The sequence below is a fragment of the Chlamydotis macqueenii genome, chromosome Z (genome assembly GCF_036417535.1).
Source record: "Chlamydotis macqueenii isolate bChlMac1 chromosome Z, bChlMac1.mat, whole genome shotgun sequence".
NCBI lineage: Eukaryota > Metazoa > Chordata > Aves > Otidiformes > Otididae > Chlamydotis > Chlamydotis macqueenii.
In genome coordinates, this window is record NC_141593.1 from 23,884,048 (window position 1) to 24,012,290 (window position 128,243).

Consider the following 128,243-nt stretch of genomic DNA (forward strand, 5'->3'; position numbering starts at 1 on the left):
TGGCTGCTTCTGGGACAAGGCAATGCGAAGTAAAGTTTCTTTCCTGCAGCCAACTTGTAAGACCAAAACAACTCCCTGTTCATCACTGACCATAAATAAAACAAATGGGGTATCTGAGAGCTTGTTGCACTCTCTTACCTCTTAAGAACAGCTGTGCTTTCTGTTTAACAATGGATCCAGGAACAGAGATACCTGAAGTAGTTTTAAGCAAGCATGGCCGAGTATCAGAAGCCCTGTAGCAATGATAGCTGTATGTCAGACATGGCTTCCTGGTTAACATAGCTGCTTTGTTACTGACCCAAGTCAGCTTACGGAGTATTTATTAGGATAGCTCAAAACAGCAGCACTTTGCACAGCATGGATACACTCAGCTGTAAGGGGATGAAGCTTTACAAATCATGCCCACAGAGAGGTTCACACATTTAAATCAATCTTTCATAGTTATAAAATGAAAACAATAAACCTGAAAAAATAGGGGGCAGGGTGGGTGTCGGGGAGTGTTCAGCAGCTTTTGTGGTTTCCTGTCATTGCTTCTTTTCATTATATGTTGTGATATGATGTTGCATAAACTTGTGGTGTCAGGATACAGCAAGAGGAAGTGAATGGGGGCAAGAATGTTTTAGTAGTACATGCATGTTTTAAGGGCTTCTAACCAATGAAGCAGTAATACCAGGGCAGAAAGACTGGCAGGGACATCTTCTGCAAGACACCTCTGCAATGAGGTGAAAAAGTGACAATTGGTCATCTAGGAAGTTTTCTGAAATATTAAAATTTCTATGTGTGGTGAGATCAGGGCATGTCAAAAGGCAATTTTCTGAGACACATTTTTTGTCATTTTCCTTTATTTTTTTTTTCCATCTCCAGAGAGTTTTGGTACACCAGAGTAGATGGAACTACTATTTGCATTTTTGTTCCAAGTTCCCATGTGCTATGGCAAGATGTGCAAGATTACGAATACCATGATCTTGTGTGTCCTTCTAATGACTTCATTAATCATTGACCTCAAAACAGCATTCAAATTATTCAGCTTCAAATTCAGAGAAAGTACACTGAAACAAGGGGTCTGAATATAGACCACTTCCAGGTTTTATTCTTTTGATGCAAGAGAATACTCTCTGATAGAAATAGTATTTTCTGATTGGGATTCCAAAAGTAGTAATAAATGAAGACCACTAAAAAAATATGACAGGCAGCAACATCCAGACTGTGACAATGCAGTGTCTGCTGTGTATGTTTTAGATGGTACAACTTAAATGTTTTAACTCTGGCAGCTCAGGCAACCAGGTTATCCAATTTTGGTGGCACAGGATAACTAGCAAGTAACTCCCAACACTCGTCTACAAGGGAATATAAGTTCAGCTGCACTTGAACACTGTGATACCCTTTGGAAACATGTCAGGTGAATAGCTATTACAAATTTTATTCCAAAATTTGTATCCAACATTTCCAATTTCACCAACACTGGGTAGATTTTCAAAGTAATCATTCTGAATGAACAGGAATGGTTTCCATGGGAACAGAAACATTTGAATGGAACTTTACCTATAATAAGGACATGGAAGAATCCAGTATAATATACCAGTCAGTGAGAAAATGTGACTGGTGATGGAATCTGAACTAAAAACAAGATAAATTGGAACTTTCCAGCCTTTTGAACAGTAGGAATCACATCTCAACAAAGAAAATGTAACTCATAGTCACATACCAGCTTGTCAGCAATCCTGGAATTTACTTCAGGGAAAACTATCTTCAGGACAGTACTGTTGCTTATTGTTCCAATACCAGCTGTGGACACACACATTCTTATTGTAGAATAAAATGTGGCATCACTCATCATTGCTGTTGTTTTCAAACCAGCAGGGAATTCTTTGGCATTTATTAAAAAATCTAGTAAATTAGACTTCATTCATAGGAGCAGGAACTTTCTTTCTACAGACTTGTCAGTCAAAAAGAAAGTAGGCAGGAGTCTGTCATATTCAATATTTACCTTTCTTACCGAGAAATACAATTTTTAATATGAATTGTTCTTTCACCTGTTACCAAACGGATACATAAATTTGGAAATGCATGTGTGTACTATGCCAGGTAAATGTGAAACACATGGTTATTTGATCTTTAAGTGGACAGTGAAATGTGTATGTATTCAGTGGATGAACAAAACCGATCAGAGTTGACAACCATTTCTGTCCTTTCACGGTCTTAGATATTTCATCAAGATTGTGTCTAAGGTAGTGGTAGTTTACAATATTGCTTTAGAAGATTACACGGTTTGAAGAAACAGTCCAGTTGACAGAGCTGTTATTTCTGCTTCTGGGTTGCTTCACTTCCTTCCTACTCAGTAACAGTCACAAGCACCATCTTACAGACAGACCTAGGTCAAGACTTCTTGTCCGTATGAACAAAATGAAGAGAAAAAAAGCACTAGGTCGCCTATGATTTTGCAGAAGGGGCAGGCAGGGGAGGGGATGAAGGCAAGAGCTGATGATGGCAGGAGCGAGAACACGTGCTTTTCTTCTACAGGAATGACTGCCACCTCACACAGGCCAGCTGCTTCTTCAGTGGCGGCGGCAATTTGTCTTTCTCAGGCTGTAGCACAGTTGGCTAGCAGCAGGCCATGGCCGTTTTGCAGCTGCCCCTCAAACAGAATAAACTCTGTTGGCAGTGTTAAGTCTGGCTGAGCTGCCATGCTGTCGTGTATGAAGACAGAAAAAAACCCAGTCCGGTTACTTGCACCAGAATACACTGTGTTCTCTGCGGACTCTGCCGTTGTTGACATCTTTAGAAACACGGCTGGCATGGAGCACAAGCTGGCGACTGGTTCCCTCGTTCCCCTGGGAAAGGCTCCACGGCCTAAAAGGGATGTTTCGCATAGGAACTGAGGGAAGACGAACTCCAGCGTCACTGAGCTGGGCACTCTGCGAGCATCGGCAACGACTTCACAATCTCTTTTTTCGACTCGATTAACAAAGTGATCGCCTAAAGCTACACCGCGTTCACCCTCAAGAGCTGCTCCGCAGCCTGGCTGTTCTCAGCGCGACGCAGGCTGAGACCGAGCGTCAGCACACTTGACAACCGCCGCTCCCTCTCCCGGCCCCGTCGTGCCGCGGCCCCGGGCCGGGCGGGCCTCCCACCGCCCCCCGCAGCCCGGCCCGCCCGGCGGGAGGAGCCGGCCGCCGCTGCCGGTCCCGGGGGCGGTGCCCGCGGCCCAGTTCCTGGTGGCGGCGATGGCGAGGCGGGCGGGCGGTGCGCCGCCGCTGTGCCTGCTGCTCTGGCTGCTGCTCTGCCTGCCCCGGCTGGCGGCGGGCCGGCCGCCCGCCCCACACCTGGTGCTGGTGCTGGCCGACGACCTGGGCTGGGGGGACGTGGGCTGGCACGGCTCGGTCATCCGCACCCCGCGGCTGGACGCGCTGGGGGCGGGCGGCGTGCGGCTGGAGCGGTACTACACCCAGCCGCTCTGCACCCCCTCCCGCAGCCAGCTCCTCAGCGGCCGCTACCAGGTAGGGAGCGGGTCCAGGGGGGCACCCGGGGAAACAGCGTCCCGCAGTTGGTGCCACAGCGCGGCGGTGCCCGCGAGAAAGGCCCTGGGACTCCCTGCATCCCTCCCTCCATCTCTCTCTGCCTCCATCCCTCCCTCCCTGCATCCCTCTCTCCCTCCATCCCTCCCCTTTCCTCTGTCCCTCTCCCTCTCCCTCTGTCTCTCCCTATGGAGAAAGCTATGGTGTGAAAACCAGTTGCGTTTATATGCAGACAAACTTATTTCACTTACTTTTGGCCTGTTAGCACGGCAATAAACTAGGCGTGGTTTTCGTGCAAGTTATTCCGCCTCAGAAAAGCCAGGGTGCTCCCTACACTTCAGTTGTATTTACAGGCGTGGCAGTGTATCGTGAGCAGTATTCCTGTCACAGTCATCTTCTGTTCCGTACTTCTGAACTAGAGAGGCGTGCAGCCAGGGGCGGACACGCACTGTGGGCTCAGTTTATGCAGCTTGATTTCCAATGCTTGCGAACCTGTAACGTTCTGTACGTTCTCCTTCGTATGGTAACATAGCTGCAGGCATTTATGCACCTCTTGATGGAGTGCACACAGACTGGTCCTTAGAGTGTCTAGCAGCTTCGTAGTCCAAGTCATTATTTTTCCATTTTTCTTTCAGTTGCACAGGTGTAAGAATTGGACTTTATCGAACTGCCATACTCCCCTCTCCTCATGCTTTTTATTGCAGCTTTTGCAGATCAAGGGTGGGGAGGAAGAAGAATACGGCACGGACAGAAGGGAGAAACTTGCAAAGGGTTAAGTGTATTTCAGAAATTTCCCTGCTCTCTCAAAAAGTCTTGCACATGCATGTTAGCCATGGTGATTTGTCAAAGAAACCGTTCAGAATAGAAAAAAAATGTCAGCCTGTGTTAGTGGATGTTACCTTTTGTTGTCTTAGGAAGGCTGCTCTAGGTGATACTTGCTCTTCCCAAGTAACATTTTTTCTCTTCCAAGAAACTCCAAGAGTCAATACTAAAGAATAGAAAGATGTAGTTGATTTTTTTTTTTACCAACCCTTTAAACTGTTTTATTTAAATAATGTAAAACATTTCTGTGTTTTGACTGTTTATAGAATACAGTTCATACTCTGAACATGCTTATTTAGAAATGGGTCAGGGTTAACTGGACATTGCTATGTCTGATGTTAAAAGTGCCATAGTTCAGTCCTGATTTAAATTTATCATATGCATCTGACTTGACGATTTAATAATCTTTATTCTGACCTTGTTACACATGATATTAGAAAATGAAAGTAATTTTTCTATAAAATTGGGGAGACATTGTGTGCGGGAAATAGGTATGTAGTAAATATGTTGCATTTTATTTTGTTTTACTAATTGGTATGATAAACAATTGCTGAGAGATTTGAAAAAGTAACCTAAATCTAGTCCTGTCTAGAGCTGGAGTTTTGGTAGTCATCTTGCAGTCCACAGAGAAAGCAGAGCAAAGGTATTGGTTCATGAAAACTATAGATTTGTTATAATTGTTATTATTTTTATTATCCTGTCTTTTTTCTTGCTTTCTAGAGACAGTGGAAGAAATTACAATACTTTGCTCTCTTGTGTCTTTCAGTAATATTAATAATCTTTTTTTTTTTGTTATACTGCATTTAAAAAAAAAAAGAAGTCTTTTTCCAGCTCCTGTTTCAAAGAAAATTTGTAACTAGCAGGGCCTTTATGAGAGTCTACCTACCCACTTGCCTAAGGTCAGGGCTTATTTGGTTTAAGTGAGTTCAAAGTGTTGTTAAAGTGGTGCTTTAAAAAGTTATCATGCAGCTTGCTACACTGGAGTGCTTAATGGAGTTACAAAATCTGATATCTTGTACTCTAGGAGGTCTCGGAGGTTTTGTGCTCTGACAAAGGCAGATTACTAGAAATATTTAGTAAATAAACAGGATATTTATACTGTATGTGTGTGTTTGCTGGCCTAAATTTAGGGTAGTGCCTTTTTTTTTTCTGGAGGAGATAGGGGAGTTGACAAAAGTCAACTTATAGTACACAGAAACAGAAGAGGTCTCTTTCGTCAAGCAAAATGTAGTACTGAGAGTGTTGTTATCAGCCATGCTTTGTAAAGAGACATGAAACTCGGCACTTGTTAAGACTGGAAACTTACATGAAACTGTTAGAGGTCAGATCTAGGGGGTGTCTAAAACTTGTATTATGCCCTGTGTCCAAATACTTTTTTTTGTAAAAGTGCTCACACTCATTTCAGTATGTAAATAAATATATAAATGTGTCTAGATAATGTACATTTAGAAGAGTAATGCAAAAAGTGCTCTCTTAGCGTTTGTCACCGTTCCCTCTGGTGACTGTTCTCTGATACAGGCAGAAGCTCGGTAGCTGCACCTGCCGTGCGCCTTTTCGCCCATCTCCATCCCATTTAAAGTCTCTCTCTCTCCATGTTGAGATCTTGTCTCTAGACTTCAGAGGGACAGGTAATTGTTACCTGTTAGATTTTTAGATGAAAATGCAAAGGCTTTTTTTTTTTATTGAACTGGATTTATGCCTGGGAAGATCTTGTAAACCCCTGTGGTGCTATTTCCTTGTCTTCCTCCATATTCCGCCTGCTCTCCCCCTGCAGCTTACTCATCTTCCTTGATGCTGCATCGGTGAAGACAGGAGGCCCTAAAACTAATGCTGGTCTTTGGTGTAGCTTTGTTTCTTTTTACACCTGCTTATAAAGTAGCCTACGGGAATGTGTGGCTGTGTAGTAACTAATCTTGCATCCTTCTTTTCTCTGCTAGATCCACACAGGTTTACAGCACCAGATAATCTGGCCATGCCAGCCCAGCTGTGTGCCACTGGATGAGAAACTCCTCCCAGAGCTGCTTCAAGAGGCGGGATATGTTACTCACATGGTGGGGAAGTGGCATTTAGGGATGTACAGGAAAGAATGCCTTCCAACCCGCAGAGGATTTGATACTTACTTTGGTAATGGTTAGATTTAACATGGGCAATAAATGCGGTATTGAAAATGAGAAACTGCCCGATTCTTCTAAGAACAGCAGATTTACTATTAGTCCATCAAGTAAATCCATACCTGGGCATGCATGTTTCCAAAGTATAACTGCTTAAAATAACGTAGTGCCTTAAATGCATGTCCAAGCCTTACAACTTATTGAAGAAAATGTCATAATTATTGAGCGGCTCCAGAGAAAGTATTTTTCTCTTATGATCTGCATGTAATTTGGTTCCATGATGGATAGAAGATTTAAAGTGTCGTGATTGGTTTGGTTTTGTAAGTGTCTTCAATCTGAACGTTTTGTGTAACATCAGACAGTAGACGTCGCTTGCTCTGCACATAATGTTACACTTCTAAAAGCTGATATTTTTAAGAGAGAAATAGATCTCATTCCACACTGTGTTCATACTTTTGTGAATAGAGTAGCATTGGTTTTGCAGAGCCTGTGGCAAGGAAGATGGTGTGAGAGCCTCTATAAAACAGTATCCAAAAGGTCTATTGCAGGAATTTGCAAGTTATGAAGTCAAACCCTCAGATTAAGAAAAAATAATGCCAGAATTAGTTTGTCCACATGTGAGAGTGTTACAAAGCAACTTGTAGCTACACATTTATTCTTCCTCTCGCAAAGGCTTGTGTCTCAGTATTGATGGGATGTTTATTAATTTTGCACAAGTGCTGCAGATGTTCCATGAATCAGACTGCCCGCAGTACACCTCGTTCTGCATGTGAATGCAAAGTTGTCCATCTCCCCTTGATTGTTTTTAAGACACTTTTATTGGATGGAGACTTTCAGTACAGTTCATCATCTTCAAAATAACTTTGCAAGCTGTTGATAGCGCTGCTGCTCACTTCTACCACTGAGAAAGTAAGACATAGAGAAACATAAGCTGAAGGCCACGTTCCCCTTGTCTAACCTTAGGTACTTAAATGAAAAGCCTGACCATGCTACGTGCCCATTGTAGACAGTGGAAATCCAGACTTTAGAGGGGAAGAACTGTTCCCTTGGATTGTTTGTCTCTTTTGACTCCTCTGGGAGCTTGGGGCTGTGGTTTCACAGCTGAATTAAGATAATATGTATCGATTGTAATATAATGGCTTGTTGCTTAAACAGATGTGCCTCCTCCCATCACTTCACAGGAGCGTGAGATCTTTTTGATGGCATAGATGTAGGTAGGCTGGTGCTCCTTGTGAAATCCCACCCTGGGAGCAAGTAGGCTTGTACTGCAGGGGCCTTAACACAGACTGGCTCTGGGCATGGTGGTTAGGTGCCCAGAGTGACATTGTTTTTCAGAGAATGTAGCAATTTAATATCCTATAATGTTCATGTAATGCCAGTAGGTGTTGATTGCAATTAAGAGGCATTTGGTTCTTCAGCAAACTTAACGCAATGTCTCCTCCACTGGGCACTCAAAATGGAAAAATGCAGCTTGCGGCTCTGAGTACATTGATGTAGGCAGTGTGCCCGCAAAACCTCTCCTTATGCTCTGAAACAAAAGCCTTTTTTTCCTCCTAAAAATGTATTAGATGTTTATATTACATTTAAAACAGAACTTCATTCTTTCTGTACATGTTTTTTTGCACAAGTAACTGTAACTTGAAGCTGCTGAATAAAAATGCAAGTGAAGTTCCTCCATTTTGGATTTTTGTCCCCAATTTAGTTTGGTTTTGTAGAGCTTAAGAATATGTTTTTGCAAATTTGTCTATTTTTTCAGAGTTGGGGAATAAATCTGAGATCTTATTTCCAAAGTAATAATTGCTGACATTAAAAAGATTTGAAGATCTGTTTCTGGTAGATAAAAACCAAAGGCACCCAGTGCTTAACAGGATAGGAGCAATGCTTCTAGAATTTTTGCGAAGTTTCTTTTTGGGTATCTTTAGATAATTATTAGATAATTAGATATTATCTTAATTAATTATCTTTAGATAATTATTAGATTATTTAGATAATGGTGTCTTTTTTTTCACCAGTTGATGGCAGCAGTGGATCAGAAGTTGCTTTACAGCTGGCTTAAGAAATGTTTCATACTTGGACATTTTTTAATAAATGAAAAAAATCCAAACTTTCTCATAGAGAGGGAAATCTTATGTGAAAATAGAAATATACAAAATCATACCAGCTTAAAGTCAGAGTAGTACATGGATAGGTCACTGCCTTTGCTATCAATGCATCTATTCAATGCTAAGGTATTTGATACCAAGTTATTGATATAAAGTCATTGAACTATTTTCAGAATGTTTCGTATGTTCTGAAATTACTACTTGCATTAGCAATAAAAAGTCTATGAAGTATTAAATGTTGAGTTACTTAGACCTGTCAGGGGATGTCACTACAGATGGTCAAATTTTGGATGACTTTTTCCACTGTAAACCACTAAAGTTCTCATATTTTTTTTTTCTTCCCCCCCCCCCCCCTGCTGTATTGGTTTATATGACATTATGTTGGTGCACTTATTTGACATCCTTTCGTGTTCTAGGCTATCTTCTTGGGAGTGAGGATTATTATTCTCATGACCGTTGCGTCCTCATCAAAGCGAAGAACATAACACGCTGTGCTCTGGACTTACGAGATGGAGAAGAAGTTGCAACTGGGTTCAAAAACATATACTCTACTAATTTATTCACAGAAAGAGCTATAGATCTTATAGCCAATCATAAAACTGAGAAGGTACACTCAGCGGCTGGTTTTGATAACTTTATCACTAAAGAATGTTTAAAAAAAGGTTAATGAAATACCAGTGGAGAGACCTGTGCTTGAGCAGTAATTCAGGGCTTTTCAGCAGGGTGTGTAGAGCTAAATGTGGGAAGTAGCACTGGTAAAACTTGCTGTCAGAATCAGCTTTGGCTGCACAGCCCTCGCCTGCTAACCTTCTCCGTTTCTTTTCTAGTAATACAAGTAATGAATTTATAGAAATTATTTAGCATGTAGTTTGCTCTTCTAGAAAGAGAATGGAAAGTTTAATGGAGGAGTTTCATAGAAATAAACTGTTAACCACTGTGTTATAAAGAAAAGATACACCTCCTGTTTTTTCACAGCTTTGCAATAGTCCTTTATCAAAGTTTTACTAGTTTATGCTTAGGGATTATAAGAGAGAAGAGCATAAGAAATCTAAACACTGCAGTAACTTTTGGATTTAGTACTTTATGCTCAACTAATTTCTATTATGTCCCTTCCACCCCAGCCCCTCTTCCTCTACCTTGCTTTTCAGTCTGTCCATGAACCTCTTGAGGTCCCTGAGGAGTACATGAAACCATATTCCTCCATTAAAGATGTAAAGAGGCGCCACTATGCGGCCATGGTGACTCTTATGGATGAAGCCGTAGGAAATGTTACTGATGCTCTGAAAAGATACGGTCTTTGGGACAACACGGTTCTTGTTTTCTCTACTGGTAAGTTCATTTAAATGTTCTTTCAGTAATAATTTTGCTACAGTGTTTAAGAAGCTGACTGGCGAGGTATCTGCCCTGCCTTGTCCTTCCTCCATATCTTTGCTAACTCAAGGAGTGTGATGGAAGTGAAACAGAACTTTATGCAGGAAGGAGCAGTTTCTCTCCCGCCTCTTGCAGCTTTCTCAAGCATGACAAAAACAACTCTGAAAAAGTATCTGTGCAAATGTAGGTTACTCCTATTGGAGTAGAAACTGAGGAGTACGGTGAAGTTGGAGACATCATACTTGCCCCTGTGGTTGCTGAATATCTATTAGAATTGAATCCTTCCTGAGAGTGATCTGCCAAATTAATTTGTTCTGAGCTCTAAGCAGCTGTCTGATCAGTCTATGAAGTGTCACATGTGGCATGAAGAAGAGCCGGAGAGCAAACAGTCTGAAGCCAAAACTCTTTATTTCCCTTACTTTCATGTAACGTGTTGTTTTTGTCTTGCTTTAAGTATTTCACTGGCACCTTACTCCCAGGAAGCAAAATTCTGTTAATAAAAAGCTTAATACGTAATGATGCAGTCTAGAATGCCAAATTACAGGCTAAGTTTTTGTATGAACCAGCACATAATCTGGTTTCTAGATTATTAGGATAATGTGAATAATGCATTACAAAGCAATCTCCTTCATTTCCAAATCAGGAATGAAACAGAACCTTTTTGAAATACAGCTGTTTGGCTGCGTTTCAGGAACATAGTTGTTTGGTTGGAGAGGGAAGTAGCCTTTCAGTGCTTACAGTTGCTTTTCTGCCCAGGCTTTACATATTAGGACTGTCAAAACAGCAAATTAATTCATCATTTTAAGAAAAACAACAAAAGCCCCCAAACCCCAAGTTTTGATGAAAATGCAGTGATGTGTTTTGAGTTTAGCAGCTGCTTCCTATAGAGCTTGGAATTCCATTTTGAGTCCAAACCTGTTTGCCTTGTGCTGTTACTTCTGTGTCCAGGTTTTGGCTGTGCAGGATTCGATAACTCTTCTATGCCTGTTTCTGTTTACAATGTTTTCATATTTAGAACTGAAAGTAAGCAATGCCATATGGAAAATTATACCAATATTTATTTCATATGGAAAAAATCCAGTCTCTGCTGAAGGGGTCCTGGTAGAGTTATTTCAGTAATGTTTGGGTTTTGTTTCTAAAACATTTTTTTTGAAACAGTTACAGTATACCTTGTTTTTAACAGTACTTGTTTTCCAGTCAGCTACAAGTAGGTTTCAACAAGAGTCAAACAGTCAGAAGAATCCAGTGTCTGCCCTATCTAATGGGACTTATCCTGAGTTAATTGACGTTTTAAATTGCTGGGAGTGGAATTTAATATGATTGAATTGTAGGGAAATTGGGCCTAGATCAGGCAGGTCAGCGGACAGTAATTCAGTTTTTTTTAGTGTTCTCTGTTCACCTCAAACAACTATTCTTTACAAGGATAAAACATTGCATGCACTAAACACTCAGTTTCCAAAAAACAAATGTTGAAATTATTAAGCACTTTTTAAAAAGGAAAAAAAAGCGCAATCTTTTCTATATTATATTTATCACTTTTGCAGATGGTTTGTTTAAAAATTGTCATTAGAAAGTGGTTGAAAAGAAACATGAGAAGGTGTCTAATTGAGCATCTTGTTTAGAGAGTTGTACTGTATGAGGTTCAACAAGGCCAAGTGCCAGATCCTGGACTTCAGTCACAACAACCCCAAGCAATGCTACAGGCTTGGGGAAGAGTGGCTGGAAAGCTGCCTGGTGGAAAGGGACCTAGGGCTGCTGGTAGACAGCCATCTGAACGTGAGCCAGCAGTGTGCCCAGGTGACCAGGAGGGCCAACAGCATCCTGACTTCTATCAGGGACAATGTCGACGGCCGGAGTAGGGAAGTAATCGTGCCCCTGTACTCAGAAGTGGTGAGACTGCACCTAGAATATTCTGTTCAGTTTTGAGCCGCTCAGTACAAGAAGGACATTGAGTTGCTGGAGTGCATCTGGAGAAGGTCAGTGAAGCTGGTGAGGGGTCTGAAGAACAAGTCATATGAGGAGCAGCTGAGTGAACTGGGTTTGTTTAGTCTGGAAAAGAGGAGGCTGAGGGGAGCCCTCATCGCTCTCTACAACTACCTGAAAGGAGGTTGTAGGGAGGCGGGTGTTGGTCTCTACTCCCAAATAACTTGTGATAGAATGAGAGGAAACGGCCTCAAGTTGTGGCAGGGTAGCTTTAGATTGGATATTAGAAAACACTTCTTTACTGAAAGAGTGTTCAGGCACTGGAACAGACTGCCAAAGGAAGTGGTGGAGTCACCATCCCTGGAGGTGTTCAAAGAATGTGTAGATGTGGCACTCCAGGGCGTGGTTTAGTAGGCATGGTGGTATTAGGTTGATGGCTGGACTTGATGATCTTGGAGGTCTTTTCCAATCTTAAGGTTCTGTGATTCTATTATGTGATTCTGTGATTTGCTCTAGTGCGCATTAGCAAGTAGCATTGCAACAAACATACAGTCTTCTGGTTGATTCCTTCACTGTGAAGTGTGACCAGAAAATTAGAGATCTCTTTTTAGTAAGTGCTGATTGAAATACTCTAGAGCAGGACGTAATCTTTTCTCTCTGGGTAGATTTCTTTTTATTAAACTCTTTTGAGTTTCTTCCTATTTGTATATGTTATGGCTCAACCAGGATTGCCTTTAAAACATGCCAACTGGCAAATGGAAATGCTGCATATTTTAAAAGGGCCTTGTCAAGTGTATAGAAGAACTCCAATTCCTCTTTAAAGTGGCCTAATGGAGACACTGGGCCAAAAATGAAGTAATCTGGTCATTAGCAAAGTCCGACTCCATCAGTGTGTTGTGTAAATCAATATCTCTGGTGTCTTTTTGAGCAGATACATAAGCTGTTTCTACAGGTAAATAAGAAAAAGGAAAAGATGAGCTAGTTCAATGGTGTGTACTGTTGTATTTGTCTATCAAGTAGTAGCTTGAAATGTCTTGACTGGTGCAACATGAAATAAAATTTGCTTTTATGGAGCACCTTATATACTGCAGATACAAGTAAATAGATGCTAATGAGATCAATGAAGTCATTGCCTCTTCAAGCAAAACAGATAAAAATGGATGCAGCAATGTCTTGTGTACCCATGGCCTTTCAGCCGCTTGAAATCAAAAAGAATGAGACATAGTGTTTATTTTTCTTTTTAGGAAAATGAGAGACTATAACTACCAACTTTCCTGAAGAGGGCCTTGATTTAAAATAAATAAAGGTCCAAAAAAGCATTTAAGTGGTTCAAATTTACTTCAGCACTATTAACACTGGCTTAGAGTCCAAGTTTTACTTCAAATGTAGACCTATGAGTTGAGGTAAAAGGGAGATTTGCTGTGAATAGCATGTGTTTGTAGTTTCTGCAACATAAAACAAGTAAAATTTTGGTGGAAACTTGCCAATATTAGAGCAAAGGAATCTGCCCTCTAATTTCAGTTCTGTATTAAAGCTACTATCCTTTGCTTTATTTAACTCTCGGCTTTTTAATATACTAAATAATTTTGGAGGAAAATTCCTTACTGCTCTTTCTTCCAATAAGTCTGTAAATTCTTACATGTGGATTAGCACTGTAGTGTCTGGCAGTTGCCGTAAGAGGGCTTTGAACAATAAAATAAGTGGAACTTTCCAAGCCTTGCTTTACATTGCTAAGACAAAACCACATAAATCCATTCCGTAATGGAGCATGTGACAGCGATGACTGTTTTCAATCCAAAAGAGGGTCTTTTTGTCATTTCAGAATTATGATTAATAAGAGCACAAATTGTTGTGGACATACTTAGTGATGTTAATATAGTCTCTCTCTCTCACACACCCCCTAGATTTTATTTTCCCCAAAAAATTTCCTATTCTCCAAGTAAAGACTTTTTCTCAGTGTCTTTTTTTTTTCTTTTAATTCCAGCCAACATATTGTGGCTTTTGTCTAGTAAAATGTTGGGATTATTTTTTTTTGCTTATTTCCAGTTCCTAGTTTGGTAGAAACCAGGGATCTGACTTTCCCCAGGGCAGTTTTTTATCTTGTCCCTGATGTCTTTGTTCCTGAATGAATTCCTGCTCCTTCTCTTTTGCTGGTAAGGGACTTCAGAGAGACTTTTAATTGTGGATTGTCCAAGCCAACTGAAGGACAGATTGGTTAGAGCAGTTATTCTCTGGCTGTGGTGTTAGAGGTGCTAATTTGGAAGGTTGTGTTGTCAGGTTGTTTGTTTGTTTTTTTTTTTTTTAGTAAAGCTGCTCAATTACAGATCTGAAGACCTGCTTTAATTGGTCTTGTTGGGAGGTTCTGAAAGGTTCAGTGCATTGCCTGGGAAGATGCCTTGGCATCTACTGCCTGAGCGTCTGCTCCTTCCTAAGAGGAAATAAACACAGGTGCCTTAGCTGCAGGCACCTTCAGTCAAACTAGTTATTTGAGTCCATATATTTGCAAATATTAATTTTCTATTTCTCAATTATTTAAGCTTGTTATTATACAAAATATAGCAAAAGTTGCGGCTGATCACTGTGCTTGCATTGGTCAGAGCTGTCGCATGTCAATGATGAATGGTAAACGTGTGTGGTTGGTGTTTTATACTCCAGTGTTGGCTTTTACTTTTTTTTTTCCCCTAGGCTTTTTCCACATTGAAGTGTGGATGGTAAGAATATATTTTTTTAGTAATGAAAGAAGATCTTCTCTGCCATATGATGCAGATAATAGTAATGAGACGTTTAAACTGTGTTGTTAGAATATATTCTCAAAGGCAGAAATGTTGTCTTATGATGGAAATTAATTTCAAAATGAAAACTGAGAAGATGTTGATAGTCAATATATTGATTATTTTTTCCTCCTTTTTTAAAATCCTGTGAAAACTCAAAATGTTTCGTAGGAAATGTTTGTTTGTCATCCCTTTCTTCTAGTGTTAACCACTCCCCATCAACCCTGCTTTTCCAGTGCAAAGCCTAACACACCAAACCCCGGTTCCTGAACAGAGGGTGCCAGAGACACTCACTTCTTTTTTTTGCTTTGTTTTTAAAAACTCCAACATAAGTGGAATCTTGATTCTTTTCTTCCTCTTCTGAGCAAATGTCAGTGCCTAAAGTGAAGTTCACTTGTCAATGAAACTCAGAAGTTAATTTTGCTGAGAGTTGCAAGCTGGCTGTTTTTGTGCAAAGCTTTGACTTTAACATGCTAATAATTATCCTAGCAAATTTTTTCTCAGACTGAGATGAATGCTGAACACAACTCATTTCACGTGTTAACAACATTTAATAATTTCCCACAGCTCTCAAAAGATTGTCTTAAACTATCATTACAATTAAACAATACTACTTTGTTCTCCATAATAGTGTTTAAGAAGCCATTATTCTTTTGTGTCAGAATCTTCTACACCCAAATCAGTGGTCGGGTTCAGTGCTCTGTCACTGGGACAAGTCCAAAGTTTTCTCGACTGTATCTCATTTAACTTTCTCACTGCAGATGTATGAACAGTTTTTCAGGTTATTTCCATTGGTTTTAGGTTATTCCCTCTGATTTTCTCTTGTGCTTAGTGATGGTGAATGCTAGCATAGACTTGACAGAGCAGGGTCTGTAACTACGGTTTAATGAGACTGCTTACAATGAACGCAGTCGCCTGAAACTGTCTGCATTAGGATTGCTCCTATAATGAAAGCTGTACTGGCAGAAAAAAATAGGAAAAGAATTCAATAGGATGAAAAAGGACATTGTTGACGCAGCTTTTGTAGGGATAGTTTTTTAAATATTGGAATCTTGTGTACATCAAATGCGGTTTTTTTCCATGAGGTCAATTTTCCTGTTTTTTTTTTTTTTTTTCCCCTGCTCAGGAGAATAAAGAGACAGTTCTGGTGAGTTACAAAACAAACATAGAGGCTGATTTTTCTGAGCACAGCTCAGTAAAAGTTGCTTTGCAAATGCTTAGTAAAGTTGCTTAGCAAATGGTGCTCTGATGCAGGAGAGGTATTATGTTCCCTTGATGGAAAGTAAAAGCCCTGTAAGTATGTTTAAAACAGAACAAGAATTACATTAGCAGAATTTTATAGTAGAAGGTGTGGTTTTCTGTTTCTATTGTCCCTCTAATGGAAAGGCTTTCAGGAGTTCTTCCATCACACACACACACACACAAATCTGTGTTAAGCACTGAAAATATAATAATGCATCAGCACTCTGAAGTCACTTTTTTTGAGAGGCTTTTCTGCTGCTTATATTGAACCTCCAAGGTTACTCTTTCCACTGAGAGTATACAGCATTAGGCTGAAGTATACTACAGATGTTTTTTCATTAACTGATCTTAACCAAATTATTTTGGATGGTTTCGTTGGAAGTATATGTTTCCTGTTAGTCATCAGAGGGCGTGTGCTTGCATTTCTATCACACTTGTAGCATGATTGAAAAATGCAGCTACAAATGGATCTTTCAGATGCAATATGGGTAAGCAGAGAAGGACTTGAGTTCAAATTAAGGGCAAAGTTATTCTCTAATTCATGCTGTGAGTCTCTTATCCACAGTGTAGATCTCTGTTGTGTATTCTCTACTTTTTTTTTTTTTTTAAATGAAACCTCAATGGGAGTTCCACACTTGGAACACGTACAGAATAAGCATTATTCATGCTGTGAAGATGAGAGGGGAGAAAATTTCCCCAAATGTGATCTTTTACCACTGTTATCGACAGTGCTCTCTGTTTAACTATGAGTCACAACCATGAGCTTAAACCACACAAAGGAAGGTCTCTGAAGTTCTGTTCTGTGACCTAGACTTTCAGCAAGAATGTTGGAGGTCAAAAATGAGATACATTTACAGAGCTGTGCGTTGAAGATGTCTGGTACTTGCTCATATTGTGTCTGGCACTAGTAAGTGCTATTTAATTCCCCTTCGTATATACTTGTCTAGGTAAACCACAACAATACAAAATTCAACTAGAAAATTAAAAATGTTTTTTAAAAACAAAAAGCAACAACTAACTACCTGCTTGGTATTTTGATATTGACAACTGATTGTAGTGTTACATCCAAACTTCTGTGTATGAGAATTAGGCATGTAGACTTGTCTCCTGCTTATATCCATCACTTCATTTTTAAATAAGTACATATTAAATGGTATGTACTGCTATCATGTCTGCTAAATAACTGTAGGGGTTTTAAACTGTTGTATCAGTGTTGCTTGTAGATCCTCATCTTTACTTTTTGCTACTATTGACTGCCTCCATAATTTCAGTAGTATTTAAATCAAAATCATGTGTTGCATTATGGAAAAGAGATGTCAGCACTTCATGTAACCAAAACTGCTGGGGTTTGTGTTTTCTGTAGTCTCCCCATCAGAAACAGGCAACAACAAGAAAGGTATGGGGATATGGGTTTCGTCCCACCTTCTGTCCTTTGTTTATCTTTATCTGAGGTTGTTTGCATGTTGCAAACCTCAGAAATTTGCTTTGTAGAAATATCGTAGGTAATGTGAGTCACTTCATTGAGATGGTCTGTTTTCAACACTACTGAGACACTAACATTGTTAAATTGGCTTCTTAAACTCCGCAAGTTACATATGAAATAATTTCACAGTTAACTTTTAATATACTTTCCAGTTCTGCTTCAGTTGGATGGACCCTCACACTGACCTCCATATGGTTCTGCTTAAGCCTAAGAGCATGATTGCTCATAAAGCCCCAGCCCTTCAAAGGAGCACTGGTGTATAACACGTAACAAACGCTTACAGAATTAAACTGTGGATGAATTGGGTATGCCATCTTATTTCTGCCATCTTTTTTCTATACTGGTTACACCCATTATTGTTTAGCTGTTGTGGATTAAAGGAACCTACATGGTCACTAGTATTCAAAGTTGAATTGCGTTGATTTTTAAAATGCAATATTACAATATCAGCCATAAAAATTGAAAACTCTTTACTAAAAGACAGAACCAGAATTACACAAAGGAGAGAAAGAAACAATGTCTTCTGTCACCCGGTTTAGTGGTTCGTACTGTTTTGGATCAGTGAGACAAAGGTCGTTGAAAATCTGTCCTCAATCCATCATCTCCTATAATTCATCCTCTATTAAGGGAATTGTGCTGCCTAGCTGATGGTGGCACAGTGGCAAGATCACTTTAGATGCTGTGAGGTTCAGAATTAGAAGGCTGTTTTTGTACTCATTGTAAAAGCTCCTAATGCAGTAGCACAAGAAAAAAAAGAGGGACTATTAAAGGGAGTAGATATTAAGAGATAGCCAAATATATGCCATTTACTGATCAACTAGTTTCTTAATCAATCAAGTTGCTCAGAGCCCCGTCCAACTTGACCTTGAATGTTTCCAGGGATGGGGCATCCACCACCTGTATGGACAACCTGTTCCAGCGTTCTACCACACTCATTGTAAAAAATTTCTTCCTTATATCTAGTCTGAATCTACTCTCTTTGAGTTTAAAACCATTTCCCCTTGTCCTGTCACTATAAGCCCTACTAAAATGTCTGTTTTTATCTTTCCTATAAGGCCCCTTTCAGTACTGGAAGGCTGCAATAAGATCTCCCTGGAGCCTTTTCTCCAGGCTGAACAACCACAGCTGTGTCAGCCGTTCCTCACAGGAAGGGTGTCCTATTACTCTGCTCATTTTTGTGGCCCTCCTCTGGACCCCCTCCAACAGGTGCATATATTTCCTGTACTGAGGGCTCCAGAGCTGGATGCAGTACTCCAGGAGGGGTCTCACGAGAGCACAGCAGAGGGGCAGAATCACTTCCTTTGACCTGCTGGCCATGCTTCTACTTATGCAGCCCAGGATACAATTGGCTTTCTGGGCTACAGGTGCACATTGCCAGCTCATGTCTAGTTTTTCATCCATCTGTACCCCCAAGTCGTTCTCTATGGGGCTGCTTTCAATCCCTTCATCCTCCAGCCTGTATTGAGATCGGAGGTTGCCCCAACCCAGGTGCAGGACCTTGCACTTGGCCTTGTTGAACTTCATGAGGGTACATGGGCCCATTTCTCAAGCTTGTCTAGGTTCTTCTGGATGGCATCCCATCCCTCAGGCTTGTTAACCATATCACTCAGCTTGGGCTCACCTGCAAACTTGCTGAGTGTGCACTCAATCCCACTGTCTATGTCATTGATGAAGATACTGAACAGTACTGGTCCAAACACAGACCCCTGAGGGACACCGCTCATCACTGATCTCCATCTGAACATTGAGCCATTGACCACTGCTCTCTGGATGAGACCATCCAACCAATTCCTTATCCAGTCCAGCTATTGAATCCATATCTTTCCAGTTTAGAGAGAAGGATGCTGTGGGGGACCCTGTCAACAGCTTTACAGAAATCCAGATAGATGACATCTGTAGCTCTTCCCTTGTCCACTGATGTAGTCCCTCCATCATAGAAAGCCACTAGGTTGGCCAGGCAGGACTTGCCCTTGTGTATATTAGTCATGGATGTTACAATTTGGCCATGGGTGAGTGTACCAGATCATGTAAATGTCTGACGTGAAACTGGCTCAGAGACCTCTTACCGCAGTGTCTGTTACAGGTTTTTTAGCTCTTTGTACTAACTAATAAGCTAATTTCCCCTCCTTTTGTAAAGATCCTTGTTGTGTTTTTCAGTTTCTTACGGCTCAGTCTTAATCTTTCCTCTGCTTTCTCTATATATTCCTATGAATTGTCTTTATGCCCTTTGCAAATATCTGCATCTGTGGATGCCTTCATGTACCTCCTGTGGCTGGAGTATCTGTCCTGTACTATACAGCATCTATCTTCACATTTCCCTTTAAGCAGGAAGAAACACCCCCACTTTTTATCTGAACTTTGAGCACTGCTGCCGTGTGGAATGCTGCCTGTGCTTGCTCTTAGGTTTCACCTCTAATTGCATTTTCTCAAGTTAAAATATAGCCAGAGCTTTGTGTACATTGAAGTGAGCTGACCTTGAATTCTGTATTAAGATTCCAGAGCTGCTTGAACTTGGTTGGGAAGAACCAGAAATCTGCAGCATTAATTTCGCTTATATTTTAGAGTAAAGGGCTTTAACCAGCTACATAAAAACAAATAACACAGCAACTGTAGTGCATGTTTTTCATTATTAACTTCTTCTATTATGTATGATCTTCGTGTTTAGGCTATGCAAAAGATTATTACTGATCACTGCAGAGAACTGCACGTATTGGAGCACTGCAGTGCTTTTGATACCTTGCAAGAAGATATTTTATCAAGTTAACAATGGTTAATTGTGGTAAATTAATGGTTAATATGCTGACATCTAATATGCAAAAGTTAATAACAGTTTTCATAGTTAAATCTTCCTGAAATCTGCTTTCTCTTTGCACTGCAGCATTTTAACATGTTTTGCAATCAAGTAAGAGTTTGTAACAAGTGGATCTTAAGGATGCATGGATCCTCTGCATGCTCTTCTGTCAAGTCCGATTTTTTTCAGTAGTATTCTTCCACTACCATTCTCATCAGGGTAAAAAAAAAGTAGCTTCCATTACTTTTCTCATGAAATTTGTGCATAGTTGCAGTTGTGGCTGCAGATGATATTAATTCATATCTGCCTACTTGAATGTATCACACATGACGCTGACAGCAAGCTCTATTCCAGTGGTTTCAATGGACTGAAAAGGCAAATTCTTTGTTTAAAACAGTTTAATAATTACATTTTACTGACCATAAATGGTTCACATTGACTAGGACATACAAACTGCTGCTGGCCAACCGTTACAGTTCATCAGAAAGTCAAAGGTAGGAGAAAAACTGAAAACACACAAAAAAATTAAAAGGAAAAATACATTCCTCAGGAGGAAGAATAGTTGTGTAGACAGTGATGGTGATGAGTGGGGGCTAAGGTCAGGGGCTTTTTCTGCCTGCAGGTGCCTCCCTTGACAGGTGGTTGCCCCTGAGGTCTCTCAGCTGTGTTCAGGGACTGCATGTGGCTTCCTGTGATTCTCTCTGAGTGACCCTGGGTACCTTGAACATTTTTAATAGTTACAGTAGTTTTGGTTTATTAATCCAGATAATTTTGATGAAACTATGTTACAAGTAAGCACGCATGTGATTATACAAGCCTTTTTTAGGAACTGTTGACCTCTTCTGCGATCTGAGAGCTTTTAATTGGCTTAACTCTTTAAATTAGTTTAGTCAGAGACAAAAGAGCACATCTTGCTACAGCCTAAGGCAAACAAGGAGAGAGGCTTTGGGAAAACATGGCCTCGAAAACCTTGACTAATTTAACGGATCACTTATTCTGTAATCCTGAGAGAGACTTGAAGTTGGATTTTTGAAGAATTAATAACTCCTTTGCCAAAGAGGGAGTAGGGGAAAGATGGGACTTCTGGACTCACATCTACATATCAGGCAGTGGTCACTCAGGAGAGCAGAAGTCCTTATGAGGAAGATAAACCTGCAGCTGTAATTGTGGTGACTGGGTGAGCTCACCACACAGGATCATAGAATCATAGAATGGTTAGCGTTGGAAGGGACCTTCAAAGTTAATCTAGTCCAACACCCCTGCAAGGAGCAGGGACATCCCCGACTAGATCAGGTTGCTCAGAGCCCCGTCCAACCTGGCCTTGAACGTTTCCAGGGATGGGGCTTCCACCATCTCTCTGGGCAATCTGTTCCAGTGTTCTACAACTCACATTGTAAAAAATCTTTTCCTAATATCCAATCTAAATCTACCTCTCTCTATATTAAAACCATTTCCCCTCATCCTATCACAACAGGCCCTACTGAACAGCCTCTCCCCATCTTTCTTGTAGGCCCCCTTGAGGTACTGGAAGGCCACTATAAGGTCTCTGCGGAGCCTCCTCCTCTCCAGGCTGAACAGTCCCAACTCTCTCAGCCTGTCCTCATAGGGAAGGTGCTCCAGCCCTCTGATCATCTTCATGGCACTCCTCTGGACCTTCTCCAACTGGTCCGTGTCCTTCTTATGTTGGGGGCTCCAGAACTGGACGCAGTACTCCAGATGGGGTCTCACCAGGGCAGAGTAGAGGGGGAGAATCACCTCCCTCGACCTGCTGGCCACGCTCCTCTTGATGCAGCCCAGGATGCGGTTGGCCTTCTGGGCCGCGAGGGCGCATTGCCTGCTCATGTGGAGCTTCTTGTCCACCAACACTCCCAAGTCCTTCTCCTCAGGGCTGCTCTTAATCCATTCTCCACTCAGCCTGTGTTTGTGCCTGGGATTGCCATGACCCAGGTGCAGGACCTTGCACTTGGCCTGACTGAACTTAATGAAGTTGGCACAGGCCCACCTCTCCAGCCTGTCAAGGTCCCTCTGGATGGCATCCCTCCCTTCCAGCGTGTCGACGGCACCACACAGCTTGGTGTCATCGGCGAACTTGCTGAGGGTGCACTCTATCCCACTGTCCATGTCGCCAACAAAGATGTTGAACAGGACCGGACCCCTGAGGGATGCCACTCGTGACTGGTCTCCACTTGGACATCGAGCCGTTGACCACCACTCTCTGAGTTCAGCGATCCAGCCAGTTCCTTATCCACCAAGTGGTCCATCCATCAAACCTCTCTAGTTTAGAGAAAAGGATGTCGTGCGGGATAGTGTCAAAAGCTTTGCACAAGTCCAGGTAGATGATGTCAGTTGCTCATCCCTTGTCCACCGATGCTGTGACCCTGTCCTAGAAGGCTACCAAATTGGTCAGGCACTATCTGCCCTTGGTGAAGCCATGTTGGCTGTCACCAACCACCTCCTTGCTCTCCATGTGCCTTAGCATGGTTTCCAGGAGAATCTGCTCCATGACCTTGCCAGACACAGAGGTGAGGCTGACTGGCCTGTAGTTGCCTGGGTCCTCCTTGTTCCCCTTTTTAAAAACTGGGGTTATGTTCCCTCTCTTCCAGTCATTGGGCAGCTCACCAGACCGCCATGACTTCTCAAATATAATGGCCAGTGGCTTGGCAACTTCATCCGCCAGTTCCCTCAGGACCTGCGGATGGATCTCATCAGGTCCCATGGACTTGTGCACTTTCAAGTTCCTCACATGTTCCCGAATCTGCTCTTCAAGTACACTGGGCGATTCTTCATCCTCCCAGTCCTTGCTTGTGCCTTCCACAGCTTGGGTGGTGAGACAAGAGCCCTTATCGGTGAAGACTGAGGCAAAAAAGTAATTGAGTACCTCAGCCTTCTCTATGTCCCAGGTAACCAGGACACCAGTTCCCTTCCGGAGGGGGCCTACATTTTCCCTGGACTTTCTTTTGTCCCCTACGTACCTATAGAAGCTTTTCTTGTTGCTTTTTATGTCCCTGGCCAGATTAAATTCCATCAGGGCTTTAGCCTTCTTCACCTGATCCCTGGCCACTCACACGGCCTCTTTGTAGTCCTCTCAGGCTACCTGTCTCCGCTTCCACCCTCTACAGGCTTTCCTCTTCACTTTCAGTTGGTCCAGGAGCTCCTTGCTCATCCACGCAGGCCTCCTGGCCTTTTTGCCCGACGTGTTGTTCATCGGGATGCACCTCTGCTGAGCTTGGAGGAGGTGCTCCTTGAATGTGGACCAACTTTCCTGGGCCCCTCTTCCCCCCAGGGCCGCCTCCCATGGTACTTTACCCATCAGATCACTGAAGAGGCCAAAGTCCTCCTTCCTGAAGTCTAGGGCTGAGAGCTTGCTGTGTAGTTTCCTCGCTGCCCCATGGATCTTGTACTCCACCGTGTCGTAATCGCTGCAGCCAAGGCTGTCCTTCAGTTTCACATCCCCCACCAGTCCCTCCCTGTTGGTGAGCACAAGGATGCCACCATCCCCTCTTGTCTCACCCTTGTTTACAGTGACCCTGCCCGTTTGACTGAAACAGTAGATCTTTGCTATTGCAAGTTTGGACTGAGCAGGCTGAGGAAGGATCATGTCAGAGATTTGGTCAATAATATGAAAGAGATGGTAAATTCTGACTGTCGGTGGCATCAGGGATGACAAGCAATAGTGGACAGACTCCTTTTGGAAGCAGAGATTGAACTATAAGTGGAGGTGCTTTATGGCTTTAATATGACTACGTTAGATCAGGAAGTTGCAGAGAAAAGGCAAGATGTCTTCTGAAAGGATTAACTTATTTCTGAAGTATGGATGTACTGGGAAACACTTGCCCAGCTGAGGCTAAAGCTGTGTTTATACTGAAATATTGTCTTTGAGCACAGGAATCTGTTAGTGCATTATGGATTTTTCTGCTTCTTTCCCAGTATCAGGAATGGAACAGGAAACCAGTTAACATGTCAAGGATAGAGTTTCCAGGATAAACTGTCTAAGGAATGATCATTAGGCGCAAAAACATGAAAACCAAAATGCCCACCAAGAGCAAAACATGCAATTTGACTATTCCTTTGAAGTCTACAGTTGTTTCCGTTGTGCATATGAACAGCTCCCCTTTGAAATAGCTGAGAGTTATATGTGTATATTTGAGGACCGAATGTGGTCTGTAAAGCTAGGTAGTTGCCAAGAGGAGAGATTTCACAACTTCAACATTCAGGAAATATGATCAAAAGTGGCAGAAAGTTCAAGGCTGATGATGTTGGAGAAAGGTTAGATCTTGCCAATAGGAAATTGCTGGTGACCTTGCTGAACTACCATGGTGTCTTGCAGGTGTATTGCAGAGATTCAAACATGGGAGCAATCAGAAGAGGGCATGTTTTGGCATGTAGCTGGGAGAAAATAAATTACAAAGTTGGAATAAAATAATCATTATTAAATTTAAAATTTTGAGTTTAAGTGCTCCTTTCTTGTCACTTACTTGAATGTAGCGTTGATGTGACAAAATTAAGAAGGAGTAGAATATTAGGCACATTGTAAACACTAGGGTTTCTTCTGTTTATTTGGAGAAAATAGGTTCAGTTTTATCCAGCTTAACATCCTTTTTCTTAGATTCAGCAGTGTGTTATTCAGCCATTATTACCTGTCACCCAGCAAAGATGTTGAAGTAGTAAATAACAAGTAAAACTTTACTCTGGAATACTCATTCAGTAAGTATGGTCTCTGCCATTTCCCCACCTGGAAAACATAATCTGTTACTGAAAAACAGATTATGAAAACTGCTTAAAAACACTAGTTAGATCATTAAAGGTAAAGAAAATTATTTATGTAAAATTGCATTTCTCTTCATTACCTGTATTTCTGTGTCACCATGCTACCTTATCAGATAATCCCTTTCCTCTCCTGTAAGCTTGATGGCATTTAGCAAAAGCTGAGGTAGCTGTTGGGAGAGGCTTGGACATTGCTGAATGTACCTGTGCAATACTGATGCATTTCCCACCTTGTCTGTGCATGCTGCATAAACTTACCTGTTTCTTTTCATTGTCATCTCCAGGAGAGTCAAAACAGCCTACAGGAGACAGAATAGTTGCAACAGATCACAAAGTAATTAACTTTTTTTGTGCCTTCTGAAGTTTAAGCCTATTGTTATTTTAAAAAAAAATATTGTTTTCTTTACTCTTTTATTGATGTATTTGGTCTAAAGAATTGTCAGATGGAATTTCAGTTTTTGGGGTTTATGTGCTTGATGTGAAAGTTATTTTAGGGACAGATACTTCTTACTAAGGTGCGTGCTGCTCTTTTTTCAAATGTCTGGGGTGGTAAGTAATAACTACAGAGTTTTGTTTCATTTTTATGTTTTTATGCCACCAGATATATGTTTCTTTCTGCTAGTAAATTGGGCCAGTATATTCTGGGTATAGCTACAGCCCCAAGTGATTAAAAACTTGAGCCACCCCTCTTAGACAAAAGTGATGTGAAAAACAGATGTAAACCTGTCCAATTGCCGGAATCAAGTAATAGTTTGCACTATGTAAAGCCAATGCATGTGCCTAAACTTAATATTAAGAAGAAAAAAAATACATCTGGCTCATAGCAGATGAAATATAAAAGTCGTAGACACACAGGATGAGTTGGGCTCCTGCTGGATGAGCCAGGATGAGCGGAAATGTTCCTGACACTGAGTGGTAGCCCTGCCACTCCTGCTGTTAAAAGCAAATTTCTTAATTCCCTGCGTTGAGGTTTCTGCTGTTCCTAGACTGGTTGGAGAGTTTTGACACAGAGCAGTTTTCCCTGGCTGCAGGTGGTGGTGTTGGAAGGTGTTGATCTGCACCACCTTCCTGTGCGCAGGCTCAGCGGGACCATGCACAGCCCTCTTCTTCCTCCCGAAACCTTTCCCAGCTGTATCCTGATGTGCTAAACCACTTGCTTAAATTAGCTCCAGATTGCTCTGTTTATTGTGTGCTAGAGAAGTGACAGAAAGCAGTTGGAGCCGTCCCCCCTCCAGTAAACACCAAGGAAGAGGGGGTAGAGGATATTAGGATGGAAAATGTGGGTTCTAGGCACAACTCTGAGGCTTTAATTCCTGTGTATTAGATCATTTGTCTCTGCTGTTTGCATGTAATTCTAAGTTTTGGCAGCTTCATAGCCCTGGAAGTGTTTTTTTTTTTTTTGGTTTGGTTTTTTTTCATTTTAAAGGAATAAAAAAAAAAGCGTTAGGTCAAAGTAGTCATTTCTTCCCTCCCCCTCAAAAGACACAACTGGAGAAAAGTGAAATAAAGATCCTCTAAGGCTGGCAGCCATCCCTGCAGGCTGTGCACACCTTAATGCTTCTGCTGCCTCTGGAGTCAGGGACATCTTTTCTTGTGCACCGCTGCGGTCAGCAGCAGATGTAATAGTCTTCTGCTGGCTGCTGTCCTCACGTATTGGAGCTGGATCCTCTTTTCTTACCTTACAGCTGCAGCTTAAAGTACAAAAGCAGCAGGCCTGAGGTCAGGTATTTTCCATACATCTGGAAGTATGGATGCGTTAGTTTTGGCTGGTCGCTGCTTAGACAGGGTGCCCGTAAGCACAGTAACAGTGGCCTGACTTCCTGCTTTTTTTTTCCTTTTCCTGCAAAAGCTGCTATAAATATGCCTCCTAATTAGATCCATAGCGTTGTTGGGATAATAGCACTAGGTTTGTTCTAAGAGAGTCACGCTGCTTCCAGAAGCAGAGGAAGAAACCCGTATGTATTGAAAACAAACTTCCGAATGCTTTTACTGAATACAGACACCTAGATGTTGCCAGCTATTGGACAGCCTCTGCACTTAGAAAATTTAATGCTTGAAATTCAGTACTTCCCAGCATATTTGTGGTCATTTGTCAGTCCTGTCCAGTCTTCCTTTTATTGAGTGTCTGTCTACCATATGGGCATGTCTCTTCTGCTTGATATGGAGAGAGGAGGGGTGCACTTGGGAACGAAACGTGTTATATTTACAGCACTTATTTATTTTAAATGGAAAGGGGGAGTATATGAGAGAGATACCGTTGTTCCTTTTTACACAGAGAAATCACCACACTTCCACTCTCATCTTCACAAAGCAATTAATCTGTTCATCAGAAGCAAGAAACTGGAACAAGTACTAGGAATTATTATTGACCGTATCTCCCCTTCAAACATTTTGTGCGCATATTTCATGCTAGGTTACGTGCAGCTGATGGCTTTAATATGTCGACAGCCTTCAGTTTCAGGAGTAGCAGGCGCTTAAAAGGTTCCTTTTTCACATTATTTTGAACATGCTTTAATTTGATAACATATTGAAATGCCCAAATGTGCTTTATAAAATAAATCAGAGTTGTTGGTTGGTTTTTTTTCTGGTATGTACTCACTTTTAAAATACTGTGTGGCTTTAGACAAGCCTTTCAAACAGAGCTTGGCATGGTTTACATATCAGACAGATGTGTGCTAGATCAGCTTACTGCAGGGGCCCATGAAAATAAATTACAGGGTATGGGAGTTTTCTCTTGCAACTTCAGAAAAAAATAGTAAATTCAAAAATGTAGGAGCGTAAGCACAGGTGGAAAACAGGAAAAAAAAAGCTGGGGCATTCAAATGTTGGATTTGAACAGTACTGTAGGTACAGTAAGAGTACTTGGCAAATATTTTGTAACTGTTTTCAGGAAAAAAAAAAAAAAAAGGAGACCTAGGTGTTTGTAGTCAGGAGCCAGAAATTTTAGGCTAGAACTTTACAGACTGTAATGGTTGGTTAAAGTTATTAAGTGCCAGTACACGATAAAAGATTAGTGAATTAAGTTGTGATATCCAATTGTATTTATGTAAGCCTAGATGCTTAAAGTTAATTTTTCTTGTTACTTTGCCCTTGCAGACTTATTACTTCAAATGCTTTCTTTGTGTTGTGTTCTGAGCAGGATAAAAAAGTAGTTGCATAGTCAAAGACTTTCCTGGCTCACAACACTTGATTTTTCTCTCTCTCTTTTTTTTTTCTTTACTGATTCCTAATTGAATACTTCCTTTAAATGTTGGTTGGTTATTTCTTGCTCTGTGGATGTATAAGTTATATACCTGCCAATCTGTTAAACTTTTTGATGGCTATTTTTAAAAATGAACCTAGCTGTCCAAGAGCAGTTTTGTATTTAAATTTATTAACCTCTTTATCCTAAAATATTCTACATATTGGGGTTTTTGTTGTTGTTTTTTTTTTTTTTTTTGTTATAGCAAGCAGTTTTAGTCTTTTGTTACTTATTCCTCAAATTGGATTGTTGTGCTGAAAGAGTTTTGTTTTTTTTTAATTTTCTGTTAAGACAGTTATTTTTCTTACAGGAAATAATTAGTTACTGCTATATTTTCCAGAGTTATTGTTGTAGAGATTTTCCATATTCTTGGATCACTCGTGTTCTGTACATGCCAAAAGCAGTTGTTAAACTTACTGTGATAATTAGGATTACTAGGAGACATACTTAGGATTATAGTTCTACCGTTGTAATCAAGGTTGTATAATACATATCAGAAACTTCAAACTCTCTGGAGAATGAGAATGAAAGGTTTAGAATAAATAGAACCTAAGGACAGTTTATGTAAACCCTGAATACTTTATGAAGTATTTTCACTGTCTAAAACAATTTGCACACTAAATGTAATGAGCAAGGGTGATGATTTTTTTTTTTTCCTAAGGAGACTTATGAGTAGCTCCTTATTTGGACTAAGAAAATACAAAGACTGAAAAGAAATACTGGACTTGAAACTGCTTAGTAAAAGCACCAAATACAGTCCTGGATGAACCTGTGGAGAAATTCTAGAGCTTGTCCAGAACAGTTTGCCAGGAACATCAATGGGACCACAGAGTGTAGCTCAATTTTGGTCTTAAGAAGAATGCAGCAACCTTGGTGTTCACAAATGAGACAAAGAATGCTCTGTTTAAAAGAGAAAAAAAGTTACTTTGCTGTAGTAGAACTGAAACAAGATCTAGTCTATTAGAAGAAATTAAGTAGCTATATGAGGCACACTGTTGCTTTTGAATAATATACAAAAAATAGCAAAATTATTTTATGTGTTATTTACAATTTTTAATTTACCCATGAGTCCTACTGTTTTGGTGAAAAAACAGTGAAGGAAATCTTTAAAGTGAAGTCCAGTTTCTGGCCTATTTGCAGAGAAAACAGTACTTCTATTCTAGAGCATTAATATGAGGCAACATCATGAGCAGAAGCTGCTAAGATAGTGTGTACAGGCAGTAGAAATTGCAGAATGGAAGTCACTTGGGCCACTTGTCCACATGGTGAAGCAAGTTAGCATGTTGGTCATACTGTACTTAAGTGTTCTTTGGAAACTCTTCTTATAGTGTTTTTCCCACCATCCGAAAAGTAAAACACAAAGGTCTCTTTATAGCTTTTAAAATAAGTTTTTCATTCCACTACATGGGCAATAATGATTTTTGTGCATGCAGCTGGAGGAGATTAAGCTTACTTTTTTAGAAAACTGGCTTTATACAGTATTACAGGACTTGTTTCCATTTAATTTCTTCTCCCGACAATAACTTTCGAGCCCGCTAATCAATTTAAACTGAATTTGTCAGAGGAGTGAGCTCTGATGCATGAAGTTTTGACAAATCTGTTAATGCTATTAGTATTGCCCCTAAGTTCAGTAACCACTGTGGACTTGTCTTAGCAAGGAATGCGCACAGGTGAGAGGTATTTATGATCCTGGGAAGGTCATTTGTCAGGATTCATTCTTAAGTCAACACTTTTGCCTTTTTTGGTTTTCTATTGTCTGCTCAGGTGTATTTCCCAAATGAAGCTTTTCCCACAGTTGTGAGTATCTATTGCCAGTGTAGGTTATCTTCATAGTATGGAGCAGACTGTTGCTTTAGTTCCAGGGTAATTCAGTAACAAAGTGAGTTCGTCTGAAGACTTGAATCCACACATGCTTCATTAGTCAGTGCTCTCAGGATTGTTTTATTGCTGTGTTTTATTGTCCAACTGCTCTTCAAAGAGGTTTTAGTCATTAAACTGTTTACTAGTTACATACATCCCACATCACTGCATGTATATACTGCCCTTATCAAAATGTTTGGCAGCTGGCAACTCTTCAGAGAAGTGTTTGGGAGAAACAGAAGGACCTCTCTGTTTCATTTTGTTTATTGATTCCTTTAAGAACTCCTGCAAAACATCTTTGACAGTTTACAGATTATAGATTTAACAAGTTAAACTCCTTCTCATGTGTATGACAATGAATATTAATTGCAAAAGCAGATCTTTGTGAGAAGAAAACATTGGCCTTCATTTTTAAAGGCATATTCAAGATGCACAAGCTTTACTTTCCTTTTATTTTGCTTATGCTGAAAGGTTTTTATTAAATTAAATAAACTTTAAAAGAACATCCTTCCTCTTCGTTACCTTTAACAAAAAACCCACTGTCGTTTGAAAGACAGTCACCTTCTGTTGTACAAAATTTTTTTTAAAACAGACTGTATTCTCTGGTTTTCTGTGTGGGAAATGCGTCCTGTTTTCACCCAAAATCTTTTGGGAGGGAGGTACTATGGATTTTTCTTGTTTCAACTCAGTCCATTAAAGTATCTTAATGTGAATAACATTGTATGGACTTTAAGATGGATGAGGAAGTGATTAGATGTAAATAGGTGTATGAGAGTGAAAGAATGCAGAAATAGTTCTATAAGAAATATTTTTTCCATTAAGGCCTACTTGGATAGTTGCTAGAGCTAGTAGAAAAATACAATTTTTTTTTTTCAGATGTTTTAATTGAAACAGAAGACAGAAGTTCGCACTTCCAAAATTTTTTTTTTTGTTATAGTAATGCATGAGGATCAACTTTGCTAATACTTCGAAAAATGCTGAAGGAGTTAGGGTACTGTGCATGCCTGTTTTGAAGACAAAAGTTATTTCATCTGGAGAGCTTTATATCAATCTATTTTATCAGAATGCATGTCCCACAGATAAATTCATACGGAGAAACTAACATAAAATGTGGTGGTGTCTTGGGTTTGGAAGCACTGCATTGGTGTTGAGGGGGTTTAGACCTACTAATTTTGTTAGTATCAGTTCCAGTGAAATTATTCAGTATGGCAGTTATTTTGTTTTTTTTTTTTTAAAGATACTTTCAGAACCTATCAAATTCCTTCTCCTTGGATACTAAAGGTCAACACAAAATTAAGAGAACTATGCTACTAACATGAGTCATGTAAACTGGCAGAGAATGGTGATATTAGAGATGAGCCTGGCTTTTGTACCTAGGGACTCTTTTGACCAATTCCTGACCCTCAGAAATATTTATTGCCCTTAAGAAACTATTCTGTCTGTGACTGTGTGGTTCCCTCAGATCTAACTGTTGCAGGCTTTCTCTTCAATGCTTGCAACTGTCAATATGCTTTCTTTTCTCTTTAGGATTTTTGCTTTCTCTTCCATAGCAGGAATAACATCTCTTCCCCAATCAGTGCAGCATGTCATTGGTGTTTATAATGCAATTACTACTTCCATTAGAACGGGGAAAAAAAAGCATCTCGATAACCCACTCCTTAAAATAACAAAGAATGACGAGAGTGATAAAAATACTGTGAGAGAATAAAGGTAGCTAAACACCTATCAAAGCAAGCAAAATCAAGCAGACAACAAAGCTCTTTAAAAATGTATGATGCTTCCATTTAAGAAAACAAACAAAACTGAATAAATGAGCTAGGTAATGCTTGTGCCAAGTACCATAATTTCTAACTATAGCCTTATTCAGTCCCCTTTCATCCTGTCTTTAGGGACAAGAACTGGTTTGTTTTATGATTTTTCTAATGCACATAATATGTTGTGGGTACTACTGAAGTCTAAATTATATAGATGTAATTATAAAAATGATCCTTACAGATAGGAAAAATATGCTCACTATGTTTTCCAGACTATTTTGCTATTATTTTTAATGAAAGTCATATTTGATGTTTGTCTCCAGGAAAGAGATAATTTAAGTATCATACTTAGGGGAGGCTTGTGTTTTCAGCTGAAGTAGCAAGATTGAAGCTTTAATAATAAAAAATGTTATAAATCAGAGCTTCTAGCTGTAGGTACCTTGATTTCAAAAGCTTTGCTCTGGAGACTGTCTGCTAAGATTAGGTATTAGGATGAGTCATGGAGAGAAACAGTTGCAGAAATGGATGATAAATCATTCAGGAAATATTGTTTTGAAATAGATTTAGAATTGGATATGCAGGCAGTGTAGAACATGAAGCAACAGTGATGCTATTTGTCTCTTACCTAAGTGGGTATTAAGTGTGTGTTTTAAACTAACAGGAGCTTCGGCATGGACTTTGGAGTTTGTTCCATAATTGAGATACTCTGCTAAAATAGCATGAGGAGTTAGTAAGGAATAACTTCTTTGGGAGAACATGGCTGTACTTCCACAGGTGAACTAGCCAAGCATCCCCTTGCTTCAGCAATGCCTGGTAGTATGTGTCTGGGAAGGAGTACTGGGACTCATTGTTTGTGCCTTTCACAAAAAATTTAGTGAAAACTTTCAAATCTTCAGCAGTTTCTGCCTGAAGAAATTCCTGAGACAGAGATGATGACTTTTCCTGTAAGAACTATCAGTTATTTTTTCATCTTTGCCTCCTCCAGTGGCTTTCTGAACCCATGCAAGCTTTTAGCATCAATTGCATACATCCACAGCTGTATCTTAGGGCAAGGGTATCTGAACACACACAGAGCAGGTACCCATTTTGTCTCCTGTTGTCTAGACATAACCTTGTAGGTAAGACTGACTAGAACTCCCATTAGAGTCCTGTAGCAGTTGTTCATACCTTTCTTTGTGCCGCGTCTGTACCTCATGTAAGCAATGGCTTCTTGTTTATTACCTCCCTCTACCTTTGTTATTTAGTGATTATCGTTATATTTGGGCAATACAGACTCCATTATGATCTTTCATTATTATGTAACTTGCTCCTCTTTAATAAATTGTTGATATTTGAAGGCCGTACAGAAGTAATTATCTGTAACATTGAAAAATTAATGTATAAACTGCCAGTGACACATCAGCTCTGTTCTGCCTGCCTGGAAAGAAAGCTTCAGTAATCAAAACAGAAACCATCCTTTTCCCTCCTTCAACACTTTCTTGATAATTCCGTCAAGAATTTAAGCAGAAAGTGTCTCTTGAACATGAAAGAGAAGGAAGTAGTGATATTCTAGTAATGTGAAAATGACAAGTCAAAATGAGTGGGAGGAAGCTTGTTTCACATATCAGGTTTTTTAATTTACATATCAGATAAGTTATCAAACCAATATTTTTTTTTCTCCCCCTTTTTTAAACTTAGAGTACTATGTCTGAATGCTGATATCATACACAAGTTTTCACAGGATAAATGTTAGATAGACTCCTTGTCTCAGGGAATTTATGGTATAATGAAAATGACACAACATGAATGTCTTCAACACAACTACAGAAAGTAAAGAAAAAGTAATAATAATAAAGATTTGACTGTGACTCAGGAAATGCACACTTTTCTCTCTGTATTCTTCAAAAAGAGAGTCTATAATTTCTTCAGAAAGGATTTCTGTAATTTCCTTGCTACTTTGTTGCTAATGTTAAGGACAAAAAAAAAAAATCTCATGTGCTAATATTAAACTGATATGGACAGTAAGTAGCCTGTGATATGAAGAAGATATTCAACATAATAAAGATTTGATCGCACTGTATGTCCAGACTGTGCTCTGATTTAGTGTAGATAAGATGTCTTTTATTCTAAGGCCACTAAAGGTTAAAAGCTACAGAAAGCTCTGCCCCGTGAGTATCCCTGACAGGAATTCCTGTTTGCACTAAGAGTAGAAGGACTTGTTGAAACGGATTTTTTTTTTTTTTTTTTTTTTTTTGTAACTGTCAGCTGCTTATATTCTCAGATCTCAGCGCTCAACATTGTTTTGTGAGAAATATTGGTAGCTAGCATTTGGTTGCCTGCATTTCATGTTGAAGACAATAAGCATCTACATTTATTGATTTTTAACCCAAGAGTGCTGAACACATAAGTAGCCCTACGGGAAGCTAGTTGGGCCACAGAACACTTCACACTTTTCAAATCATGCTGGCTTTTTTCCAAGTGCTTCATTTAGCTTAGACTTCCACCTTTTATAGTCTTCACTAGAGACATGCACTAGTTTATTCCTTAGTAGAACAAAAGGAGTCTTCTGTGTACAGCAGGAAGATGTTCACAGTGAAGGTTTACATTCATCCCTAATTAATGAAACAGAAGGGAGTAATTTTGTTGTGGTGTGGTACAGTAAAGTCTTCTTCTGTAAGGTGCTGGACATGTACTTCTTGCTTCTTCCCTCAAATTCCTGGTTTTTAATCAGAAAATACAATATAAACACGTTTAATTACACTGAATGTCAGTTCATCAACTATTTGAAATAATTGTAACCTCATTAAAATATGGAAAAGTTATACTTAAAAGAATTGCCATCAGTGACTCTTCCAAGAGGAGCTGGGAGAGGTTCAAACAATAGGTTTGAACAACAACAATTTTACAGTAGTACTAAAAGTAACTTCCAGGAATCATTAATTCTGTTAACTTCAGGAATCTGTATTTTGTTCTAAGTGTGGAAGCTTGGTCAGAAAGAGTTAAGAGTTACATGAGTTTCATGTAGACGTTTCAGAGTTACTGTAGTCATGATTCCACTTTTCCTGTAACCATCTTATATGTTCTTCTCACCAAACACAATAAATTCAGTATATGTATTTACAAATCACTTCAACTATTTTAACTAGTTTCAGCTCATTTTGTTAGGACTTTCTCCTTCTGCCTAAGAAACTGTCTGTTTTGTGTAACCTTACAAGTCAATGTGTTTGTCTGAAAATCTAGGAAAAAAATGGTTCTAAACTTGGAGTATGGATATTGTCCTGACACTGGACTAACAGTTTTTAATTTTAAGTATACCATACCGCTTTGGAATGGAAAACAGTGTATTCTGAGTACTGTTGATGGCATTGATAGCAACTCTTCTTGCTTGGGGTTTGTAAAGTACTTGGCACTAAATTTTTAAGGTCTTTGATTCTGGAAGCTTTAGATGCTAATGACATTTAGCATCAATGTCAGAGGTTGCTCTTAATGAAGTCTTTCTAAACCATTGGCTTGTGGTATGGTATAATTTCTGCCTAGGAATAACTTTTCATTCTAGTAAATTGTAAGCTTCTGATAAGAATTAACTTATGTTTGTTATGTGCTCTGAACGTGCGACTTGTTATATGAACACTTAACAGCACTGTGCAAGTACTCGCATGACTCACCTATATTGTGAAAATATTTTTTCAAATGGATGAATAAATGTTGTGGGAAGGGTTGTTCTGTTTCTTTGTTGCCAATAATTCCTTTTAATTACTTGTTTTCCAGATAATGGAGGACAGACTTTGGCAGGTGGGAATAACTGGCCGCTGAGAGGAAGAAAATGGACCCTCTGGGAAGGAGGAGTGAGAGGAGTAGGCTTTGTTGCAAGTCCTTTACTGAAACAGAAAGGTGTAGAAAGTAATGAACTCATCCATATCTCTGACTGGCTGCCAACACTGGTGCACCTTGCTGGAGGACATACCAATGGCACTAAGCCTTTGGATGGCTTTGATGTTTGGAAAACTATCAGGTAACTTGCATGTCAAATCACTGAGTCAGCATTCTGGTATGAGAAGAATTTAATCAGCTCAGAGAACAGAGCTTGAACTGGGGTTGGAAATATTATATGTTCCTTTCCCTAAGTAAAAGGAAGGTATAAGTGCAGTTATATTTGCTGTCCATGAAAGAATTATCCAAGTTGCAAATTAGTCCTGGTCACAGATGCAAAACCTCCATACAGCTTTAAATTGGTTTGTTGAATTTATTGATGTGGACACAACAACACACAAACAAACATGGTATACTTTTTCAAGAATGCTCTGTGATCCGAAAGTACATTAACTGATTTTGCACAGCGTGAAGTACAAGTTATTAAATTTATGGACCCAGTCCTGCTCTCTGCAGAGCCCAGTTCTGTGTCTGTGCAGTATGCATCTGGAGTTGGACATGTGGGAAATCTACGCAGACATTAAACTCACTGAGCATGGATTCCACTTTGATGGTTTGTTAGCTCAGTACAGGACCTGTAAGGCTGGCTCAAAGTGTAGCTGTTTAAATAGGTCCGCATCATGTTGTCCAGTGTCTCAAAAAGCCTGTGAGGTTGAGTACAAGAGTAGACCTGACTTGGTTCTTGATAGGTTGTGATATTGTGCCTGATGTAAGCAAACTGGAACACTCTAGGAGCACAGTGAAGACATGCTTAGATGGCTTGGCTCCAGTTAGGTTGACACCGAGACCAAGCTAATTACTTTTACTGGGCTTTCTCTGACTCTGTGCACTTCTCATGCTGTCTGAATTAACTGGGGTATCCCAAACCCCATTAGTTCAGATAATGGAGAGTCTTCTGTGCATTAAAAGAAAAATGAGTTAAATGTCATACATCTTTCCTCTGGAAAAGAATACATCTGAATATGTGCTTATTACTGGTGCATTGGGCTCAGCAGAGTAAGTAGAATAGAATGTAAAAGAATAAATGAAATCAGCATTAACTAATACAGGTGATTTTTTCACTGGAACAAACTATCAAAAGAAACTCTGGTCTTGCCCCTTTGTGATATCTTCAGCCAAGATTTATAGGCAATCAATCCTTCACGTTTCAAAGCTTTTCTTTTATTCTAATATTCTTTTATTTTACTAAAATGGGATGTAAAGTCTTTAAAACCAGAGAATCTGCAGAATTTTAAACTTCTGTGGCCAGCCCTTAGTTTTGCAAAAATTATATGGTGATATTGATTTAAATTCCTTTGTTTCTTCTTCGTCTGTGCTGCATGTAATGTATTCATTGATGAGGCTAAATCCTCTTGTCTGTGTTCTTAGAAGTTATATTTATTTTAGTTGGTCTTCGAATACAGTTTTACTTCGCATAAGAATGATTTAGGATGGAAAGTTTAATACTGCAAAAGGAGGATAAAGGGACTAGCAATTCTATTCCCTACAGGCTATTCATCTGAGAATTAGTGTTTTGTTTCTTCTAATAGTCTTTGTTCTGTTTTTATAGCAGTCAGACAATATTATATTGTGTGTGTTATAACCTTCTGTCCCTTTCTCAGGGTTCCCACCTCAACTTGCAGGAGAAATGTAGCTATTTATGTAGCAACTGCTGAATTTTCTGCAATTTTCTACGTAGTGTATTACAATAAATCTGTTTTTTGTGTGTCTTGATATCCTAGACTGAAAATTACAGGAGTTCATTCCTAAACAAGTAGGAGGAGTGTTTGGGTTAGGGATTCTGACAAGAAATTGAGAGTTAGAGCAAGTAGAGCTGAACCCATCTACCCATCTCTGGTTAGCCCTACATAGACCTTGGAGTAAAAAAAAACCAAACCAAAACCAAACCAAAAGAACAAACTCAAACTCCCAAAACAAAACAACCCCCCCCCATATCTTGAGTTCAGAATTGTTTTATTTGTACCTTTAGTAGGATTATCTGTTTTGAAATTGCTACGCCTGATTTATTTCTTAGTGCTGCCTCTGTTTCTGAGGAGCTATGGGGTAGTTTTCTGTACCAGCCAGAATTTGCAGAGAGCTCATGGCCTTGTGCCCAGGTGTACTGTATGGCTCTCTTCCAAGTGGAAGAAGATAAGGATTTGCATAATTCAGGCCAGGAACTGTTAACTACTGGGAAGGAATGGAGGCTCCTATCCAGCCAGAGACAGTAAAATGTTTTACATGCCGATGTTACTGTGGGAAAATTTAACATCAGCAATATCTTCTTAACCACAGGCTTTTCTTCCAGCTACCAGCAGAATTCCTGCCTAATTCAGGTGCAGTTTCAACCAGGTATTCTTTCTCATGGACTGATCTTCTCAGATCATATTAATTCAGCAGGAAAATTATACATGGGAAAAGATAGGTACAGCTGTGCATCCCCTACATGCTCCTGGCACTTGAATCTTATCTCTTTGTGAAGGGACTGAATGTAATTTTCATTTACAAATGAATTGGTGACCTCCAGTATTTTCAGTAGTGCCAACCAGAGAGCCTCTGCCAGGATGGGGGGAAAATATTGGGTTTTATGAATTGTTAGGCTGCTTTTTGGCAGACCTTGCAACTGAAATGTCAAATTTCACACGATTTTCCCATGTAATCAGGAGAAATAAGTGTATTAGATTTCAGGATCATAACTCAAAATGTCACTTGAATATTGGATAGCAAACAATGAAGGCACAGTGCCCTTTCAGTGACATCTAATGGAAAGTTCAAATATGTTGCTCATCATGAGTGAAATTAAATTTTGCTAAGATTCTACCTCATTTGAAAAAAGTAAATTAATAGCCAATCCTTGCATTGTATCTGTATTTTTTCAGCCCAGTTTAATACAAGTAGCTGCATGTGCCTCTTGTGATTTTTTTTTTTTTTTTTTTTTTGTGGACTTTAATCCTAAGCCTACTGTTTCATATGTGTGTAATCAGAGGGGAACAGGTTATAAATTTGGAACCTTGATTTAGATGTTCAAAAGAATGTATGAGACCATGCAGATAGATACTCTCAGAAGTCACAAAAATATTGGATCCATTCCAGTGTCTGTCTGATCTGAGTCTATAAATGGTCAGTTTTTGAAGGATGTGTTCTTAACATTATATAAATACTATGGAAATTAGATTTAGATTTTGAAAGCCTAATATAAACTCTGAAATCCTAAACCAAAATTAACTTTGTCATGATTTTAACATGATTGGTAGTCCAAATTAGGAATTGCATTAACATGACACTAATTAATACTAAGTTATTGGAGTCAATAAAAGTGCTGAAGTCCACATGTGTATACAAGTGTTCATTTTATGCCTCCTTTACTTAATTTTGACTTGAAGAACCAGAAGAAAGTTAACATTTAGGAGCAAATGGATGAAAAGAGAGTTTAGGAGCACATGTTTCTTGTGGACAAAAATATCTTCTTTGGCCTTCTTTTTAGCTAGTTATCACATTTCTTTCATACAATACACGCAATTGAGGAATTACAATGTTATTTTTCTCATTGTTTGAACTTCTTAGGTAAAAAATTTGCATGCTACTTAAAAGCTCTTTGACAGGGACTTGGAACTGAAAGGCCTGTCTGCTCTTCCCAAATTTATCTGCTGACCTAGTAGTGTAGGAAATATTGTTGTAACACTGTATCAGTGAGAGACCCAACAGAAGAGGAATGTGATTTATAATTGAAATCAAGCAGGTTTTACTTGCGCTCTCACAGTCTGATACTCTCACTCACCGAAAGATGTGTGTCTAAGAAGTCTGCCCAGCCAGCCGGTCACCAGGGCAGGGGTTTTCAAGCCATGCATCTGGCACCGCGATGCTTGTGACCATATGTTCGGCCCAGGATCAGTTATGATGGTGCAGAGGTCCAGGGACTCCAGCTATGAAGTCCTTCTAGGATCTTTTGTGTTCTTCTTAGGTTGGTAACCATGCACAGGTTCTGGTTATGCCTTTTGGTACCCTTTTGGTGCTGCTTCTCTGTCCTGTCCCACCTCTGTGTGTCACTAGGTGCTATCACTGGTTTAACTCCGGATGTCCCTGTCCTGTGAAAATTGTCTAGATGTGTTGGGGTCTTGCTGACCTACTAATCTGAGTGCCATTAACACCGGCCATTATGAGAGCCCTTCCCATGCTGTATGTTCATGCTGTTGTCTCCATACGCAGATCTTTCTCCATTCTTGGCCTTTAAGCTACAGTTTTCTACAGGAAAATATAATAGACCACCAAAACCACTTTTGCATGCAGAAGTTTATAGCTGCATATCTTTAAAACTGTATTTCCTAAACTTTCTTTTCCTCCAAGTGCCTTTGGAGTTAGATTTAACTTTTCCTTTAATGTCTGTACCTTCTTTTTGAAAATAACTTAGGATAGTATCATCGTACCAGCGCATTTTTGGATATCCATCAGACCATTCCAATCTCAGGTATAAACCTTGTACGTAAGTCACAGCAGACTGCACTTTTCTAATGCCTTAGATTACCATGAGTAACATTGAACCTCTAAAATCATGTACATATTAGAAATTATATCAGAAAATACACCGATAATATCACTAATATATTTTACAAAAAGAGTAACTGAGAATACCAAGAACAATGAATAGAAAACAATACTAAAATGCAACTAGTGAAGGAATCTAAACTGTACTACATGTTTTCCAGCAAGTTATCTCAAAAGGCACTTGCATTTCTAAGAAACATCTGTTCTCCAGATGCTTGCTACTCTATTGAAATCAAGACATTAGCCAAAATAATTTTCCTTATGTAGAAATTTGCTGTGGTTGATACATTGTTTTGATATATTTTGGTTTTTGGTACTGAATATCTAGTATGTCTGTGCTCAGAAAAAGTGTTTTATTTTGCATTTACAGGAAAATGGAAAACCAAATGGGAGAGCACATGAAGGAGTATGATAGGCACTGAGAGATTCAGGATAGAAGTCAGTTAAAATAGCTGATATTTCTTCAAAGCTTGTTAGCAAGTCTGGACTTTCAAGTTTTACTCATACCTTTTGCAGGGAAAGTATTCTGGTTTATATTTTTGTAATGTTGGAAATATCAGAATTGATTGGATGGAGTAAATGAAGGAAGATCAACTTAAATTCTTGTGTACCAAATGGTTGCATTCATTTTAGGAATTAAACACTTTGAAAAAAAATCATTGTTTGGTATAAATTGATGCTGAAGAAAAGGCAATCTAAAGCTGAGAATAAAGTTTATTTACAGCATATCTGAAATACAATTATTTTAGGAAAGTATGTACAGATAATGACACAGAGAAAAACAATATATGGCAAGGTTATAAAGGCTCAGCTTTTGCTGAGTGACACTGAGGATGCTTTTGTGCAAGATAAACATATTTACCCTGAAAAACCTTGGATTCCTTCCCAAGGACATCTTCTGCCTATTTAACAACAGCAGCAACAAAAGTGAAAGATCGCATGTAGATGTTTCTTCATGTTCACAAAGGAGTAAGATACTTATGTTTTAAAAGCTTGGCAAAGTAGAAGATTGAGCAACACTCTCAGCATAAACTATCTGATTCTCATACCAACTCTGAGGTTAGCCTGTATGTTTCCATCAAGATGTTCTTAAATAGAGGATTTTTTTTTGAGAACAATGCCTTTTAACTGCTTAATTAAATAATCAGTTAGACATGGTAGAGTAATAACTAGACAAAATTAAAAGTTCCTTAATTTTAGGGAGAGGAGCCATATATTAGAAGATTGGAGTCTAAAAATAAATATTCTAAAATCAGAGCGCTGTAAGATATGGTTACACTGGAAGCTACTAAAATACAAAGGCAGGATTCCCTAGAGAATCTTACTGCTTTTTTATTCTAGCTCTACTGGCTAGAATATATTCCTAATGCAAAATATCCTTGGCAGGACATCTGTCAAGGTGGATCTATTGTTGAGGCTGTGGCTTTTGAGGGGACTGAGGTCAGCATGGAACTTCATAGATTGGAAGGAGGACAGAGTTTAGGCACAGGGAAAGGAAACTCTGCTACAAGTGTAAATTCTCTATTTGTTGTCCCCAGGACATTTCTTCTGTCTTCCTGATGTCTTTTGCTATCAGTCAGTCACTTTCTTCAATGTACAATGCTATCGTCTTTTCTCTGGCTATAAAGGCTTTAAAAGGGTACTGAAAAATGTAGATACAGCTCAGAAGCAGCAAAATGAGAATTATCTTCCCAAGCAGTTATTGCAGAGTCATTCACATGCTATGAATTTGCATCCTACTTTAAGTTGTACTAACTGGTTCATGTTACTGTTACCTATGAACAGATGGCGAAAGGCATACTTGACCACTGCTGTAAACAGTGTTTAGAGACAGTAAGAGTCTATTCAATCAAAGATAAAAATTGATTAAACAAGGCTAAGCACTCTTCAGTTAAGAGTGTGACCACTGTATATAGAGGACAACCAGATGATCAGGTAAAAAAACTGGCTGGGTGGCTGGGCCCCAAGAGTTGTGGTGAATGGAGTTAAATCCAGTTGGCGGCCAGTCACAGGTGGTGTTCCCCAGGGCTCAGTATTGGGGCCAGTTCTGTTTAATATTTTTATCAATGATCTGGATGAGAGGATCAAGTGCACCCTCAGTAAGTTTGCAGATGACAGCAGCTTGGGTGGGATTGTTGATCTGGCTCTACAGAGGGATCTGGACAGGCTCGAAAAATGGGCGAAGGCCAATTGTATGAGGTTCTACAAGGCTGAGTGCTGAATCCTGCAGTTGTGTCACAACAACCCCATGCGATGCTACAGACTTGGGGAAGAGTGGCTGGAAAATTGCTTTGTGGAAAAGGACCTGGGAGTGTTGGTCGACAGCCAGCTGAATATGAGCTGGCAGTGTGCCCAGGTGGCCAAGAAGGCCAATAGCATCCTGGCTTGTATCAGAAATAGTGTGATCAGTAGGAGTAGGGAACTAATCATCCCCCTGTACTTGGCACTGGTGAGGCCACGTCTCAAATACTGTGTGCAGTTTTGGGCCTCTCATAAGAAAGACATTGAGGTGCTGGAGCGTGTCTGAAGAAGAGCAACAAAGCTGGTGGAGGGTCAAGAGCACAAGTCTTGTGAGGAGATGTGGCACTTAGGGACGTGATTTAGTGGTGGACTTGACAGCATTAGGTTAACCATTGGGCTTTATGATCTTAAGGGTCCTTTCCAACTTAAATGATTCTATGATACTAGAGTGTGGTGTCGGTGGGGGAGTTAACCTTTCACACACATTTTGGGAAAAACATTTTTTGTGGTGGTTTTTAATACACTGAATTAATAACACTGTAGATTAATTATTGTACTTCCTCTGTATTAATTGCAAGACTCTGTTATCTGAATACATAGAATCATAGAGTGGTTTGAGTTGGAAGGGACCTTAAAGATCATCTAGTTCCAACTCTCCTCCCCTGGGCTGGAACACCTTCCACTAGACCAGGTTGCTCAAAGCCCCAACCAACCCAGCATTGAATCATTTAATCTTTCATCTGATGCTCCTTGTTAATTTTGTACTTATTCGAAATGTGTAGCATCTAGAAATGCCTTTTAGAAATGGAATAGAACAGTAGTTATTTTAATTAGTTGTTATTGAAAATTTTACATTAATTATATACTTTATATATTAAAATAACAGCCATTTTTGATGTTTCCACTAAGTTTTATATTACCTTATTTTTTTTTATTCTTAATGTCAAGTGGTTTAGGGGTCCTGGTTGAATTTTTGAGTCATACAATGAAGCTCCTTAAGAAAAAAAAAACATATAAGTTAATTGGAAGTTTCTGAAAAGATGTGTTTAGGTTCACTGTCAAATAATAAAATATTGTTGTGTCATAATGTAGCCATGGTTCTTCTAATTATGTCTTCTTACTCATGTTGCCCTTTGTAAGTACATTTCTTTTACTTAGTTTTTTAGGACTGGGATTTACTTAACTCAGAAAATTTATGGGTAAGTTTGGAGGCTTATTCCACACCATCACTATGTAGTCAACGGCTAGAAAAAGAGGGATGATCTTTTTTTTTTCCCCCAAGAAGATTCAGAGTATCTAAATAATCCTTGTGATCTCAATTACAAATCAAAGGTGGTTTTTTTTGAGAGGTAGCCAATGCCTCTAGTCTTTTTTGAGACAACTAGCCAAAACGCTTTCAGCACTCTAGATGATGAGTCTCATTCAGGTATACAGAGAGCATAGCAAGTGTCATGCCAGCTTACACTGCAAAATTTTGTTTTTAAAGTTGATTACTGTAAAACCCTGCTTTGTTAGGGCCAGTTCTGTACTCTATAAACTTATAAGTAATCCCAGTAAACACCAGTGAGCTCAGGGAAGACTGACAGGGGCAAAAGCTGTTGCTACTGGGCTGGAAAAGAGCATTCAAATTAAAGTTGATAGCAATTAATTTATGTTATGAGCTCATTCTGTCTTAGGATGACAAAAAGCCTTAAAATAAAACTTGCAGAATCCTAAGAAGGTGTAGAAGGAAATTAACATTTCCTTTTGAAATCTTTCCTAGTGAAGGAAGACCTTCACCCAGAGTGGAACTGCTGCATAACATAGACCCCATGTTTGTGGATGACTTCCCATGTAAGTACGCTACTGATTGTTCAAGACTTATTAAACATACAGTTTATCTTCTGAATGCTCCTTGTTTTCCTTCAGTGAAGTATTTCCTGCCAGGTGAAACAAAAAAAAGAGTAGGATGCCTTCTGCTTTTAAGTAAATTTCTTTAAAATACGGAGACGTCATCCCCCAAGTACTGTAAGTACTTACTGAATCATGACCAACGCATGCTTCCTTTTTCAGAGAGCTCTGAAGCACTACTGAGTAATGAATAAAGTACTTTCAAACATGGAAATGTTGAGGAGCAGCCATGTGCCTGAGATGCACAGGGAGGCACGCTAACAAAAAACCCTACCAAACCCTATCTTCAGTGCTCCAGGCTGGCAGGTAGTTCCCAATGAACTGCTCACCCTACCACGTCTTGATATATATGACTGTGCAGATGGAAAACTTGAGTTCGTGAGAAGCTGAGAAGTTCCAAGCCTTGTGATCACTTTCATTCCATAATCACATACGTTGGATCTTTAATGCCATAATCACATGAATTGGAGCTTAAGTTTGCCAGTTCTATAGCTCTTTAAGCACTGTCTGTTTTATGATTCAACAAAATTATTATTTTGCTAAGGAGTACAGACTTCTCAAGCAGAGATTTTTTTCATGCGTAACATTGGAACAGGTCCTTTCCAGTGTTTTTATAGCATTTCTGTATTTCATTAAATAAAGAAATAAATGCAGGCAGAGCAAAAGTTGTGCGGTGGTGACAGTGATCTGTTGCCTGCAAGACAGATACATGTTGTGCTGTAGTAACTGGATGAAAAGTGGTAAGGTGGCCTTTTACAATGCACATCTGGTTTTGTGACGCTTTTCTCAGAAGAAGCATTGTGCCTAGTACTGGCTGGACAGCACTGCCTGCAGATAATTCTTGCATACTGACAGAATTAAGGTGTGGCTACTCCAATTTCCCTTCAAAGGATGCTCAGTGAGTCGTAGCATTCCTGTACAGTGTTATGCCCTGGTGTGGTATTTTCAGGCATACTTCAGAGACCATCTTTTCCTTGTGGGAACTGCTGTGATTGAGCTCAGTGGAGATGTTTGCGTAGACAAATTCCTGGTGTAAATAGAAGTGGGATGAGCAGAGGAGGTTTTCTGGAGCCTAAGCTCAGGAAATACTTCCCTGGATCATTTCCATGATGCCGTACTCTGATGATACTTCACTGTTTGCTACATACAGCGTGTCCTTACTTTTTATGTGTGTTGCGTGAGATGTGGGCAGGGAGCAGGGCAGGTGGGCAGAAGCTGTTATAAGTGCAGCTTTTATGCTGGATGAGATGTGACTTAAGCATCACAAACAGGGGAATGCCTGTAAATTTACAATGTTTTTATATACCTTTCAAAACTGGAGTCATTAAAAACAAAAATATAACTCTTCATCCTCATGTCCTTATGAATCATCACCCTGTCTCTTTTCAGCAAAGGCCTATAATTTTGGCAAGTTACTTGGTGCCACTTGTTTTACTTTCTCCCTTAATAGCACTTTTGATCAGGAACAGGCAAAGTTCACCTCCAAATCAGCATACCTTACATTTTTCCTAGTTTTGATTTTATGATCTGATTCTTAAAGCATTTGGGACTAAGTAACTGTATCTCTGATAGGTTTGCCAAGATGTATGACTGTTATACAGGATGAAATATACATTAAACTGTTCTTCAGATCACTGTTCTTTTAATTAACGTAATGTTTCTAATGCAACAGAGCATGTTGATTTATAGTCCACTGTTGGGGACAAGAAATACGGCTTTCTTTGTACTTCATCTACTGTCATAATGTGCTCAATTTCTTATAAGTTAACTAAAAGTTGGAATGGTTTTGTGCTTTGCAGGATGAGTCATTCTATTATTTATGATTCTGGTTTTGACCCTGCTAGTGAAATTATGCTGTGTCATATAGGGATTAAATTTTTTATTTAGCAATCTGAGTAACTGCATGTATGTAACTCAGCTGATTCCTACTTAGCATCTGTTTTTCATTTGTGCAAACTAGTAATAAGGTTAGAATTAAGATCCAGATAAATGGTATTGGTGTCTCTACTATGGATATATTAGGGAGATGCAATGCTTGGAGTATATAAGTACTTTCATATTTTCAGCACTCATGGCTCTCTTCATGTTTTAAAAAGAAAAAGCATCTTAAAATAAACTGTCCATACAATCTTCCCATCACCAAGATGAGAAACTGTGTGTCACTATTAGTCTTGGTCTTTCCTTGACTGTTTATTTTTTTCCTTGTCCTAACTGTCTTGAGATCAGAGTACTCTTTGCCTACAGTGCTGAAATATATGTATGTATGTTTTGCTGAGTTCTTTCTCACCTCCTGTGTAGTCTTTGGCCTTCTTTACACCTGTCTTGCCATTGTCCTAGTCCACTTAAAAAATCACATCATCTAAATCATCTGGTGTCAGATGAAGTATTCATGTTATACTAATACATTATTTTTTGTGAAAATTGAATTAGAAAGTAAAATAATGACTGAATGATACAGATTAGCCAAGTCTTTGGGTTGCAGAGTACTGTGGAAGAGCAAAGAGGAACTGAAATCTCAAGATCCTGTTAAACATAACCAAAAAACTTCCAGAATGTTGCAGATAATCAGGCAAGTTCTGATAATAATATTAATAAGGAAGACACTGTACTGTTGTAGTTGTGCACACATAGGGCATTAAGTTATTGTACTTACACTCAGTGCAGGTTCACTGCTCCTGGACTCGAGTGCTTTTGCATGTAACATATACATTATTTCAGCATAATATTTTTATTTGATGGATGCATTTATCTTTATCTCTGTCTGAATAAACTGATACTATATATTTTTGGTAGCATGAATGATGGGGTGTCTCATGTAATTCATTGGGTTTTTTGACTCAAATAGGAAAACTGAGCTTTGTTCTGTTCAGATTTTTTTTTGCAATAAAATAAGCATTTCTTCAGGGAAGAATTTGTGCAAAAGACATAATTAATTTAGTGCCTTTGCAAAAAAAACTTAATTAATGTAGTGCCAACTCAACTGCTACAGCCAAGTATTCAACGGAATGTTAAGTTAAAGGTAGGAAATACTATCCTGATTACAGAGCTAACTGCATCTTTGCTGCTGTGTTTTGTTAGAACTGACCTTGACCTGCACGTTTACCACTTGTGGGATAACGTCACACAGCTTTTCAAGTTCTCAAGACTCAGTGCTGGTTTCTAACCTCAGGGCATGAGCCAGGGTTACTCAGGCAGATCTGATCAATCTACTGATCAGCATCTACTTAGATTTTTTTCAGAAGCTCATGTCCAGTGGTAAATACTATAACCCTACAATAGTCTTGTATCAAAGTACTGTACTTCTGTCCTATTATTAATATTAAACAGCAAGAAAGGGAAAAAACCTCTGTAAAGTAGTTTGTCTGCAGTTCTGTTTTACAAGAAAATGCTGACAAGTCTTATTTTACTGACCCTTTCAAGTAATCGTCTTCTCTCTCAGAGGGCAAAATTTCTTCATTCAAGTATAAACCTTTGCAGAAGTCTGAAATATATTGCAGTGTTTTGGACTGTAATTCCTCATTTGCCATCTTCAGTGCTAATAAAGGGAATCCTGTCCCTGACCACAGACTTCGTCCAAACTCCCTCTGGCCTGGCAGGCCAGTGGAGTGGTCAGGCTTAAAAACAATCTTTTCTCTTCAATGAAATGATCTGGTTTGTGATGCAGACCTACAAGAATTGTGGTGGTGTAACAGAGGACATGATGGAGTGAAAAATTAGGGTGGGATCTCCATAAACTAGGATGGGGAGCGGAGTGGGCTGTGGTCTTTGTAGCAAAGCCAGTCTGGTTGTGAGCTATTGCCAAGATGGCCGGCCTGTCCTCTCCCTTTCTTCCATGCTTTCATTCTTCTCTTGAGTTGGGTCTGGAAGTCACATGGCAACAAGATGAGTCTTCTGAGAGATCAGCCTCCAGACTGTCCTGGGTGGTAAGGGGAAAGGAGGAAAGGTTGCTACCACATCAGCCAGCTGAATCAACTTGCTCTGTAGCTGTATGACTGGGAGTGGTGGGGAATGTGTGATTGGTGGCAGATGGAGGGACTGGCCACAGGACTCAGCAGCTAGTTCAGCTCAGGCCACCAGCAAACCTCAGCCTGAGGCAGCAGTTTCATGGAATCTAAGCTAGTGTAGGTCAGTGCTGCTACTAAAGAGGAAATCCTGCCTCCCGCAGCGCCTCACCACTGCTCCCCTCTCTTGTGGGTCACCAAGACCGCTCACAGAGCCAGGCTGTGAACCAGGTCGGGATATTGGTTCAGATTTTAATAACTTTTTTTTTTTCCTTCTGATATATCTTGAAATTACAGCCAAGTGCTCATTTTGGCACAAAGGATGGGACTAGAAGGAATTTCAGGAGACAGCTTTAACTCTGAAGTTAAACCCCGAGACTTCAGTTTCATGATAAGTCATGAAGTGATCAAGCAGATTTCTGCCAGGGATGTGCTTTGCTTCCTCCCCTCCCCATACCCAGCCGCGCACTCCTGATGGCTTATGTTGCATCCATTCTGGCACTCCTCAGATACCTCCTCCCTGGACCGATCCAACTTGCTAGCCTGGTTTTCCTCTGTCAGGCAGGTTGAATCTGCTCATTGAATGAACTGAGGGATGCCAGAGGCAGCTAAAGGTGGGGGCGAGGAGGGCTGTGTGGTTGGAAGTGAGGAGGCAGAGGGAGAGAGAAAGTGAACCTTCTTAGTGCTGTCTGGCTGCTGCTGGAGCCAGAGCCCTAGGGGGAAGGAGTGGAGAACTGCACCTTCTGGTTGGATCTCGCTGACCTAAACCAGTCTGGTGAGCTCTGCAGATGTAGCTGAACCCAGGCTCCTGAGAGGTGGTTGCTCCTCTCTCTCCTTGATAAAAGCCATCACTTTTGTGTTTCTGGTTGTTTCTTTATCTCCCTGTTGATGATTTTCAAAAGGGATGGATGTATGTCTCAGTTGCTGGGTCTCATTGTAGATTTGTAATCTATTGGAGAATCATTGGTATGAAAGATCTATTGTCTTCCGGGTTGGCGTCTGAAACATTCACATTTTCTGCTATTTTAAAGTGTTTGGTAGTAAAATAGGAAAATTAAAAACAGAAAGCTGAAATTATATTGAAACAAAGTATCATTTTATCTGTAATGTGTAGGTTAAGAAAGTGCAAATAAAGTGCATAAAATAACTTAAAAGTTGCATAAATCAAAAATATTATTTACATGTGTTGGAAGGAAAAAAAATACAAAATTATTTTGCCCCATTTTGTGACTTTGTCTTTAAAAAAAAGAAAAAAAACAAGTTGTTGATGGTTTGGCAGCTGTGTGGGTGACGTCAGCTCTTCCATTGTGAAAGATCTGCTTTCTTTTAGAGAGCCTTATGGCATTTCATCAAGTTTTGGTGATTCAGCTGAATTAAAAACCAACTGGATTTAAGTCTAAATTCCCTTAACTGCTAAAGCAAACATATTTCTGACCACACAGTCATTGCTAGATGGCCTGTCTTGAAGCTGTATTGAAACTTTATATCCCACAGAAGGCAATTTTATTTTGAGAATCAGGACTAAATGACATAGTGAAAGGAAATGTACTCTTTAATTCAGAGTTGTTAATCAGAATCTGTCAGTACACACTGTATTATTTTTAATCTGACTTACTAAATTTATTAATCAATTTAGTGAGTTTCACAAAGCTTTGTAGACTACATATGTAGCATCACTTGTTCTGCAAAAAGAATTTTAATTTATTTGAATTAGAAAGATGTATTCAAAATAAATATGTTGTTGGGTGGAGCTCATTTAGGTAGAAAAAAACTTTTACCTGCGTTTAAAATTCCAGACTTAACCATAAACTAAAACTTCAAAGGCATAATAAAATTGTAGGCTACTAATTGTAGTCAATTTATTTTGAAGATTTCTATTCATAGAGGCAGACATCCAAGACAGAGAACTTGTAAAAACATCTTGTGATTTTTCTCCAAACTTTTATTTGCCTTGAGCAAAATTAATCAAACTTTACATTGCTCTTCTTGACATTTGAAAAAAAGGCATTACCTCATATATTGTGCTATTAATTGCCAAAATAAGTGATTGCATATAAGAGACTAGATCTGCTATATGCAGAATGAACATATGATGTATTACAATAGAGAAACCATTTCAGTTCTGGGACTGATATATCATTCATGGGCATTAAAATTGCATTATAATGGGTGTATGTATAAATGTATGTTATATCCATATATGTATACCAAAATGATTCATCTTGATTAAGGAATAGACACTCTAGGCTCCTTTAGGCCCCATTTATTACTTATTTTGCCCAAGTGAAAGATGATTCCTGAGACTTTGCAGACCAGAAGTGATTTCTTCCCCAGTTTTATTACTGCTGATCTAGCTCATTTAGAAATATTAAAAAAAAAAAAGAAAGAAAAAGGTGGAAAAACAATCCCTGGTAATGGACTTACTCAGTAGCAGCAGCAGATGTAGGTATGCATGAATGAGTGTGCTGTGTGGGTTTTGAATGGGGTAAATACACTCCATGTCTATGCCAGACTAAGGCTCAGAATTCGCTCTCGGAGTAAAAAATGTGCAGAAAAGAGACCAGTATGGTTAGCTGACTGAGCTCTTGTTAGCTGACTAGCTCTTGACAGTTGGACTAGAAGAATGGTCAAGAATGGGGAAAAAAATTTGCTTCTCTGAATTTCCATTTGTCTGCAAAATTATTCATATGCATGCTGACCGTCTGGACTCTGTCATCTTTTCATTACAAGAAGATCATAAATTGCAATGACCCCCTGTAAGTTTCCTAGGCAGGAGTTGCCAACATATGACCCTGGAGCTGTGCATGGCCCTCAACCACTTCACACAGTGCTTTTCATGCTGGTCTGGCAGTTTGGGGAAAGTTCAGCTCCAGTCTCTCATGGGACCCTGCTGTTCCAGCCAACTCTGCTGCCATTCACATCAGAGATAAGTGATGTTTTTCTTTTGGCTGTCAGCTATATGAAGTTTCTGGGGTGTAGCTCTTGCTGTCGGGAAGATTGGGCTGTGGTTATACATTGCCTGGACTCTTAGCCCACCTGCATCTCAATGTTAACCATCCACCACTGCAGTATTCAATATTAAGCGTACAGGGTTTGCACATGTGGTGAGTCTCATAAATGCTAATACCCATGTTTCCTTTGGGATGTAGATAATCTCTTTTAGAATTTAGAAACATTAAGTCCCTTGATAAAGTGTCTAATGCCACTATCAGGTCTGGAATTCAGAAATCCCTTGGTACTGCTTCTTTTTTATGTTTCATTACATCCTCTACCTATTTGAACATAACACTAACATTTTCTGGTTTTATGCATGTCTTAACATACATGTTAGATTACATTTTTCAAATTAAATATCCCTGAGCTGGAAATTTATAAAGTTTTAATTGTGCACAGCATGGCAGAGTCAGGTTATATACTACTCAGTTCACTTTACCTTGAACACTGCTACCTTACAGTGATGTGAGTGGGGTTTGGGTGTTTCATGTATATGGCCGTCTCAACATTACCTTTGACGTCTTCAAAAATTCATAAATAATATTTTATTCTGTTCAAATCTGGAAAAAGCAAGATTTTGAATTTTTTTTTTTAATTTTTCCATCAAAAATGAAAGTCAAGCGTTTGACCTTGTAGGCTATATTAATAAGTTTGCTCTTATTTAGAATAATTTTATTTTTTTATGTAATAATGTAATTGATTCAGAATGTAATAATCTTGATAAATATTTCACCCAGTAGATGTTCACAGGGAATTTCACTGCCATAAGTAATTCTGTATTTTACTCAGTTGTTTGTATGATGTGGTTTTTTGTTACGTTATAATCTGTTGTAAAAATAAAGGGGAGTACTTTGAAACAAGAGAGATAATATTTTCATATGCTTACTCTTGTTGAAATTAAGTTAAGAAGGCTATGTGTATTGAAAGGTAAGAGACTGAGCATGATATTCTAGTATAAGTCTTTCCTTTAGAATCAAACATTATTATGAGAAAACTGAAATTAGAAAGGATAATAGTGGATCTATATATTCACAGCATTGAACTAAGTTAATTAAGATAGGTGAGCTTTGGTGCATGAGTTTGTCTATGGCACATCCCTACGCCTTGTCAGCATTGTTGTAGGAAGTTATAGTGTCTCAGGGCTCATCTGTTTCTTCAACATCAGTATTCTATTAATTCTTCCAAGGTTAAGGTCACAGCTATTCCTCAAACGTTTTTATTTTAATAAAATAACAGAAAGACTCAGTTTTGTAGAAAACTCATTATTGTCATAAAGCAGCAAAAGGTCACAAAATGTCTTTCCTCAGTGAAGTAGGAAAACCCCTTATTTTTTCAGTAATTCATTGTCGCAGCATAGGCTGGAAGAGCCCTTCACATTTCCAGAGTTTCCTTGACGAGCTGAAAAAATAACTCTATACATCACAGTTCAAAAAAAAAGATAAATCATTTAAAAGTGCATATATGCAAAGGCCTTGTTAGTCCACAGAGCCATCCACATCTCAAAGTAACTACACCAAGCTTGTCCTTCCTTCTTACACATTTTCATGGACTTTCACATTAATTAAGGCATCACACCTGGAAACACATGTGCAACTTCAAAAATGTACCTTATGAGGATGAGCAAAGACAAAGGTTATACAGATGTAGCTGAAATGGAAGAATCGTCACTTTTGAAGGGCTACTACTGACTGCTGAGCTATCATTTAAAAACACTGTAGAAAATGTTAATCATAGAAGGTTTTGGGTTGGAAGGGACCTTTAAAGGTCATCTAGCCCAACCTCCCTGCAAGGAGCAGGGACATCTCCAACCAGATCAGGTTGCTCAGAGCCCTGTCCAACCTGGCCTTGAATGTTTCCAGGGATGGGACATCCACCACCTTTCTGGGCTACCTGTGCCAGTGTTCCACCACCCTCAGTGTAAAAAAATTTTTCCTTATATCAAGTCTGAATCTCCCTCCTGTTTTAAAACCATTGCCCCTTGTCTTATCACAAAAGGCCCTGCTGAAGAGTTTCTCCATCTTTCCTATAAGCCCCCTTGAGATACTGGAAGGCCACTAATAAGGTCTCCCCAGAGCCTTCTCTTCCCCAGGCTGAACAACCCCAACTCTTGCAGCCTGTCCTCTTAGGAGAGGTGCTCCAGCCCTCTCGTCATCTTTGTGGCCCTCTTCTGGACTCCCTGCAACGGGTCCATGTCCTTCTTATGCTGGGGGCTCCAGAGCTGGACTCAGTACTCTGGGTGGGGTCTCATGAGAGACAGAAACAGAGGGCAGAATCACCTCCCTCGACATGCTGGTCATGCTTCTTTTGATGCAGACCAGGACGTGGTTGGCTTTCTGGGCTGCAAATGCACATTGTCATCTTATGTTGGGCTTCTCATCCACTAGCACACCCAAGTCCTTCTCCACAGGGCTGCTCTCAATCCATCCTCTGCCCAGCCCATATTTGTGCCTGGCATTGCCCCAACCCATGCGCAGGACCTTGCAGTTGGCCTTGTTGAACTTCATGAGGTTTCCACAGGCCCACCTCTCCAGCCTGTCAGGGTCCCTCTGGATGGCATCATTGTAAGCATGAATGAAAAACTGTTGGCTTTGAAAGACTGAGGAGAAAAGCAAAAATGAGTTTACTTTATCTATGTGAGGAGGTGAAAGTGTAGATGGAAGAAGGTGCATCATGTGACTTTGAGCCTTTTCAAAAAATATTAAACATATTCTCTCCGGTAGTGAGACGACTTGTCTATCTTCTGTAGTATATCAGTAACAACAGCTGTCTGTAGCACTGCAGTAGGCCTAGAAAACAACCACGAAGAACTTGTTCAACTCTCATGTTGATGGTATTTGTTTGTTATTGTGAAAAGGGAAAATGCTACTTAATTAGGCAGTGCTATTTGAAGCTACCTTGTAACTTTTAGCTTTAATTTCTCTCAGATTTTTTGTCTTTGGTGATTCATAAAAGGCAAAAGTCTAAGAAGTACTAAATAACCTACTGATTATAGGTTTGTTAATGTACAAAAAGCAATGTCTATGCAAAAACAGTCTGTGCACAAACAGAATACTCTTATATAAACTTTCTTTAGTCCAAATAATCGGCCTGGGCTCAGACTGTTGTTCATCTGTTAAAGTCAGACACTGAAACTTTGATATGTAACTTTTCACGTAGTAGAAGAACGAACCTTCTTTTTCTGTATTTCCCTGTAGATTTTCTCTCAGAAAGACTAAATTGGCAATGGATATTAAAAAGCTACAAATCTAATACAGCAAATGTTGATCAAGACTTTAAAATATGCTTATTTTCTGAGACGTACAGTAAGGTCTAAATTTTGGCTTTCTTTTGGATGATAGTGTCTGTGAGTGTTATGATAAGTATCCATAATATTTTGTCCTGCTTGTTTCTCCATCTCTTCCCAAAATTCCAGTCATGGAAGTAGGAGTTAATTTGGAGAAAATACAATGAAGTTGCTTCACACCATAGAATCATAGAATGGTTAGCGTTGGAAGGGACCTTCAAAGGTCATCTAGTCCAACCTCCCTGCAAGGAGCTGGGACATCCCCGACTAGATCAGGTTGCTCAGAGCCCTGTCCAACCTGGCCTTGAATGTTTCCAGGGATGGGACATCCACCACCTTTCTGGGCTACCTGTGCCAGTGTTCTACAACTCTCATTGTAAAAAATTTTCTCATAATATCTAATCTAAATCTACCTCTCTCTATTTTAAAACCCCTTGTAATGGTCACAACAGGCCCTACTGAACAGCCTCTCCCCATCTTTCTTGTAGGCCCCTGTTAGGTACTGGAAGACTGCTAGAAAGAATAGATTAGATATTTATAGCATCCATTACATCAGGAAGCATTAAAAATTTCCTGCATTTTGTGGAAGATATCTCTAATTTCATTTCACAGTTCATTGGCTGAGATTTGGTGAAGTTCAGCAGTCATCAATAAAGACCTTAAGACAATTTTCAGAGGATTGAACTGGTCCTGGTAAGAATGGCACTTTTAGCTGGGGCTGACTGTACCTCAGTTGGCTGTCTTGTGTGCACTTTATCTCAGAGCTGAATCAGTTGCAGGAGGAACATGACTTGCATTCATGCCAAGATAACAATACGCTCTTTGCCAGAGCAATAGGGAGAACTTCTTAAAACTCCTCCTGGAGTTTGCTTTGCCCTGTGTATTTCTCGAGGAGAACTAAGCAACAAGCTGCTTCACAGAATCAAGTCTAGCAAAATATAATTTTTGCCACGAAGTCTCCATTTTATAAAATGCAAAAAATAAATTTCCAGCCCCACCTACAGAGTTTCTAATGCATCTACAGGAAACAGTGCAAATTTTTCTGTTTATGGGCAAGTGATAGTTTTGCCTCAGGAATCCTCATCTACTTGTATCTAAGACTTTTTATGCTTCTGTAGCTATAGGGGGGAGAAATACTCCCTCTTCCCCTCCAGTTCCATTTATAAATGTGTGGAGAAAAGCCCTGTGTTTCCATACTGTTTACAAACAAACGAGGCATTAAAAAAGACCTTATGTTTATAAATAGAAGATATATAAGGTCTAAGTGTGTGTCTGTCGTAGTTCAGCCCCGATTGGGACCAGACTACGCAGTCTGTCTCTCGCTCCCCCCACCCTCCGAGAGAATAGGGGGAGATGATATAAGAAAAAACGGCTCAAGGTTTGAGATAAGGACGGGGAGAAATACTTAAAGTTACCGTCATGGGCAAAACAGACTCGACTTGGGGAAAACTATTTATTTATTTCTAAAATTAGCAGGAGAATGAGACAGGGAACAAGATAACCTCCCTCTACCCCTCCCTCTTCCCGGGCTTAACATTATCTATACTACCTCCCCTCCCGAGCGGCACGGGGAGGGGAAAGGGAATGGGGGTCGCGGTCAGTTCATCACGCGTTGTTTTATGCCGCTGTGTCATCGTCGGGGGAAGAACTCCTCGCGTTCCTCCTCTGCTCCAGCGTGGGGTCCCTCCCATGGGCCACAGTCCTTCGTGAAACTGCTCCGGCGTGGGTCATCTCTTCCACGGAGTACAGTCCCTCTAGAACAGCTGTCCCAGCGGGCCCTCCACGGGCCACAGCCTCCTTCAGGCCTCCACCTGCTCTGGCGTGGGGTCCTCCATGGGCTGCAGGTGGATCTCTGCCCCTCCGTGGACCTCCATGGGCTGCAGGGGGACAACCTGCTCCACCATGGTCTTCACCACGAGTTGCAGAGGAATCTTGGCCAGGAGCCGCGTTAATCCTCCCCCTCCTTCTTCACTGACCTTGGCATCTGCAGCCGTTCCTCACAACAGGCTGGCAGACGCCTGTCAGGATACTTTTTACATCTTGTTCACTTCTCATCTCCTCTCCACTTCTTGCAGCCAGGCTGGGCCGAGTTGGGCCCAGTCGGCTGCCTGGCGGGAGGCCAGAGGGTGAGGCCTGCAAGGCCCACAAGGCTCGCGCCTCCCCCTCTCTGCCCCCCGCTCAGCTGCTTCACATCTTCTCTCTTTTTTTTTCCTGTTTTCCCCTACTTAAATATGTTATCGCAGAGGCGTTATCACGGGACATTCTGCTACCAATTGGCTCGGCCTTGGCCAGCAGCGGGTCCGCCTTAGGCCCAGCCAAGTCCACTAAACAAAGGGGAGCAACTTCTAGCAGTTTCCTACAGAAGCTACCACCTTAGGGCTCCCTCACTAACAAAACCAGAACAGTGTCCTAATTCTAAAAATATTAACTATGTCTTTTGTTCTTTTGCTTTTTTATTTCTCAATAAAATTTTCTTTGAAAATGTTGTCTCACTCTTATCTTGCAGATGAGTAATTGATTCATCTGAGTGGTTTAAGACTTAGGTACTACAGAAATTATATTACTCTGTTAGAGACAGTCATGATTTTCAGAGAGTTTGGAAGAGAGTTGATTTCATATTCACCAATGGAAATGAAAAATGTAGTACTTTCACTGCTCTGAACGCTATAACCACTGTGGTCTAGTGTATATATTAAAAACTTGAACCATGTTCAATATATTGTTTCCTGATATTTAGGAGGAAAAAATTCTTATGTTAAAGTAAAGCATGTTAGTGCTTAGTCCAAAAATATAAAGCAAAGAAATTCAAATATAATGGAAATCCAGTGTAATTTCTGACCCAGTCCATAGATTCGTAATACTTTTATTATGTGTGCAACTGAACAGTATGAAGACTACAGCTTTCCAATTGCTAAAATTGTCTTCACCGGAAAAGGTGTATACTGAAATATATTTATTTATTCTTATGTTCCCACATTAAACCTTTCTGCCACCTTCTGTCCATTCTCCCCAGATCCGGGTACTTCCAAACTGGAAATATCGAAGTAAATCTGTGTATTTTTTTTTCACATACCATTCTGGTGTTTATGGTGTAGCGTACAGACCCTAATTTGGATGTATTTTTAGACTGCCTGCAAATCATACTATAGACCAGACTGCCTGTAAGTCAAAACCACCCTGTGCCTACAGAATATTGTGCATCTATGGATGCTAGAAAAACATGTAGATAATTGTATTAAAATTTAGAAGATTATAAAAAGTTAAGAATCTTTTGCAAATGGTGTAGCCACTAAATTAGCTTACTTTCTTAGAGTTACATACAGTCTGTTGGGGAGAAATCTCTCCTGAAAGATAGGAAATCACAGTTCAAACTCCTTTGTAATGACCAGGGAAACTCAGGGCATGAATTTGAGTCCCCCAAGCCCAGAAATGTATCTCCAGTGTTGGGCTAGATTTTTTTGGAAGGTGGGAAGAAACCTCTAATTTCGTCAGGTACATCCCCATGTGAATGTAACCCTTGGTTTTCAGTTTAATTTTTTTTTTTATTAAAAATGTATGAAAATTAAACATTTAATTTATCTGAGCCTCTTGTATATTTCCATTTTACTGAAAATTAAATAAGTTCAGCATCAAATTGACATCTGTTTCTAATTGCTTTAACGGACAATAATTTATATAGCATGTAGTTGGCTACGGCTTTCGGTGTGACATCAGAATTTTCTCCTTTAGGGAGGAAGCTATTGGACAGTGGGAAAATGCCATCAGAGGAAAGTTCCGAAGATGTGGTTGTGGGAAGCTACTACACTGACCACAAAGAAAAGTTATAAGGTTGCTTCCTGAGTTTCACTGCAGTGAAGCTATGGTTCATTTCTCGACTTTCTGTTTCCCTGTCTGGCTGCATGCTCCTGTAAAGAATCAAGTGTTTGGGTGCTTGTTACCTGAAGTATGCCTTTATTCTTCTATTTCAGTGCTGCAGGGAAGATCAAGTGGTATCTTTAGGTAAATAGTTTCTAGATCTTAACTTCTGAGCTTAGTGACATGGATTTTGCAGCAGGGAAAATAACTCTGGAGTTCAGTTTTCTCTGCTCATCCATAAGCCTTAATTTTTGGTAACATTCATGGGGTTGTGTGCTGTTACTGTTTGGTTTTTGTTTTGTTTTTTTTTTTAAATTTTCTTAAGCTTTTTCTTCTGAGAATTGATAAATTGTGTATTGGTGCTTTTGATTTGTTTTGATTTCAGAATCACTTTAATTTGGGGATAATTTGGGGGAGCGGTTAAAACGTGTGTTGTTGTCAGAAGTGATTGTTGCAAATACAAATGCGGAAGGTTTTCATACAAAGGTTTTGTCGAAAACACACTGTGTCTACTGAACTGTATGGATAAAGTGGAATTTAGCTTCATTTGTTTGATTAAGAGGAGTTGGTAGGGTGTAAATTCCTTGTTTGTTACTACTGATGCTTAACTCGTCTGAGCTAGAGCTCACTGGAATTAATGGAAAGGTTCCCATTAGTTTTAGTGTCGGGTTTTTTTCAAGCCATAACAGACTTCCCGCTGTTTGACAGTTGAGCATTAGTAAGGGATAGTGAGCCTGACAATCATGGATGTGGTGAGATTTCTAAGAGGTTGAAGGCTGCTTTTATGAGGGTAATTTTTATGTGGAGTTCTATGATATTTAAGAAAGACTGTGATATTTTTACCTACCACTTCTGCTATTGTAGCACAAAATCAGGCTAAGGTGATTCAAAGGAGTCTGCAGTGTCTACTGATAGAAAAATAATCACCTGTGATTTTTTAACTGCTTGGGTTTTCTTTTCTATTTAATGGGCTTCATGTAAGTAAATGTTTTAAATCCTGATAATAGAGTCAAATGGTTTACATCAGAATAGGAGCTGTGATGTGCAAAACCTTTGATTTATTTTAAGGGAAGCAGTAGGAGAATTATACCATTAACATCTTTCTGACAATGTACAGAAGCTGGTGAATATAATAGGGATTTCTTGGATTATTAAAATAGTATGTTGATTTTAAAGGTTATAATGAACATACTAGAAAACATTCTCTTTCTGTTTGAGTTTCATATATAAGTGGTATTTGGTTCACCAGTCCCAGACTTCTGTCTGGAGACCTCCTCTGTGGTTTTTATAGACTACTAATCAGATCACAAGAGGCAGAGAGGCGTATGCGTTGCCTTACTATGAAAATAATACCAGTTCTGTTTGTTGCTTTTAAGTTCTAGTGGAAACAGCCTGGGTTTTTTTTTTTTCAAAGTGCTTGATTCAATTGTTGAGCAGAATTCTACTCCATAACATACAGAGTTGTTAACTCCTCTCTAACAAAAACTTTTTTTACAAAGTAAGTAAACTTTTTTTTTAAGCACTCATAATGTTTTAGAGTATAATTTTGGCAGAATTTAAAAAAAAAATTGAGCATTAATTTATCCCCTTAAGACTTGTCATTTCCGGATGACACTACTTTTTGAAAGCCTGTTGTCGTGGTCTGACAGTCTTCACTGAGTTGACTATCTATATACACCAGATTGAATTATTTTAAATGCAGTATTTTTTTTTAACATATGCATAAGTGTCACTTCGTTCCCTAAATCTGCCTTACTGCAAGCACTAGTTTTTGCAGTTCAGTAGTTTTTTTGTCTTCTAGCTATGTGATGCAATCTTGTTACAGCTGTGTTCCTTGCTCTGAGGGCATAACCGACTGAATCCCGTAACGGGTGCCTCTTGTCACACCTGTAACTCTGTATGTGTCTCTCCAGCCTCCATTAGCAGAGATATGTCAGAAAACATGAGCGCTCCCAATGATCCTTCCAAGAGACTTTGCCAACAAGCGGGATTTTATTGCAGTGCTATCTTAGTGACCGTTGTGGCTTATGTGGTGCTTACTGGCAAAATGAAACCTCTCTTATCATACAGGGGTAAGGATGGCAGGGGATCAGCAGCTCAGAGAGATGTTCCAGCTTTTTTGATAGCAACAAGCTGAAATGCTATTAAAAGATTTTACAAAGCAATAGAATAGCATGGAGGTTTTCCACAAAACATCTTTGATGATTGAAAAAAAATGGCATGTAATTGAATCTGAGGATGTAGCCAAGATTATATTTGTTCAGAGAATGTAGTCTAGTCCAGTTGAAGCAGAGCTGTTATTGGCAAAAGCAGATGATGAATTTCCTGGGTAAACAATTTTATGTTCCATTCAGTGTTTCAGCATGTTTGAGTTTTTCTAACTGTGGGTACATGCTGTGTAGTAGTGCCATTCTGCATTGTAGAGGATGTCTAGTCAGGTCAGGTAGAGATAGTAGTCACATTGAATGTACTAACAACTACTAAGATTATGTAGTTTCACTCAAGATACTTCATGAGGTCTCAGTAGTAAGCACTCAAACTATTTGGCCTATGTGTTACATTGATATGTCCTCTGTCAATTAAAACAATAAGGTTTTGATTATTTGATTGCATTTGGCTCTACGTCACACAAGGTGGGAAGAACCTTACTTTGGTCATGCAGGGGATGGAAGCAACCTGGTCCCTGGAGTTGCCTAGAACACATGAATTTAATTAAGCAGAACATACATCTAGCAGAGGATTTCTCAAGGGATTGCACATGTCACCCAACTTTGTAACTGGTTTCTGAACCTTTTCAGTCATATGGTATTCTTTTTGAGATGGGAAGACCAGAACTAGTTTTCCAGTAGCACAGAGCTTTTTGTTCTTTTTCTAATAATTTCTTGCACTCAGTTTTTCTTTTTGACAAGTGCTGACGTAATTCTGAAAAAGCATCAGTTCCATCTGTCATGATCCTAAGGTTTCACTCTTGGACAATTATGGGTGACATGCAGGCCATCATTTTATATGTGAATTTAGGATTGTTAGTTCACATATTCACTTTACCTCTATCTATGTTGAATAGCACTGTGTATTTTAAGGCCCATTCTCTCAGTTGTTCTTTACAGTCATCTTTAAATAACTTACAATCATCCACAGTCTTTGTAATCTCACTGTTCAGTTCCTTTTCAAGGTAATTTGGAATATATTCAACAGTATTGGTCCCAATACAGATTCCTTTAGTGATCCAATGGTGGCCTCTCCAGCATGAAATCAAAACTTTTTTTTTCTTTCCCATTTTATTAGATGCTTTTCTGTCCACATGAGGATCTTTCCTCATGTCTCATGGTTGCTTAGTATCTTAGCATAGGTGGCCATGTGGTATGAGAAGTAAACTTTTCTTCTATGTGGATCCTTTTATGTATTATTTAAATATTGGAGTGGAGTAACCAAATAAGTGATAGGGAGTGTTGTATACTCAGACAAAATTTATACTGAAGTAGAAGTCTTGAGAACTACAGAGATAATTTTTAGTTACTAAGAGAACACCTAGGGAGTCCCTTTGTGCAGTATACATTGTAAAGTGCAAAATACCAATCTATTTAGACATCCTGGTAGTGTAACATGCACACATACTTGTGTTACAGGAAATGTTGGTGATATTCATGCTTTGACTGAAAGCTCTTAAATGTGCCTTACAACTGCAAAGCAGTAGCACCTGTTTATTATTTGTTTCAGATGTATTTCTCATTTGTACTGGAAAGAGTGTGAGCCATCTAAAATCTTAATTCACCCTGGGTTTGTGGCTTTTCTTAATGCATGCTTTTCAGTCTTTTCCATCAAGCAGGTTGCAATTAAGCTTGGAGCTTTTTGTTATTATATTTTCCCTATCATATGGCTCAATCTGCTGCTATGTTATACTGTCATAAATAGAAGTTTAACCGTAGAGAGTGTGGATATTTTTCACTTTTTCCTTTGGGAAATATACTCCAAAATGTAGATAACTTCTAATGTCCTTATTTTGCAGATGAAGAAACAAAGGTAGAAGCTTCATTTGCTTCTGTTGTTCGTAAAGGGCACTGATTATATGTAGCTGCTTATAAAAGAATGGTTTTGGTATTGTGTAGGATATTGGAAAATTGTAGAGGCATAGTCAATCTGACACTCACTTAAGCTGTTTAGATTAACTCTTTGAGCAGGACTCTGTCTCCCAAATAAATAATAAATTAACGTTCTTTTGTCTTTCTCCAAAATTGCTCTCCAGTACCCAACATTGCCTCCCTGCACACTGTATCGTAGACCATAGTGTACAGAAATATGGCATGTTTCATGCAATATTGGTTTGGACTCTTTACACATTGTGGTTGGGACCTTGCTAAATGGTATGTTAGAGAGAACTGTGTACTCTTTGATCTCTTACCAACCAAGAAAACTTCTTCTTAACGTGTGTCATTTTCATAATCTTAATCATAGACAGAAGGCAGAATACTTTATTTTTAGATGTACTCTCTATTTATATCTCCACATTTTAGGTTTCTACCAATTGCTTGAGTTAGTCTCATTGAAAGAAAGAAGAAGGAGAGCTAGGGGAATCAGAAGAGTAAATGATCTATATGTAGATGTATATATATATGTTCATATATATTGGTATGGAATATGTATTCCCCTACATATTCCCTTTTTAAAATCTCAGCCAAAAATTCACATTTTTCTTCTTCCTTCTTATGATTAAATATTGGCTAGTTAAGATTAAATTATTATATGCTTAAGAAATTTATTACATTTGATGAAATGTTTCCACAAATTTATCTTTTAGACTGAGTGGAAGCAGTGGGGTCTTTCTTTAATTAAAAAAAAAAGTTCAGATTGTACCTATTTTTTTTAACCTTGCAATTTACACAATATGAGTGTTGACTGTCCTTAAATCTTCTTTTACAAATTATGGTGACCTGGTACTGGAAATGTTTGCCTTGCAAAGTGGAAACCAAATGATTGAAACAAATCATAGGAAATATTTACAAATATTCTGATAGATCTGAATTTTCCAGCACACCTACCAAGTACTGTGTTGCAGTGGCTTTTTGTTGTTGTCTTTCTTTGGTTTTTAGTTTTTCCTCGTGATTTAATATTAAATATTTCAGCAAATATCAGTGAGACCTGTCAGGAACATCATAAGACCTAGAAAAATAAACAAGTTAGATTTAGTAAAACTGGATCAGCTCATCTTTTTTTTTATTGCCATGTAGCATTGCAGGCATTAAAGGGTCACAAAGTTGTTTTGGTGTACAGCAGTAGTAGAAGAATTGAAAAGGTTTTGAGTTACAAAGAAAATAAATTGATTTTCAGACTTTTTTGTCTTTTTCATAGTGGTGAGATAAATTAGTATTTCTTCATTTTAGCTAAGTTTCTGATAGGTAACTAGGATTGTACAAGCCATGGAACAGATGATTGATTCTCAAGCATACATTGATACCGGGGAAGAAAAGTGACGAAATGTTTCTTCCTATTTTCATCCCCTAGAAATCATTGTCCAGTTGGATAGGTGAACTAATGAGTTAAGCAGAAGGCTATTGTAAGTGTATGCAAAAATACAAAGGAAGACTTTTTTTTTCTTTGGAAGACCTACCCACCTAATGTAAATGATTTATTTAATGAGGAGTACACATGCGATACTTAGTGAGGTCAGAAGAGCTTTTTTTGAAAGGCTAGGAGGAAAAAAATCAGGGCTAAGCACATTGCATCATTTTTTATGATCTTGCCTATGCTCAGAAAGTGAAGTGAAATAACACGTTGCTGGGCAAAGTAAACAGTTTTGCTTTATCTTTTCTGTTTTACTTTGAATTGAGAGCTATTAGTTACTTCTTGAGACACACTGCTGGATTGAATGTACCAAATAACTTCTTCAGTATGGCAAAACCTGTCATCTTGTAACATTTCTGTAAATTGTAGGGGCTTTTTTAAAATTTAAAATTGTATGATTAAAGCAGGAAATAATATAGGTATTAGATTCTTATCTCAATCACAGTAGTATAAACCTGGTGTGAATCCATTATTCCAATTACTTTACTGTTGATTGGTATAAGTGAAAAACAAGCCTTAAGCAAATAACTGGGCTGTCTGCCCTGATACAGACTGATCTACATTGGAAGCCATTGTTCATAGAAATTAATATTCTAATTTCTTTGTGCTGTCCCTCCTTTTAAGAACAGCACTGAAAGTAAACTAGAGGATATGCTAGAAATGACTCATTGGGTTCATGTATTTCTAAAACTACAGTTAAACAACAGTCTTAGTCATATAGTTTAGTTCTAGATCATCCTGCGAAGAGCAGGGAGTTTGCCTTGATGATCCTTATGGGTCCATTCTGACTTGAGATATTCTGTGATTTTATACTTAACTTTTGTGAAAGTTTTGACCCTTTTAGTTCAGTACATAGTGAGATTAATACAATAAAAGAGATTGCATAAATCTGCTTCAACATCTCACTTTCTTCTGTAAACAAAATATTTGCCTTGTCCTGAATTGAAAGTAATTTTGTAACATGTCTTGTGTATGATCAGGCTGAAAATGTGTCTAGCTCATTATTCTGTTTCTGACAGTAGCAGTTGTTCAGGAAGGAGCGTATGAGGGCAAGCACATAAATATACCTCCTCAACCTGCAGCTAATGGACCTCCTCAACTTTAGGTTGTAATTTTGTATATAAGAACCCTTGATGGATTTTTCTTCCACTTTGCAAACCCTTTTTATCACTCAACCTGCATAAACTTCTGGCACCCACAACATCTGGTGGAAAGGAATTCCACACTTGAGTTGGGTCTGTGATAAGGAAGTATATACTATCATTTATTTTGAATATGCGACTTCATAATTTATTTGATGCCCCTATTAGGAAAGACCAATTGTTCCTTATTCAGTCTGTCATGGCCACACCATTTGATACATCTCTGTTCTGGCCCTCATCAGTTGTCCATCTTTGAGCATGAAGAGTCCTATTTATTTTGTCATTCTTCACACAGAGGCTGTTCCACAGCTTTAATCTTCCTGTCATACTTCTTTGTATCCCATATGTTTTTTCTGTGTCCCTTTTGTAACAAGAGGACTAAAATCGCATAGTATCCTGTGTGAGGCACAAGGACCTAGGTGTTGACGTAGTGTCTCATTCTTATTTTAAGTCTCATCCATGGCATTCTAAGGGTATTTTGCAAAGTATATCTAAAAATACAGTCTTTCATACTGTTTATTTTAAGTATTTTAAATAATTTGTCTTGTGTAATACTATGACTTCACACACCGTAGCTCATCAATCTAAAGCATATTCTCCATGCTAAACCTTAAAATCAGAAATGCAGACTCACATAGTTTTTTCTTTAGATTAAGCCTTAATATTGTAATTTTGAGATGTAATGTTAAAAAAAATATATTTGTGGTTTTTGATTGACTGAATGTCTTTCGTTGTGCTCTTTAAGAAGGTAAATGGGAAAGATATGTATTCCCAGTAGCAAACAGTATGACAGAATAATACATAAAATAATGATGTTGAAAAGTAAGCAATATCTTATAAACATTTAAGTAAGTAATACCTTGTAAGCATTAAAAGAGCAATTAGTCTTTAAACTGTTTCATATCTGATACAGATATCACATGGCCGTGTGAGGATTTGTCTTCCAGGAGAGATTCTTCTGGGGGTACTTATGAAATTTTCCTTGGTTTTGGTGGGGGTTTGGAGTATTTTACCATCAACTTCAGTGCTTCATCATCTAAGATGAGCTGAGTCCTCCTCAATCTGTGTATGCATACTCTAAACAAGTTGTCTCTTTTTATAGCCTTATTTATCTGGGAGCATTATTGTTCTGGTTTTGTTAGTGAGGGGGGGCCTAAGGTGGTAGCCTCTGTAGGAAACTGCTAGAAGTCGCTCCCCTTTGTTCAGTGGACTCTGCCGGGCCTAGGGCGGACCCGCTGCTGGCCAAGGCCGAGCCAATTGGTAGCAGAATGTCCCGTGATAACGCCTCTGCGATAACGTATTTAAGTAGGGGAAAACAGCAAAAAGAGAAGGAGAAGATGTGAAGCAGCTGAGCGGGGGGCAGAGAGGGGGAGGCGCGAGCCTCATGGGCCTTGCAGGCCTCACCCTCTGGCCTCCTGCCGGGCAGCCGACTGGGCCCAACTCGGCCCGGCCCGGCTGCAAGAAGTGGAGAGGAGATGAGAAGTGAATAAGATGTAAAAAGGATCCTGAGAGACGTCTGCCAGCCTGTTGTGAGGAACGGCTGCAGACGCCAAGGTCAGTGAAGAAGGAGGGGGAGGAGTAATGCGGCTCCTGGCCAAGATTCCTCTGCAACTCGTGGTGAAGACCATGGTGGAGCAGGTTGTCCCCCTGCAGCCCATGGAGGTCCACGGAGGGGCAGAGATCCACCTGCAGCCCATGGAGGACCCCACGCCAGAGCAGGTGGAGGCCTGAAGGAGGCTGTGGCCCGTGGAGGGCCCGCTGGGACAGCTGTTCTAGAGGGACTGCACCCCGTGGAAGAGATGACCCACGCCGGAGCAGTTTCACGAAGGACTGTGGCCCGTGGGAGGGACCCCACGCTGGAGCAGAGGAGGAATGCGAGGAGTTCTTCCCCTGACGATGATACAGCGGCGTAAAACAACGCGTGATGAACTGACCGTGACCCCCATTCCCTTTTCCCCCCCCGTGCCGCTCGGGAGGGGAAGGTAGTAGAGATAATGTTAAGCCCGGGAAGAGGGAGGGGTGGGGGGAGGTTATCTTGTTCCCTGTCTCATTCTCCTGCTAATTTTAGAAATAAATGAATAGTTTTCCCCAAGTCGAGTCCGTTTTGCCCGTGACGGTAACTTTAAGGATTTCTCCCCGTCCTTATCTCAAACCTTGAGCTGTTTTTTCTTATATCATCTCCTCCTATTCTCTCGGAGGGTGGGGGGAGCGAGAGACAGACTGCGTAGTCTGGTCCTGATCAGGGCTGAACTACGACAATTATACAAGTCTGATATAAACAGAGAACTTGGGTATGCACAAAAAAGTGCTTATTAAAGAAAAACTGATTCAAAGTGTGAAGTCCAGTATTAAAATAGAAACTTAGGAGAATCTTCATAAAAAGTAGAGAAATTGTGTCCCAGCCTTTCCAAATTTTCTGTTGCTCTCTTCTATCAGAGGTATATTTGACCCACTGTAATGTACATAATTTACTCTTTTTAGAAACCTCTAGTTCTGCTTCTAATACTAGATCTCACATGATCATTGTAAATCTCATGGATTCTCTGTTTCAGTGGCAAAAATCTGTCAGCTGAGTCTTTCAAATTCTCTAAAGTGATTGAAAGTAATCTCTTGAAATATGAAAATCAGCATTGGTTTCTCTCCACCTCCTGATGTCTTACTTCTAGTCTGATTATAGATTTGCCTTCCCGTAGTCTTTTGGTAAACAAATATGAACTGGTATAGTTGATGTAAAACTCTTAGATTTTATGTCTTAAACTCCTGTCTTGTTTATGAAAGCTCATATGCTCCCTCCTGGTTTTGGTAAAGAACAGGTCTCCTGATCATCCCTGGTGTACGCATGTTAATTTTTTTTCTGAGCTCCCTCCTATAAGGAGCTTCCTTTTGAGAGGCAATTTGGACATAGTTGACACTTGAGAGTTTTTATCCTTCTATCTGGATATGAGGCCACATCCTATGTGACTCTACAAAAGACAGCATGAAGACATGTTTCACGCCATAGAAGTACCTTGCTGGCCAGCTGTGGATCTGTGTGAATGTAGCCAGCTCAGTCCAGAGAGACAACTCTCTGCATGTGGATACAAGTCAAGACCTGGGACTTGCTCCCTGGAGTGATCTAAGAGAATTAACAGTAGCAGCCTTGATTCAGGAGATCTTTCAATCTTATATTTCTAACTAGCAAAATTATATGGGCACTTGTATGAGCAAATTTTGCAATTACAATAATGAGCATTCTTAATATAGGTATATGAGGTACACATATAGTATCTGTATAGAAAATTAGTCCTGTTATCCAGACTCAGGTGTGACATTTTCCCCTGGTAACTTTTTCGGGTACAGTTCAAGTTCTGAGTTAAATACATCCAGTGAATCATATATGCACATACATGTAACAAATTATTTATCCGACACATAAAAATAAATGAATGATACTTCTTTGTTTCCCAATAGAGTTCTAAAAATTAGTTCATGCATATGCAATGTACCTAACTTAGTTTACTGTTTCATTAAGGTCTGGGCATTGACAACAGGACATCTTTACCACACAGCAATTCTTTTCCATGGGATGATACACTTTTCAATATATCCATGCATGCAGCAATCCGACATGGAAAATGGAAATTACTAACTGGATATCCAGGTAACGAAGTCACTAATTTTTGTACAATGTGTCATATCTCCCACCTGCCCCAAACATACTTTAATTCTGTTTAATGTGTTTTCATTATTTCATTTTATTTTAGTTATTCAGCTAACTTCTTGGGTTTTTGATCACATGCAAAAATCTAGAAGGGGCACTTCTAAAATCCAAACAACACATTCGTTCGTTTTGAAGATATTTCATATACAAATGACTCTCACAGTAGTGGAAAAACTATCAGAGAATCATAGAATATCTCAAGTTGGAAGGGACCCATAAGAATCATCGAATCCAAGAAGAAAGCCCCTGAAATAACTTGATTTGAAATTAAGTGACATGAAAGTTTGGATCCCAGTGGTGCAGCTTTTTTTTTGTATAAATTGAACTCCTATATAAGTAGCCTGGGCTGGAGAGACTCTGGTGCCGGGCTAGAGTTAAGGAATGCAGCAACAATCATTGGCCAGTGGCTTTTTGAGGGACCTAGTGAATTCGTCGATTGCAGTATAACTCTCCTTCTCCACATTGCTGCTCCATATCTGAGAATTAACCCTTGGTCCGTTCCTGTTTCTGCAGGCTGCAGTCATTGGTTCCCTCCACCATCTTTGTTTAATGAGTCAAAGGTTCAATCATCTGACCCACCAACAAAGAGACTTTGGCTATTTGATATTGTTCATGATCCTGAAGAGAAAAATGATGTGTCTGAAAAATATCCTCATGTGGTGAAAAAGCTGCTCTCACGGCTTCAGTATTATTATAAACGTTCAGTGCCTGTGTTCTACCCTGATGAGGATCCCCACTGTGATCCAGCAGCAACTGGGGCTTGGGGTCCTTGGGCATAGTGCACAGCTCTGCATCCTGCAAAACATCCCTATAGCAGAGTCTGATTTATGGATTTATGGTCCTAGTCACGTATTTCTTACCTTGTTTATTAAACTGTTACTAATTGTGATCTCATTCCTTGAGTAATTCAGTATTTCTGTTAAAATATGTTGGGAATCTTATTTCAGTCTTTTCCCACTCCCCAACAATTGTATGTGAAATATTCATAATATTATAAATCTGTTGTTCGAATATTCTTCATCCAGTATGCTTTTAATGCAGAAGCTAAAACGTCACCTCCTTCCTTTCTTAAAAGCTGCAATGAATCCTGGCAGCAGAGACATCCAGAATGCATCCATCTTGTGGAATAAACTGACTTTTGGTTTCGTATTTGTCCAGGAGACATCTTCTATTGGAAGCTGTTACATATCTGTAAAGAACAGAAAAAAATACAACAGTTGACACAATAATTTTTGCCTTTAACATGCACCTCCATCCGGAGACAGAAATCTCCCAGAATAAGAAAAACAAAACCTCCCAGAATATAGCAAAATCCCTAATCCTTGTTCACTGTTAATGTATCAAACTGGAGTAGAGAGTGGTGGTCAACTGGCGTGCAGGGCTGTCAGACAGGGGGATCTTGACAGGCTGAAGAAATGGGTGAAAAAAGACTTCATCAAAATCAACAAAAGCAGAGTCCTGCACTTGGGGTGGAATAGCCCCAAGCAGGAGTACGTGATGGGCTATGCCTGGACAGAAAGCATTTTTGGGGAGAAAAAAAATCTAGGCATCCTGCTGGACAATAAATAGAACAAGAGTTGCCATATGCTCTCTTGGTGAAGACAGCCAACCACATGTTGGTCCATGTAAGCAAGAAAGTAGCCAGCACATTAGGGGAAGTGTTTATTCTCCTCTATTCAGCACCGGAGCATAACATCACATTTTGGGCTTCCCTGTAGAAGAAAAGTATTGACAAATTGGAGTGAGTCCAGTGGAGCGCCATGAAGATAATCACGGGCAGGAGAGCAAATGAGAGGAGGCTAAGGAAATGGGTTAGTTTATGCTGGAGAAGAAAAGGGAAAGGGGAAATTGCTATCAGATAAAGCTGGATTCTTCTCAGAGGTACATGAAGATGAGAAGCACACAGAGAACACATGGAGCTCCAATTCAATATAAGAAAAGAAAAAAAAAAACACACCATGAGATTAGTCAAGTAAAGGAAATGTGAGGCTATGACATCCCTGTCCTTGGAGATGTTCGGTCTGTGGTTGGATAAGACCTTGAGCAATGTGATCTAACCCTGAAGTTGGATCTAATTTGAAGTTGGCCTTGCTTTGGTGGTAGTGGTGAGGAACGACCAGGTGACCTCCAAAGAGCCCTTTCTGCATGAATTATTAAATGATTCTGTGATGAACAAAACCTTAGTTTTATTGCCTGCCTATGTGGTGAGTACACTTTCTTCTCAAATTTTGTTTCTTCCTTACCATACTAGAGACTCTTTTCATCCTAAAGTGGGCTCTGAGCCATGATGAAACCAGGCCAAGCAACATTTCTCCATTGCTCATCAAACTGATGTAAGATCAACCCACCAGCTCTCTTAATGTCTCAGACTCTGGAGTCTGGCCAGAGTTCTGCTATGGTTTCTCCGTGTCCTTAGCCAAGTTCTCAGGCTTCAGAGCTCTAGCTGTCATCCGCTCCAGAAAGCAGGGATCTGACTGCCTACTTTCTGGCTCCAGGACCAACTCCAATAAATTGCACTAAAATTTTGCACACCTTTTCCCAGTTTTCCCTCAGGAGACTTATGCTAATTGTTAGCAAATTCATGAAGAGACAGACTTGACAGAATTTGTGCTTTTTTTTTTTTTTAAATAGAAAGATAAAGCATGGAAAAGATTAAACTTACAAAAACTGAAAAAGCATATACAAACGAACAGAAATTCCTACTTTCTGATACAGCTGATTCTCCACTACAGTCTTAAATCTGGCCTGCCTTTTCCATCTTTGATGTTTTCCTAGAAGTAAAAGTGAAACCAAAGCTCTACAGAAGCCTGTTCAGCTGTTTGCCTTTTTCCAAAGAGCCTCATGTTCTCTCTCAGCTTTGTCACTTCTGCTCCTTTATTTGAGTATTTTTTCTATTTTGTTTCATTCAGTCTCTTCAGCCTTGAAGATTGGGAAAGAAGAAAAATAGTTTTGGAGGAAATAATTCTTCTTTAGTGGGCAAATATATACTCTCTGTGGTTTGGTTGGATATGTTTTGAAACCCTGTTTCAGACCAACATTCAATATCTTTCTCCATTCTTCCCTCAGTGGCTGAAAGTAGATGGTTGCAGCAGGATATGACCAGGGCAGGCATATGTGATGAGGTCTTCAGATTGTCCCTCATCTTCCAAAGTATCACTCAGAGCCTCAGAGATTTAACTTCTATGCATTTAGTTGTCTTCAGTGATTTTTTTTCTTTTCTGTGAGGTGGCGCAACCTTTCCATTGGGGTCCTTCGGCACAGTGCACAGCCTTACAATACCTCATAATTGCACATTTCTGCAGCTTAACTAGGCACTGTGTGAAGGATCATCTGTTTGTTTATGACCTGCGTCCAGATAATTTGAATTTTCACTGGTAAAATACATATGCTGTGACAGAGCATCTTACTGTACTGCATTTAGCACTTTCATATTAATCAATATCTTTAAAATACCAAAAAGAATTTATGTGTTCTGCAAAGGTTGTCTCCAAACTGATACCTGATCATATCTCCTTCCATTTCACAAAACACATTTAAGCTTTTTTTTTTCTATCATGTATGACTGTTCACTCAACTCCTGCTCAGATTTTAGCTAACACACAGCTCATGCAAAAGCCTGATGTGTTTTGGGAGCAGCGCCGTTGAGTCAAAGTGAGAGCAACACCTAGGCAGCCCACAGGAAGGGCTGCAGGTCAGTACGCAGCCGTTACTGCCTGCAGCCATAATCCTTGCTATTGATTGTTTGGCAGTTCCTTCAGAATCCACTAGCTTGTGGAAATGTTATAGACCAAACGTCCAAGCTGGAAGGTGTAAATACATCAGCTTACCCAAAAGGCTTTTGAAGCATATCCAACAGCAGCCAGACCGCTGAGGCTTTTGTGCTTTGCCGTGTGATACAGGGGAGGCCTGCACTCTGACAGAGGACGAAGGATGAGCACTCTCATCATCAGCTAGGTAAGTATTTTGCTTATAGGTGCGTGAGTTATGAGTTATGAATTAGACAACTTGTGAGTTAGAAACCTCATTAATTAAGGGATGAATGAGTGAATTCACATGTTAGACTAGCCTGTACAAAGGGGATTGAGCACTTGTTTGACGTGTGCTTGTTTTCCTTCCTAATGAGCTCATAAAATAATTTACAGAGTATGTTGTCCTGTAAATTTGAGAGATACAAACAGACCGTGACAATCTTGGCTTCACAGCGTTTCACTTTTGAGTTTTTGATGATTCTTTATGATAACTGAGGCTCAAGCTCTGTTATTTGCTGACCACAGCAAGGGATGGAAAACTTAAGCAACAAAACCTTTTTATAAGATATTGCATCTTGACAAAGCTTGCATCTCCTTCAGTAGCTCTAGAAAAACCTTTATTGTAGTTCCCTTTCCTAACTATTGCATTTTGTTTGTTTTATACCAATATAATGATTTATGCTAGCTTACAACTTACCTGTTTAGTACTGCAACTTTAATTTTTATATCCTGATTTTCTGTAGCATATGGTTTGAAATATGGGATTCTGAAAGAATAAGGTGTCAAATTACCTTGTGCAACTTCCAGAGTTACTATTTCTGTATGTTATGCATTAATGATACAGGTTGTCCTTCAAATGCCTTTTTGAAATAAATTATCCAAATATCAGAGGTTCCATCTGTTTAGTACTCTATTCCTCATTTTTTCAGAATATGTTGGTTGATTTATTCTTGCAATCAAAATGCAGATGGAGAAACTGACAGCCATTCCCCAGTATATAAGGCAAGTAGATCCAGTTAATTTACATTATTCTTGCTCTTGAAAGAGTTGGCTGGTTTTTTTCATAGCACATATTTATTTAGCACTCTGTCTACACAAGCAGACATATAAGAGTAGAAGGCAAACTGTTCTCAGTCAGTACCCACGTATGACATTTTAGTTTATAGTAGCAGTTGCCGGATGTGGTTGCCACAATAACAAGGGACTGGACTTGGGGGCAGGGGGAATTTCTGCCCTACATTCTTGTGTATCATTCGGCATTCAGCACTCTCTATTACATGAGGAGAGATGTTGGCTTACCCATGAAAGTGGGCACTTTGTTAAAGATACTTTTATTACAGGTGCTGTTCTTTTTGTGCTGATATCAAATTTCATGGAAAAGAAAGAAACATCAACTAACTTGTAAAAGCTCGAGTAATTAATGTGTTTGAGTCTCCCATCAATGTCAGCTCCTTGGCTAAAGTTAGAAAAGATTAAAGAATATCTAATTTTTATTTCAGAGGTAAGTAGAACTTTTATTTGTTCTCTTTTCTCTGTGTCCTGCAACCTGTATTTTAATATCTTGCTGATATTCTAGGTCATATAATTCATCTACTAGGAAGACACTGTGGCATGTCACTGTCTTCTGTAGGTTTCAAATTCACGCTCTGTTTCTTCTTGTTGCATTTTAAAATCCAGAGATCAATTATTTTCTTAGCTATAGTACACATAATTATTTAGTTTATTTCCTAATTATTTTCCATGGGTGGTCTTTCAGAAAATATTTTAACTGAATTGGATTAGGGAAAAAAAACATCTGGCTGACACATTTAGGTTGGCATCTGCAAAGAGTTGTATACTGTTCAGTTGTTTCAAATTGGGAAATACAGAATTCTTTATATGTTTTGTGGTTACTTGAGTAACATTCAGAAATGCAAGCATTTTGAAGTCTCTAAATAAAACTTCATTTCATCCCTTTCCAAGTTAAGGTTCATTCTTAATCTAGCAAATGTCTGAGCATTTTGAATTCAAAAGTCTTCATTTTTATGTTGTAGAAATGATTTAAGCTTCAGAAAAGTAACCAAGTTTAGGAAGAATGCTCACACTGGCTACTCATTTTGCATTGCTTATTTACAAAAAGATGCACAGAAACAAAGAAGGGACGGTTTTATAAGCAAAACACAAGATCTGGACCTGTTATTGAGTCCAAAGCTCTATATTCAGCCTGAAAATAATTTGTCCAACTTTCCTAATGTTGATAAATGTGTCTTGGATGAAACTGTGAGTTTAATCCTCTTCAGACTCTCTGAACAGAAGAACCCAGAGTTTAAGCCCTTGTGGTCTTTGTGGATTTGAAGCTCCACTAGTAATCCCTGTTGGCCTCTGTGAATTTGACTCTCATCTTAGTTTCTGACAAGGTGGTTTAATGGTTGTAAGACTACTAGGGATATTCCCAAAGTTATGTTATGGGTTTTTTTTTTTTTAAGAAGCAGTAAATGAGTGTGAGGTTATACAGAGAATCCTGTAAGACCTGTGCCACCCTGCTGCTGACTTACTAAAGAGTCCTGATGGAAGGGGTGATAGGGGTGAAAGTGACAGAGACAGTGATACAACAATGTGTTATGGATTCTGTCTGTGTGTGTAGCCATGTTTCTAATCCTAGGGCCAGGGAAACCTGAATGAGAAATAGGCAAGTGAGTCACAAAACACAGAACTCAAACAGTCTAAACGAAAGAAAACTTAACAAAGAAAAAAAAATATAATGTCAAGCAATACATGGTAATCCAGAATCTGACTGTAGATGTGGGCTGTGCTTAGCCTAGGAACCCCAGACCACTTCTAAGATGTAGCAATTGTCAAGGGAGAATTCATTTTGCTGCCTACCTGCTCCTTTGGCAGCACACTGCAGGCTCCCCTCCCAGCTGAACCCTGAGGCTGTCTCTCTCTCATAACATTAACCATAGCTCTGATGTGATGGAGGGGTCAGAGAACCCATTCCACAGCCCAGTCCTTCCTTTGGCAGCCCCTTTGCAGCCCCACCCTAAGTAGACCCGTAGGTTTAGTGTCTCTCTAGCTATAAATAAGCTGAGGTTTGTAATGGGAAAATAGTGCTTTTGCTAAGAGAAGGAAAAAAAAAACCCACCAATTCTAAGTTTAAGGAGGTTTTTAAGCTATTTGTCAGCAGGTTTCCAACTGAGTGTTTTAACTCTTTCAGCTTACTCCTTTTGTTAGCTGCAGGCAGAGGACTTGATTTGGTTTCAGGTTGGGTTGTTATATGGGAAGATCCTGGTTGCATATATGGCATAGAGAGTTCCCTGAGGTCCCATGCTACTTTTTCTGATGCCAGTGCTCTCACATGTCTTCTTTCAGTGCTGTACAATGCATGCATGAGCTCATCTACATCGAGCAGAACTGCTGCAAGAAAACAGTAAAAACCTTTTGGCACAGAGCAGGCAGTGAGTCAGCCAGCCAACCATGGATGGGTTCAGTGACGGCCCTTGTTATAATTGCATACCATGGTTAGCAGAGGCAAACAGGATGATGCACTAAGTTCTTGTTGCGTTAGTGTTCCCTCCTGAGAGTGTTATTTTTGCAGGGTGGAGTGGAGAGATATTGGAAAGCTTGGTGATATATCTGCTGCCAAGTTTTAAAAAAATGACTACCGGCTGCCATCATCAAAGGAGCTACCGGATGTTGATCCCCTAATTCTGGTTAAACTCAATAGCAACAAAGGCAGCTATATTTTGTCTGCAGGACTATAGTTGGAAAAAAATACAGTCAGAATCGCTAGACTTGGATCTAAGGAATTCAGTGCTTATTTGGACGAGTCTTCAGAAGCCACAACAAGGTACTACACCAAAGCCACAGTTCTAGACTGCCAGATTCTGGCATTTAGGACAGTGATAAAAATAAAAGAGCTCTGTCTTGCTTTGTTCCATGCATTCTTGTGATTTCTTCAAGCAAATAAGGAGTTAGAACACAGTGAATACATGTACAAACAAAGTAAACTGTGTTCGGTATTCAGCAATGCTTGTTGAGTAGTTTTGGGCATAGAGCCCACAGTAATGAATGGAAAACTTTGATCAGGACATCTCTGGCCTGCTCAAATAATTTCACAGGATCTACAGTTCTGCTGGGAACATCACTCGATGGCCCTATTAACCAGGGATGTTGGAGCCTTTCTTCATTGTGTACCTTCTCCCAGTACACTCCTGAAGTAAAAGTCATAATTTTTATTTAATGGAAAACTCTGAAATGGCTTATTCAAGGACATCTGAGCCCTTAAGTCACCCTTATATTTCTCCTGCCTCACTGGGATAAAAGTTTTAATGGGTCTCTCTGGAGAATGAGAAGATGAATGTTGAGAGCATTAAGTCAGAGGCTTGACTTCATTTCTAGCAGATATACTCTCAGTTCCAGCTTGATTCTATTTAACTCACCGTAACAGATATATATATATTTTTCTCTATAGATTACAGTCATGGCAGTTCTGTGACTCCAAATTGTTTTCTCGATGTTGCTCACCAGTGAGGAGTTACCCACGAAAACAGTCACTTTCTAGAGGATCATAATTTTTTCCCTTCTGCCCTGTGTATTCATGGTAAGAGGAGCCTTTTTAAAAGGCTGTGAAAATCATAACAACTTCTATCCCAAGAACCACCACAAAAACACTGCTGCCCTGTAGGTGGCCCTTACAGATGTACTGAATTTTTACTTTAATTCTTGTCCTCTTTGCTTTGTTTTCAAATATCCTGTTTTAGAAGTCATACTTGATTGATAAAGCACTGTCTGAAATAATCCCAGGGTGGCTATTAGTCTGGTCTGGTCACACCCGCCTGCCCTAGCAGTGACATGTTGTAGAAACAAAGTTATTCTCCTGCCTTTTCAGTTCTGTTTTGGCTTTACTCTATAATGAAGAGAGCATGGTCATGGTATATTAATCAACTGGATAAGAGGAACATATACATTAACATTATTCTGCTTCTAGCTAAAGCTCTGAGACTAATACAGTGGAGAAGCCTGGCTAAGAATTTACTGATAGTTTTCTTTTACCATAAATTCAGCCTAAAGAAATCCAAAGCAGCTGAAATGGCACAGCCTGAGTAAAAAATGGACACATTTATAAAATCAAAGAAAACTTATTAAAATATCCCAGATGGATTTTGAAAAATGTAGGAGGGAATGGAGTGGAACAATTGCATTTCTGTTTATATTTGCCCTACAAAGTAGCCCACTCTGAAGAAACATTTACAGAGTGAATGATTGAGAAACTGTCTCTTAGAGGCAGCAGGTATGAGGTGTCTGAAATTCCTTTGAGTTATAGTTGTTTGTTAACAATAGGATTTTTTGGTAATTATTTCTGCCTACAGTACACAGGTATTTAATGTCCATTGTTTTACGTGAAGAATTTTTTTAGAATTCCCCCTTTTCCTGTATTTGCTTTATAATAAAGAAAACACCATGGTATAGTAAAGAAACATCTAAAAGCAAACTTTTCTTTAATTATTATTCTTCCTCTAGAGAATGGAGAGCATTTGCATACTAAAAGGAAGATTTTCTATGCAAATGTTTATTCTATTTACAGCAATAAATAGAATTGCAAGAAGCCACTTTCTGTCTGTAAAGACTGAGTGTAGGGTTAAGAGGCAAGTCTAATTATTAACCCACAAATACCATTGAAGACTTTTGTGCTATTCAATTAATGATACATTTTATGTTTAACTTTTGACATAAAATATGTGTGAACCCAATCCAAAACCCAAATCCAAACAAAACAAGCTACTTTATCTAAGTTTGTTGTACTTTCAAATTTCACATTTTGCATCTCTGGTTCTAAATAAAAAGATGAAATTCTCAGTGCATTAGGATCTATTTTTTCAGAAGCAGTGATGATACTGAGACCCTGCTACAACAACATTGTTTATCAGCCATTCTTCTCATGTCTTACAGAAATGTATTTGTCATGGTTCCAGTTTGTTTTATGAAATGCCCCAGTCCAGTTGTAGAGCGGAATTAAAGATTCTTGTTTTTAATGAAATTGAAATTATGCTATCAATTCAGGGAGCACTCTTTGATTCTTATTCACTGATAAGGTTACATTTACTGTAGAATCATGGGCTTATTTTGAACAGTAATCTGAATATGTCATGTGCCATTATCTGTTATCCTGTGTCACTGCTGGAAGAAGAGAAACTTGTTTTCTGTTGATAATCGTAGAGTGATAGGATAGTTTGGGTTGGAAGGGACCTTTAAAGGTCATCTAGTCCAGCCCCGCTGCAAGGAGCAGGGACATCTCCAACCAGATCAGGTTGCTCAGAGCCCAGTCCAACCTGGCCTTGAATGTTTCCAGGGATGGGGCATCCACCACCTCTCTGAGCAATCTGTTCCAGTGTTCCACCACTCTCATCATAAAAATTTTTTTCCTTATATCCAGTCTGAATCTGTCTCCCTCTATTTTAAAACCATTACCCTTTGTCCTATCACATCAGGCCCTGCTGAAGAGTTTCTGGCAGTCTTTCTTATAGGCCCTCTTTAGGTACTGGAAGGCCATTATAAGGTCTCCCCTGAGCCTCCTCTTCTCCAGGCTGAAAAGCCCCAACTCTTGCAGCTTGTCCTTAAAGAAGAGGTGCTCCAGCCTTCTGGTCATCTTTGTGGCCCTACTCTGGACTCACTCCAGCAGGCCCACATCCTTCTTAAGTTGGGGCTCCAGAACTGGATGCAGTACTCCAGCTGGAGTCTCACGAGAGCAGAGTAGAGAGGCAGAATCACCTCCCTCAACCTGCTGGCCATGCTTCTTTTGATGCAGCCCAGAATGTGGTTGGCTTAATGGGCGACAAGCGTATGTTGCTAGCTCATGTTGTGCTTGGGATTGCCGACCCATGGGCAGGAGCTTGCACTTGGCCTTGTTGAACTTCATGAGGTTTGCCCAGGCCCACCTGTCAGGCCTGTTAAGGTTCCTCTGGATGGCATCCCTTCCCTCCAGCATGTCAACTGCACCACACAGCGTGGTGTAATCAGTTAACTTGCTGATGGTGGCTCTCTCAGTTTTTTAATCTATGCACATTACAAACACTCTATTCTTGTTTAATGTTATTTTGGGATTTTTCCTTGTCTGTTTATCTTTAAAATATATGTTAGCTAGATGTGATTCCAGATAAAGATACCAAACATACATTTATTCATAGGACTTCAGTTTCAAAACAGACCTGTTAATATTAGGAACTATTATTGATAAAATTTACTTTCTTGAAAATATTATAGTCTCCATTTCCTTATCCTTCTGCTCAAAAACCTGTAAATGAAATAAATTTTTTTTCATAAAGATCAAATTATATCATAGAGTCATAGAATCGTTTGGGTTGGAAAGGTTGCTCAGAGCCCTGTCTAAGTTGGCCTTGACTATTTCCAGGTATGGGGCATCTACCACCTCTTCAGGCAACCTGTTCCAGTGTTGCACAACCCTCAGTGTAAAAAAAAAATAAATCTATAATATCTGTAAACTTAATATTTATAAAAATATATAAATGTATAAATATATAAAGATTTGTTTAAAATATCTAAAACTTCTAAACTTATATAATATATTAGAACTTGTCTTTATATATAAAAGTCATATAAAATAGCTATAAATATATTCATCTATTAATATGTGTCTATAATAACTATAATATCTATAAATACTAGAAAGAAAAAATATGTTTAAGATAGAATTTTCTCTCAGTAGACCCATAATAAAGACTATACAGAAAGAGAGCCCAGTAAATCTAGTAGATTTCTGTAGTTATAAAATGGGCCCATATTCAGCTTTACAGTGTTGCTTAGAAATCAAGTTCCAAAAAGCTGTTACACTGGCTACTGTTCTTTCCCTTAGGGTCCAGATAAGGAAATCCAATGTTTTCTGGTCAGCAGTAGGAATTCCACTTTGTAATCTGACACTCTTCATTCCTCTCCTCTCAGAGGCAGTAAACCAAAAAATTAAAGGCAGAACAGATTTTCAAATCATGTAGCATTTGCAAATCCTCACACACCTTTAATGATTTGTTGGCATGCACAAACTGAAAACTCCGTGACCTGGCCTTTCTCTTGTCAGTTCCTGCTCTCATCACACCATCTAGTTATGCACGTTTCACTGAGTATTCGTGCTTTCGTGTTTCGCTGATTTCAGCCCTATTGTTCCAAACTCTTGAGGAGTAATAAGAGTCATAAAAGAGCCAAAATCTTCATGTTAGGAGGCTGATACAGCTCTGCTGTAGCCAACTGAGCTATGATAGTTTATACCAATAAGTACTATGCTATTATTGGAAAGATATTAGTCCTCTTTTTCTATTTTTTTATTTCTGGTCTCTAGCAAGCATGTGGCGGTGGCATGCCTCTGCATATTTATGCAGTGGTAACAATTGCATCTTTTCATGCTCAGAGTGAGTAACTCAACTCTATTCAGTCTGTAATTTCTTTCTGAGAGACTTGTTATTTCTCTGCTGATGATATGGTGATGGCTAGGGGCAGCTATACAATTTAAAAACAGGCAATTTTTTTTTGTGAGCACAGTATGTCTGTTCAAGCACAATTCTGTCCTAATAGCGCATAGGCCTGCTCATCCGATGACCACTGGCTGCATCGGTTTTAGAATAGATTGTAACATGCTGGATAGAGCAAGCATGTTGCCATACAGTTTTACTTGCTGCTATCTTTTCTGTTTATTTATCTTTCTGTGATGTAGTAAATGATGAATATATATTTTTATAAGCGTCATTGCAAAGTCTGTGGACTCTGGACTAAGTAAGTTATCAAGTTGTTTTGGCTGCTTTTTCTCATTTAGGATTTGTTCAAGTTCATGCTGGTGTCAGCATGCCCTCTGACTTCATTGGAAGATCTGAGTGCTATTTGAAAAAAAATCAGTTTATTTGCAATGAAAGACTTATCAAGCATGACACAAGCTGCAAACTCAGTTGGAACTGTGCAAACTTCCGTAGCACTTGTTTGTAGTAGGAACAAATGTAGTAAGGGGAGCAGTATTCGGAAATCTCTGGTTGCTGTTCCCTGTGCTTTTGATTTATGTGCTGCACTTTATCCGCATGTATTGAACTTATGCATTCTTAGTCACTTCTGTGACTAATCTGTTAGAGATGTTTTTGAAGATATATTGATTTTTGGAACATTTCTTAAAACTGTGATGTTTGCTGCACTTGCATAAGAAGTTCTGAGAAGCCCACTCCTGCATCTAGTGCAGATTTCTTGTGAAATTTTAGCAAGGTTTTGGTGAATTCTTACACATTGAGTTTGATTACATCCCTACAGTCAACACCTTTGCTAGATGGCATTTAGTTTGGATCCATACCCAAACAGTGCCAGAAAATATTCATGTAAATTAGAAAATAAAAGCCTGCACATTCACACTTAGAGGAAATGATGTGGGTATTGTTCATTGTCACTCTTATCAGTGAATATTATACAGCTGAAATTTATGCACTGCCTACAAAGCAGAGCAGGACTTGGAAGAGAATGCATTGGCAATTGCTACACTCTGTTCTCAGTAGGTCCACCACCTAAGACTTTCTGCACCACCTTCTGAAATCAGCTGCTGTGAAGAAGGAACACTGACAATAGCATGGCGCAATGCAGTCTCAGGCTCTGCTCTCTGTTAATTAGGAGCCTGAGACTCATGGTTAATGGTGATTAATGTTCCTTTATATTTTGCCAGTTTCTTCCATGTGGGAAAGGATCACATAAAGCTGAATTACTTTCAAATAACTATTGATAGTAATTAATGATTTTTAAAAGTTATTTCTAAATTTGTTACTGACAAATTAAGGATAAAAGTCTTGTCAGAGAATGTTTCTTTTAACTAAATCAGATGAACATAACTGCACTTAACTATTGTAACTGCTTCTTTTTCCCACACTGTTGTTTTATTTTTTTAAACTTCAAAGTCTCCAAATTCCTCCTGATTGATGCACTGATATTTTAACAATGTCTTTGTTGTGTACTGCAATCAGACAAGTGCTAATCCCCTTGAGGAATCTGGCAGGGCTGTGGGAATCTTCCAGCCATAATTGTATCTCTATTGCAAATGTGATGATATTGTCAACTTCAGCTGAGCTGACAGAATGTGCTGTTGTTGTTGAAGGTGGATTGTATCAACTTTCTCTATTGACTTATGTGTCTAAGGTCACCCATTTATGCATTCTTCGCTGTCTCTGGTATGGGTTTTTTTGGTACTGTTCTGGAAGATGTTAGAGATATAAATGCCTGCTGTATTTAAACAAGAAAAAGGCTGTAATCACAAAAACTTAAAGGAAAAGCCAACAGGAAATCCTAATTATATAGTTAAAATAAAATTACTAGAGAAAAAATATAGATGGTGAATTATCATCAGTGAAACTGAATTTTAATGGTGTACTAATGGGGTAAGAAAGATATCTTTCATTCTTATTAGTTTGAATATTATAGAAAAATAAAGCAATGTGAAGACGCTGAATATCGTTCCAGTTACTGTACAACCATGTTACCGCAAGTCTTTGATTTACTTACTCAATTGTTTACAAGTTATTTTAGCTGAACACTTAAGTATGTTTGTTTAACAGTTTGTAAGTGCAGAATAATTCCATTGTAAACTAATTTTTGCTTCAAATGACGTTGTAGATGATTCATTAAATGCCTAAATGTGTAACCTTGTCGTATTTATTCAGTTTTTGGATCTTTGCCTCAAGCCATGATTATCTTTTGTTCAAATTCTGGTATGGACCATTCATTTCACTGGTAAACGTAACAGAATTTCCCTAAGTACACAGAAAAATCTTGGGTTTTGTTCTTGTGAGTTACTCTACAATTCTTAGAATCACAGAATCATAGAATGGTTAGGGTTGGAAGGGACCTTTAAAGGTCGTCTAGTCCAACCCCACTGCAAGGAGCAGGGACATCTCCAACCAGATTAGGTTGCTCAGAGCCCCATCCAACCTGGCCTCTTCTTTCTCTGTATTTACGTAAGAAAAATGGAAGATACCTGTCATTCAAATGGTCTAGTAGACCTGTGAGTTGCAAAATATTTATGCATTGGATTTTATTTTCTATGAGCAGACTATGAAGAAATAAACTCTATTTGCTGTTCTTTTTTTTTTTTTTTTTTAAGAGGGAGTGGTTAATTTATTCTCATTATAATAGCACTAACGATGGTTCAGGGCCATTACAGTTCTTTAATTAATTTGAAAGACGAGAGAATAAAAGTATCCTTATTTGTTTTACTGCATATACTCTATCTGGCCTCCCTTAAGTCCACTTAGCCTAGAATCAGTTTCATGGAAAGACCATGATTTGGCTCCAAGTCAGACATTTCAATTGAAATCAGATAGCCAAAACCACAAGAATCTAACTTATTAGAAATGGTGACTGTTCCAAAAATATGAATCCACAAGACTGCCATACACTTACATACATAGTAAGTAAAGGACATACATAAAAGTTTCTGCTGTACCCTTAGCTTAGAGTTTGTTAATTTTGTTGCCATTATGTCATTGCAAAACTATGTGCACTTTGCCATACGAGGCTGGTTTTCTTTGTTTGCTCTTCCAAAGCCAGAATCTGTATTCTGTATATTAATATTGGCTTTAATGCTAATTTTCACTGTGTAGTACTTGGTCTGAAACTGCTGCATGGAACCATTTCTTAATGACCTTGCACCATCTCCTATCTTCCCACAGTGCTCAGAATGACCATGACTGAGTGCATCCCTGCTGCCCTGTGAATTCCCAGACAAAACATAATGCTTGCCTTTATCAGAACAAAGAGGTCTAATTCTCTAATTCTTCTTAGTTTACTAAATTATACTTAGAATTTTCTTCTTTAGGTATTTCTCCAAGTGCTGTCTCAAGGATTCATAATCAAATGTGACTCCCAGGAAGGATCATCCACTGAATTTATTTTGATGTTAAGATACAGCTTTTGCTTACTTGTCATTCAGTGACTTTGCAAATGTGCATACCACTTTCTTGTGAAATTATCCTCCAACTACCAAATAAGAAAAGGCTGGGAAAAAACTTCTAAGGTAGATAGTAGTAGCTGAAGTGTGCCATTTTGCTAAAACTAACTCACCTAGCAAAAACATAGGTTAAAGGTTTAAGTAGATAGTTAGCCAGGTTTGTTGCTGTGCAGTGGCTAGTACAGTATTATTTTGTAAACTACAGCTGATGTACTGTATAATTATTTAATTTGGCCATGATGCCAAGCCCTAAGGTGTATGTAATAGTTAGGTAAGATCATTAGACAATGAAACTGAAATTTCTATTATTTTGCCTTTGCATGTCAGAATTTTCTTTATCGATGACAGCTCTTTACAGATGTCTTGGTACTGCAGGAAGGGCATGCACTAATGGCTATGCAAAGTGCTTTTGGTCAAAATGCTCCTTATTTTTATCTATAATTAGCTTCTTATTTCTCTTTCCTTTTGAGTTTATTAGCCCTATAATTATAATCATTAACAACGTTTACTTTTAATCAGTTTCGGTATTTTAATTCTCATTTGTTATTTATTTTTCCTTATTATTCTCAATTATTACAGTGTCTTTGCAATATCAGTATAATCTGCAGCTAAATGGAAATACTGGGTTTCCAAGGTATTATTTTGATTCCACTTTATCTGTTCAAATAAAGAAACTGTGAATTCCTAGGACTAATCACTGTAGTGTTTCGTTAATGCTTTCTCCAGCTAAGCATTTTCATTTGTGTTTTAATGCAGATCATTCATCATTTCTTGAAAAGCTAATTTAATTCTTACAGAGATGAAAAACATAAAAATACAATTTAAAGTTTTCTACTTACACACAAAATAGTTAAAGATACAGCATGACTTGCATGTGAGAGAATCTTTGAGAAATAAAAGGCTGTTTTAGTGCTTGTGAGAGTGTGATCCAAGAGATGTTGAATTAACTGTCTTTAACAAGGATAGCTATTGCAGAAAGAAGTTTTATGCTGCAGTCAGAACTGACCAGAAGACAGGAATAATATTATTTGATTATTTCACAGAGATAAGGCAATTGATTCATCAGAAGAAAGGGTTACCAGAGAGCATATACAAACAAATGGTCTAGAAGAGAAATTTAAATCCCTTGTAGTGAGGTGGTATTTACATTGTAGATAGTTTTAAGGGCTGTGAAAAAACTTAGGTTTTTCCATGAGAGCCATCAACCTATTTTGAGACAAGGATTCAAATACTGAGTTTTTATAATCACAGAATCATTTAGGTTGGAAAAGACCCTTAAGATCATTGAGTCCACCCATTAACCTAACACTGCTAAATCCACCACTAAACCACGTCCCTAAGTGCCGCATCTACACATTTTTTAAATATCTGCAGGGATGGTGACTCCACCACTTCCCTGGGCAGGCTGTTCCAGTGCTTGACAGCCCTCTCACTGACGACATTTTTCCTAATATCCAATCTAATCTTCCCTGGCGTAACTTAAGGTCATTTCCTTTTGTCCTGTCACTAGTTACTCAAGGCAAGAGACTGACACCCGCCTCCTTACAGCCTCCTTTCAAGTAGAGAGCAATGAGGTCTCCTCTCAGCCTCCTTTTCTCCAGACTAAACAACCCCAGTTCCCTCAGCTGCTCCTCATAAGACTTGTGCTCTGGACCCTTCATCAGCTTTGTTGCTTTTCTTTGGACGCACTCCAGCACCTCAATGTCCTTCTTGTACTGAGTGGCCCAAAACTGAAGACAGTGTTTGAGGTGCAGCCTCATCAGTGAAGCCTGAGTTAAAGATCTCAACAGATCTCCTATGCTAACATACACAGATAGGCACCTGGAGGGTAAATAAGCCAGTCTTTATTTTAAAGTAAATGCCAATCTTTGTTTTAAAGTAAAGTCAAACATAGTGAGAAGTACATATTTTAGCATAGGGCTGGATCCCTAAAAAAGTTTATCAGCCTGTGGTCCAGAATCCTCAACCTCTAGACCACCAAAAGATCCTATTTGGTCTCACCCATTTATAATGAGGCTGATTTTTCACATTCTTTTAAAATTGATGTAAAGATACCCAATTGAATAAAGTGATGGATTCAGCTTCCAGTGAATAATTGGAGAAAGATAATGCACTTTAGAGGGAAATGTCATAAATCCTAAATACCAGCGTCCTTCAGCAGGGTTTTCTTAGCCATAAAACTTCTTTTTGAAGTTTGTTTTAGCCAGTATTCTGGTCAGCACAACATTTTATTGCTAAAAACCAGTAAGCTCAATTACATGGAATTTGAAACTGAAACACTCAATTAATGTTTTGTGGCTTAATAATAAATACAAGTGATTATTAAGTTGAAATACAAAGACTATTACTTTACTTTTTTTTTTTTTAATGAAAAGGCACAATTTTTTTTTGAAGAAGCTGCATGCAGTGTTATGCTTCATGTGACAAATAAATGCTTTAATATATTATATAGAAAATAAGAGTTTTGCATTCACTTGGCTTTACGTTATTATCCAAAAAATAATGCCATTACTTTGTCATTAACAGCTTCAGGTACCTGAACAATTTTAAGTGTGCCCACACAAATTTTGGGTATTTTTCTAGACTCCTGTTAGAGCTCTCTGAACAACTTCTGAGGTTATGTATTTTCTTCCAAATAATGAAAAATTAGCAAGTTTGTTAGCTAGTTTTAAGCAAATGGCTGCTCACCGTTCCAGGTTTGTTCAGCTCCTTGAAAGCATCTAATGTTTAGGCCGTCTTACACTTAGTGGTGCATGCTGCACTGCACAATGAAAGCTTCTCATTTCAAAAGCTTGTGAATTTTTAAAGTATCAAGCGTAAACCTCTTTGTATATCTTACATTACTTTTTTTTCCTGTTAAAACTCAGAATGCATGGCCATGTCCCAAGGAAGCTAATCTTGTAATACTCTGTAGTTCACCCAGTTACAAGGAAATTGCTGCATCCTTGTAACTGTTAGTACTTAATTGTGATCAGCGCTTGACAGAGAAAAGCCTCCTGGTGTGAGTCGGAGCTGGAGTCAGTAAACAGGTCATATCAAAAATGCAGGATTGAAGTTTAAAAGGCATTCTCCTGATCAATTGACAAATATTTTCTTTTAGCAAGATCCAAGTTCTTCCGAGTCATATAGACTGTATTTGATCCTCCACATTAAAATATTATCCCCAAATTAATGTCATTATGTACTGTGTGCATCTTTCGTTCTCTGGAAGAGACATGCTGTTGTGTGCCCCCAGGCTGCTTAGGACCTCTGAATCTCTTTCATCTAACACGTGTCAGATTAGTACTCTCATGAGTCCGTAAACATGAACATGGTGTAGCTCCGCAGCATGTGAAGGATGTGTTAATGGCACTGTGGGCCTTTTTTTTTGACAGAGTTGCTCTAACCTGTAACATTATTATTTTCAGTTCATATTTGGTGGGTGTTGCAGCTGTTTTACAGGTAAAACTGTCTCAAGGTTATTTTTAAAATTATATATTACGTGCTAACTGCTTTCTGGAAAAATCAAATACATTCTCTTAATGAAGATGGCTTGTACAATATGTCCTCTTAATGAAGATGGCTTGTACAATATGTCCTCCAAAGGTTAATTTTTTGAGTCTTAAGTCTATTGGAATAGTTTGTTGCAAGGTCCAAGCAGATGGAAAAGTAATTACTTCTCAGGAACTTCATATTTAAACACAGAACAACTCTTTTTGCATGGGTTTTTTTGGTTTATTTTCAGAGTTTTGGTTTAACTGAAATACACAGTGTTGGCCAAAGCACTAGACTGCATGCTTTCCGAATCGGCTTTACAGTCACTGAGCTTCGAAACAGAAAGTAAATGCTTCTGAAGAAAAAACAAGGATCAAGGCAAAAGTGTGATCGAAGACAGTAATAGCTAACCGTATACATGTAAATAAGAATTCAATCATTCTTTTATGCAGTCTGGAAACAAAAAGCTGATAGATGGAGCTGTTCTGTAATTTCATTTTGGAGATGGATGTGATCATTTAATATTATCCATATTCAGGGAAGGTTCCAGTACATTTATGATAAGACCAGGAAAGAAAATAGAGTGAAACTAGAGCCACATGGGACAAGAAGGGAAAAGATTTCAAAAGCGTCCTGAAGCACTGTATTACAGATGTCTGACAAGAAAAGAAGATGAGAATAGACTACTAATTCGGGCTCTGGGATGGAAGGTATCATTGTATCTTCTGTAAGAACAGTTTTATTAGAGTGCAAGGTGTGGAAATGAGATGTCTACAGGACAAACAAAACAAAGAAGGGGAATCCAACAAAAAACAATCTGCATCATCATTTTTTCCTCTTTTTCCGTCCTGGCAATGCCATGGCTGAGTGTACAATACTGAGCGTCCAGATAAGCATAAAATATGCTAGGAATCCACTTCCCATCCTTGAATGTGGGGAATGTGTGGAAATTAGCTCAAAAGCAGCAGAAACTGCCAGTGGGAGAAGATGGTGTCTCTAACTGCTCCGATTTGTGCTGCTCTGGGTATCACTGACACTCCATGTAGAGCTTAGAAAGCCTTAGCATAATCATAGTTCAGTGCTTCCCTAGACAAGATCGCTCATTGGGATGTCCATTTTAATTCTGAAAAATGTTTCAAGCAGTTATTCTAGAGCTGGGGTTATGGAGTAAGAAGCCTATTTCACTGAATTTCTTTGGATAGTTTGGGTGAATGTGAATCTTCACAATTCTTAAGCAATTTCTTTGAGTTTTACATTGCTTTGAAAAACTGGGCAGTGTTATAATTTTTTGAGATTTTCCTATCTCTGATGATGTTAGCACTGGTGAATGAAAAATATTAAATAATTTTGAGATATATAATTCCTAGAAATAGCACTAGACTATTTCCTTTTTCTTTTTTGGATTTTGTAACACAGCCAGTAGAACTGTAGGATATTTTGGACAAAGTCCTAGAAAATGCCTCATTTGTGATAAATAAGCTAGTAGTTGAAGAACATATCTGAGCTGCTTTTTTTCAACTGGATATATGGGTTGATAGAGTAATTTCAAATATTATATGCATAGTATCCTGCTCAACATCTTTAAATTATTTGACTGTATATGTTTTCTCTTAGCACTCCTTAGGACATGAGAAGAGATTTTAAGACCTTAGAAGAGAAATAGATTAGCATAGCTGGGTATTAATGCGGGAATTTCGACAGATGAATGCCATATTTAAAACCTGGCCTCTTTAATTATTTATACCTAATGGATGTCTTGGTTTGTTTGGTAGAAAGGATACTGCTAATTTAAATTCCCATGAATTACTGCCTCAAAGTGCACTTAAAAATATTCTCTGTCCTAGACCCCCAAATTATGGGAAAGGAGATAAAACAGCTGTTACTGCTGTTGTGTCAGGCAACATTTATTTGGCTAGACAGCTTTTTTTTTCATACTACTTACAATAATATGTGTTTCAAAAATACAGATTAGACACAGTGATAAATCTGGATCCCTTCAGTGAGCCTGAGTGTCTGCATTCAATTACAGCCTTCTTAAAATACAGTGGTGGATTCCTGCTTGTACCACACTGGCCGAGTCCCAAATTAGTTTAACAATTACTGTCCCCAAAACACCAAGCTTTGTTCAGAGCTGGAATATGAGACCTCAGAATACTCAACCAGGGTCACCAGATATCACTTGACACTCACCAAAGGCCTTCGTCTCTTCTTATGTTGCCTTCCTTTTAAAGGTCTCAGTCTATGAGACAGTCTGCTGACTTTATTTCTTCAATTTGTTTTTATTTTGATGAATGCATGATGCTGCTTTGCATTGGTCTGCATGTCTGGAAGAGTGTTTTCTTCATCACTTTCCCATGGAAGCTCTAAGCCGCTCTATCCTTTGTCTCCTTTACTTGTTCCTAGTATCAAAATAACCTGCATGATATTGAACTAAATTTCCTGAATCACCCTAGACTTCTGTAGAGACTAAAATCTCAAAATATTTCTCTGGATAGTGTGGAATTAAGCCATCAATTAAAATTCAGTATACAGACAGCTCCTAGTCTTTCCGTCCAAACCTTCTTCCCATGTCTTTTCTTGCTGCAGACAACATCTCCATGCTTTCTGCCACACAGCACTGATCTCTCCCTAGGTCCTCACATGCAGATAGTCTAGATATTGTACACTGATTCTGTACATAATAACTTTCAGATAGTATGTTTTATGTCTCTCCATGGCTAAAACTCTCACATAAACTTTATTTTGGGCCTGAACTGTAATGTTCCTTTTCTCTGAACCTGATAGGTTCAATATGATACCGCTGTTATCCAATCAGGATGCTGCTGCATGCTTTTTTTTATTATCTACAACATAAGGTGCTAATTTTGAATGTCCTTTTCAGTTTAACCACAGCCTCTTCTCATTTCTCATTTGCTACCAAAATGTCCATTATATTACAAACAATCTGTGATGATTGATTTGGGGGCTTTTTTTTTTTAATGATGCTTTTGCAAAAAAAATGCTGATCAGTAGTTGTTACTGTTATTTAGTTCTCTGCTTGTCTGTGTCTAGGCATTGGGTTTTTTATCTGATTTGCTTAGATGTAAAATGTTTCTGGCCAGGATGCCCTCACTTTACTCTGTGTTTACAGTACGGTGTGAGTCTGACCGTGACCAAGGTTCCTACAAGCTATGGCAAAACACGTTGTAACAGATGGGTTTCTCCATTCTTCAAATGTCCTTTTCTTTTTTTTTTTTCTTTCGTTCCTATTCTCACTGCCTATAGAACAAAGGGGTCAGATTATTTTCTGTAACACCTTATTCTGGTTGACAGTAGTGGAATGAACTACTGAAAAATTAAATGTCATAACTAAGTGCTTACAGGAACTGAGATTTTTGAGGCTGTAAAGAAAAACAAGAATTACATGAGAAAAATACATTTTCTTGGAGATCTATCTCAGCTGATGTTTTACGTCTTGCTTTTCTGTGGAGTAGAACAAACCACAATAAAATAACACCCATGCCCTCACTCAATTCCCTCTAACTCCTTGGCTCTTCCAGAGTTGAGTTGTTTCTTTTGCATATTTCCCAGCATGTTCTGTCTCCTCTCTTTCCATTTTCCTTGAAGTTCTTAGGACAAGTTCCAGTTTTAACATTGTTTTTCCAACATTATGTTTCTCCAATAAAATTCTTCCCTGTGTGTTTCTATAGTCAGATCATTCATTTCAATAGACTATTGAAATTTATTCCAATCTTCCACAGCGAGAAGGTTTTGGAACAGCAGCCACTTAAAAAAAAAACCCAGGAAAGTAAATACAATCAGTGAGAAAATCTATTACGAATATATCTGAACTTATAAAGTTGAGACAGGTTTGCTGTTTAGTCTAAGTACTTCTAATTGCAGTATGTGTATATGATACTCCCTTTGTTAATTTTTGGCTTTTTGTAGGCACCATATAGACATTTTTGTATCTTCTCCAATATCTTTAATAGTTTCCAGTGACTATTCACAGACTAAGTGAGAGCTTCATTTTGAGCGAAATAGTATCTGTTCTGCTTTCCAGCCTGTATGTTATTTGCTAGTTATTTGGATGTCGTAGCCTCTTTGCTATCCTGTTTTGTCTGCCCTGTCTATATTCTATTCTTATGATCTTCAGAGAATGTTTTTTTGGGCCGCATCCAAGGCTGTATTTGTTCAGGTGAACTTCAGGAAATTTCAGGGTAAAATAATCCTTCATTCTAACAGTCCGTGGAGAATTTAAATAGATCAATCAAAATTATGTCAGGTATTACTATCTGGGGTTGTAAGTAAACCAATGTTTAGGGAGGAAAACTGTCCAAACAAATGAATGCCTATGAAGTTAATACATGGGAAGATCTATGAGCAAGAGGAAAAACCATTATATCATCTTTTCCATCTCATATGTTACTTAATCCAAAGTGTGCTTGTTTGACATCTGTGTTTCCTGTTTGGATAGTGCATATGTGCTAAGTTCTGGTGATGAGTTATTTGTGCAGTTGGGTTTCAGTTAATCAAAATAAAAATGCTTAGAGCTGCACATCAAAGCCAGTATCATAGTTAGTTAGCATTAAAACCTTGCTACTTCAATAGAAGGAAATAACATGTTCCTCACACCAATTCCAGATAAATAAGCATTTCAAATTAAGACAATTATGTGCTATGCTTAGATCTGTCTGGGTCCCAGTCCTTGGCCTTCGGGGCCAAATCAGGGAATTTCAGTGTTGCTTCCTATCTCCTAGTAAAAACTGCCTGCTCATGACTGTTCTTCTAATCTGCAGACTCATTCAGCCCCACAACCTGATGCACCAAGCTTGCCACACAATTTTGCACATCTCAGGTAAAAAGTAACGAACAATCTGTGCTGAGGACCAGACAGTACCTGACAGGGCTGGCCTATCTGATGGCCCAAATTAAAATGTTCTAAGTCATGGGTCCCCTTTGTATTACATGTGATACTGTGAGTCTGTAATCAGCTTCTTAAAAAATTTATCATAGTGTTCTGTGGGTTATCATTTTCATATTATCCAGTGTCATCGTTCCCATTAGTAATTACTTTAGCCAATTCCTAAGCCTGCACATAAGCACTAACAGATAGCAGAACTGAGTAACTGTTCCTGCTAAGTATTTTTCAATAGCAAACAATTTTTAAACAATTAATGGAGATGGAAGAAGAGGCTGCTGCTGCCACTGGATCCACTACCATAGCAGCCATCACTCCTTTTCCCTTCTGTTAATTGCAGTGAGACTTTTATGTGGTTTAGACACACATGGATATCTATGTTTAGAAGCAAACTTCATAAATGAATATAGCAGGGACGCATTAATAATTATTTCTTTTCATTCTAGGTAAACTTTATTAATCAATAAGCACTTCACTTTATCTTTTTAGGAGTTAATAGATGATCAATGAGAAAACTGATCTTTGCTACAAGAATATTTGCAGTGTAGGTTTTATACTTTCTGGTTTCAAGTTATTGATGGATTATCATGGTTATAACATATTGCTTTGAAATGGTGTAGCACATTTATCTGTTTTGGAAAAACTCTGATCTGAAAGTAGTAGAGCCAGCTATTAGAGAGGCTAACTCAAAGTGCCCTCAAAAACTGGAATGTAAAAGGTATTATCGCTTTTTGAAAATTAATATGTCTATGATGTTAATTTTTCATTATCAAGTAATGTTTTAACTCCTCTATTTGTGTGAAGTCTCTAGGGTTAAAATATTCTTTAAAGAGATGTTTATTTTTGGACAGGCCTATTGAGTTGTCTCCTATTGTATGTTAAAGTAGCTGCTCCCAGAGGTCACAGAGAGTTCAGATTTACAGAGACATCCTTATTTTGTAGAAAATGAATTTTCAAAGTCTTTAATGGGAACAAACAAAAATGTCTCTAATAAAACTTTTTTAGAATGTTTCATCTGAGACTTGTCCAGAAAGAAAAGGGAAAAGTAACATAAGGATACAAGTTTGGACAATAATTAGACATGAAAGCATATGCTCTGTTTTCAGTAAGTGTAGATACCTGTGTAAGTTTTCAATGTTTCTGCCACAGGAACATAATTCTTGGGGTTTTGTGCATGTTTCTTCATCCTAAACCTGCATACTCAGGAAAACATGAACTGACTTTTGGGTTTCTGAGCAGCAGACACTAATTAAAAAGGCACAGATCCAGCAGGACCAGTCAGATGGAGTGCGCGCTTGCACAGTCGGAGACTTTGGAGTCCCAAGCAGTCAGCAGAGCTGTCTTCCATTGAACCCTCTGTATCGTCAGAATGAAAGAGTAATTCAGCTCAAAGCTACACCTTCAGGTAAATGCAGTGTTTGTGAAAGGTATTGCTGTGATAGCTGTGAAAAGAGAACTTCCTGCTCTTTCCCAGGAGGACAGCTTCAGCTGTGGCAAATCAAGTCTTGGGCATTGGTGTAGCAGTTCATTTTTGTCTCTGAGATACCTGGAGTGATTTATTTTATTTACCCGTTTAGTGGCAGGTTTTATCTATTGCAACAGCCAGTTCCAATCTAGCAAGTGAAGCCGACATTGAGAAGACCTTTATGAAGTTAGACACTTGTCATTCACTTGCAATAGTCAGCGTATTACAGGAGGGCACAGCAGCAGGGAATAGCAGAGGCATGCGGAGACACGTCCGAGCCTAAACCATATTTTTTTTCTGCAGATGCTTTAAATGAGTGTTGCTGGTAGTATTCCCATATGTGCTTAGCATCAGACATCTTAGGACAATTTAAAAATTACAAAATTCTTGATAAGCCTGGGTCATCAGAGAGCTTCATTGAAACTGGAAGAGCCTTAACTGGGATTTTAAAGGGAGACTGGTGGGAAATTATTTGTTCTGAGGGGAAAAGGTTTGAAAACAGAAGCTTTGCAGACAATTTTTTAGACATTTTCTTGCAACCTAAGTTATGTAAGTATTAACTCCATTTTTTTTCAGAAGGTGTAGACTGAGAGGAATGCTTGGGAACAGGGGGTGTTGGTGTTTACCATTCCTGCTTTCCATTGGATGCATCCCTCCACGACAACGGGACAATTAACCGTGGGGAGCAGTGCAATGGTTAACAGCGGGCCTGACCCTGCCCGTGGTGCGGGCCGGTGCCGGTTCTCCGCCGGCTCCTTCGGGGGGCAGATGAAGGACCCTCGGTTATTTAACCCGCCTCTATCTGGACTCTTTCCAGGGCCTCTTCCCCTTTGGCAGGGACAGGCGTGACACTGACCGGGGGGCACGCCAGGCCGCCCGGGGCCTCCGGCGGCTGCTGGAGAGCCCGAAGCAGGCCGAACGGGTCCTCCCTCCCCTCGCTCGTCCCCTCTCCAGGCGCTCCCGCTCCCCGGGCACGGGCACCCCGTGGCGGCCAGCGGTGTGAGAGCGTGGGACGTCAGTGTAAGGGGGCCGGTCCCGGGCAGCGCGGGGCGGCCCTGTCCCGTTGCTTCCCGCCCCTCGCCGCGGCTCCCTTCCCTCCCTCCTGCTGGCTGGGGCGGCCGGGCCGGGGTTGGCCGGGATCCCATTCGTCCTCCCTCGGTGCATGGTCGCGGCGGGCGGGAGCGGGGGAGGGCGAGCCCGGCGGGGCGCGGGCCGGAGGTGGCGGCGGGAGCGGAGACCCCAGCGCGGAGGAGTCGCCGCTGCCCGGCGGAGGTGAGGCGGCGCCGCTCAAGTTGTGAGAGGGAAGGAAGGAGGGAGGGCGAGGGAGGACGGGGAGCGCCGGGCGCGTTTCCATTCATTGCCCGTGCGGCGGCGGGGCTGCAGTTCCCCTCGGGCTGGAGCTGTATCCACAGGATGGGCCGGGAAACCACCGCGGGGGGACGGGGCACGGCGCGGAGGTAACGGCGGGGACGGGGCTGTGGCGCCAAGGAAAGCCGCTTTGCGTCCGCCGGGGGAGCGGCGGCGCGGGAGGGCACCCACTCGCACCTTCCCCGCGGGGCGGCGGCGAACCAGGGCGCGACCCGGCCGGCGGCGGGGCGCCTGGAGCCGCTGGGCTGCCTCCCTCGCTCCCTCCAGCGCGGAGGTGCCGACGAACGGGCAGCCCCGGCGGGACGCAACTCCCGGGCGCTCGGCGGCGCTGGGAGGGGGTGCCTGGCGCACACGTAGGCAGCACCGGGCGGTCGCGGCTGCCGTCGGGGTGTGGGGGGCGGCGGGGAGCCGGCTGCCGCTCTCCCTCCTGTTCCGTTTCTGAGGGAAGCTCCGTAAGGAGCGGGGCGGGAACGGCGGCGGAGCCGCCCGCCTGCGGGGTCTCATGGAGGCTTCGTGCGGGACAGGAAGCGTCAGGAGGGGAGGGGGCGGGAGCTGGGCCGCCCCCGGCCAGGCCTTCGCCCAGCGGCACCTGCGGCCTCTCCTGGGGCGGGAGGCGGGGAGCCGCTCGTCTGCTCGGGGAGCTGCCGGGGGGAGAGGGGGTTCAGCGCTCACCTTGGCGCCTTCCCGCCTGCGGCGTGTTCTTCGTTCCCCTTGCCTTTCTGGGCACAGTTTTGAGGGGTTTGGTTTTTTTTTTTGGGGGGGGGGGGGGGTTTGTTCGTTTGTTTGTTTTTTTCTTTTTGGGTGGGGGAGGGCATTTTTGTTTCTTATGGCCCTTCAGGGAAGGGCAAGAAGTGGATGGCACAAGTTCCCGCTGAAGGTTTGTTGGTGGTTTAGGCGTCGCTCCGGAGGAGCGGTGGTAACACCCTGCTGAGACTGGATCCTTCCTAATTCAGAAGCGGCGGGTGAGTTGGAGCAGCGTCAGGTAAAACAGCACGGGCTGGCAGCGCTGTGTCCGGACAAGCGCACGTTGCCAGTGCCCGGTGGCAGAGCAGCTGGGTTGCTCCATCCCACTAAGTGTACGCCCAGCCAGAAGTCAGCAGGCGAGACGCTGCGGGTTTGCGCATCCTGATGAGAGATGAGTTATTAGGAATAACTGAAAAAAAAAAATTAAAAGCTCTAGCTGACCTCATCCAGAAGAAAGTATGGCATATGTTAATTACAAGGTTTGGCTTTCTGAGGGAAACATTCCTAGGCATCATTACAGATACCTTAATGAAAATGTCTGGTTGGTCCCAGTCCTGCAGTGAGTTCTGGCTGTGCAAGCTCACACCTGCAAGGAGACCCATTGTTTTCAGGGGTTTTGTTTTGGTTGCAGAAACCTTACAGAGCTCATCAGAGCCTAAATATATACTGTGCATATACATGTGCACAACAAGTGACTTATTAGAAAGTATCGGTGACACTAAAACCAATGTTCCAATTTTTTATTCTGAATCAAACATGCTACAAAAATACAATCCCAGTTAATTTCTGTCACTTTCTTGAGTATTTTCTCCATGTCCACCCATTGTTATGTGCAGGATATATACAGACTGTCAGTCTGCTCTGTTAGGGCAGTTGATGATGATCTCGGGCACGGTTTCATGGGACTGTTCCTCGATATTCATTGCATGTGCTAGTTGCAGCCACTCCAGTCACAAAACTCGCTGCTTTCTTTGCAAGTGTTCTCTGTCTTGGTCACAGGGTGGGTTTAATCAGTATGTAGGAAGTTACCCACTTTCTCTCTCTCTCTTGGGTTTTTTTTTTTTTTTTTTTTTTTGTTAATCATCGGTTTTTATTAAGCATTCTGGGAAATGCTTGGGTGATGATGTACCCGCATGTCAGGCAAGTAACAGTAATGTGTCATTTGCTTTTAAGAGTATAGATCACTGAGACTGGACACAGCATTTCTGTATAAGAATGTTACAGGTTTGGTTTTTTTTTACCTATTTAATCAAAACAAAGCATATTCCTCCACATCTTCAAGTTGCCCTTGATTGTGCTGGGCTGGGAAGTTTGGATCAGGAATAGTGCCAGCAAGGACTGAAAGGAAGCCAGTGATTGCCATGATACGTTTTCACGTTCTAGACTGTAACTGTGAAGATTGCTTGTGGTGTTCTGAATTACAGAGGGACAGTGGCATACTATATGCTGTATGCTATTGCGTCAGAAGAACCTGGTTGGGCTGCAGGTGACTATAGCTGGCAGCAGGCAAGAAACCCAATGTTTTGTTTTGCATACAGTGTCGACGTTATTGTTTAAATTCTAATTACATGAAAAGGGGATTCATTATTTTTGAGTGATGTGAAGAATGCAATTATTATTCATCAAAATTTGTATTTGCAGAAGCTTCTCCTTTGTCAGACATTCAGTATCAGTTGGAGGGCTCCCCAGTAAGAGAGAAGTGGTGGTTGCGATGAGGGGCCGTGTGGAACATGGAATGGCAGCTCCTAGCTGATGCAAGATTCCTAGTTATCCACTATAGGCAACAATTAGTTTCTAGGAATTTCACCCTCAGCATCTTAAAGCTGGGTCATTACAAGAGGAAAAGGAAAAAAGTCTCTTCATGTAGAAATAGCCCCCACCGAAGCAGCTGGGCTTCCCCCTCACCATGCAGCAGTCCCAGAGCTGTTTGGTGAAGCTCAGAGTGGGGGGGTGAGGATGGCAGCTCTGCTGTCCTTAACTCTCCTTGCTTCCTATACGCATGTGTGCGTTCATGCACAAGCACACACAGCTCCTCTTGTTGGCTGACCCTTTGCAGAGAGCAAAGATCAGCTTCTGAACTGCTGGTGGCTTTTGGCAATGAGAGAAGCTGTTTTGTGTCCCCATTCCTTCCTTCCCTGTGAACAGGGGCTTTCTGTGTCTTCCCATTTGCCACTTTCCTCTCTGTTTTCAGTGCCTCCCTTCCCCCACTACAATTCCCATTTCTCTCCTTTCTGCCTAGGGGATAAATCATTTGGGGTGTCAATGTTTTGAACTTGCTTAGGAGCAAGGGCAGAGGTGGTGAGTGGCTGGAAGGTGTTACTGGCTCTCAGAGTCCTTTATTTGATGCAGAGACAATTGCTGATGTGATTATAGCTGACAAGTCTGTTAAAATGATACCAAAGATTATTTCTCCCTTCTGGTTTTTCAGCTTTCACAAAAATTGACAGGATTCTCCTGGGTCATGGTGCCTAGAACCTTCCCTGGAAATGTCAAACTAACAGAGTATGTTTTTCCAAAATTATCATCCTACATGCAGATGAACTGGAATTAAGCTGAATGTAGGGCCTTTGTAAAGCCCAGATTAAAAAATCTAGTGTTATTATCACTTGTCTTTTAAAATTGCTGGGGTGGTATGGTCAGATACTCTGAAAGCTGTGTAAACAACTGTTCTATTATTTTATTCCTAAACAGTTTTCTAGGTAATGCAAATCGTTTCAGTCACTTTCATGTTATATTATTGAAAGTAGTTAATGCATTTCTGAAAGTATTTTACTGCTGATCTGAGATCTTAATTTTTTTCAATTGCCTTTGTTTGTCCCTATGTTTAAACTTTAGGAGGTCAGACATAAACCATGGATAAGTATTTCTACACCAGTTAATCACAGAATAATCAATTTTCCTGAAGTATTTTCCTAGCAGGTAATTTTGTGGAAGGTAATTCCAAAGAAAATAAAATCCACAATGAGAAAAATAATTAAATTATAAATTTGCTGCAGAAGCAAGCAGATGACTGCAAATGTGCCCAATCTATGTGAGCAGATAAGGAATATATCTGAAATTCTGAACTCAGGGAATACGTGTAGCAATTGGGCAATTGTCTTTTCCATGACCGAGCACAAATAAATCACGGCAGAAGATATTTAGAAACTGTTGTGATGTTCACACAATCATTAGGATTGTTTCTGATTTAGTACATATAATAAAAAATAAAATAAAATAATCACAGTCTGTTGCTAAAGATTAATTTCTCCAGTTTTCCTTGTCTTCTAGTCCTCATGATCATATTATATTTCTCAGCTTGGAGCTGTGTAGTAAAGTTAGATGTGAGCTCTTCAAAGGAGAATCCAGAATAATACGTATCTGCATGACCAGAGTGCTGCAGTGATATTTGTTCCTTAAATAATTTCTTATTTCTATTGGTTCAAATGTTGTTGGCTGGAGATTTCTTTGAGGGTTTCTTTGAGGCCTATGGTGAAAGCCTGGAAACTAAATGATAAACTGTGAAAATGAAATCCTTTAAAAAGAGGGAAAAAATATCTTGGGAGAAAGTGTCATACTGTGTTGCAGCCAGTGAGAGGACTATAATAAATTAACCCAAACACACAAGGAAGCTTTACTTTAAGCTGATTTTCAGATCTTTTCATTTTCATCTTTATACAGCTTCTAGTGCTTAGAAAGGATTAACGAAGCAATATTGCCAAGGCAGCTGTACAGCCTCCCTTGTCATTGCTGTCAATGCTCCATTTCAAATTACTTGGTCTTAATACTGTCTTACTGTCTCAAAGACTATGGAGGTATTGTTATATTCATGTTTTATACATGATATCTAACATCTTACTGGTGAAAATGTCTTGGCTTTGAATTAGCTTTAGAATTCACTAACTGACCTTTGTGTTTGCAGACACCTGGCATTGCATACGTTGTGTGTATTTTCATGCCTTGTTTATGACACTTCACCAATAACAGTGTTAATCCTGTCACTCTGTTCCAGATGAGTAACAGTGAGTTTTGTAGACAAAATCACATAGTAGGTTTTAATAGTACAATTAATATTTATTTTAAAGTTGGACTGTAGGTTGCTGGCCTTTTCATCTTGCAAGGTTCTTTTTGATCCCAGGTAGGTTATTCTGTTACGATGCTTTAGGAAAAAATCTTGTAAGTTTACTGCTGATAGAAATGTCAGCATGATAACTGTAGCAATTATAAGCTGGGCCTGATCTGAACAGAATGTTGCATTTGTTTTTTAAAAGCTGTACAGTTTTTAAACCAGATTGATTCAAGCAGTGTGGCTTCTCAGGGAGGCTGAGACTTTGGACAGCAGTGACAGAACTTTCTTGGTTCAGCTTCCAGGCATAATTCCTTAGATGTGTTTGGAAAGAATCACCTGTGATGTGGGAGGATAAGTTCAGTCTCTGTATTTGGTCTTCTGTTGAGATTTTAGATAGGGTGTTAGTTGGGGCCATCTGTGTTTATAGATTTTGCAATAGTGTTCACCAGGAGATTATCTGGAAGACAAATCAGTTTACACAGGTCAGTGAATTGCAGCTTGTGAGGCTTATGTCTGGGATCATTGTGAACAGGTTTTTCAGAGTTTTCATTGAACTTTCATTTGTCAAAACCTGACCTCATCACTGTGGTGCATGGTGGTGCTAACACACTGGTTTTATACGCTGGCAAATGCATTTGAGAGAAGCTTTATTTTAATGTTACACGTTCTTGTTTTGTCTCTTAGTGTTTGTGCATAGCTTTGATATGTCTTGTCCAAAGAGTAATTTTGTGGCGGGAAAGCTGTAACAATAAATATTTTAATACACAGAAGTGGTGGATTTTTTTCCCTGAAATGTTAAATAAGTATATATATGCAGTGCTGTAAATAGAGTTACGGTTCCTTCTGTAAAGTACCTGTAAAAGAGAAGGTGCTGCAGGTAAGAGTACAATTTGTCAGATGTCTGCAGTTTTCGAAAGCAAGATTTGTACAGAATTTCTCAAGACACTTCTTTGGGTGCAAAGAACAGCAGCATCTTTCTGCACAGCTACTTAGAACTGATGAATAGTATGTACTGAATTGTGCTTGTAATAGAAACCATGGAGGGTATCTCATGCAGATACTGTAGCGCGCTCAGCCTTCTACGGAACTCACTTATTTCACAAAATAAGGCAGTAAGTGTATGTGGTCAGCGTGACAATTTTAGCAATTTTTAACTCTGTTTCAAAACAGACACCTGATAAAACCTGAGCATCATTCTGCATAGGCAAGTCTGAATAATTTAAAGTTCACAAGAAAATTTCAGATGCAAGTTCTAGTCTAAATATGGTAACCTATTCTTGTATAGTTTTTTTATATGAGATTAGTTGCACATGTTAATTTTAAATTCAGTCATATTTGAGAATTTGTTTCTGTGCTTTTACAAAACTGTTTTAATTTATGAGTTCAACATTAAGCATTAAGTGGTGGGCCAAGTTTGGTTTGATAATGAAATTGTAGTTTTATGCTCAGTAGAAAGTTCTATGCAATGTTATGTCTCTTCTCTCTCTGCATTGATTTTTCTCAGGACAGTGTTGCTCTGACATGGTGTACAAAGTTAACAACGATCTCGTTTTTCTGTCTGTTTTAGGTTTTGTTTAAGGTACTAATAGACATAGTACATGACAGCTGTCATGCAAGATTTTCCACAGGCTGCCTAGCTGATTACTCTGCTGAGGTGCTAGATAATTTAGCAGAGGTATCCAGTTTGCAGAAATGTGCTTGAGGTTTGTATTGTGCATATGTGTTTATTCAGTCATTAGTCATGATCATGACTGCATAAAATCAGTGTAATTACCTTCAAACAGCCTTTATATCTAAGTGACCTAAACCACATTCCATGACAGCCCTGACAGCTTGAATTAGAAATTGCTTTTCATTGCAGCCATATTTGGAGTACAGAAATATCCAGCCTTTCTTGGGCTTGCTGAGTTCAAGAACCAGGCATGTTAACGTGAAAGAGTGAAAGTCCAGTCTAAAATAGAGCCTTAGGAATGTTCTCATTCATTGGAGCTCGACTAGCCCATATCTGCAGAGCTTACCTAGTTTTTCTGTTGCATATTCAATGCATCGCACAGTAGATGTGCGATCCGTTTCTTTCGGGGTGCATCAGGAGTGCTGCACATGACCGTATGCACTGTACTCTGCAGAGTATGCATCTGCTTCTAAGCCACATTTAAGGACTATCTGGGGAAGGTCAGTGAATAGAAGTCCATGCTTTCAGCACCATTTCTCCAGCTCTTGGATGCTAGTCTTCTTTTCTTTCCACGGGCTTCCTGGAGTTGGGCAAGGAAATGGTCTGTTTATGTGTGAGCAGGTTGGTTGTAACATCATTTTTTCCAAGGCAGCCCTGTAACTCCCTTCTTTTCAGTGGTTTAGGGGTTAAAAAAAATATATTCTTCCTCAGGTCTCAAGGAAAAGGAAGAGGCCTTACAAAGTCATCTGGTCCATTCATGTGCCTCAGGTTAAGATCATCCATATCTGTCATCTGTGAATTGTTCTGAGGAACTCAGCAGTCTCCTTTACATCATCATGCCATAAGAAAATTTTGTTTTCCTGTTGTCTAATTCACACCTTTCTTGTTGCAGTTTAACACCATAACTGCTCACCCTGCACCTGTCTCGGAGAAAGCAAATAATTGTTTTTCTTATAATGTGTTTTATTGTGTTTCTTCTTAACTACCATAGTCTGCTGTTTCTTTAAGCTCAATTCATTGACCTCACAGGTGCTGTTTTCTGTACATCAGTTATTTTTGTTGCTTTTCTTTGCATTATCTTCCATTACTTGTCATCTATTTTGTCCTGTCCAAATTAAGACTGTATTCCATTTGAGGTTTACATGATGTTGAACACAATGGAATGGGATTCTCTTCATACTTGTTGACTCAATGCATGTCTTTTTTTTTTTTTTTTTTTTTTCCAGCACTGTGACTCTTTTTCGTAGTCAGGCAGTGATCCACCAGGTCTTCATCCAAGGAGACATGTTCTAAGACATTGTTCTCACTGATCGTTTTTTAGCTGGTTATTTATGCCCAACTGCAGTATCTTCCACATATTCTTACTGAAGATGACACTGGTTTTTAGGCCATTCCTCCAGTTCATCATTTTGAACTCTCATCTTTTCCTGCAATAAACGTGCTACCTTTTCTAGATGAAAATTGTCTGGTATTAAATAGTTTACTTTATCACATCATACAGATCCTGAAAATACTGAAACAAACATTCTTCGGAACTCTTACCTAAAAAAAAGGGAACAGATTTTTAACTAAGTTTTTTCTTTTTTTCTTGCTTGTAATGATCCTTTTTACAGAAGGAAATGTAGAGTATTTTATACAAATAAATAATACAAAGTATTTTCATTGTGGTACAAGTAACTTAAATTATCCATGTGTATTGAATCTGTGGAAAGCCTGTTGTGATAGGACGAGGAGTAACAGCTTCAAAATAGAGAAAAGATTCAGACTTGGTCAAGGAGAAAGTTGGTTGGTTTTTTGGGGGGTTTTTTTTTTTGTTTTTTTTTTGTTTGTTTGTTTTTTTTTTTTACACTGAGGATGGTGGAATACTGGAACAGGTTGCCCAGAGAGGTGGTGGATGCCCCATCCCTGGAAATATTCAAAGCTGGGTTGGATGAGGCTCTGAGCAACCTCATCTGGTTGGAGATGTCCCTGTTCTTTGCAGGGGGTTGGACTAGATGACCTTTAAATGTCCCTTCCAATCCAAGCTATTGTATGATTCTAAAGAAAAATTCACCAGACTTCTGGTAGTCCTGTGGACTGGGGAAAGCAATTCATGCCAGTGCTAATGCTGAGAGGGAAACCTCTATTCTCAAATCTTTCTATGAATTTACAGGTGATGGAGCTAAGTATTTTCACAAGAAATTGTTGGCCTCTGTCCTTGTCTATTTTTGTAATATTAATACTAGTTCATTTTAGAATCAAACCCCGTTGTTAAAGGCACTTTCAGGGGTAGTAGCTGTAGTTAAAAAAGTACAAGTTGTGTGTGAAAGATGAAAACAGAAAGGTCAAACTCTGCCAGAGTCAAACGTCCATAAGAAGGTAGGTTAAAAAAGAATTTGAGGAGTAAGTCGAGAAGCAGGAAGTTTGTTACACAGAGTCTGTAGAGCCAACAGATGAATAAAAAGAAAATTCAGGGACAGTAGGGCCATAGTAGAAAGACTAAGTGCATATTTTGCTTTTCTGTTCACAGTGGAAGAAATTGATGGACATTTCTGCACAGGAGTTCTTTTTTATGGGAGACTCATTAGGGGGTCAGTATCAGATTGAAATTTTGGCAGGAGAGAGAGAGAATTGACAAAAATGAACAGGAACAAATTGCCACATTAACTCAGAAATGCAATAACTGTTAAATGTGCTGTTAATGGCTGAAAACGGCAAATGCATGGCAGTTTTAGTGGGATTCCAAGGGAGACTTGGGAACTACGGAACAGCATGCTGTCTGTCTGTAATACACAGGTATACCAAGGAGTAGACATAGTGGACACTTGTATAAATACGACATAATGGGAAAGAGAGAACATTAATTTTTGAAGGGGAAATAATGCCTCATAAACCTGGAGGCATATAGATGATGGAGATCAAGTTTTATTTTTAGACTTCTTAGATTTCAGAGAAGCAAAGCAAGCTACAGTGGGGGGAAAGCTTCTTGCACAGATAAGAAAGCAGAAAACTGAGAGTAGATGTAAATGGTTTATTGCCACAATGGAGGGATGTTACACATGGATCTGTTTTAGTGCTTCTGCTGTTCATTTGTTCATACATGATTCAGAAGAAAGGGTTACAGAGTTTGCCTGTGCTCTTGTGTTGTTCAGGGTGGTAAAAACCTGCAGAAATACTTTACAAGACAAAGTAACTAGGCAGTAAAACAGTATATGCAACTCAGTGTTGAAGAAAAACTGATGAAGTATCAGGGGGCAGGGAGAGCAGACCTGCCTTTGCTTGTGAAGTGATGGGTTCTGAGCGGACTGTTATCTCTTGGATGGAAGAAAGACTCTAGATTTGTATTAAATGCTTCCACAAGTATTTCACAGTCAAAAAAGCAAACTGAGTGTTAGAAATCTGGGGTTTTATAATTCTTTCTTAAAGGAATAGAGCACAAATCCACCATTTGTGTCAATGGTGTACCCACGTCTTCAGTGTTGTGTGCGTTTCTGGACCATCATATCAAAAAAGATCCAGGAGAGCTGGGAAAGACCCAGGGAAGGACTGCAAGGACAATCAGAGATGAGTAACACCTTCCATACAAGAACAGTTAAGTTGGTGAGGAGGAGAGACAACTGGGGATGCGATGATAGTTTTATAAAAACATGAACAACATGGTGAGGGTGATAGGGATCAGTTGCTCATTGTCCCTCCCAGTACAAGAACTAATGAGCATGTAAATGAAACTAGCAGGTGTAGGGTTCAGAACAGCAAAAAGAGGACTTTTGTTTCATGCACGTATCATTAAGTTGTGTAACTCTGCAGGATGTGGTGGATACTGAAAATTTATACTGATTCAAAGGGAGATTGGACAAAATGAATGGAAGAAAAAGTCTGTAGGGGATTATTAAATATATAAGCATGACCTCTGGCTTTGAAAGTCCCTCAGCTGCAAATTATTGGAGGCTGAAGAGTATTTGGGGAAAGTATGACTAAACGCTTACACTATTCTTATCCACTTCCCCAGACATCTGCTTTTGGCTGCTCTTTGAAACAGGGGTACTGAGTAGAAGATTTGACCTGGCATAATTTTAGATTTGTCTTTGTAAATTGTAAAAACTCAAGGCACGTTTTTCTGTGAGTTAGCAGCTCAGAGTAGCATCTGCAAATCTTGTACTTTGCAGACTAAAAGCCTCCTATTCGTTTTCCTTATAATTTAAGACAGAAGTACATTTTTAACAAAACACAAAAATTTCCATGAACATTTGTCTGCCTCCTGCCAGTTGGCGTCAACTACAAATTATGTTTCATTTCAGTCATGCTAAACTGCCAGATGAGATAATACATATTGTCTCATTTAGGGAATCTGAGCAGCTATGTCTGTAATCCTAACTTGCTTTTTCGGATTTATTTTCTCCTACGTGTGTGTGAAATTGTTTTTAATATGGAAATTTTTAGTTTCTCTCCCCGTCTCCGTTCTACTTTAGATACATTTTAACTGTTGACATGAACACAAAATACGTGAGATTCCCTGCAGAGTTAGAGAAAAGACTGAAGGCTCTTAGATCTCCTATTGCAACAGAGAGAAGTATAGAGGGAGGAGGTTGCTGTGTAACTTGTTATTCCATAGAGAGTGACTTACTGAATTGATTTAGAGTTTTTATTCAATGGTATGTCTTTAGGGCACTGGCCAGCAGATCAAAAACTCATAACCACATGATGCAAACATCTCACGTAAACATACTTCATCAGCTCAAATTTTAATGTTAACCTTGCACTAGTATGTTTTCTGCTCTGTCAGATATTGTTCATCTCTCTGCAGCTCTGACAGTGCTAGACCAGGTATTGTTTGTCCTCCTTCAGCTGGTGTGAAGTCGGCACGAGTGCAGCATCCTGCGCTCTTGCAAACTTGACAGAAACGTGATTGTGTCCGCACCTCCTGGGGGGTAAATTTGCATTGCGTGGTGATCATACCAGATGGTAATGTACCAGATGGTAATCTGGCATTAATGAAGACACAGCCATGTGTTGCACATGCATCCTTTACTTTTCTGTCCTGTATTAATATATTTAACACACTTTTGCTGAGTTTTCCAAAGTGGCTATGGAGGCTAAATTAACAATGCCTTTCACACCAAACTCTATCTGGAGGCTTCTTCATGTCTTACCACCTGACTGTGTCCTCTATTCTTTTAATACCAAATAAGCATTTTTATCCTTCTTTTCTCTGTGGTCTGAGGCATGGGGGAAAGTAACTTTGCCTGAAGGTGGAAAGCCTGTGGAGTGATTATACAGCTCTAGAGGGGTTCTTTTGTGCCAGGTATTAGACCATTCCATGTTACCAGTGGCTGGGTTCCGAAGTTATCCTGTGCTGCTGCAGTGGAGGCTGGGTTAAAGAGGCAAGGATCATGCAGGTATTAGGAAGTTCCTTCCTGAGCCTTCGTAGCCTGTTCCCTCCCACATCTGCTGCTGAAGTAGACTGATTACATTGAAACTCCATACAGTTTACTTCACGTACAGAAGCAGGCTTTATTGAAGTATGTGGCTTTGGAGGTTGAGAAGGAAAGGCAACATTTGGGTTTGTGTAGGTGAGGCTATTGAAGTTTGTTGTAAATAACTGTGAGTGTTGTTTTGTTATTGTTGGGATGTTTGTGTATAGTAGCTACTTTGATCTCTGCGCACTGGGTGAATGTTAATGTTACCTCAGCAGAGTTCTATGACTACCTTAAGAATAAACTGTAGGAAAACCTAATTCTCATGTTCGAATATCATCATCTGATTACTGCAAATATTTGAACTGATTGATGTATTTGCATATAGCAAATACCATTCTCTTCTCTGAAGATTTATTAAGCTGTGCCAAATGCCATTACTCACAGTCAACAGCATCACAGCTGGGTATTTTGAAATTGGTAAAGGGAGGTAAGTTTTCTGTTTAGACAGGAAAGTTGTCCAGCTCTTCTGTTGGACTAAAACCACCTCTCCTGTATGGACAGCAGAAGGTTCGGCCATGTCATTAACTGATTATACTGAGAAGTATGTCAGGTAACATGAAGCTACTGTTTAGATATTTAACAGTCTCCTTTTAGCTGAAGCTTCTTTGTCAGAGAATCAGGGGATACATCTGAGGGACTCACACTTGATATACAATCTGTGAAAACAGTCCAAAGAGAATATTTAATGTGGTTTGTTTTTCATGTAGCCTTTTGCTATGGAGTTATATTGAAAAAGAAAGCCAAAAATAGCCTTAAATCTAGCTATCAATCTATTGATCATTTGCTCACTGCCCTCAGACCTAATATCTATGATAGTAATTCTTCTTCTAAGTTTTTATGTAACCAGACAATACTTTTTAGGAGAAAACTGTTAAATGCTCTTTTTGGAGATTAGATTATGGAAGGGAAATCATTAATTAAGTGATAATCCGAAGAAGTCTTTACTACCATTCTTTCCTCCTGCAATAATCATGGTTAAAATTTTGAGCATGGTAATAGTAACAACAATAGCAAGACAGGTCTATTAAGGTTGTCAGACTCCATTTTATTCTTCATTCTATGTTATACGATTCCTAAAGATGTTAGAAATTGTCTCAAATGCACAAGAAGTTCTAATGTTGTCATAAAAAATAATTTAATAAGCAATTAACAAATCTTCCATTTGGAGTTTTTCATTCTGAATCCTTATCTATGGTCATAGAGTTCTCTGCCAAGGGACAGTCTATATTTGCAGGCACTGGTGTTTATTGCTTCACTTCCCATTCATGCTTGCTCTTGTGACTGAGTAGAATATATTTTATTGAGTACAGGTTTTGGGTTTTTTTGTTTTGTTTTTCCAGTGAGGGTGAAGAGTTCAGATTTGCATCAAACAAGGCAGATAATTTGGAAAACAAACGTGTCTCTTTCCTATGTGCTTTCGTCTGCTGGAAATACTGAACAAAGACAAAGGCTGATCAAAATCAATGCTGTCATTACTCACTTGTATTTTTCTGTATCTGATAATGTGAAAGGTTATTTATAAGCACTGGTTAATTAAAATCCAGTGCATCAGACCTGTGTCTGTCTTTCTGGACTGAGGCATCATTCATTAGCTGAGGGGATCAGTTTATGTGTAGTCATCTTTGCAAGCACACGTAATATACTCTGCATTATCTCTAAAATTCTCAGACATTACAGCCCATTTAAGGAAGATGTTGGTCTGATAAATGAAGAAGGGGCAATTACAGTCCCATTAAGTAGCATGGTGAAGCAGTTTGCAATGTAGGGGGAAACAAAATTACCATTATTGGCCACTGTTCACTCAAGTTCTGCAAAATATAAAGCTTGTTTCCTGTTTCTTTTTTAGAAGGCAGTGTTTTGTTTTCAACATTCGTTTCCCATGGTTTCCTGCAAAGCCTCAGAAGCTCAAAACATCATTATGTATTGCTTTATTCAGAGAGGAGGCAGGTATGGTCAAGTGTTTGTTTTTCCTAAAGGAACTGTAATTGATAAGAATAGCTAAAAACATTACATGAAATAGTAGCAAATAAGTTCTGTCTTTGTATTCACAAACGTCTGGAAGAGTCCTGTGTGCAGGGCATTGTCCTTGTGAAGAGAGGAGCAGACAGAAGGTCTAAGTGACACTGCAAGGGTGGACACAAGAGCTCAACAAATGAACTCTGAAATCGGGTTGTCCTGGCAAAAGCCACACCTCTCTCCTTTCTCCCCAACAGCTTTCTGTGATCTTCCTTGCTGAGGGCAGGGAGTGCTCGGTTGTCTTTGGATCAGTGTGGACGTCTAGATTTCGCTTGTGAGAAGCGAACAGCATACCTCTTAATCTGTTTATCTCATTACCAGATGATAGAAATAGTCTTTCTGCTGATCTTGCAGTGAAACTAGTGCCCTGTTTAAAAAATAGTAAATATGACCACCTACCATTCCTGTCTGCTGTTTGCAACTGGTAACTTTCTCTTTGCTGTAAACTACCATTCTGTCTTTGCATACAACTCTAAATGATTTGATCCTAGATGAGCTATATGTCATAGTAGCTCTGGATTTAACTAGTTTAAATTAAATGTTTGTTTTGTTTTAACATTTATGTGCTGTTACTCCATTAATGTAGTAATAGTCTTTATGAACCAAGAGAGGAATGAAAATTGCTACTCAGCATTGTCCTTCGTGCGTAGAGGCTGTTTTAAGCTTTGAATCTTAATTCTTCCATGCATACTTTATTTTAGTTGTTTTTTTTTTTGTTTGTGAGTGTGTCTTCATTTGAGATAAGGACTTAAAGGGGAAAATTTACTATGTATGGCTATAGTCAGCCTAAACCTGTCTATGCAGCAGAAGCTTAATCTTTTTTTCTTTTTTTTCTCTCTTTTTTTTTCTATGAAGTTCACATGCATTCACAGTGGAATATATGATTCAGTAGTTGGTCCCTCCCCTTGGATTATGGCTCTACTGAGAGCCAAGTTTTTTAATGGCTCCTATTTAATCTGTTTTGTTTTGAAGACAGAGGATGTTTGATTTTTAAAAAGGGCAGATATTCTTTCCCTGTCAGCCAACTGGAGGAGAAGCAACCACTGAATGAAAAATTTTTTATTCCTTCTCCTGTAATTTAACATTACCAGAAAGTAGTTGGTTTTTCCTTTTGCATGGAGGTTTGGATGTTTGTAACTTGTAGGCTAGCACAAGTCAATCCATACCCACTTCTGTCATCGCTGACTCTGGCTCAGAGAGCTCTGCAGTCCTGAAAGCTTTTGCATCTTGAAGTTTAAAAAAATAAATGAAGCAGTCAGCAGAAGACTTTGTCCAAAAATGAATTTGTTTCTCCTGTTGCGTTGGAATTTTTTGGGAGTGCAAGCCTATGCAGAGGCCTGTAGCTATTCCTGCCTCCTCAAATGCCACTGTGGTAGCCAATGTTCAGTCTGGCAAGGGTAGTCGTTCTTGAGGCGCCGATAAACCATTTGGTGAATGTCTCTCCTTTCTAGCTGTATGAGAGTGATCTGAGCGTTGCCCTGAGCGGGTTAGTTGCTTCATCGTTATTGCGTGTGACTTTCTGGAGGGAGTGTGTGGTCCAAGAGACCTCACAGATTTCCTGGACGTGGCCCACACTGTAGTTGTGTCTGTTATTTATTATATCCTTTCAGAAACAGAAGATAAACTAGTTTCTCTAATGATGATGTTTTCTTCATACGCTTAAATGAGTTTCTGCCTTTAGAGGAAAGTTATTTTGGCTCCCTTTCCCTTATTTGTCTGTGTACCAATTTTTTTTTTTGCACAGCTCAGCTGGAAGACTCACATTGGTTTGTTCCAGTACAAGGTAGATAGTTATTTAAATATGTGAACAGTTGAATTTTTAAACACATGCACTGTCTGGAAAATATTACAAAAGCAAGTGGCTGTGTGTTGCAGTTTTAATGATATTTAGTATATATAAAAATGTGATTGCTTATTACCTAGTTAACTTTTCAGATGTATTTTGAGTCTTACATACACATACAGAGTCTTAATTTTATTTGATTGGGCATGTGAAAAAATATTATTTGACCATAAGTTATATTATTTCATTAATATTTTTTTAGAACTCACAGTCCACTCTTGTGCAGAACTAATCCAAAATTTCTCAGGACAGGAATCTGTTAAGAAAATACCAGCAGAGTCAGACATCGTAGTATCATCCCTTTTTCAGCATCAAGCCTCTTGAATTAAATACCATCAGGAAAAACACTATGTCGAGTTTTATCTTGAAAAATGTTATTTAATACACTGCAACTGTGCAGTTCAAATGAAAAAGCAAATGGATCTGAGAAATGTAAAAACTGTTAATATTTAAAGAAATGGGAAAATACGTAAGATCTGACTTTGAGATAGTAATGAAAAAAGATCTGTTCCAGTTGTCTGCAGAAGTATTCTGTGGACCAAAAAAGCGGGGAAAGAAAGAGTGTTTTATAACACACCTCTCTGTCATGGAGTACATTTACATTTGTTTGAATTGCAGACATGTTTAAGGCACCTGTTATGAAAAGATATTGACAGAATCAAAGGAATTAAGAAGGAGATGTCAAAAGGATCAAAGGGTTGGTGGGTTGATTTATCAGGAAAACAAGACTGCTTTTAATGGCTTTGTTAAACAGTGGTGAAATGAGGTCAAAGAAGCAAGGTGATAATAGGATGAAATTAGGAAAATGTAGGCTGTGTGTCAGTGTTACTTTGTGTATTGAAATAGTTTTCTCTGGAACTGTTTCCTGTCAAATACCAACAGTTGCATTAGTGAGATATAATAAAATTAAATACAATGCTTTGTTCAGAAAGCAGTGCTATAATGATCAGTCTTGCGTTGACCTAGACTGAGCAGACTGTCTGTTCCCTATCTCATTTCTAAGAACAGTTTGTGATCTTTTTCAAATTTTGTTTTGTTTTTAAATAAACTGTAGCTTCATTAGTGCTAAAAGTTCACTAGTTCTTTAACTTGTCTTAGAAGTTGTGATGGGAATATTTGTTGGATATTGACCTTAATATGCGGAACCTGGAGGGTCACCACAATACTTAGATGTGTAGGTTTGTAGTTAACCCTTTCAGTCTCCATCTCTGGGAAACGTTTCCATTTCACACATTTAAACTGGCGTGTCTTCCATGATTTTTCCTGTTTTATGATTTTTTTGTTTGTTTGTTTTCTGTAGTCATCATTCTCATCTCATCTCTCTCTTGTGGCCCATCAGTCATAAGCAGAGAGAGGGCACTGAGCTAGATGAACTGCAAACTCTATCCTGCCCTCATCTCTGTTCCTCACGAGGACTCCACAGTCCCACCAGGCAGCAGGACTGGGTATTTGTCCACTGTGGATGCGTGGCCATGTGACAGGAGGACATGTGCTGATCATGAAGCCAGAGATCATGCCATACCTGTTATGTTAATGAGGGTTTATACATTTTGATTGTATAACTGTATACATATAGTTATTTATGACTGAATATTTGAGAAGCTATATGTCTTGCAGTAACCGAAAGGGTGGATGCTCCATTTAATTGGAACGTCTACCAGACATAGCTGCACAATTCTTTTTTTCTTGAATCAAGCTCATTTGAAGTCATTATTATCTTAAAAGCATGGACATATAGTCAGTATGTGTAGATTTTGGATAGAGATGGTACAGCAAGTAGACGAGTTCCCAGTGTGATGGGGGGACATATGTGGTGATGTGATGAGGTGGTTTATAAGACCTTTAACTGGAAACTGTAAAAGTAACCAGCAGGCAATGAACTATATTGAACAAAACAAGCAAATGCAACCTGTGCTTTAAAAAATGGAGAAGTGTTGATGCAGATTTTTTTAAACAGGAGGAACAGCTGAGCTATTTCCATTCCCTTTCTAAAACCTCATAACTAAATCACCTTTTATGAATAACTAAGTATGGCTTACAGTGTACTTTCCAGATAATTCAGGGACCAACCACGTCGTAGTCATACATTCTTCTGGTGTTTCCTGAAGAGGTAGGATGTGGCACACTGCCAGGAAGTGTGATTTATTAGATTAATTATCTATGGTAAATGCAAATTTTGAAGTTATGAGGCACTTGCATACTTCACAATTTTAGACAGCTTTCTGTGATTCTGTCTGCTTTTATTTTTAGCTTGTGCATTTATAGTTGATATTTTGAAAAGATGAACATTAACAAAAAGTGGACAAAATTAGTTCCTAAAAGGCAAAGTTAGCTTATCCCTTGCAACAGTTATTTTTTCATCACATTGTTTACTTATGAGGCTTTTAAAATGCATGAATGGTTTGAATCGGTTGACTTTTAATGAAGCAACCAAATCCTCAACTGTCTGTATTCTGGCATGGCTGTTATTTAAATAAAACTGCTTCTAAGAAATCTCAGTGTTCTGAAACATAACAGAGGGATATTGTTGTGTGATTAGTAAAACATGTACAGTATCAATTGCTCTGTCATTTATAGTTAGGGACGTTTTTTAAACATGAGCATTTAAAACAATTTCTGTAAATTTGTAAAACACTTGATTTGGTTTTATTCTAAAACAGGCTCCAATGGTATCTTTGTTTTCCTCCTGTAAACAGATGAAGATGCAAAATTAGATTTGAAATTGGAGTTTTCTTTAGTTTGACAGGAACAGGGCAGCAGAAATTTGAGCCATCTTGGCTGGGTACTGCCAGTTTCTAGATCAAATTTCAAGTATTGATTTTTGTGTTGAAAATGTGCCTAATAAAGAGAGCCTGTCTATCTTGTTTCAGCTGAAATAAAGATACTTGCTTCAAAAGTGTGCATATTCACTTTAGTACCTTGAATTATTTTATCTCCTGCCCCTACTAGTTCCTCAGAGCCTGTATTTATTATTCCTTTAGTCAATTAATAAAGCTTATGGTGAGTATTTGAGAAAGAAGTGAGTGGAGATAATAACGAAAGGAGAGAGATGTTATTTACTTAAGACACCCAGTGCTGTTATCAAGGAAGCTCACGCTGACCTATGTGCTGTGTCCGCTAATGTATTTTGCATGTGCTCTTCATGTGTGTGGTGTACATTCATGTACTCTGGGCATGTGGTCCCATTTTGTGCAACTTTCTGTTAGCTGGTCACATCCAGATCTCATTAGTTTCCCATACCTGATGTAGAACTCTTGACATTTTATTCTTTTTTCCATCCTGAAATACAAATTTGCCTTTAGGAATTGGGATTGGTGAGCAAGAAATTGTCATGCTTACGCTAGTACTGCTTGTGCATAAATCACAGTCGGGTTACCGGTTTTTTATGATTGGTTTGACTTTGATAGAAGAAAGTTCTGAGATTGCACACCAGCAGCTTTGGAAAGGGTGTCCAGTACCGGAGTGTCATCATGCGGTGCCAAATAAATAGGGCACAGAAGCCTCCTAGGCATTTAATGGACACTTCCATACTGAAGCTGTGAGTCTTGTTGCTTATGTTTTATCAGCTTTTAGTCTCAGAATCGCCAAGGGAAAAGCTAATGCTCATCTCTTCTGTTGCTTTAAACTATTTTTGCAGAGCTGCCCTGCCTTTCAGCTTTAGGGGGTTATGAAGGAAGCCGTTAGACACAGCTTAAGGAAACGTATGATTTTGCTCAGAAGAGGCTGGAATTGATCATACTGACCTAGCCAATGTCAGGCTTTCTGAGTACTTGGTGAATAGGAATTTTCCTCTGTAAAACTGGCTTGGAAAATAATTTTTCAGTCACTTACAGAATCCTAATTCCATCTATTGGTTTATTAATTTAATTATTTATTATAGCATTGAAGATGTGAATTCCTATTCTTAGAACATGGTAAGCGTAGCAACAGTTACACCACAAATTGTCCATTATATACTTTCAGGTGCTTTGAGGAGAACTCTTCTTGTTGGAGTGATGGGGAACAGTTTGCATTTGGGTGTCTAAAAACAAAAAAAAAGGAACCAGAGTATGTTAAATAATGCTGTGAGCACTGTATCTACTTTTTCTCTTCAGGAGTGACTACTGATTAATATTGTCTGGAGCTGCTCTTTTTAAAACCATTACACAGTGTTGAGTTCATCTTGATGAGAATTTGGGGCCTTTTTAAAATTGTCTCAGAAGCTGACTGCTAGTTAAGAGGTATAATCTTCCAATTTTTTTTTCATAAAACTGTTTAATAACTTTATGGGAAAATAGCAGCATCAATTATAACATAAACTGATGCTGGAAGTTTTAACAACTAGGTATAGCTATAGTCAGCCTTTAGCTATCTATATGTGTTTTAAGTTTATGTGAATCTGTGATCTAAAATGAAAGAAAATTACTTTTAAGAAAAGTGTTGAAAGACAGACTACCCATTTGGCAGCAATAGTGTTGCAGCGCTAGCAGAGATCTGACTTAAGTTTATAGAGGTGTTATGCAGGGTAAGAGGAAATGAATTGAAATGTATGGTTTCCACCCATCAAGATTACACATGATATATATACTTAGGATCACATATGACAAGAAATCAGTTCTGCATGTGCAAAAATGCAAAATGTAAGTTGGAAATTTGATTTAAAGCCGCAATCCAGCATTGTTGATGTAGTCACTTTTAAAGCCCTTTTTCAGCAGCGACAGCCCCATGCCCATTTTCAGTTGTCATAAAATTCTGGAGGAACATCCAGGCACTTTCTTTGTGAATTACATGAGAGCACAGAATTGCCAGAGGACTCAAAGTCTAGTCTCCAGCTGTTGAATGCAGCTGTGCAGTAGATTTCTAGTTTTAAGAGATTTGCAGGGTATCTCTGCCCCCATGACATGCAACTCGGAATGCTTCCCAGTGCTGGCCATTAAACTGTAGATATCTGTTCATTTCTAGGACACACAGTATATCTGTATTAGATTCCAAATATACAAAAATAAGTTTGTTTTTTTACACTAATCCTTTGTGTTTTAATTTATTAGAGAAATAGATAATAATCAGTGTTCTCAGAACGTAGTCTCCTCCTGTTTCACCTCACAGGTAATTTAAATCTTTGGACGCTGAAGAGGAGCCAGCTAGAAATCTTGTTTAAAAGAAGCTGAGACAGCCCCATGGATGTGATTGTCCTGATCACTGTGTTCAGGACTGTTGAGTTTATTCTATGAGTAGCAAATCCAACTGCTGCATTACACTGGGTGCATTACTCAATAGGAATGCTGTATAAATGAGAGTGCAAAACCAGCAAGGATTTTATTAGATAGTGGTGTTCAGTAATTGGAAGAGACACTGTAGCTCTTTTCACAGTTTTATAACAAAATGTATTCCAGTCCAGTAATGCCAGTCATTAAACAGCATGCATTAAAATCACCAGGGACGAAGTGCATCCAGAAAATTTGAAAAAGTTTAGCAGTGAGTTCTCTGCTCTGTTAATGCTGTTTACATCCTCCTCCTCACCACCCCTCCCTCCAATTTTTTTTTTATTTTTTATTTTTTTTTTTGGTGCTTCTGGAGAAGTTTCAGAGACTAGAATATGACATAAGTGTTTTGTCTCTAGTTTATTAGATTACATATGATGACTTAATTTTATACAACACAGACTTATGGGCTGGATCTGGGGTTTGTTGTGGGCTGCTCAGGAAGAGAGCTTTGCAAGTCAGCTCAGTGTACAGATGGGTGGGTGGACTGTGCCCTGAACAGTCAAACTGCTGTTGCTGCCTGAGGAGGTCAGAGCAGATTGATGGTGGTGGGCAGTGGTACACCAGAAATGGTCACTGACTCCCGTAACCGGCAGCTTCAGCTTGACCCTCTGCATCAGGTTGTGGCAGGCAGCAATATTTTGCTCCTCAAGCAGTGGATGGTACCTGAAAACTGCACTCTGCCTCCTCCAGGGAAAAGATGCTGGGTGCGCTGGTTGGAAATGCTGGAAAAGCCAGGCTTTAGGGTTGGACATTGTGCTGTCTGTGATAGGATTGAATTAATGGGTGCTGGAAGAAATGTATAAAACTAAGACTGACTGGTATGGGTTTGTGAAAAATTTATCTGGTAAAATTAATTTGATATTGTCTTTACATGAAGTGACAAGTTCAGTTGATGGATAAAGATGTAATAAGTTTAGGTCAAGTATTAAACCACTCAACACCAATTTTTTGTTCACAAAGTAGAGCAAAGCAAAATCAAAGGATCAGCTTTTTCTTGGCTAAATGTCAGGTGCCTAATGTAACTGTAAATTTGGAGTTGTCATTTTCTAGCTGGGTTTGCAGATAAGCTGCTGGCTCTTCATTGATTTTTTTTTTTTTTAATTGGTGACATAAAACAAAAATCACATTACCCCTGCCAGCCTCTGAAGAGTCACAAAACTAGAGCTTGCAAGGCCTGAGAGGACCCATGTGGTCAGGCAGCCTGACTTCCTGGGCACTGGAGGCATTAGAACACTTCTGAATTAATTCTTGCTTGAGCTGCCACATAAAAAGAGCACTCCGTGTGAATTTCAAAATCACCAGGGATGGAAAAATCTTTGCTTTCCCTTGCCAATGACATACAGCAATTAGTGGAATGACAAATAACAGAAAGAGACAGTGATGTGGATAGGTTGGTAAGCCAAGTCTGGTTAAGGGCAATTCTGAAGTCAAAGTCATCGTGATAGGAAACATGAATAACTCCCACGGGCATGTCCTGTGTGAAACGTGGCAACTCTGAATAGAGGGTCACAGCAGATAATCAGCTCAGCATGAGTTCTCAGCATAGCAGTATGCCCAAAAAGGACTACTGCGATTCCTGAGCATTAAAAATGAGGTGCTCTGCCTTGGAGTAGAGGTTATATCATGTATTTGGCACTGGTACAAATGCTGTTGGAATACCCAGCTGATGTCCATGAATCAAAGACAATGTTGACTGTGACAGGAGAAGAGAGAGAAAAATCTGTAGGGGACTGAGAACTGTGCCCTGTAGTGTATTTATTTGGTTTAGGAGGTCAGTAAGAAAGTTATAGGCAATTCTAGAATCCAGATTACACTTTTTTTCCCCCCTGAAAAATAAACTGTAATTCAACACTGAATTATTTCAGGGAAGTCATATGGCTTGAGTTACATAGCAGTCCTTCCTTTCTAGCTCCATACAGAATGAATCTGTTTCACTTGCTGGTCAGAAGATTAGCTGTATTTCTAGCTGTATGTATTTGCATAGAGGCCATCTGACAAAACCATATATTGACTTTCATATATCAGATTCTGGGATAATCTGTGTGCCATATAGTACTCATGAACACTGAAGTCCCTTAAGGTGTTGCACTTTGAGAACTCAAGAAAAATTCCTTACCAAAAAAAAAAAAGTTAGCAGTGATTGAAATTGACTGAGCAGCAGTACAGCTTTCATGTCAGTCAGGGCAACCAGTGCATCTTTGGGTGTGCTTTCTACCCTCCAGCACAGTCACCTGTACATCAGTGCAGTATTGCCACATTTAGCTGGCCGGATAGACCCCACTAGTGCTTACCTTGGCAGCAACCTGTGGCCTCAAGTTTTTCCTCCTCACAAGGTTGAATGCTTTTTTGGAGGCTTCTCTTATATGAAATGATACATTCTTGAAGACCTGAATGTAATTGGGAATGTCTGTAAATCCAAATCATTTCTCTGGGTATATTACTCTTCAATAATAAACTGTGGCAGCTGGGGGACTGTGTTATTTATACCTGCCATGTCTTATTTCCAGGCTGAAACACCAACATATGTATATGATTTCTTTTTAAAAAGGTGTCTTCCCAGCTACTCCTTCAGGCCAGAAGGAAAGATAACTTTTTTTGGAGCTTTTGTCATTGTCATTCCATTGTATGTCTATTACAGTTGCTGGTTTTGGCATGATCTCATTAGCTTAGCACTTGCCATGTCATCAAGGCTCTGTTTGATTTTTAAGTCTTTCCTTTCCTTTTTTTTTTTTTTTGTGAAAAAAAAACCAACCCAACACAACAACCAAAAACCAAACCAAACAAACCCACCCAACCCAAAAAAGCAATTAAAATTCTTGTATTTTTTGCCCTTCCCTGCCAAATTATCTTTGTTTGAGATCCCTTATGGCATAGTAAAATAAAAACAAACCTTGACCTGATGTAGTGCTTTGAAGAAAATCCTGCATACTGAGTTATGCTGTGAAGTACAGCCTTCATGATATATTGATTTAAATATAAACTTCTAGAGACATATGCAGATACTTAGCTTAAAAAATAGATAGTACAGTGCTTTATTAGCTGATGTAACTGATTTCAGATGCTAAAAAAGCAAATGAAAAACATGCCTGAGCAGTGGAGACTTACTGTTATTTTGCTAAAACAATACTTTCAAAATAGAATAAAAATACAAAATAAAGTAAAAATGCTAGAAATATCAAGGAAGGTCTGTTTTAGTTCGTGTTATGATTTTTCAGTCTGAGTGTACAATGACTTCTACGTAATAAGAAAAGGAGTGAATAATCAGTGATTTCTAGCAATTAACTGATCTTCCTGCAGGATGATAATTAAAATGAGTCATGCATATAAAAGGAAACTGAATCTTTCTCTCCCTTGACTCATTTTTCTTCCATAAATTTGTTTTCTGAATGGCTTGCTTTAAAATTCTTGCAGAACTTGATATACTAGAATATTAAGTCATAAGAATGCTGGGTACAATTTCAGAGCAACTCTGTGTACAAATGCCATGTAGAGCTGAAGAATTCGGCACCTGATTCATGTTACCTGAGCTTTGAGCCTGCAATGTTTCTGGAGTCAGTAGATAGAACCGGAGGTCTCCAAATGAACGATGAAGCTTGCAGAATTAGCTCATGGAAAGTGTTGCTATCTCATGCTTACCTTTGGAGCTCAGGTACCTGGCTGGTGTGTGCTGGTCATCTCTACCAACATGGAATCCTCTCCTGAGGACATGTAGGTAAAAAATCTGTGCCCTGCCCTGTAGTCCTACAGTATATTGGTTCAAGAAGTAGTGCCACCACCTCACTTTGCCTGCTAGATGAGGTGCTTGCACTGAAAATGTATGATCTGTATTCACATTTCTCTGCAGGCTGGGGGACCCGTGTGTGGTCACCACCTCCACATGGTGTGTCCTCACTACCTGGATACAGAATTGTCCAAAGGAGTTGGAGGATCTTCCCCTCTTGTTTAAGCTGACACACTCATGTTAAGAGTAAGAGAGCAGGAGGAAGGAGATGGCTGAGGGTACCTGATTTTGTCTGTCTTTTTAGCTGGTGCCTGCAGTCGGGAGTGGTGCCTGCAATGGGAGTGGAGAGTTATCGTTTCTGGTCCCTGTGCTTAGAAGCATGACTGGTTTTAGGTGACTTCTTAAATATATGAACAATATAAAATGTTTGCAGGCTCTGTGGAGTGTAAATCGTCACATGGATCTCATTATTTGATCAGAATTTTTTGTTGTTGTCTGCAACTGGTAACGAAGGCTTCTGGTGCAGTTCTGCATGTGGAGAGTGCCCATGTCTCAGCACCACTGAAAGAAACTCCAGCTCAACGCAGCTGCCAACTGCTGAGCTGTTAGTGCCATGAGGTGGGCGGGCAGGGTGCCCTGTTGTCTCGTTAGACTTGTATTTCAGAAATTAACTTCCTCCCAATTCTAATTTTAGATGCCAGCATAAGCAACTTGATGTTAACTTTACACACCTAATTACCAGCTCTGTTTGAAAATTTCACTCACTGTGTCACCACAAAAAGGGAATTACGTGGTATTTGCTAGTATGTTTTGGAAGTATGTGATGTGATGTGTCCTTTGTTTTATCACTGTGAGATGTTCCTCATATTCAAGGCCTGATTATTTCCAAGGAGCTGAAAAACAAGGACTATCCCTAAAAATCAGTGGAAGATGTACTACCTGCTATCCCTGGCTGCTTTTTATAGTAGATCAAAGGGAATTAACCATGGTTTTCCTAAACATGCCAGGATTAAAGGTAAAATTCATCTGTTCTCTAGTGTATCTTTTGCTTTTGGTGCTTGCTTAAGAATGTTTGTTTGGAGCTGTGCTAATATATGATAGTTTTTCCAAAGAGACTGTCAGTAATTGATTTTTCTTTTTAAAAAAGAGTTTGTTTTCTAAAATGGGTAATCCTCTCCTGAAGAAGTATAAGAAAAGGCTCTGCTCTCTGCTAGTTGAGAAAATTAGATTTGTCCAGCAACTGGACAATGTTTCACCAGGTAAATTTTTCAGAAATTTGGGGTTTTTTTAGTTAGTTAACATTGTAAAGACTTTAACTGAGAAAATTGGTTTAAATCAGTTTCTTGGATTATAAAGAATCAGAAATAGCATTCAGACCACCAGGTTCCTAGATAGAATTAAAGTAAACCTTTAAAAAAGTTACTTTATGTGTAAATGTTGCCATTTGCTAGTGGCTATCATATGTATTTCCACATCAAAGGAAACAGGCTGAAAATAGTTTTTTAAGGCTAACTGGCTTATACTTTCTACAGACTGAAAATGTTAATGTTTAAACACATGGAATCAAGGGGTTAACTTCTCTTTAAGTGATTATTCAGACTGGTTAAATATTTTGCCAATTAAGAAGCAATAGATTTTATCTGAGCCTTTGGAGTGGGGTGAGATTGTTAGAGCTTGATCATTTATAGGCTACTCTTCATGTAAGGGGCTAATGAATTATTGACTGAATGTTTCAGTTTGAGGGAACTTTTGATCCCCCTGGCACAGGGGAATCGCTCTGCAGGTCAGGAATATCTGCAGCTTTCATAACAAGTATTGACATACTCACCAGCATACCCCTTTTAAGGGAACTTTTTCTGAAATACAATGAGATTTAATTTTATTTCATGTTTTTGCCAGAGAAGTGGGGATTTTTGGGTTTCTGTTTGTTTTTGTTCTTGTTTCTTTTTCACAAGTTTTGAAAATGCTTTAAGTTACTGATGCAGTTATCTAAAGGTCCATGGAGCTTTGCTTGTTAGAGATGCAGATGACAGATGCATAGCCACAGAAACACATACATATTGCAAGTGAATTAATTTGATTTAAAACCATCCTTTTTGTGGATGGGTTTAATATCTGGGATATCTTGGAGACTGGTTTTGATTTATCCTGCATTTACTGTGAACTGAGCTTCACTGTATTTAGTGTATAAGTAGTATACTGGCCACTTGAGGATTAATTAAAACTATGGGCCCCATCAGATTTTCTCTGCCACACCTGTAATAGGAGTTTGACATGGAGAGGAGAGCTAGAAGGAAGAAGATGAAGTTAATTTGGCATCTAACCAGGAAAAGGAGCAGGTTGTTGGTTTTTTTTGTTTGTTTTCTTTTGTTTTGTTTTGTTTTTTCTCTTGGAAGGAGGGTAGTCATATTCGGGGTTGGGGGGAAGAGAAACATTTTCTGGGAAGGTAAGTCTCACTGTAGTTGGGTAGAAGCAAAGAAGTGAAGCTTCTACATAGAGAATGGCCTTTTCCTGAGTGTTGTTTTTTCCTTGGGATATTGATCATCTCAAAGGAACATAACTGAAGAATGCCTTCTGAGCCAGTGAACAAAACCATCCCACCCTTTCCAATAGGATCCAATGCAGGCAGGTTTCAGGAAGCTTCATGTAGTCAACAGAGTGCCACTGAGCTGCTTCTTGATGAGTTGTGGCCAGTGGTTCGCTCACGGCATGTGCGTTGCTGGACTGAATGCTGTTGTCTTGCTTACACTGTTCTTGTTAATATGCCAGTTTTTCTGTGCAGTATGACTTCATACATTTCTGTTAGTCCCAGGATACAGGAATCTTTTTGTGTCTTTATCTCATCTGTTACAAGAACTGTTGTATTTATATTACCAACTTGTGGTAAATTTGTGATAACTAGGTGCTGTTCTTGAAAACTTGGAAATTCTTTATAAAAGGGTGTAGTTGAGTTTGGGTTTTTTTTTTTAAAAAATCTCCACCCTCTTAAGAGACAAACTTGCCAATTTTCTTGCTAGCACAGAAGGATGCAAATGAAATCTTATCTCAAAAAAAGGATTTCTTTATCTAGATTAGAACAGGAGGTTCCTCCATGTCACAATTTTCTTTGTTATCTCAAGGGATAAAGGTCTGTTTGCCATTAATGGCCAGCTCTTGATGTTTCTTATCAGGAGAAAATTTAGCTTCAGACAGTATCCACCCTTGCAGTAGTGAAGCCTGAGTATCAAGTTTACCCTGACATCACTTTGGCCCTGTCCTTTAAGTAGGAGTATTCAGATGGTATAAGGCAAATATTTTTTTTTCTTTCTTTTTCTTTTTTGGCATTTGGCCATTGAAGAGCTTCAGCTGATGTTTAAAAGAGTGGTAAATGGGCAGATTTTGTAAGCATTGTCTCTCTAGAATTAAAAATCTCAGAACAGAAGTGCTTTATCACTTGCGGCATACTTTGAGTGATCAGATGTGTTTAGATATGGTCATATAAATTAGTTTAACTGATGGATAAATGTAGGCCATTTAAATTCCTGTTCTTTAATTAAGCTTGTAATTCTACACCATTATATAAAATACATGTGGTATTTCTAGGAAATCCTGGATGCTTGCATAGTGGAAGTGAAAGATGCAGGTTTGTGTTTTGTTGTAACATTAAGTATAATAAAAAAGTTAGGTCAGTAAGTATTTAGCAGTTATTATGATACACTTTAAACTAAACAAACAAAGTGGCAGGCACTAGGTCTGATATTCCATGGAAGCATCATATTTTCTACCTAAACTGTGAAATGTGCATTTGTCCCTGAAATGGGTTAATTTTATGCGCACATTTGTAAACTACGTCCATTTGCTGGTTACTGTACAAAATACTGTGAATGTATCTGTGTTAAAATATTTAGGATACATAATGCTAGCATGCCCTTGTTACTTAATTTACAGATTTTTTTTTAATGAAATAGTGCGCTACAAACTTAACCGTGTTTGTGTTACTCAAAAATAAAATGGTTTTGTTTATGTTAAACTGTTGTACCCTTCAGTCAGTTAAAACTAATAAGCAAGCTAGTAACATTTTTGGGTAGATCTCTCTGAAATATGAAAGAGTTTCTGTTTATCTTCTGCCATGACTGCAAAAAGCCTTAGCATGAGCAACTACCAAGGCAGAGTATTTTTTTTTTTATTACTGCAGTCTTAATAGAAAGCAGAAATGTCTGGAGTCATCAGAAAAAAATTAATGTGTGGGCCTGACTCCTGTCAAGTTATACAAGAAAAAAATATTACAGATGGGTTAAATTAGAGATGTTTTAGAATCCCGTAGATGAAGCAATGCTTTCCAATGGTACCTGAAGAGACAGGACAGTCTTGAGAGTGTCCCAGTGTCTAGATCCCTCCAGACATGAGGGAGCCCATACCCTGTCTCTGCTGCTGACCAGCCCTGCTCTTCCCCTCACCAGCTTAAGAGAAAAAATATACAGGCTTTTAAATGTAGTGTCTTGTTAGGAGGGCTTGTCAGGTGCTGGCGTAAGGGAGGGACGGAGATGAGACTGAGCGGCCAGGCACAGGACAGTGGGAAGGGAGGGCAGGAGGGGCAAGGCTCTGTTGTCTTCATTTTTGGGTGGCATGAAACCGTCAAAGTGGTTCAGCTGCTCCTGAAACCGCAGCTTTGGGTTACATGCAGGCCTCTTTCTTTTCCCAGATGCTTTCCTTTTGGGTGCAAAGGGGCTACTCATTTTGATCAAAGGAAGTCAGTGGATACAGGAGACTATAAGATGTATGAGAGTTTTAGGAACAGATCGCATCCTTGGCTGCCTGTAAAGGCCGTGACATGACTGATATCATGAAACCAGCCTTGCTCCACTTCAGATCAAAGCTTTGCAGTCTGTTCCCCATCTTATTTCTACTTCCAGATAATTGGGGACAAGCACAGCAGGACACTGTCTGTCTGGCACATCTAAATAAATTCTTAATGCGGAGATTCCTCTTCAAAGCATTCCCCCTTTACCCTCCCCAGCGATTATGTTTCGCAGATGGAAGGAAGCCATTTTGTTTTCACAACTTCTGTCGTTACCATTTTACTCTCCCCTGGGTATCTCTTTTTCCAGGATTACAGTAGCAGTAATGTTAGTTTTGGAAAGAGGAAAATAAGCTAGTCTGTTCCTGGAAATCAAAGTAGTGCTTTATGCAACAAGGAGAGCCGTGGTGCTGTGGCCCCTGTATGTAGTACTCTGGATTGAGGAGTGACTGGGAGACGTGGCACTGGCTGCGCCAAGATGAGAGTTTCCAGGTACAAGGCTATGCCCTAAAAAACGTTAACGGAAGACGCAGTTGTCAGCAACGAGGAGTAAGTGATATCACAGAAACAAAGCCTAGCACCTCCTGAGACCTATCGAAATATTTGCTGTCTTGCAGAGACATACTCAGTGGTTGAGTTACTGATCTGGTGACTGTGGATGTCTCCCCTGTCCTCATCTGCTGTGGGGATCGTCCACGTCTGCATCTATTGGCAGTAGAAAGCAACTTCTGTTTGAAGGGATCTTCCTGATTTGGTTCAGGTGAGAGGTGTTTGAGGGTCTGCTCCATTTACCTGCCGCTCACTGAAGTGTTACACTGCTCCCATCTACGCAAATAGCAGGGGTATGCTGGTGAGTATATCAATACTTGTTATGAAAGCTGCAGTTATTCCTGACCTGCAGAGCGATTCCCCTGTGCCAGGGGGGTCAAAGTTTCCCATTACTTTCTGAACTGTCCACGCACTTCTTGTGTTTACACGAAGAAAGATGGTCCTGTGCTTTTGTGACAATGCTGGCGGGCAGAGCAGCTCTCGCAACCGGGTGGATGTATGTAGCGTATCATGAGTCCTGCCAGTGAGTTTGTGATCAGTCTCTGCGTCTGGAAACTGATAATGATAAACCCATTCTGCCAGCCAGTGTGTGAGATACAGTGCGAACTGGTGGGGTTTTTTTTGCCTTTTTTGTTTGTTTGGTTTTTAAGGCTGTATTTGAATACGATTTTTTTAAATTTTACTCATCATTTCAGTGGTCACCTGGAATGAAACACAAGCTAGGACTGAGTGGGCCTGACACTGTTTTTTACATTTCTGGCTGGATAACTCGTTGTTCTTTGGTTTATTTAAGAAAACATGGAGGCTTTGCAAATATACCTTGGCAGAGGGAGTTTCCTGGTGAATAGCAGGCTTCCATCTGTGTTCGTGTGAATTTAAAAGGAGTGTTTGGATGATGCGGTACATTGCTGAGCTAGGCTCCAGAAAGACGTCAACAAGTGTTATACTGGTTTATGTAAAATCTAGCAGTTAAATACCATGTTAAACATGTAAAGGATAATCTTAATGACTTTTTATGAGAGTTTTGGGCAAAAGTATGATGATATTTTACTGATGATATTAACACATGCAAGAATACCAGTATTAAATGGTTCCTTATGGTACAAAGTTTATTCCAGCCCTGCAGTTTATAGATTGTGACTTCATTTCTCCCAACACTATATTAAAATGTCTTGCTGTACCTTGAGATCTACTGCATCTCCACTGGGAGATTATATTTGAATTTGAGAACTTTCCTAGGAAAAATAAATGTTTCTAAATCGTGAAACCATTCCTTGTGACTGTCATGGCCATTCACTCTTTTGTATTAATTTGAAAACTGTTCCTCCTTCATTTTAATATAGGGTCCTTTAGGAACTTTCTTCCCTGAACAGATGTACAACTTGATTAAGGATCTAGTTGTCTGTCAAATGCTAGTTCAATATTGTGTGCTTTTCTTTTTCAGTCTTGGTCCTTATTTACTGCAGATGTTACCACTATGTGTTAATTTCTGAGGGAGCACAGGAGAGGGAGAAAAGCAGAGGGGAAAGGAGCAGATGAAGGAGGGGGATGCTCGTTTACAGTGTCCTTTATGTCCACACCAGAAGATTATTTTTTTTTCTCTGCTCTGCTTCCTGGAGGCACAGGTCCCATTCTAATGGATATGCGAACCCTGATGTAAGGAAGAAAGGAAAACTGCAATGATTACTTGAATCCTTATTTTCTTTAAAAGATAAGATTATGTCACCTAAGTCAGCTTAGTTAATCTTGCTAAAAAGTGGAAACTGGCCTTTTAGAGTTTAAATTTGTTACTAGGAAACATAGCCTGTTTTGCAGAGTGAGAAACTAATTGAAGTATGCTTTAAAAAATCTGCTATTCAGGAAAGCACCTCTTACTGGAAAATACAGGGCGTGCGTAGTATGGTACAGCTTTACAAAAAGCAGTGGTGTACAAGGAAAGTGACCAACCATATTAACAGATTTGGATACAAATGAAAAGCAAGTATTTAAAATTTTTAAATTTTCCTTTGTGGTAGGTTTAACTCTTGTTCTATTGCTTAACAGTGAGGAATTCGATTTGCTGTTACCTTTAGATTTTTCCAGCTGCACTCTTACTCCTGCTCAATCTGTGCTATCTGTGGCTTCAAGCTATCCAGGCTTCAATACAGATGAGAAAGCAAACAACCCCTGCCATCGAAAACCAAACTAAAACAAAGGTCCTCTAAAAGAGTTTTCCTTGCCTTTTTTCCGCCTGTTCTGACATACGTACTCTGTCTTGGGATTTGAGATATTTGTTATTAGAGTTTTATATACTGTTTCTACTCAGCAAACTTTAAAGGACTATAGTGTTGATGCATGATTAATTGCCTTTGCTGGTTAGGGGGGACTGAACTACATCTTTGTGGGATGCCAACAGAAAATGAGTTTGCTTTATAGTTTCA

At 39.3% G+C, this 128,243-nt stretch overlaps 1 protein-coding gene across 1 annotated transcript; it reads left to right on the top strand.

The window, feature by feature from the left end:
- The first annotated feature begins 3,224 nt into the window (after window positions 1-3,224).
- Window positions 3,225-69,739, top strand: ARSB (arylsulfatase B). Its single transcript, XM_086770561.1, has 8 exons — window positions 3,225-3,497; window positions 6,275-6,461; window positions 8,967-9,157; window positions 9,672-9,879; window positions 35,498-35,741; window positions 44,184-44,254; window positions 68,657-68,785; window positions 69,359-69,739. The coding sequence occupies exons 1-8, from the start codon at window positions 3,225-3,227 to the stop codon at window positions 69,622-69,624; spliced, it is 1,569 nt and encodes a 522-aa protein (XP_086626687.1). The 3' UTR covers window positions 69,625-69,739.
- Window positions 69,740-128,243: the final 58,504 nt, after the last annotated feature.

Excerpts from the sequence above, each read along its gene's own strand:
- ARSB (XM_086770561.1), top strand. The coding sequence starts at position 3,225 with ATGGCGAGGCGGGCGGGCGGTGCGCCGCCGCTGTGCCTGCTGCTCTGG. Across the intron at positions 9,158-9,671 it reads CCAATCATAAAACTGAGAAG|CCCCTCTTCCTCTACCTTGC; the intron begins GTACACTCAGCG and ends CTTCCACCCCAG. Across the intron at positions 44,255-68,656 it reads GTTTGTGGATGACTTCCCAT|GTCTGGGCATTGACAACAGG; the intron begins GTAAGTACGCTA and ends TGTTTCATTAAG.